Source organism: Ambystoma mexicanum, chromosome 5q (genome assembly GCF_040938575.1).
Source record: "Ambystoma mexicanum isolate Mex_15411 chromosome 5q, UKY_AmexF1_1, whole genome shotgun sequence".
Lineage (NCBI taxonomy): Eukaryota > Metazoa > Chordata > Amphibia > Caudata > Ambystomatidae > Ambystoma > Ambystoma mexicanum.
This window is the reverse complement of record NC_090933.1, coordinates 709,497,497-709,641,675: the sequence shown is the minus strand read 5'-3', so window position 1 is coordinate 709,641,675 and position 144,179 is coordinate 709,497,497.

Sequence of the window (144,179 nt, the reverse complement as noted above, 5' to 3'; positions counted from 1 at the left end):
GGCCCCCTCCCCCGAGAAACCCACAACCCACAAAGGAACGGCGGCCCGTAATAAAGAAAAAGCACAACCCCCCGAGGTGGACACAATAGGAACAGGCCCCCATTATTATGGAGCCACAATGGAATCAAAATCGGCCGAGGACTCCAAACAGATAAGGGAAGAGGGGAAATCATCTAACATTAAAGAACCACATAGGGGACCCTGGAGAATCACTTACAAAGGAACAGCAGAGAGATAACGGACTCCGAACAAGATTGACACACCCCACGCTAACTCCTGCACACGGGGCCGGAGAAGAGGGAATCCACCAGACAACATGCGGTAGTTCCCAGCAGGCATCAGGGTCTTCCGGACGAGCACATACACCCTCCCAAACGCTAAGGATAAAAGAGGGCATACAACGATACAGAACCCCAGACCCCAAGTAGATCACACATGTCAAAAATCAGGACTAGGCACGGGTTACAATCACCAGCGGCAAACAATAGCAGACCCAAACAAGACCAAGACCTAATCCAAATCTGGGATGTCGACAAAACAGCGCCTAAGCAAATGCAAAAACAGAAACGCAAGAGGGAAAACACTTCAGAACAGAAACAGAACCCAGAAATGGCCTCGAAAGACGACATGAAAACCTGGTTCAAGGAATTCCAGGAACAATTCATCTCCTCCACGCAAGCTCAGTTTGAAAACATGAAGGGGAAATGAAACAAGCAGTACAGGAACTGAAGAGGGAGATAGGAAACATAGAGGAAAGAACAGATAAGCTGTAAGCTGGAAAGGTTGGTCCAAAACATAGATGAGGAAACACTCCAACAAGCAGAAGCACAAGACCGGCTAGCACGACTAGCACTGGAACTAGAATCCCAATGCGAGGATTTGGAAAACAGATCCCCGAGACCGAACATTAGGATAAAAAATATGCCGGAAACGGTTGAGGATAAAGACCTCTGCACGGCAGTCCAACAGGTGTTCCAAGACATATTGACAGACGGCACCGGGGAAGAAATCCAAATAGATAGAATACACAGAGTAGGCCTCCGATGAACGGGAGAGCCAGGGGCCCGCCCTAGAGATGTACTGGTGGCACTTTCACAATATGCACAAAAGGAACAAATCCTCAGAAAGGCCAGGACAATTGAGCAAATAAGAATGAACGGCAAAGAAATACAACTGTTCCAAGACTTAGCACAATCCACGCTCAGAAAGAGAAGAGAGATGAACCAGGTAACAATAATTCTAACGGATAAACAAATTAGTTATGAATGGACCTTCCCATTTGGCCTCCTGTTCACTTGGGAGGAAAGACAACACCGCATCACAACATGCAAGGAAGGCCTCAAGATCCTGGGATACCAGGAGCAAGATATGGAACGCCCAAAAGACAGTGGACCGCATAGATGAAGGCGAGAACCAAGGGGATGGCAAACAGAAACATGAAGAACAAGACTCCAATCCCGCAAACCAGAGACTACTAAACCCACCCCAGAAACGAACAAAAGAATTAGGGGGAACGAGATTAGTCAGAGGGAAGGATTACAAAGGAAAAGAACTACAGACTGGGCAGGTGACTACAGGAGGATGCGGCACACCCATGGGACATCCTTGGAATCCACAACACAAGCAGGGTTTAGGACTCCCTGCGAACAATAAACCTGAGAAGTAAGAGGGCATGGAGCAAAGGCAGTACGCCCAAGCAACCATAGAACCCATAGCCTTCCTCAGGGAAAAAGTTGGGGGGGGAAAGGGGGAAGGAGGTGGGGAGTTAAAGGGGAATTTCAAAGAGGGAATGAGTTTATCACCGGACCTAAAGCACACCACAGCGACCCGCTCGACAAACCCCAAGCGAACCAGCAAACTCAAAAGAAAGAATGGGGTTGATAATTTTAACGTATAATATCCGAGGCCTGAACACGCCAGTGAAAAGGAAAAAAACCCAACACTTCCTACACAGAGAGAAGTTTGATATAATAATGCTACAAGAAACTCACATACAGAAGAAAAGGAAAGGCCTATTCCGATTAAGAGGTTGTAATCATATCCTTCAAGCCAACGACGATGGGAAAAAAAGGGGTCATGATAGCATTCCCCAACCACCTCAACGCACAAATCAATGCCTCAATGACGGACAGAAACGGGCGATATCTGTTCGCAAAGGCACAGATAGAAAACCTCCAATTAACTCTAGCAACCCTTTACGCCCCAAACACGGGACAGGAAGGCTTTATCAAAGACACAATCAACAAACTGGAAAACTTCGCAGAAGGAGAAGTGATCCTAACTGGAGATTTTAACCTAGCTTGGAACCAAACTGAAGACTGCTCAAACCCCAAAAACTCCCAACAAGGAACACCCATATCTGCGCTAAAACAGACGAAGAACAGGATGGCACTAGAAGACGTGTGGCGGAGACTCAGAGGAAACACACAGGGCTACACATACCACTCCCACGTACACAACACCAGAATTTAATATATCTGTGCCCCAGGAAGCCTAGTGAGAGAAATCCAGGACATAGAGAAAGGCCAAATTTCATTATCAGACCATGCTCCATTATGGATTACACTCCCCAAATTCCGGAAACGCTTAGGTCAATGGCGCTGGACGCTTCACAGAGAAATCCTTCAAGACCCGGTCTCGAAGGAAACAATCAGAGGAAAAATTGTGGAATATTTCGAACAAAATGACACTCTGGAAGTCGCACCAAGCATTATCTGGGAAGCCTTTAAAGCAGTGATACGTGGTCAAATAATAGCACTGAAAGCACACAAAGACAAGCAATCACATAAATGAGAAAGCGAACTAGAGGAAAAACTGGAGGAGATAAGAGGAGAAATGACTAAGAACACATCCATGAAAATAAAAAGGGCATACAGACACGTCCAGAGTCAGTTAGACCTAATCAGGACCAAAAGAGCAGAAAGGCAACTTCTACACACAAAACACTGGTATGCGATGAAATCAAATAAGGCGGACAAACTTCTAGCAAGACAATTAAAAGGGAAACAGCCGACCCAAACGTACAAACATTGATAGATGGACAAGGAAGAAAGAAAACACAATCAAAAGACATCAAAGAGATATTTAGAGACTACTACCAGGAACTGTACACCTCGCAGCACCCAAACGAAGAGGAGCAGGCAACCTTTCTAAATGGTATAACACTTCCAACCATATCAACAGACGGAAAATACGCACTAGATGAACCAATAACAGCAGAGGAGGTACCAAAGCAATCAGAGACATGCCAAAAAATAAAGCCCCGGGACCGGATGGCTATATAGCAGCCTTCTACAAAACATACGCGGAAACACTAACACCCATCCTAACAAACCTCTATAACACATTTAAAGACACAACCAATATCGCAACTTCAATGAACGAGGCAAAGATACTAGTCTTCCATAAGAAAGGGAAAGACCCAGAAAAACCGAGCTACTAACGCCCAATAGCTCTAATCAACATTGATGCCAAACTCTATACAAAAATATTGGCCAACAGACTATCACCCATACTCCCCAAATTGATACATCAAGAACAATCAGGATTCATCCCAAACAGGAAAACCCACGACAACATTAGACGGATAATACACCTCATAGAGAAAGCCGGGATCACACAAACCCCATCAGCAATATTATCAGAGGATGCGGAAAAAGCATTCGACCGAGTAGAATGGACAATGCTATTTGCGACGCTTAAGAAAATGGGCATGGGGAATTCATACATAAACATGTTTTGAGCCAATTGCAACTCACCAATAGCCAGGATCGCAGTAAATGTAGAACTCTCTGACCCAATCAGAATAGGTAGGGGCACCAAACAGGGATGCCCGCTATCACCCCTGCTATACGCAATCTTTCTCGAACCCCTTCTGGCAAATATTAGAGCGGCTCCGGACATCAAGGGCATAGAAATGGGAGGGCAGACACATAAGACAGCGGCATATGTGGACGACATGATTTTGACTCTATCAGAACCAACCAAGACACTACCGCTCCTCATACAACAGATCGACGACTACGGATCCATATCAGGGCTAAAGATAAACAAACGGAAATCATCAGTAATGGTCCTGGGGGAGACAAATGAGAGATATACAAGATAACGGAGGAGCTACACCTACAAACAACAGAGGACAGGGTGAGATACCTAGGAGTCACACTGACTCCCACGATAAAGGACATCTACACAGGGAACTACACGAAACTCATAGAAAATTTGAAAAGAGATTTGGACAAATGGACCCTGTTAGACATCTCGTGGTGGGGCGGAATAACAGTAATTAAGATGACAATACTACCCAGACTTTTATACTACTTCCAAGCACTTCCAATTCGGATACTGGCAACCTTCTTCAAGACAATTACCAAAATTGTAACAAGATACATCTGGCTAAACAAAACTCCAAGATTATCGCAGCAAGCACTCACAGCACAAAAATCAGACGGAAGCATGGTGCTACCGCACTTCAAAAAGTACTATGAGGCAGCACAATTGTGGGTATTAAGCGAATGGATCACCAACACTTCAGAAAAATGGTGGGAGGCACAGGACAGAGTAGTCGCAAGATCAAATCTACGCCTGTTAGGGAGAATTCTCTGTTTAGGCTGAATTTCCTAACCTAGTGAATCCCCCAGCAGCTTTGCTGGATTTCTGGAGTTTGTTTTTTCCATCCTGCCAAGAGTGTGACCCTTTTCCTCTCACTCTTGGACATGTATGTGTGGAATTCCTTTGAATTGGCAATGTGTTGATGGGCTATGGGGTCTTTTACTCCATAGGGTCTCATAAGTTTTTCTATGTGTGTCACTCCGCACCCTACGTGTCGTGACACGGGGGCACCCTAGCTGGTCCCCCCACCATAGACTCCATACCCGGGGACTGACTGCCGTCTCCCCGGGCATGTAAAGTCACCATTGGCTTTACTAGACCTAAATTTGCTAACAGAACTAGTACCAACCATCTTATTGTGGACGTGCTAGTAGGGGTAATTCGATTACTCCTGGATCTGTTACCCGAGGGGGCACTGTCCCGTCCCTCCTCGTCGAGTTTTGGCTGGTGGCAGTGGAAACTACTTGTTATGTTCGACCCCGGGCATAACCCTATGGGATCCGTCCCATTGTTGAAGATTAATACTGTTTTTCGTTAATCTCCAACGTACCACCGATCTACTTATCTTAAATAGGTTTATCGAGTGGTATTTTCTGCCAGAACTCGGGTTGTAAAATGGCGTCTGTGTTTTTCTCTGTGACTCCTAAACCAAAGGTTGAGCCCTTTGTTCCACTTTTGGCGGGCCTCTGGACAGAGACCCTCCAAAGTGGTGCCATTCTGTCTGGGTTACCTCAGGGGTGTGGGAGGGGGTTTAGACACCCTGGACCGAGTTGCCTTGCCAACTCAGGTCGCACTCTGAAGTGATTGGCCCAGGTGGTGAGCCTTCCCGCTCACCACTTAGCATGTGTTGATTGACAAGCTAGGCTGAATGAATGGGGGACGTCTGCATAAAAGCAGGGCTATGGGACTGGATCTTCAGGAAGTCGCCACTGGACCTAAAGAATCCGACGAGGGTAACGCTGAGCCGACCTGCACGACAACACCTCCGGTGAAGCCCTGCGGAATCGTCTCACAATCTCCCGACGACAGAAGAGATCTCCCTGCCGGAGAGGCTCTTTCCCTGGCTGGTGGGGACAACCAGTCTTCTTCTTCTTTGTGCTTTTTGGTCGCCCAGGACGCAGTGGTCGAATTGCCCGTGCAGAGCACCCGGCAACCGGATAGCCACTAATCCTGCACCGTGATCGAAAGGTGGTGCCTTGTGACGAAGCACTCCGCGGCTGGTTTCTTCCCTGGTGGTGCACCGGACATCTTCTCTTCGACGACGAGAGCATCTCTTCTCTTGGCCAAGACCCGTCGTGCATCCACCACCAGGAACAACTGCCCCCGTCGGAGCTGTCTTCCACAACAAGGTACCGTAACCGCCTGGCTTCCCTTTTTCGATCGGTTCGTGTGAGGTATCTGATTCCTCTCCGTTCCGTTGGGTTGCCTCCAAGCTTTATTCACTCTTTGTTCTGAACTGGTTCAACCTGTCGCTAACCAATTTGCTAAACAAGACTTGAGTGCATCATCCGTAGAGACTTTCCAGGACATCGTGCCTTGACTCTCACCGAGTGGGCCTGGCCGCCGAACTGTATGATCTAGTGTGATTAATGCTTTCTTGCCTTGCATTTTTACCCGCTTCAGTACGAACCGTGTTGACTTCATTACCTGCCTTTCTCTTCTCTCCCTTCCTCACAAAAATATTCGAGTGTCATCTAGGTTGGGGTATACACCTCTGTCTGTAAATAAGTGGTGCCGTAAAAACCTAGAGTTGTCGATATTGTGTTTCGGGGGGTTGAGCTTTATTCCATTCTGCAGAGTAATTGTATTTTGATTTGTTTGCCGTGGTTCACTTTAGTATTTTTCGTAGACGTTCTGTTATTAATAAATAACTTACTATCTTTATACTAAAGCCTGGTCGCGTGTTTACTCGTTTTGCTGCGAAGAATTACCCTATCTTGTATACTCCCTATACTGACCAACTTTTCTTGAGAGAAGTCTGACTGCTCAGCCACAGCTACCAATTGAATCTGTGTGGTACAGACTGCTACCAAGTGGGTTCATCGCAACACCTGTAGTCCTAAATCTTTTGCAGTGGTCCCAGAGGGAACTGCACAGGTTTCCGCCTAACACTGGTGTACAGCGGTGGGATTAGTATCGAGTATACAGTTTAGAGTGTTTTTCGACGCTGTAGGACGACTAACCACAAAACTTTACGAAAGCAACTTTCAAAAAACATGTCTACGATGGAAATTTACAGCCAAGAGTCTTTGTCGGATAAAAATACCGAGAGTCTGCGAGCTCTCTGTAGACAAGAGAATCTTCCTGTAAAAGGCAAGAAGTTAGAATTGATAGAGAGATTGCTGGCGAACCAAAGTCTGGGTACTGGTTCAGAGGAACCAAACTCTCCAGCAACTGTAGATAACAGTAATGGTGTTGATCTAAATCGTGATTCTGATGATAGCGATGAAGAGGCTGACGAGGACGGCGAGGCTAACGAAACTGTCTCACCTGTTCCTCTACCTGCCTTACCAACTGTGCCTACGGGGCCAATACCAGGTCCCACAAGTAACCCTGCTTATTTTGAACTTGAAAAAATGAAGCTCGAATTAGAATACAAACGGTTTTTGGCTCAATCTGAACGAAACCAAGAGCTCGAGTTCAGACGAATGAATGCCCAGGCTGAGCAGAAACAGGCTGAGTTGAAACTCAGGGAAATAGAGCTTAATCATGAGTTACAAATGAAAAAGTTGTCTATGGAAAATGCTTCTCTCTCCTCTGGTTCCTCTAGGAGCTCCAGTCCCAAAAGACCCCGGATGCCGAAGGAATTAGTGGGTATGTACGAACCGAGATTGGATGTGTTGGATTGGTTGAAACTGTTTGAATACAATCATGGGCTCCAGGACATCACCGGGAATGCGTTGCTTCCCTGGTTGTTCTCTAGGCTTCCTCCTGTTGCGACTGATGTGGTAATGGAATTGGGGGAGGTGGATAAGACCGATTACGAAAGTGTGAAACTAGCTTTGATAGCTAGATTCGGGAAGACCCCTTCCCAGTATCTTAAGAGGTTTAGAACCCTCAAAAAGCATGATGGTACCCCTTGGGCTACCTGGGTGAGTGAAGGGTTGAAAAACTTAGAGGGATGGATTAAGGGTTACAAAGTTGACACTTACGAGGGTATGCGAAATCTTTTTATGTTGGAGTCGATTTATGATGCCTGTTCTCCTGAGCTCAGACAGCACTTGGCTGATTCGAAGGAATTAGATTCCAGGGCTCTAGCTAAGGCTGCTGACTTGTGGGTTGCCAACAGGGCTACTCACAAGGATTCTGGGGTAACTCAGAAAAAGGACGAGGGAAAACAGCCTAAAAAAGACTCAAAGGAGAATTCGAATAACTCACATTCCAAAGAGGGCCCCAAACAAAACCAGAAGGGTAAGCCACCAGGAAAACAACAGCGGAATAGTGTGTCTTCTGGTGCCAAACCGGAAGGAGGTCAGAACAAGCCACCATTCCAGAAAGCATTCGGGAAATGCTTTGTTTGTGGCTCGACTGATCACGTGAAAGGAGATCCCAGATGTAAGGGTAAACCTTCAGGGGTCCAGCTTGTCTCCTTAGCCTTCGCTCCAGAGGAGGAAGTCCAAATGGCAAGTGGAAACTTTCTACTGCTAGCTGACGAACCCATTGGAGTCTCAGCCAGCGTTTCTTTAGTATCTCTGGGGTTGTGGGAACAACAGAATTTAGATGTCTATAATTCTATCCCCGATAATACTAAAGAGTATTATAAGGACAGTGTCCAGGTGAATGGTCAGGAGACGCCTGCCATTAGGGACACTGGGGCCAGCATAACTGTGGTGGATAAATCGTTTTTTCAGGCTGAGGATGTTGCTAAGGCACCCAAACGCCTCACCAAGTTAGCTGGAGGGCCTGTGCAGATGCTTCCCCAATTACCAGTTCTCATCCAGTGTAACGACATGACTGTAAAGATACCTGTCAGCATACAGAGTGAGGTACCAGGACGCGTACTGTTGGGTAACGATTTGAAAACTCTCGGAGTTGTATCGCATACTCCCAGACCGCCTAGTAAACGGTTACAGGAGCTAACCAGACCTGCAAGAGAGAGGACCCTGCGCGGTACTCTCGGGGAGATGATGAAGAAAGAAATCACTCCTGCTCCATCGGAAATGGCGGCCGCTGTCTCTAGGAACACCGAAGTCAAAGGGAAACCTAAAACTTCTAAACCGAAACCAACAGCCCACATTCCGATGCAGCCGACACGGACTTCCCCGCGGTTGTCCAACGTCACACCCGTAACTCCACCTCCAGCTGAGGCTGAGGGGGAAATACAACCCTGTATGGTAGAATTAGACTCTGAAGAAGAGCTAATGGAAGGCCAGGAACTCATTGGAGATCTGGATCCTGTTGACCATCCTGAGCTGCAGTCGTTACTGGCAGAAGATGGACCCAGCAGGGCAGACTTCAGTAAGGGACAGAGAGAATGTCCAACTCTGGAAGGTCTTCGCCGTCAGGCAGTAACTCAGGCTGAAGGGCAAGAGCCTGGGAAACATAGGTTGCACTGGGAAGATGGCCTCTTCTATAGTGAACCGACCGAGTCTGCACCTGGAGACTACAAACGCCTTGTAGTACCCCAAGAGAACAGACCACAGTTCTTGCAGTTAGCCCACGAGATTCCTTAGGCTGGTCACTTGAGTTTCAAGAAGACTAAGGAAAGGCTCTCACTCTACTTCTATTGGCCAAAAATGGGGGCCGAAGTAGAAAAACACTGCAGAAGCTGCCATACCTGCCAGATCTCTGGTAAGGTTGGGTCCAAGAATGTGGCACCGTTAGTGCCTCTTCCCGTTGTGGGAGTCCCATTTGAGAGAGTAGGGATTGATATCGTTGGTCCCCTTGATCCTCCAACCTCCTCAGGCAACAGGTTTATACTTGTTGTAGTAGACCATGCTACTAGGTATCCTGAGGCAATTCCTATGAGGACTGTTACAGCTCCGGCTGTGGCTAAGGCCCTCCTTGGTATTTTTACTAGGGTCGGATTTCCTAAGGAAGTTATCTCTGACAGGGGGTCAAATTTTATGTCCCACTACATGAAAGCCATGTGGAAAACCTGCGGGGTAACTTACAAGTTCTCAACGGCTTACCACCCACAAACCAATGGGTTGGTAGAACGGTTCAACCGAACCATGAAGAGCATGATAGGTGCTCTAGAAGAACCCCTTAAGCGTAAGTGGGACCTTCTATTGCCATGCCTTCTTTTTGCTTATAGAGAAGTCCCTCAGGAGGGAGTAGGCTACTCTCCCTTCGAACTGCTCTATGGTCATCCCGTCAGAGGTCCATTGGCCCTGATTAAGGAGGGGTTGGAGAGTGCTCCTTCCCCCAAGCCAGTCAGAGTGACTGACTACGTGATAGGTCTCCGGAGGAGAATGTCGCACCTGATGACAGAAGCAAGCGATAACTTGAAAGCTGGACAAGCATTGGTCAAGCACTGGCACGATCAAAAGGCTAACATGGTTGAGTTCGCTCAAATCCAGCTTGTTCTTGTTATGATCCCCACAAGGCAGAGGGCCTTGCAAGATAAATGGATGGGACCCTACCGAGTAGTGGGTAAGCTCGGTGAGGTTAACTATCTGGTGGACTTGGGCAACCCCAAGGAGGCTCCAACAGTCTTTCACACCAACCGACTTAAAGCGTATGTCTCCCGACCTGACGTAGGAGCGTTGCTTCTAGCATCAGCCGAGGAAGAAGAAGAGAGTGAAACTCTTCCGGATCTCCTCAGAGGCTTACCTTTAGATGAAAACATTGAAGGAGTAAATCTCTCCTCCAATCTGACACCCGAGCAACAAGAAGAGTGCAAGTCTATGTTGAATCAGTTTGCCTCTCTGTTCTCGCTCTCACCAGGCTTGACCCCTTGGGGCCAGCACGAGATACTCACTGGTGACTGTCTGCCTGTCAAAAGCAGAGGATATCGCATGTCAGAAAACGTAAGAACCCACATCAAAGGTGAGGTCAGCAAGATGCTTGATCTCGGGGTAATAGAGCCCTCTACTAGTCCATGGTCTAGCCCAGTTGTGTTAGTTACAAAGGCCGGATCTAAAGAACTTAGATTCTGCGTGGATTATAGAGCTCTTAACGCAGTCACCACGACTGATGCCCATCCTTTGCCAAGGACAGATGAGTTGGTGGATAAACTTGGCGCCGCCAAGTTCCTCAGCACATTTGACTTGACGTCAGGCTATTGGCAAATAGCCCTGACCAACCATGCCAAGGAGAAAACTGCATTTTCTACCCCCGTTGGTTTATACCAGTTTACGGTAATGCCTTTCGGACTAAAAAATGCACCTGCTACGTTTCAACGGATGGTAAACCAGGTTCTAACCGGGATGGAGGACTTCTGCATGGCATACTTGGATGACATAGCAGTGTTCAGCAATTCCTGGGACGAACATGTAACCCACCTGAGAGATGTTTTGCAGGCTCTTGGACGAGCCAATCTGACCATAAAGGCGAGTAAATGCCAAATTGGACAGAGTAAGGTAGTCTACCTTGGGCATGAGGTAGGCGGTGGAGAAATAAGGCCTTTGCTCAGTAAGATTGAAGCTGTGCAAAATTGGACAACACCGACTACTCAGACTCAGGTGAGAGCCTTCCTAGGCCTCACCGGGTATTACAGGAATTTCATAGAGAACTATGGGACCATAGCTTCTCCACTGAATGTCATCTCCTCGCCCAAATTCCCTAAAAAGGTTAAGTGGAACGAGGAGTGCAATCAGGCTTTTGAAAACCTGAAAAAGGCTCTTTGCCAAGCCCCAGTACTCAGAGCTCCTGATTACCGCCAACACTTCATTGTGCAGACAGACGCTTCCAATGTAGGGATAGGTGCCGTACTCAGTCAACTGGATGGGAAAGGTAGGGAGCACCCCGTTTGCTACATCAGCCGCAAGCTGAAGGATCCTGAAACAAGGTGGGCAACAATCGAAAGAGAATGCTTTGCTATCGTGTGGGCTCTGAAGAAGTTTAGGCCGTACTTGTATGGTTCTACTTTTGTTATTCAGACTGACCACCAACCCTTGAGATGGTTAATGCAAATGAAAGGGGAAAACCCAAAACTACTGAGATGGTCGATCTGCCTGCAAGGGTTCGATTTCACCATTGAGCACAGGTCAGGGTGTCACCACCAAAATGCTGATGGTCTCTCTAGGATGTATATCATCGACTAGAGGTATGAGATTCATCCAGGAGTGGATTAAATCCTCCTGTCCCTTAGTCTGGGGGGGGGCGAGTGTTAGGGAGAATTCTCTGTTTAGGCTGAATTTCCTAACCTAGTGAGTCCCCCAGCAGCTTTGTTGGATTTCTGGAGTTTGTTTTTTCCATCCTGCCAAGAGTGTGACCCTTTTCCTCTCACTCTTGGACATGTATGTGTGGAATTCCTTTGAATTGGCAATGTGTTCGATGGGCTATGGGGTCTTTTACTCCATAGGGTCTCATAAGTTTTTCTATGTGTGTCACTCCGCACCCTACGTGTCGTGACACGGGGGCACCCTAGCTGGTCCCCCCACCATAGACTCCATACCCGGGGACTGACTACCGTCTCCCCGGGCATGTAAAGTCACCATTGGCTTTACTAGACCTAAATTTGCTAACAGAACTAGTACCAACCATCTTATTGTGGACGTGCTAGTAGGGGTAATTCGATTACTCCTGGATCTGTTACCCGAGGGGGCACTGTCCCGTCCCTCCTCGTCGAGTTTTGGCTGGTGGCAGTGGAAACTACTTGTTATGTTCGACCCCGGGCATAACCCTATGGGATCCGTCCCATTGTTGAAGATTAATACTGTTTTTCGTTAATCTCCAACGTACCACCGATCTACTTATCTTAAATAGGTTTATCGAGTGGTATTTTCTGCCAGAACTCGGGTTGTAAAATGGCGTCTGTGTTTTTCTCTGTGACTCCTAAACCAAAGGTTGAGCCCTTTGTTCCACTTTTGGCGGGCCTCTGGACAGAGACCCTCCAAAGTGGTGCCATTCTGTCTGGGTTACCTCAGGGGTGTGGGAGGGGGTTTAGACACCCTGGACCGAGTTGCCTTGCCAACTCAGGTCGCACTCTGAAGTGATTGGCCCAGGTGGTGAGCCTTCCCGCTCACCACTTAGCATGTGTTGATTGACAAGCTAGGCTGAATGAATGGGGGACGTGTGCATAAAAGCAGGGCTTTGGGACTGGATCTTCAGGAAGTCGCCACTGGACCTAAAGAATCCGACGAGGGTAACGCTGAGCCGACCTGCACGACAACACCTCCGGTGAAGCCCTGCGGAATCGTCTCACAATCTCCCGACGACAGAAGAGATCTCCCTGCCGGAGAGGCTCTTTCCCTGGCTGGTGGGGACAACCAGTCTTCTTCTTCTTTGTGCTTTTTGGTCGCCCAGGACGCAGTGGTCGAATTGCCCGTGCAGAGCACCCGGCAACCGGATAGCCACTACTCCTGCACCGTGATCGAAAGGTGGTGCCTTGTGACGAAGCACTCCGCGGCTGGTTTCTTCCCTGGTGGTGCACCGGACATCTTCTCTTCGACGACGAGAGCATCTCTTCTCTTGGCCAAGACCCGTCGTGCATCCACCACCAGGAACAACTGCCCCTGTCGGAGCTGTCTTCCACAACAAGGTACCGTAACCGCCTGGCTTCCCTTTTTCGATCGGTTCGTGTGAGGTATCTGATTCCTCTCCGTTCCGTTGGGTTGCCTCCAAGCTTTATTCACTCTTTGTTCTGAACTGGTTCAACCTGTCGCTAACCAATTTGCTAAACAAGACTTGAGTGCATCATCCGTAGAGACTTTCCAGGACATCGTGCCTTGACTCTCACCGAGTGGGCCTGGCCGCCGAACTGTATGATCTAGTGTGATTAATGCTTTCTTGCCTTGCATTTTTACCCGCTTCAGTACGAACCGTGTTGACTTCATTACCTGCCTTTCTCTTCTCTCCCTTCCTCACAAAAATATTCGAGTGTCATCTAGGTTGGGGTATACACCTCTGTCTGTAAATAAGTGGTGCCGTAAAAACCTAGAGTTGTCGATATTGTGTTTCGGGGGGTTGAGCTTTATTCCATTCTGCAGAGTAATTGTATTTTGATTTGTTTGCCGTGGTTCACTTTAGTATTTTTCGTAGACGTTCTGTTATTAATAAATAACTTACTATCTTTATACTAAAGCCTGGTCGCGTGTTTACTCGTTTTGCTGCGAAGAATTACCCTATCTTGTATACTCCCTATACTGACCAACTTTTCTTGAGAGAAGTCTGACTGCTCAGCCACAGCTACCAATTGAATCTGTGTGGTACAGACTGCTACCAAGTGGGTTCATCGCAACACCTGTAGTCCTAAATCTTTTGCAGTGGTCCCAGAGGGAACTGCACAGGTTTCCGCCTAACAACGCCACCTACTATGGAGCAAACCCGAGCACAGACATCAAAACGTCAAAATAAGCGAGATCTTGAGCTCCATCATGGAAGTGTGGGACAGAGCAACGAAGAATGAAACACTCACAATAGATCCAGCCCTCTTCATACCAATTCTTGACAAACCAGATTTCCCTCCGGGCATGGAAAAAGGGGCTTTTCAGAAATGGTGAAAAGCAGACTGCATGAAAGTGGGTGATATGTATGACGGCCTACAGATAAGATCGTACGTGGACTGTCAGGAACTAATAGGCCTCACGGAAAAGGACAGATTCCAATACGAACAGCTCCACCATTGGCTCACAACACCAAGGATCACCCAAGCACTAACAAGGACCCTGACCCCTTTTGAGACATACATGTTGACTCAAAGAGAAAGGAAATTCGTCTCCACCCAATACAAATTCATAAGCATCCAACCAGAAAACACAACATGGCAGTACATGACGAAATGGGAAACGACGCTGGGGAAACAAATCCCAAGAGACCAGTGGATATATATCTGGCAAATAATCCCCAAATGGACAAGGGTGATCCAAACAAGCGAAGCATGGACAAAAATAATGATCCAATGGCACTACACCCTGGAAAGACTCCACAGATTGTTCCCGTCAGTGCAAGGGAAGTGCTGGAGGGGCTGCAACACAATAGGAACTTGGAGACACATATGGTGGGATTGCAAAGAACTTCAATCATACTGGTCAGAGGTAAAGACACAAATGCAGAACATCTTCAAGGCAGCAGAAAATCTAGGAGAGGAAGTATGGATGTGCGTCTTGTGGGACCCCCGAGACAGATCACTCACAAAAACACAAAAGAGAAACTTCATGGGATTCCTCATAGCCGCATGGCTAGCAATGGCACAAAAATGGAAACAAAAGTCACCCTCAAGTAACCAGGAATGGCTACACAGGATATGGACCTATGTGGCAATGGAGAGAATCACATACAATATACAAGTGGACACACAGAGATTCACAACAGACTAGGGGGAAGCGATTGAATATCTACAGAGCGACTATATGCTACAATGGTGCCCATATAAACTTTGCATATTGGACATGTTCACAGGATAAGACTGTAGCCAACAACAGGGAAGCAGTGGGACAGCTGAGAACATTCTAACCGGTGAGGGGGGAGGCGGGCAGGAGTGGGGGGATAATGGGACAATGTTGAGTCTGATGTTCATGTTTATAGAAATGCCAATAAAAATTACTTAAAAAAAAAAGAATTGAACCTGAGTAGCCTATGGGAAAACCCAACTACCTGCCAGGCAATAGGGAAAAAGGCTGTTAATTTTGCCATGAACAGCCAGTTAAGGAGTGATTTAATACATGATGCCTTGAAATTGTCTGGTGGTTTTGATTATATTAGCCGTAGAATGTCCAAATGTGCCATAGCTTATGTTGATTTAATCAGCCCGGCTTATGAAAGATCTTTATACCTCTATTTCAGATTGGGAACGTTGGCGGTTGCATGTGCTACCTCTCTCTGGAATCCTCAGGAGTCCGCCCTGTGACCGATGTGTATGGCGGCAACAGAAAATGTAATGCACTTAATGCTGATTTGTCAAAATACCCTGAGGTTGAGATGTAGTTATCTGAAACCAATTTTACTCTCAGCTGGGATTCGGCAATTGAGAGTGGGGCTATCATACCTGAGTAACCCTCAAAGTGTCTGTGTTGTATTTGCCACATCACAATACATCCACAGAGCATGGCTACAAACGGCCATAGTGGTAAACACATGTGTGGGAGATAACGTTGAGGCTGCAAGTTTTACTCTCCTTATGATATCTCCAAGTGCACGTGTAATTGCAATGAGATCACAATAAGGTATACTGTTATGAAGGTTTGACTGTTTTTAGTATTGAACAATAAGTAATGTATAATGAACTTTTAGGTATTTTATGTATTATGTGTTGCTTTTATGGTCTCATGACCGAAATAAAGTTTTACTATATTAACCAACTATATATCTGCCATGGTAGCATTAGAACACAAATAATCACAGATGCTTTACATTGAGTAACCATCTCTATTCAACTTCATCCCAATATTGGTTGATCGTGTCACATTTACAAAGCATATTTGTATTTATACCAGTTTCTTTCTTGCAAGTCCAACATCCAACAACTATCAGATTGCAGAAGTCTACATTTTTTCATTCTCCATGGTGACCAATATAAGCAATGGATAATCTACTGCTGAGTGAACCTTAAATCCATTCTCATATTCTTACATCTTTTCAACCACTTACAATCTGAAATTGTCTCTCCAATTTCAGCTTCCCAAATCTTCCATTCTGGTCTATCCTCAAGGGATTTGAGAGTGGAGGAGATGCATTTATAAACTGTTGATGCCAAAAGGGTATTCTTTTGTGATAGGACATATATTTCAGTAGGGTCATTAAGAGGAGATACAATGGATGCAATTATCCTCTGAATTTCATTGAATCTTGATATTTACATGTCATGTAATTTACCTGAAACGAAGGAAACCAAAATCTGCAGTGGAATTTCCATGCAGGATTTGTTTGAGTTTCGATGTTCCAGCATTTTGCCAAGAACGCCATTACAACATTTTATTATTGGTTGTAAAGGCAGGGTTTTTCCATATACACGACTCTTTTGATAACCAGTATTTACTACCTGTGACTTTGCTGATGGATTTCCATTCACTTAATACATGGTGTATTGAAGTATGTTTTTTTTTGTTAAAAAATGACTGTTGATAGAAGGCAGTCACATGAAATCGGTGAGACAGATTCACTTTCTTTAGTCACCCTTGCAGGAGTTTTTTTTAGAGATTTCATGAATCCAATGATGAAGGCCACAAAGCAAGAAGGCTGCATGGTATTTCCTTATGTCAGGGATCCCAAATCCTCCCTCTTCCACAGGCTGTAACAGAATAGACAGCAGGTTCTTCAAGCGTACTCCATCTCCCCACATAAAACTGTTGAACACTTTTCAGATTTGCTTAAGTCGGTTTTGTGAAAGTGGCAATGGTAGCATACTAAATAAATACAACAATTTTAATAGTACCAATCTTCCCCCACATAGTTAATTTATCTTGGACCATCTTTTACACTCAGAGGTTATTTCTGCAAGTGTATTATGTGCATTGTGTTCCAATAGGCGAGTTATGTCTCTTGATGCGTAAATTCCCAAATACGTGAAACCATCCTTGGCCCAATGGAACCCACAATTAGGGATACTACTCCTAAGGCATTCCAACATAATTAGAAATTGTTCAGTCTTTATTTCATTCAATTTGAAATTTGTTATACCACCAAACCTAAAACAAATATCTATTATGCTATTAAAGGAGTATTCTGGGTTTGAGAGGAGTAACAAGAAATCATTCACATAGAGTAACACCTTCGATAGATACCCACCACACTTAATTCCATGCACATTTCATTCAACCTAATTGCCGCTGCCAAACGTTCAGTAACATTTTGAAAAAGAAGTGGAGAAAGGGGACATCCCTAAATGGTTCCTGCTGGAGCTAAAAACATTAGATTTTAACCCATTAACCAGAATTTGAGCTTTCATCCTACTACATAAGGCTTGAAAAATAATACAAAAATACAGAGCCAAAATGCAGCTTGTTCAGTATGAATTTCAGATAACTCCATTTAACATGATCAAACACTTTCTCTGCGTCCCCACTCACCGCCATCATGGGTTCAGGTGAGTCCTTATTCATATGTATGAAGTCAATCACTTCTCTCATATTATCATGACTGTGTCATCCTTTAATGAATCCTGTTTGATTTTTGTGAATTATAGAAGGCATTATAAGACTTAATCGAGCAGCAAAGATTTTTGCTAATAATTTGACGTCCACAGTTGAAAGGGAAATCGGTCTATAATTTGCACAAGTTTTGTGAACTTTACCCGCTTTTTGGATCAGTGTAACCAAGGCCAATTGGATAGACTCTGGTAGATCCCCTCTTTCAATAATTTCCAAATATACCACCAGTAAAATAGAATTTAACACATTGCTGAATACACTATAAAACTCTAATGTGAGCCTGTCAGGACCCAGACTTTACATTGTTTGAAGTACTTGATATTGCAATCAATGCGTCCTCTTTGAGAAGGGTTGTGTCCAACATTTGAGAGTCCGTGGTCCCATAATCTCAAAACCCATCTCCTGTAATATTGGACATAACACTTTTATTTTCTCCAATCTTCTTGAACCTACTAGCTAATAAAGTACCTGCTTTTTCTCTGAATTCCAAAAAGGTCTGTCTGCAATGAAATAGCACACGTTCTGCCTTTCTCTAGATTCTGCCTATCTTTAATGGTCTCTTCCCTATGTCTACCTGTCGTTTCTCTATTACTCTTTCCTTCTGCTTTTCTCAATAAACTTAATATGTTTCTTCCTCCGGCATACAAACCTTCTTCAGGTTTGAGGAGTAACTTAAACTTGTTCCTCTGATGATAGCTTTCAAAGCATCCCAAAAACAAATTTGTCTTCAACAGATTCTCTGTGTTCAAGTATGTCATTTGAAAGCTCTTCTCTTATGATTCCTTCAAAAGTTACATCAGAGAGCAAGAAAGAATTAATCCTCCCTTTTCAGTCTTCCGTCTAATTGGTAAGCATGCTAGCACCACGCTAATGTCTGCATGGTCTGAAATGACCATTAGCCCACATTAGCAGTCAAAACATGTGCCAATAGATTTTTGGAGATAAAAAATAATCTATACTTGACAAAGTATTATGGGGGTTGGAATGTATATTCTTTAACACTGATTCAAACCTCTCTGTGGATCTATCAAACCTAATGTCTGCATCATTTCTCTCACCTCTCTCACTGTACTGGCTTCCATTCGACAGGAACTAGCCAGGGATTTATCGAGCACATTGTCCAATAGCAAGATAAAATCCCCCCTCCCTCGGATAACTCCCTCTCCCTGTAATGTTTCCAAAACATTCCCTACCTCCACAAAGAAATTACCTTGGTCTGTATTTGGGGCATAAATATTCGTAATCCATCCAATGTAATTTCCAGTGCAAGGTACCTACCCTCAAGGTCTATTATTTTGTTACTGTAAAGACTGGAGGGGGGTGTCTGTACTTCTGCTCTCAATATGGTAGAGGAGAGGCACAGAGGACCCCAGCCAAGATTCTCTATTATTGGTAACGTAGTCAAGCAATCAAGGCTGGTTGTTAAGTACAGTGTAGTCCCCAAGCACCCACAAAGGAATGTCCACACACTGTATTACTGAAAACACAATATTTATATAATTAATATTCAAGGTTATGTACACTATCACAATAACTCACTTTGTACTCAGAAAATCTACAATGGTAAATATATACAGTTCTAAAGTGGTACCACAATTATTATCAGATCTCATTAAAGTGCACCAACTATACTCTTGTTAAGTGTCACATCAATCAATTAATAAAGGCAACCAACAATAGACATAGGAGGAAAGCAGTTGGTTAGAACAATTGGCAGAATACTGGCCTCTACCGTAAAACACAGTTATGCGTGGAGATCCCCCCACCTGGACAACCTGTAAATTAAAGAGATATAACAAGCCCAGTCTATATATTGTTCTACAAGTCTTATTTCCTTCTATAATGTTTCTACCCCCAATGTACCTGGTGGAGTAGAGTTCTTCGAAGAGGCGCCGATGGATCCTTCTTGAGTGACTCCCTTTAAAGCAGGAGCCACGGATCGTCGAGAGGCATTGAAGAAGGTGAACTTGGCGTTGATGGTGTTGATGAAAAGTTCGAGGGTGCCGAGACCACGGCATCGATCCAGGCGGTGCTCGTCGACGACGTCCTGCGAAGATGATGTGTGCGGGGCACCTCTGCGTTGGATTGTTCAAGACCGCAAAGAGTTTCTGACGAACTGTGGCCCGACAAGGGCGTTGAGTCGTCTATGTCTTTGTGGTCTTTAGGTGGCGGGAAACCCACCGGCGGATTCTCCTCAGCGCGTCAGCGTCCTCGACTTTCTCCAGCAGGATAAAGCGGTCGGCGGCGCAGACAAGGGAGTCCTTCGATTCAACAGTTTTAGGCAGAGGAGCGGGCAGCTCCGGTCTGCTGCGGCACAGCATCAAGCGGTCCCCTCTTCTGGGCAACACAGCTTCGACGGGCCTCCAGTGGTTACGGCGATACTCCGAACCCTGGTCGACGGCAATGGACTTTGATGGCGTCCATGTCCGGGTGCTTCACTTCGTTCTCATCAGCGGTCCCCATCTCCGGTTGGCAGCCTTTCAAGGGTCTGACTTCCAGGGAGCTTTGGCGAAGGTTGGTGGTGCTCGATGGTCCCTCGAAGAACGGGAAGAGGGCGCCTAGCCAGGTCCTCTCTCGGATCAGTCCTCGACGAACTCGACAGCTTTCGGATCACGTCAAAGCAAATGCAGCAGCAGTTCTTCTTCTTCCAGTTGGGCGTTGAGGATAAGCAGTTCCAGTTACTCTTCAAGTGTTGACTCAGCTTCTGAACAATTTCCAGTGGTGACAGGTCCCCAGATATACTATTCTGCCTCTCATCCACACTGCTGGGTCACACTCAGCAGCCAATCATAAAGAAGGGCATTTATAAAGTCAGTCAGCCAATCAGGCATACAGTACATTCAGGCCACACTCCTCCCTCTCAGACACTCACAACAAGGAATGTGTATTGGGACAAGTACCCAGCCATTCAACACTACACACTGCATTCATACCAGATTTGGGCAGCGCTGTCTCAGTCTTTGTCTCTCATACCAGAAACCAGACACCCACAACAAGATGTGCATATTGGTCACACATTCCATTCACCCAGGACCCACCCTCAGGGTGTACCCACAACATACAGTCACTGGGAAGGCTCCAGCCAGTCTAGCCTGGACTTCCCAACAATACCATATATGGACCTTCCACCCAACAGCCAGTCAGGGGGAAGGGACAGAGCCAGGGCTTCCCAGGACTTTGGGAAAACTAGGTAACAGGCAATAGAAAGCAAGAGGCCACAGGGGACATCTTGTTTCCTATCAGGAATCAACTGATTCCAATGGCAGGGCCTGGGTATCCCAAAATGGAGGATACTCAGAGCACCTGTCAAATTCAGCATGGAGCTGCCACCAGCCCATACCCTGTTCTGTGGGCCACACACAGGTTCCCAACAACATACACTAGGGGCACAGGGTTGTACCACCACCCATGGTTGCCATAAGGGTACCCCATGGTTCTGTACACCAAACCAAAAATAGGAAGAGCTGCACTGCCAGGAGTCCCACATGGACCCCTGGGCAGAAAACAATACAGAACACAAATGAAAAAGGACTACAGGACAGGGACAGGGAGGCCCTGTCCCTCCAATGCATTTCCAGCATCACAGTTACCCCCATCCATATGCGTGTTACATCTAAACAACATACTAACACCACTTGATCTTTGGCAATAACAACTAGAAACCTCTACATTATACATTTTATTTAAAATAGGTTCTTCATCTGATTCTGTCAGATGTGTTACCCGTATAAGCTATGGTTTTACATATATATGCGTCAATACCTTTCTCCTTTTCATGGGATTATTGATCCCTTTTAGATTCCAGGAAAGAAGCTTCATTCTCTGTGTGAAACGTCAGTATATGTACCTGTCCCAATGGTAGGGTGTTTAGTTACCTTGCATGTATCATATGCTGCTATAACTTGGCTTGAAGGGAAAGATATATGGGAATCCCACAGGCATTTTTCAACACATATATCAGCCTCGGGGTTCTAATACTCACCCCTAATAGAGATTTATCTACAAGCAAATTAACATTAAGAAAATGTCTTGTTCGTATTTTAAATAGTTCACATTCATACGTCATACTGGTTTATGGAGAGAATGCCTACCACATCCCTTAATTCATATGTCTCAAAGAGGTTATAAAAGAAACATCCTAATACACAAATTATTGTAACTTAACTAAAACAAAACTAGATTACTCCCAGATTCAAGGCTAAGGAAACACTATATAAACAATAAAAATTGCACGTTAAACACCTGTACAACCAATATAATCAATGTATAGAGATTGGTGACTGAAAGAATTTATTTTGCTGCATGCGGCAAAAAAGTTAGTGTCAGAGATGACAAAATGTTTTTGCCTTTCACTCTTTACCATACACAGTTACAGTGAATGATGGCAAATCAAAATCAAAACAACCCCCAGACTCAGAGCAGAGGGGCAATCCAATCAGGATGACTTAATGTTGATGATGGATGGTGTAGTCTTGTCAATTGGAGAAATCAGGGGGACAGTACTAGAAATAAAAGATGAGCACATCTTGGTGAAGCAAAGGACAGACCAACTGAAAGGAAGGATGACTAATTCAGAAGACTACATTACCTTTTTAGCGGATACACCAACTCGTATGCCACGACAAAGTAATACTCAACTCTGAACAATCAGCAAACCTCTCTATCAACAGCTCAAAGCAATTGCCAGAACACACCAACAAATCAATAGTGTTTAATTGTCTTAACGTAATGCATGCCCAATGCTCAACAATCTCTGAAATTGCGTCTGACCCGCCACACATGGGCATAATTTTAGGGGGGACAGGTGTTCCCCCCACCCAACTTTCATGGCATTCATTTGAATGGGGCATTTTTTTTCAGATGACATGTCCCCCCCCAAAAAGTTCAGCAACGTTACTACACTGCCGCCACATACAATTAATAAATGCTAACACTGCTCTATCCATTTCAACCATAAGTGGCACCAGAGCAATCTGCCAATGAAAACAAAAGCAACCACAAGGCAATTACCTAACAACCACCTAATATATATTGCATAAAGGGGACTAGCAATACACGCCAAGCAAAAGCAACTGCTAAAAGAACAAAAAAGAAAAAGGCTGAAACAAATTGCAAGAGAAATAAATCAATATATTACAAGGCAGAGTGTATTTATGTTCAAACTTAACTGACTTACAATGTGATAAACATGTTACAGTTTTACATACACGAGAGATCAAGAAACCAAGAAATGAATGCCAAGGCAACTCACATGAGTCAGTGAGCAGATTACAGCACACCACCAAATAAAATCTGCAAGAAGAAAGCCCATCCATATCCGTATATTTCACAACCTTACATTGATTGAACTCCTTATTCATCTAGGAGAAAACGAAATACAAGTCAGGACAACTTCAATTCTTTGTTAAAAGGCATAATATAGGGTGTACTTAAGTTATAAACACTGATGGCATATCAAGTATATGAGGGATACAAAACTTAATATACATATAGGACGATGCTAACAACATCCAGAGGATTAATAATCATTCGCACCCGGGCAAAGGCGCTCAGCTAGTCTGGTGATTGGAACAGCGCATGAAAATACACATTCTCTGCCCACTGTTTCCAGCCACCCGAGGCCCTTGCCCGCGTGGCACCATCTTTATTATTGGTTTTTACGTGGGGGGCAACAGGGAGCCTCTCCCTGTTATCTCCCCACCTCCCCACTTACCTGCTGGACCAGAGGTTTATGCTCCAGTCCCGGCACTCCTCCCGTCCCCCTGCTGCCGTCATAGAAATGGAAAAGGAGCTAGTCCCTTTCACCTATGGCGGTGGCCAGCTTTTTGTCCTTTTTTCTTTTTGTCCTCAGGAGATTGGCTGCACAAGTGATGCCAATCTCCAGAGGAAAACAAATAAACCATTCGCACACCAGATAAGCCGTGGGGTGTGAATGGCTTTCATCCCCGCTGTGGGGTGGACATGGCCAGTAAAACGGCCCCCAGCCCTCGCTCGCTAAGGCCCCCACTTTGCTTGGGCCTACCTAGGCTCGGGCTGGCAGGCCGTTACGGCGAAAGACATAAACTACAGATTTGCTTGATCATTACTGCCCATACCATACCTGCACTCCAAGGAAGGGGAAGGGAGGAGGAGCCATCTACCATCTATCGCAAGAAGCTGCAATGCTCGCACTAAACATGTGAAAGAAGCCTTGGCTACTACCAGCAAGTTGCATTATGGTTCTGGGTAACCCACTCTCCTGTTCTCCATGCATGTAATAAATGGCAACGTCCAGATCATTATAATTCATAGGGACATTTCACAACTCTCCCAGTCACAGCATATTTTTGGAATGCCCACAATTAATCAGTAACTGTCTTTACTTGGCAGTGCCATCTTTAAAAAAAAAAAAACCTAGTGAAACAATGGAATAAATAACGATATTAGGATGATACAAATACATAATAGAGTACAACAAAAGCAGCACAGCACAAGGAGAGGGAGACCGTTACAAATCCAAATTACATACGAAAAATGCTCAAATTACTTTGCATCTGACCCTTCACAACTGTAGCAGCGATAAGAGAATTGCCAATAATCTACTAGCTTTTCATCTTCAATGAAGGTATGTGTTTCCCCATCAATTGCTAGTTTCGGGGTATCTGGGTGTTACATGTAATTCTGTATTTTCATTTCTGTTGTTCTCTGTATGACTTTGTTAAATTGCTTCCTCTGTTCCACTAGAATTCTTCCATACTCATTGGAAAATATTATCCTACGGTTGTCCCCCCTCACAACCCTCTGAATGTCCCTTTCTCTCTGCATAATCATTTCCTTCACAGGAAAATGTAAAAAAAATGGACTATAAGTTCTCTGGAAGGTTGACCTAATGATGGTCTGAAGGCTAGAGTCCTGTGTGCCCGCTCAATCTCTAAACGTTTCCCTGGGGGAGGTCTAAACACCTGGGCAAAACCTTCTGTAAAAATTCAATTTGTCGTCCTTTCTCCACCTCCTCTGGAAAGCCAGTTATTCTGACATTGGATCTCTTGTTACAGTTTTTGTATCAATCATTTTTGCATTTGCTATGTCCAGTTGCAGAGACAGAGAAGCAACCTTATCCGCTAAAAGGGCAATGTATTCTTCTGAATTAGTCATCCTTCCTTCCAGTTGGTCTGTCCTTTGCTTCGCCAAGATGTGCTCATCTTTTATTTCTAGTATTGGCTCTCTGATTTTTCCAATTGACAAGACTACACCATCTATTATCTTCATTAAGTAATCCTCATTGGATTGCCCCTCTTCTCTGAGTCTGGGGGTTGCTTGTGATTCATCCCGCACCATTTTATTTGGTTGTTTTTCACCGTTAAGAATGCCTGAAGATATTTCAGGTTCCTCCTCTGGTTCTCTTACTCTTCGAGAAGAAGGCGGTTCTCCATCTCTATAGGTTCAATTACAGCCATCTATATTTCAAGGTGAAGCAGGAGGTGGTCAGAGGAAGGCCCCTTAACTGTTACTCCATCAGCTGTCAGTTCTAGAATCGTTCTCCTTCTTTCAGAAGAACCTGTTTCCTAGCAGTCTACGCTATTGCAGAAACCTGTTTCCCTCTCTCCCTACCCTTCATGGACAGCCTTACAGCACTTTTCTGTCACACCTCATTCCTTGATTCAGATCTTTCTCTACCATCCCATTCCTATGTCATCCTGTCCTGTCCTCGTCCCTGGTTTATGTTTCCACTTTACCCTGCAACCACTAGTCTTCAAGTCACATTCTCTCACCCCATTGTAAAGGACCCATGTCCTCTGCTCTATTAGTACCCGGCGAGAGTCAAGCAGAATGCAACACGCATTCGGATTGGTTCTCGCCGGGTCCTTACCCGGCCGAGAATCCTTCGATTCTCGGCCGGGATTCCAGCCGCCTTGTCCTCGGCGGGGGGTGTGGCAGCCCCTCAGCCAATGAGGAGGCTGGAAGCGGGGCCATCCCCGCTCCGAGCCTCCCCGCGGCTGAGAGGCTGCCTTCACCCCCTGCCGGGGACTCAGGTAAGACTTTTTTTTTTAAACTCCCTTTCCTCCCTCCTCCCCCCTATTCCCACTTACCTGCTTGTTCCTTCTTTCCCGGCGAGGGACGAGGGAAGCCTCCAGCCGTGTGGAGACTCGGAGCAGGGCCATCCCCGCTCCGCGCCTCCACACGGCTGGAGGCTTCCCTCGTCCCTTGCCGGGGACGCAGGAACGTTTGTTTGTTTTTTTCCTTCCCTCCTAACCCCGCTTACCTTCTGCTTCTTTTTTTTCTTTCTGGAGTGGACACGCTGGGAACACTTGTGTTCCCAGCGTGTCCGCTCCCGATGGCCGCCATGGAAAGGGAAGACGGACTTCGTTTTCCCTTTCCATGGCGGCGGCCATTTTATTGGTCGTTTCTTTTTTTTTCTGTCCCGAAACGCTGCCGCATTTCGGGACAGAAAAAATGCTTTTAGTGCCCTGGTCACGCACATAATGCGGGCCGGGGTACTAATAGCAATATAACCCTCGCGGCGGGGGCATTACTGACTCAGGTAATGCCCCGCCGCTCGGGTTATATTGCTTAATTAATGGTAAATTCTGTGCGCGTTTTTGTACCAAAAATGCATTGCTTTCCCTGTGATTTTTTAAATAAATAATATAAATAAATATAAGCCTTCTGTTGACTTATCCACAAATTAAATTTCTACTGTGCCGTTTGTTAACGCAAAAGTCATCTTTGCGTCAGGCATATACTTCAACCCTAAAATGGCTGCTGTATTTATTCTGGTTCATGGACCTAGCAACAAAATGGCCTCAATAGTGGACAAAGATGCTTTGGCCCTCATTACGACCCTTGCGGAAATTGACTGACCGGACCGCAACAGCGTAAATAGCGTTTCCGCCATTGCACGAAGGAGCAAAGTGCGGCCAATCACGACCCATCGGGCACGAGCATTACGCCATGGCGGATTCCGAAAGGCTGCGATGGCGGAAATGACCCCAAAACGGCCCTTACCGCCGCCGTACGCTGCACCAGGTGCAATACCGCCACCCATCTTAGCGGTCACCGTAATGAGCGGTCACCGTAACGAGCGTGCACCGCAAATTACGGCCACCGTAAATATACGGAAACGGAAGTAAAAGCATGTGGCCGGAACGGGAAACAGCACGCCGCACAACTATAAAATCCGAATCCCAACACAACCATAAAAAATCCGACCCTGACACACATCCCAACCCGTTAGCAACCCCAGTTAAAAAAATAAATATGGGAAAGGTAGCCAAGAAAGCGTGTGACCGCAAGCGGCAGGTACACTTCTCCCGAGAGGAACTGACCGTGCTCACCGAGACCCTACAGGAAAATTCCGCCGTCGTCTTCTCCAGTCAAATGACCAGGACGGCCCTTGCCAACAAGAAGGCCATATGGGTCCTGGTGGCACAGCGCGTAAGTGCGGTGGGGACAACACCCCGCACGCCACAGCAATGTCGCAAGCGGTGGGACGACCTGCGGATCCGCGTACGCAGCATACTTTCTGCGAACAGGAACATCGCCACAGCTACCGGGGGGGGTTCAGAGTCGCCCATCAAGTTGACCCCCTGGGAGGAAATCTGCGCCTCCACCATAGGAATGGAGAGCATAGAGGGAGTCGGAGGGATGGAGAAAGGAGTGCCGACATCCGGAGAATCAGGTAGGTTGGCCAAGAGAAACAATGCGAAATCCACAAACCACGAACATGTGCAGTACCATGTGACCCCATAGTGCAATACATACTTAGCCCTGACAGCGCCCTCTAAAAGTCAGAATGAACAAACAAATCAATCAAGAAGCCATAAACAACCCCTACATGTGCAGCATGCACCCCCTAACTGCAGGCAGCCAAATGAATGCATCCTCAATCCACACGGAAATGAGACCACCTCCAAGGCCCAGTCCCAAATCAGCCTCATGTACCACCCCAATGCATTTGATACGTTGCCATTCCAAATCCGACAGACCCATAACTAACGCTCGCCCCTCTTTACTCCACCACAGGGTCCGATACCAACGACGAGCTGCAGGACACCCCTACCAGCACGCCTGCAAAGAGGGCCAGGACCAACGTCCCAAGAGCCTCCACCTCAGGTGCAAGGATCAAGACACGGCAGCAGCAGGAATCAAGTGGCAGCACACTGGAGGGGACTGCAACAGGCACCCCAGCAGCCAGCAAGTCCACAACCCCAGCACCACAGGTCCCCCCAAAGAACGTATCTGATGGCACCGCCTCTGGTGGTAGCAGCACCATAGGGGACACAGCTGTCATGCCAGCATGCTCCGACACGGAAAACAGTGCTGGCGACGTAGGTACCATCCATGACCTTTCCCAATCCCCCTGCATGTCCCATCCCCTACACCATGACGAAACCACGCAGGGGCACCCTGAAGACGACGACTGGCCAACCCCCACAAGTCCTGTGCCAAGGCAACATGTGTTGAGCAGCCCCCCTGTCACACCACCGCAAATGTCCATGGCCCAGCAGAGGCAACAGTCCCTCGACCTGCTGATCGAGCAACAGCAGGAAGCGTCCACGCTACTCAAGGACCATGCAAATGAATGCGGGGGTTCCAGGGCAGCCATGGAAACATCCACCGAGACACTCAGGGCACAAATAGAGAAAAGTAGTGAGAGCCTCAGGGGAGAAATGGAGAGAAGCACCGAGAGCCTGAGAGCACAAATGGAGAAAAGCACCGAGAGCCTGAGGGGGGAACTGCATGCGACGTCCAAAGACGTCTGTGCTGAACTTGCTGCTGTGCGCCGTGTGCTCTCGGAGCTCTCACAAACCCTCAGAGACATGCATGGACGCGAGCAGGCAGAGACCTCATCCGTGGCAAGTTCCGTCCAGGGCAGCCCCCAACGCAGATCTGGCAGGAACCTGCGCTCCACGGGCAGGGGTGCCCCTGATACCCGTAGAGGGGGCTTGCAATAGCGTCTACCCACGGACAGCATGCATATTTGGACACTGGTGTTGGGGGGGGAGGTAGTAGGGTGGAGGGGGTGTGTTGGGCTTCACTGGGTGGCGGGTCCATAGGGTGTATAAATCAAATCACATTAACAATACAGCACCTCATTATCATCCAATGACATGTGTGGACATTGATATTTGCGTACGAGGCCTTCATAGGCGTACAGTCCACAATGTGCCTGTACTACACACACACAGTGCCACAGGTCCCCTTTCCGTGTAATAGGCACCATGCGTGGTTGCTAGAAGCATGCATCTATGATGCTCTGTCGGATTGCACGTGCATCCTGTGCCTCATGGACTCCTTGAGGTGCCTCCACATCCCCACCCTCATCATCATCATCATCTTCAGGTGCATGCAGTACAGCGTCAGGGGGCATGGGCACATTCCTACGTATGCACATGTTGTGCAGCATGACACATGCCATGACCATCTTAGAAACCTTCTCATGGCTGTATATGAGTGCCCCGCCAGACCTGCTGAGGCTGCGGAAACGAGCCTTCAGTAGGCCGAATGCCTGTTCAATGACCACACGGGTACGTGAGTGGGCATGGTTGTAGTCCTCCTCATGCTCGTTCTGTGGGTTCCGGATTGGTGTAAGGAGCCATCTCTTCAGTGGATACCCGGCATCACCTGTATGAGACGAATAAAGGGTGTCAGTGGAATGATAGTGCTAAGTAGCCCCCCCCCCCCCTGCAAGGTCATTGACGCATCAAATGGGCCACGATGTCATGCATGAAATGAGACTCACCGAGTAGCCAGGATCTGTGCCCTGCGTGTCGCTCCATGTAGCGTGGTATTCTTGTGTTCCTCAGGACCATAGAATCATGGGTAGATCCTGGAAATCTGGCACAACAATGCGTAAATATCTTGTTGGAGTCACACACCATTTGCACATTGATTGAATGAAATTGTTTCCGGTTGCGGTACTGGACCTCCATGGCATGTGGGACAACCAATTCAACATGGGTGCAGTCGATGGCACCAATGCAACCCGGGATGCCGCCAAGTGCATGGAATCCCACTTTAGCGTTGGTAATCTCCTGGTACGTGCGTGGTAGTGTGATGTGGTCGTCGGCGTGCTTCAGGAGGGCATCGTGCACTTGGAAGAGTGTCCGTGAGAACAGTGGCTGTGAAATGCCATGCAACTGTCCCACTGTGTGCTGGTAGGTGCCTGTGGCCAGGAAGTGGAGTGCAGACACCACCTTCAGTAGGGGTGGGATGGCGGTTGGGCTATCTATCATGCTCACGAGGTCAGCATGTGTCATGTCCACAATGGCGATTATGGTGTCCCGGTCCAAACGGTAGAGGGTGTGGATCTGCTCAGCAGTGAGGTTGAACGGATCGGCTCGGAGGCGTGGGATTGCGGGCCGCCTGCGTGGTGGTGGTGGCAGTGCTTGTGGGCCTTGCTGACCCTGCCTTGCCCTCCTCCTCCTCCTCCTCCTCCGTCTCCCCTGTGCGCCCGGTTGTTGTACCTGTTGTTGTTCGTCGTCTTCTTGTAGTTGTAGCACTTGCAGTGCTATCTGGTACCCCAGGCCCAACATCGCTAGTCCTGCCGGTAGCATTTTGGAGTGGGAGTGGTTGTGGGAGGGGTTTGGGTCTGCAATATATGTGCTGTCGGCCTGTATGGCCTCCACCTGTGCTGATTGAATGAATCTGTGGCAGATGCAATCCCTTCTGGTCGAGCACGGCCCGCACGTAAGGCTGCATTTGGCCGCATGGCATCTTGGGATTGGAATCATGTATCAAATCCCGATGGCAGTGTGATGTACTTTGACTGATTTTCATGCTATGCTCCCATTGTTACACATGCTATGATTGCAGCCGCTTACATACCTGTGAAGAGTCAGTGGTATGTAGGGCTCGATCGATGGCCGACCCTCATGCAGCACAGTAACGTACTTCACCGACGGGCGTGGCGTCCCATTTGTGATTGCAGCCAGTTAGCATCATGACACACAGCCGCACTACATTGATGTAATTGTGAATGCAAGCGTCCACAGAAGCCTTTTCGACGTAATGTTGCAAGTGAGGAATTCGAAGGCCAGCATTTTTGGTTTTGAAGTAGCGGCGAGGATACGCCCACAGGTCTGTCTGGAAATGTAACGTTCTATTGTAGAATGTCCTTGGGACATGGCCCATAACGAGCAGGCAATGAATGATATGAATTGAATGGGATGCGCAATAGCGTAGTGGACGATAAGGCAGGACGTTCCCAAATCCATCTTGCTTCACAACACTACAGATCCGGCCAGGGGCACAGTGGTTTTTGCGGACTGCATTACGCACAGACGCGATGGAAGTTTCACATATTATGTGAGTGAATATTCATGCGTTTTCATTGCGGGATGAGGGAATGATGTGTGGATGCATGGACTGATGAATCCGTTCAGGGTCTGCCATGTACATGGGTTTCTTGGTTCACTCCCCTTCCCCTGCGTTATGTGATGCAAGGCTGCCATAGTGGGACATACGTCTCTCTGCCCTTGTCGGATCCTCCCTGTCTCGACGCGCCTTCATACACTTGTGTCTAGGCACGTTACTAATCCCATGTCATGGGTTCTATCTTGACGGACGCATGCACAGTAACCGACGTTGCCAATGGTGTATTTAGCTCGATTGGTTTCGTTGTGATTCGATACTGGATTAGGGGTGTGTATATTCCTTTGGAGTGGGCTAGCATGCATATGGGTGTGGATTTGGTGTGTTGAATGAAGATTGTAATGCATCATGAGTCCCGTAATGCAATCGGTTGATTTGTGTTTCTTTTGGGTGACAGGTATCTCCTGCCCTATTGCAGATGCCATCTCTACGCCACTCCTCCAGATGGTTTTTACTCTCGACTCCTGCAGCTTCGGGTGAATCAGTGGAGCACCATTTCGATCATATGGGACGATCGCCAATGGGCCACATGCCCTTACGCTGTACTGGTGGCTAGGTGCAACATTTCGGCCTTTCAGCTCGACTAGTGCCTGCCTCATGGGACGGACCTGCGGTTCTTGCCGCTTCCATGTTGCCTTTTGGAACGTTGATGTAAGCCCTGTGTGCCATGATGGTACAGGGCGTCACACAAGTGGAAGCCGGTCAATTATTGCAGATGCAGCCCTCGGCGATGATGGTTGTTTTGGTGGGATTTTGCAAATTGATGTGGGGCCTTTGTCATTTGGATGTGCATTTAAATTGTATTCCGATATTTGTCGTGTTGCGTTGTTCTTTGCAGGTGATGTGGCGATTTTCGCTTTGTGGCGGTATGTATTGCATGATGATCTGCTTTGTGTTCCGCCTTCTGAGTTGAGTTGTGTGGTACAGTACTGGCCGCGTTTGCCTACGTAGCACAGTATGGTCACGGATAGAGGCTGCCATTGTGTCTGTTTACATGATGTGCTGTTCAGGGGCGGGGGATTGGCTTTTGGCCGACTGGTGCCTGTCAGCCAGGTCGATTGGTGGAATGATGGGTTGTTCAGAATGTGGCTGGTCACAGGTGACTGTGTTTGCGTGCGTTTGTTGGAGGGGGACTGGGGTCATGTCCATTGGAATAGCTTCTGTATTGATGCCATCTGTGCCCTGCAGCTCCCATCGGCCCCTCTTGGGATGGGCCTGGCTGCTCAGTCACTCTGCCGACTTGTGTGGTACATGCTTCTGCTGATGGTTGGTTTGTTTACTGGCATGAGTACAGGGCTGGTGCAATCCCCCTCAGGATGCTGTTGTGGATGTTGCCTTGCGCTGGTGGCAAGCGATGGGGGACTACTGTTGTTTTGTGTCATGTGTTCTTGATTTTCATTTTGATGTGTTGTACCTTCACATGCCTGTGCTGCGTCAGTACGGCTATGGTGACATGCCGTACATGGATGCCCACTCACGGGGCGCTTTGAGCCCCTGCATGCTTTTCTACGTTGGCATGCATGGGTGAATAGTGGATTTCACTGGTTGCATAGTGTGTGTACATTGCGCCTGCCAGGAGTTGTGCAATGAGGCCAGGGAGTGGAGTACAGGCACTCAGTGGGCCATTTACGGTTGGTTCGCGTTGCCGTATTTCTCGCCATGGCGGAATGGTACTTTACGACGTGCTTGATGGCGTTCAGTACATGTCCGCTAGGGTCAGAATTCGCGTACCGTTGTGCCATGGCGGTGATTCCGGTTTTGCAAGGCGCGCGTGCGCGTACTTGGTGCAGTTAGCGTTGCCGTTCACTGCGGTGTCGCTAATGGCATCGTACTTTACGGTGACGGGTCATGATCGCAACGAGCGGTGTTCGATGGCGGTATTGCATTTCCCGCATCATTTTTCCATTTCCGCAAGGGTCGTAATGAGGCCCTTTGTCATAAACCTATGTCCCCACTAATTAAAAAAGAAATACGCAATATACAAAAGAAACAACAAAAATGCACTGCAATCCGCCAATCAGAAGCACTCGATTCTCCACAGAGCAGCTGAATCCATAGATGATATGTATTCAACAGATCTGCTAATGTTCCCCTTAGCAGGATATAAAAAAAACAGGAAATACTTTGTTTTAATGTATTTATGTATATCCAGTGTGATAAGAGTTTAAAATTAAACGTTCCACACAGCATTTCATGAACAGGAATTATGTAACTCGTGGTGCACTATATTTAAGTCACTTATTCAAACAACACTCATTAATAACATTGATGATTTATGTAGCCCATGGCCCCATGGGGTCTCTGCTAGTGCAGCAACATGTTTGTCCACTGAGGGAAAGATGCAGACACCAGGGTAATAAAGCATTTTAATAAATGTATAGTGTGTTTTATGTAAATGTTGTGTGTGAGTGTGTGTGTGTGTGTGTGTGTGTCTTGGAAGAAACCATCCAGCCAATCATGGGATTGGATGGAATGTTAAGAGAAAAGAAAAAGAAAAGACCAATAGAACAGAACTTCCCTGTCCACGAAAGAGGTGGGCAGGGGAGAAAAGAACCCAAAGAGGATTTGAAAAGAAAAACAGTTAGAAAAGAACAGTTGGGCAGTGAGAGAAAGGAGAAAAAAGCAAAGAGAGACTTACATAGGGGCTAGGTGCCTCGAACGGCCCACCAGGGCCTAAATCCATTTGCTGATGCCTTGTGGCACACGGGGAGTCCCCCAAGAAGAGGGACTGGAGGGAGGGAGGCCGAGCTGCTGATGTCAGGGCAAGCTCGGCCACCACAGGACCATGCCATGTGTTGCCTGGACCAATAAAGAGCAGCCCAGCCGTGGGCGCATGGGGGGGCAGTCCAGACCAGGCTGCTGGCTGTGCCCCCAAAGTCTGCAACATGTCCAGTGAGGGGCACCCTTCAGTGAAGTACTCCAGGGCTGCATATGCTAGGAGCAGCCCGGGAGGTCAATTAGTGCAAGCGGCGAAGTGCGTTCTGAACCATAAGTCCATGGTTGGCCTCTGCAGCCAGCCCGGTTGAAGAGGAAGAGGTGGAGGAAATCCTGGGTTGCTCAGTTGAGCAGCCCGAGTGAAAAAAGTCCTGGGACACCAAGCAGAGCAGCTTAGGTGAAGGCAGCAGTCCGTCCCCCGTGCATTGTGCCACATTGTAGAGGAGGCGGGTCCCAAGATCCAGCAGAGCCGCTGAGCGCGGCGGTGAGCGTGGCAGCATCCCCAGCCAAACATGTCACCAAGCCTGAAACCAGCCCTACAATGCAGCGCAGCGTTCAGGCAGCTTCTTCACCAGCCATCATCCTGCATTGAACAGCGAGCACAGAACCAGTGCCACAGTGACAGACGGCAAGGTACTGTGGAGGGATGACTGACTGCAGCCCTCACCCCATTGTGACCTATTGTTTTATGGTGTATGTATGTTGTATTATGTTGTATGTATGTTGTAAATCAATGTATATATGAATGTGTAGGTTTTTGTATATATTTAATAGTTAAATGTTAAGTAGTTTAGACGTTAAGTAGGGGGTGGTGTAGAGTTTGGGGTAAGTGTTGGGGGGAAATAGGATGTAATATAGATATGGGCATTATTTAAAGAAGGGGTAGAGAGGAGTTACTCTGACGTGAGGTAGCGGGATAATGTGTGGCGGCCTGCCTGAAGCCGCCTAGCAAGATGGGATCACCCCACAAGGGCCATCCTCTGGCCTCACACTCCATGTGGCGGGTACCTGAGGTAGATAAGGAGTGTGTTGCATCAGACTCACCATAAGGGTCCCCACAAACCCCTGTAAGGAGCGGCGAGATAACATGGCAGGTCCCCATATAGTTGGAGCTCACGCCAGGGGAATCTGAGGGAAACAAAAGAGAATATGTAGATGTGTGTGGTATTAAGTAGTTCACTCTGGTATCTGTGTCCCTTAGTGATCAAAGAACCCAGGGTGAGGCCCACCTCCTGTTCTCTGCAATTTTATTTTAGCAGGTGCCGTCCCCTCCCTACCCAGCAGGCTGGGCTGGTGGAGAGGGTGGTGTCCATGGGAACTGACCCTGCTCTAGGGAAGGGCAGTGTACACCGTTGCTCGGACCAGGGCCGGGAAATAAGGGATACTTTACAGAGCTTTTTTCCTGTTTTGCCTTCCTCCATGCATGCCTCCTTCCCTTCTTATTTTATGGTTTTGCCATTGTGCTACCCAATGTATCTGCTGTTGTAAATGACCATCACCATGTAATGTACTCATTCATGTCATGCACACCACGGTTTGACCGAACAATGTTATAAATTCATGCATCCTATTGTGATACCTTTATTTTAAATTCCTTGGCTTGCATATTGTTCAATGTTATATTCAGCCTTGATAAAGACCCTGCAAGGGTCAAAACACGTGTTGGCTGAACACATAATGAATATCCGCTAGCACGTTATTTGTTGTCCGCCTAAATTGTTGTGATTGATAGTAATTTCCATAGGACCAGCGCAAGTTAGCAGTGGCTCCTTGTGTTCTATTATCTTTCAGACATTACTGGGCAGTGCCACCCCCCGCCACGCTACTCGCTGCTGGACTTCCAATCCTATAGATTGCTGGCGCTGGTTGTCTCACCTCACTTGTGCCCAGCCTTTCGGTTCTACATTCATGGAGTGTTTATGTTTATGAATGCCACTGGCTGGGTTGTCTGCTTGACTAGATTCCTAACGTTTTCCAACCTATGCTCCAAGTATGAAATTATTCAGAGCAAAAATGAATTGCCTAGTGAATTCAGTTTTGCATTTGCAAATTGCCAGTAGCAGCGCCTTCTTAAGCCTAGTTTTCAAAATGTTGAATTCCGATCACTTTTTCTGAGAAACGACATTGTTCCCAGGCGCATCATCAAGGCCCCTCTTCAGGCACACACAGAAAGAGTGCACCTCCGACAAGGTCATTGCTGGCGCGATGTACAAAACAAAAACCGACTCCATCTGAAAAGCTGGCATGATTCAACCAGACTTCTGAACCAGGAAACAAGATGGAAATAGGCACACTTGGAGCCACGTTTGACCTCTAGGACAGTGTAGTGCGTCCATATAAAATGCTGAGCTAGAAAACTGTCAGATAAAATACAGAGATGAGATAATAGCTGCGAGATAATGTTAAATGGTCTCCTAGTTGGCTCAGACTATCATGTTTCTTTCAAATGCAAGTGACCTCACTGCGGTATCAATTGTCTTTCTGTGCAGGCTTTTCATGGCAAAAAATAAAGCGCACGAACAGTGCCATCTGCTGGTGATCAGCTGCAGTGCAGTTCCCAAACAGGTAATGTTACTAGGATCTCGTATTCAGTCTCTCCACAAAACCAGGATTTCTTAAATTACAGCTCAATCTGGGCTAGAGAATTTGAAATGCTTCCACGGTGGAGACCAGCCCATAATAAACCTTGCTTAAAAACATCGTTGCAGTTATATCAAACGTTTACACCTGCGATTGAGATTATTTCCAAAATTAGACATCCACGTCTAGATTCGAGGATATATAGCATGTAGACTGTGTGGGCGAATCATATATATCTAACGACTACAAATGCGACTTGCTCACAAGGACATAAACATTTTTTTTAAAATTGTTTTGCTCATAGCGCAGACGTCACCTCGTTCAAGAAAAAATGACCTGCAGGAGGTCTCGTTTAATAAATGTCTGCACGTTACACGAATGATGCTAAAGTACTCTGCTGTGGAGAGACGTGCAAAATATACCCATCTGCTGTGTTGTAGATGAACTGTATCCACTCTGCCATCGTAGTTTCATGTTGGCCATAATACGATTCTTTGTTTTGTTAACAAAGGCATACTCGCATGTGGCCGAATTGGTTGGTGCGCACGTTACCTAGAAAGGTAATCGGCCAATCACTTTCCCCTTTAATATGCCATACAAAAGCATTGTGTGTGCCTGTGCCTTTTCTGAATCAGTCCCCTCAGCTGCAGTACCTGCTCTACCAGTGGCACAGAGCAGGTTCAGAGGTCACTAGTGTCCATTTGATAGCTGCAGTCACAGACAAATCTCTGCAGTGCAGGAGCCGATTTTACAACAGGCACACTGTACCAAAAACTTGTAATTATAAGTCTACCCTCCTGGGGGGAAAGCCATCTTCTGTGGTATGGTATGATATCTCTCATAATTATTACACGCCACAACAATTGTGTATCACACCTGTGTTAGCCCTATGAGCCAAGTTCAGCTGCGGAAGGATTATGTGTATTCTCCCATGTCAGACTGGGCCTTGCCACTGCTGGCAGGAAGGTAGCCTGGGGGATTACCTCGATTTTTTTCTATTGTGAAGGCAGGTAATGGCCACCCCAGAGGGACAGCCACTCCACAGGAAGCTGGCCTGGGAACAGGAATCAAAGGGCACACTCATTCACAAAAGGGTTGGCCTCACACCAGGGTGCTGCACATCGAGACACCTTTGATTCGATTGAGAAGAGAAGAGGGCAGGGTTAGCGAAGACAGAGGGAGCGCTTTATAGTTGGAGAAAGGTTCCACTATTGTGTTCCTGTCTGCCTCTTTCCTTCCTTCCTGTCCCCTCCGCTTCCTGTAACACGAAGCCCTTTGGGTGTGATATCAGAAGGCAAATTCCTAGGAACATGGATTGAACCCCTAATGTAGCTAGTTTTAGTTCAATCGTCTGTGGGTGTTTGCCTTTAAAAGAATAAATCTCCCACTCCTTCTTTGATTTACTCTGGAACAGCCACCTGAGAAGGATTCATTTGGACATCATTTGGGAGAGGTGAACTCTCCAGAGCCCTCTGATGTGCAGAAGGAAGGAGCAGTCCAAGGCAGAGAAAAGCAATGCCCTTACACTCTCCCAGGGCGCATTGGGCGTAACTCATGCTGTCGATCAGGACATGACACTCTGCATCAAAATCTTCCAAGGCTGGGAGAGCATAATATGAAAGGACTCATCCTGTCCTAGAGCCCCCGGAGTGGGCCTCACTGCAGAGGGAGGACCAGATCAGCTAAGGCCCCCTGTTCTACCACCTCAGACCAGTCTACCTGCCTTCAGACCAACTTTTTTTAACCATAGCCACCTGCTGACTCAAGCCGCTGGAGCATCACTCATTGACTCTTCCTGTTGGTTACAGCACAACTCAACCCAGCTCAACCTCAGACAGATCGTGGTGAGTGCCCAGACTTGCACTACCGAATGCTGCCATTGAAATATAAGGAGCTACCGCGTTCAAACCTGCTTGATGCCTGCTTACTAATTGGGCATCCACGACCCAATGTACCTGAACTGAGCTCAATCCACTTGCACTACTGCTGGAAGCCAGGTTTGACACTGTCAAACCGTGAAAGATCCGAAAGAAGGTGCTATTGACCAATAACTGCCCCCCATGTCCATTGTGGGCCTTAGACACTGGTTAGGTCATTGATTCCCTTTTTGCACCTAAGACACATATCCTTTTTAAGAGCATTGTGGTTATCAATTGCCTTCAACTCCTGATTCCTTACTCAGAGTGCTACATTGTGCTTGCCTTGCTTATTTCCTGTTCTTTCCTCAGTGGTGGGTTGTGTGTATTGTTTTAATATTTCGTTATTTATGCAGATGCTGGGGTTTAACAGTATTTTATAAAACCTTGATTGTTAATTTGCTTTATTTTTGAGTGGTATGCTTTGCTGTTTTGGTTGCTACTGAATCACATTCACATCCCTCTTGAGAGTATAGCCTTCCCTCGGCCCATGTTACCACTAAAGGCAAAGGAGCTATATCTGTTATCTGTGCCTGTTTTAAGTTTATGATTGTGTTGCCTCTTGGTTTGTAGAAGTGTGAGGGCTGAGTAGGCGCTTTAGCCTCTAATCATCCTTGTACTCCTGCAGAGCAGAAGTCAATTCATCACCGTAACATCTTGGCGTGACACACACAGACCAGTGTTCACACCGGCCGCAGCAGTCACTGAAACGTGAACAATCACATTGTGTACTTTAAGCGACATAGTTAGGCATCCAGTTAAGAGTGCATAGTAAAGCGTTATCTTAAATACTTAGCCTGTTACTGTTACTTTTGGAGGAGTTAAGTAGTTTCAATTACCTATTCCACATTTGTTATTGTTGTTAAGTATTAGGTTTTATAATGTGTTACTCTGATTTGTTTTTACGAATCACGTTAGTAAGATTTTGTTATTCTCCTGAGCATGAAAGAGCGACAGGCGAATCAGGTAGCAATCTAGGCTATGTAGTACTCATATCGTTGAGATCAATTAACTAAAACTCACAAGCAAAATAATCTTGTTAGTGCAGCCCTGATGAACTGCAAGTCTGCAGTTGCCCACTCTAATAAAACTGAAGAGCTAATTACATAGCTGACCTAGGATTTTCTGTTCTTGACTGAAGTATGGTTTGGTGCTACTAATACTATATAACTGGATGAAATCTTACCCAATGATTATTCTAGTTTACACATGGATTGAAGTGGATAGGATTGGGAAATGAGGTGGTGGGGTTGCTTTCATTTTTAAGGGCATTTTTAAATGTGAAATGTTACATCCCTTTAAGCCATGATAATTTAATATCTTTCTAGATCATGGGCTTTATCTAATAAGATATATTATGCTTTTCATTTAATATATCATCCAGAGGCCTTTGTTCTACCTTCTTAGATGGGTTTTTAAGTTTAATAAGTGACTCAATGAATACTCACACGTTTAACATATTTGTGACAGATTTTAAGCTCACAACCCCTGGTTCCACTTTGTCAATGATGAACTCTCTTACCCAAACTATAACAATGTTGCTTTGACGAAAATAACATTTTCCTTCTCCTGCATATGTCGGTAATAATTTCTTCGATTTAATTATCAGCAAACCTTCTTTGATACAATGTCTCACCCCATTATAACTTGATTGGATAGCTCATTTTCTGATTTATTGTTTGCTTCCTCTTACGGTTTCACAGCATCAAGTTCAGCCAAAAGGGAGATTATTGACACCAGTCGCTTTTCTTCTGCCCTATTACAAAAAAGCAATTAATCAATTTCATTATACTCACAATCTTTGAACTCTTCTCTCCGGACAGATGAAATAGTTAAGAATTATCATGCAATGCTAAGCATTGACTTGAACAGAATAGTCACTCATATTAAACCCTGGAAGAACAGAGTAAAGCCTTACAATGTTTGGTATATCCTAAATGTAACAAATGTGTGGTTCATAAATTGGAACAAATATGGCTATACTCTAAGAAGGAAGAAGCTCTGATGAATCTGCAACACACTCAGGAAGACAGAAAGTAATTGATAAAAAAGGGAAAAACAATATTATTCACAGCTTATTTCCTGAGTGGGGAGGCAACAATAAATCCCTCTTTGATACCATGATGAAATGCACTATCCTGTTAAATATATTTTACAGTCTGATGTAGCCGATGTTCCCACCACCAGGACTTCCGTCTTATCCCCTTTAAGTTTAAGCCAAGTGGCGCTCATCCAATCCCCCATGGCTGATAGGCAGTCACACAAGTGAGATGACACTCCATCCGGGTCCAGATCTAATTGGGCCAGGATTAGCATGTTGTTCGCATAAGAGTAACACCTAAAGCCATGGGAGCGTACAAGAGCTACCAGGGAGCAGACATAGATGTTAAATAACATTGCGGATAAGGCAGAGCCCTGGGGGACGCCACAAACCAGGGATTGAGAAGAACAAAGAAAAGGAGGTAGCGATACAGATTGGCCACGACCGGTCAGGAAAGAGAGAGGAGGAGGGGGTTGTCAACAGTATCAAATGCCACAGACAGATCAAGCAAAATAAGGGCCACCACCCCCCTGCTATCAACCAGCCGGTCGAGATTATCCATGACTGATACTAAGACACTCCCAGTGCCCCTTCCTGGGCTAAAGCCAGACTGAAAAGGGTCAAGCACTGCAGAAGACTCTAGGAAAGAGGAGAGAAGAGGAGAAATCAGAGCTTCAAGAAGTTTCATAAAAAGGGAAGTAAAGAGATTGGATGAAAGTTGGAAAGAATAGAAGCATTCAAGCATGGCTTCTTCTGTAGAGGAACCACAGTGGCTTGTTTCAACTCAGCAGGAATAGAACCCAGGCTGCAAGAAAGATTCAAAGCCTGGGTCACCAAGGAAATAATCCTAGGCAGAAGGGACTGGGTCAGACGGAGCAGCCGATTTAAGGGGAGAGGTGGCAGTCAAAACCACCTCATTCGTAAACACCAGAAAGGTCACCCAGCCAGTGGTTATGGGCAGGCAGATGTCCATGACCTTCGCCCCAGTGCCAGAGTGTGCGGATTCAATATTGCCACGAACGCTAGTTATTTTAGAATGAAAAAAATCAGCTAGCGTGTCACAATGACACTGGGATGGTAGGACAGTGGGAAGAAAATGTGCAGTGGAGGAGAATGATTTATCCTCCTTAGACTGGTTAAGGGCAGCTTCAATACTGTGCATAAAATAAGACTGCTTGGCAGTTTTTATTTAACAGTTGATACTTCCTAGATAAAGAGGTGAACGTACCTTTGTCAGAAGAGCTATAAGAAGGGCGCCATTGACGCTTGGCTTGGTGAAAACCGAGCTTGGCTGCTTTGAGTTCAACAGAGAACCAAGGTTGGGAAGGGTAACAGCGAACAACAAGTAAGAGGTGCAAGTTGATCGGCCACTTTCAGCAATGCTTCTGACAAGTCAGTGAAATCAACATGAGTATTATTAGAGCAGTAAGCTATAACAGCAGATGCAAAATGAGACATGCCCACACTACGCCAATTTCTCCTGAGAATGGTGCGTTTGACAGGAGGTGACAGATGAGTCATAAGAGGCACTGTGAAAGAGACCAAAAAGTGGTCTGTCCAAGGAAGCAGAATAACTAGTCCCGGGATAGCTGTAAAAACGAAATCCAAGATTCCACCCAGCTAATGGGCAGATTCGGCAAAGAATTGTCTAATACCTAAATCTCAGAAACTATCCAGAAACTGACCAAGATTAGGGGCTAAAGGTAGAGTAAATCTGGTGTTAAAATCGCCTAGAACAACTAGGTGGGAATATTTTAGCTGCAATGAGGTGTATCTTTCCAAGAAGGGAGGTAAAAAGAAGGAAAAGGATCATGCAGGACGATAAACAAGGAGAAAGTTGGCCGACTCTGATGCAGATATCGCCAAGTTTACCAATAATGACTCCATAGCCAAGATATGAACAAGAGGCACCCGGGTAACTTTTAAACCAGATTTAAAGATAATGGCAACCCCACCCCCAGGGTGGGGAGCAACTCTGTCCATGTGCAAGATGTTAAAGCCATCAGGTAGAAACTGTGGAAACATGGGGGTCGAACAGTAAGGAGGAGTCAAAACAAAACCAACTGGAAATACTGTGTTCAAAGGTGCCAGTTCCAGTAGTCCAAAGAGTGTATACTGGCCCTCAAGAGCTGTCAGGGCAATGCCCCCAGGCCTGTCCGGGACCCATACGGGCCCAGAAGGGCTTAACGTTGGCACAACTTTGGCACACTGAAGGTGGGCCAGCTGCGCTGTCTGCAAATGCCATAATTAGGACAGCACATAAATTACCTAGGCCAATCCTGACTCGGCAGTAATGAAACAGGAAGAAAGACTTTCACCAAGCAGTGTGTGCAAGTCTGAAAAAAAATAAAGTTATGATGTAGCCACCCCGAGCCGAGCCTCGGCAGCCAGGAGGCCAGGCACCCTCCAGGAACCCGGCGCTCACAAGCACGGTACAAGGAAAATATATGTTGCACTAATTTGAAAAATAAATAAATAAAATGAATGCAGAAATAACAAAAGGTGCAGGTAAGTAGGCGCCCAGTCAAATGCCACGGCCCGGGGAACCCGGAGCCTAAAAGGAAAGTAAAATTTCAATGCATAATAAACAAATAACCATGAAAGTATAAAAGAAAATGGCAGCGCAATGCAATAACGTTTAAATCCACCGAGGGACCAGAGGCAAAGGCCCGTAGCTCCAACAGTGGCCAATCCTGACTCGGCAATAATGAAACAGGAAGAAAGACTTCCGCTGAGCAGTGTGTGTAAGTCTGAAGAAAGAAAAGTTATGATGCAGCCACCCCAAGCCGAGCCTCGGTAGCCAGGAGGCCAGGCACCCTCCAGTAACCAGGCGCTCACGGGTGCAGTAGAAGGAAAACATATGTTGCATTAATTTAAAAAATAAATTTAAAAAATTCATGCAGAAATAATAAAAGGTGCAGGTAAGTGGGCGCCCAGTCATACGCCATGTCCCGGGCAACCGGAGCCTAAAAGGAAAGTAAACTTGCAATGAATAATAAACAAATAACTATGAAAGTATAAAAGAAAACGGCATCACAACGCAATATCGTGTAAATCTGGTATACTGACCTTATGATATAATGATGTTCATCTCATATTTTTGATGGTTTTTAATTATGTTTTTTATTCTTGTCCTGTTTCAATTGATCAATCGTTGCTTAGTGTAGTTAATTCCTGGTTTATTTCTGAAGATAATAAAGAAATGTTGGTATAAACTTTATTTCTTAGCCACCTCCATTGCAGACACACATAGTTAGAGTTCTGAGAGGCAGACGTGTATATCTTAATCAAAAGGTTTAACTTGTTAAATGTTCTTACCTTAATAATGAAGTAGATTAAACTATATACCTTGGTCCAGTTTGATGTGTTTGATCCATGCTATTTTACTCACATGGAATTCAAACCAAATGGCACCTTTTTATTTTGACGCTAATGACATTATTATGTTAACGTTAAACACAATGATTTCATTAATGTGCGTCATGGACATTTTGTTGAGAGGTAATTGATTACGTGCCTCTGGATCGATATAGTATTTTGGACTAGGATCCTATTTCTTGAAATATGAGAGATTTTATTTAAATTGACTTCAGAAAATTAATTTGAATTGAGATGATTTCATTAATAAAATGTATATCTTAATGATGTCAATTGACTGCTTGGCATGACTATGAAAAGCAGTTGTTACATACATTATTTAAATATAATTATTTAATAAATTCGATAGTGTCAAAATTCAGTACATTACTATATCACAAAACATGGTGTCTGAATAATATTGCGCAACTGCTTTACATCGATTTAGAAATCAAATTATTGCATAAGTGATTGACTTAGAAAACTACAACATATCATAGTTCAGTGTGCAGCTATGTCATAATGGACTGTTTTTAGATAGCAGCATCAAATCCAATTGAAACATATTTCATATTACCCTAATGATATTATTATAGACATAAATAAGGTCCATTGAGTTGATTGAGTATCCATATTCTTCTTGTTGTCTAAGCAACAATTCTTTATTCCCTCATCTCGATACATACATTGTTTCTAGTCCCACACATTTCAGATTTTCAAGCTTGTTAGCTTGATGGTCGATTTTCCAGTGTATGGCACGAGGATGTCTCATATAACAATTCTTTATAGCTCTTATATGTTCTTGAATTTTACTTTTTAATTGTGTATTATGATTCCAATATACCATTTTTGACATATAAATGTTATTCCATGCACTACATATCTTGTGTTGCATTAAATGAATGTTGTAATTGATTTGGTAGTCTTATTGGCTAATTCAATGTTTTTTGTTGGTCCATCATGTACAGACAAGTATTGTACCATCCACAATTATGGTTTTCCACAATCAGTTATTATTATAATTATTATTATAATTAATATTATTATTATTATTGTATTTATTGCGCGCTGACCTAGCTTTGAGAAGCAATAGAGGGCTTTAGAGAGGTATACAACAATACAGTTACACAACAGAGCGCTTTACAGAGGTATACAACAGCACAGATGCATAATGGAGAACTTTTCAGAGGAAACAGCAGAACAGATATACAGCGAAGGGTAGGATACAGAGGGGCAGAGAGGAGGGGTAGAGCTGTACAGGGTGGTGGGGAGGAGAGTGGCAGACACCATCTTGTGAGTCAGGTGGCACAGGGGTGGTGTGATGACCCAGGTGTTGAGGTGGAGAGACTCATTGAAGAGGTGGGCCTTGAGGTCTTGAATTGTTGGAGTGTGGGGGCGAGTCTGATGCTGACTGGGAGGAGGTGCCATAGTCTTGTGGAGTGGGCAGAGAAGGCTTGTTTTCTGGTCCCTTCCATTTTACAGCATCAGATTTCAAGTCTTCACATGTCCTGGCTTCTCGTGGTGCACTGTCCACCAGAGCTGCTCAGTATGGCTGACGGGTAGCATAGATGATGCCGCAAGACTTGAAAGTGATTTGTGTATGCTGTGGGAGCCAGTGAAGGTTCAGGAGGGCTGGGGTGATGTGGTCATATCTGCATAGACTGCTGATGAGGTGTGCAGCCATGTGTAGAACACTTCTCTTGGGCACAATGGAGGACACAGGAGTCCTTCAAGGAGGGCATTGCCCCCATCCAGGTGGGATAGAACCAGTGAACGGTGGATCTAAAGCTGTTCGGAGGAAGGAAAGGCTTGACCTTCCACAGGAGGGAGAGCTGATACCAAGCTGTCTGAGTTTTCTTGGCTATGTGTGTCTTGAAGGAAAGGTGTTTGTTGATGTGGAATCTGAGGGACTTGGCGCAGGCGCTGAGCTTGGGTGTGAAGCCCTCGGGGTTCATGGTTGATCACCAGGTCTATATGTCTGGGTGTTCAATGTTATTGGTGAGGAGTAGGAATTCTGTCTTGGAGGGGTTGAGCTTCAAGTATGCACTGGACATTCAAGACTGGATCTGTGATAGGCAGGTTTTGAGCCTGTGGATGTCCTTGATGGAGTCAATATTGAGGTATGTGTGTTGTCAGTGTATTGGTGAATGTGAATGTTGGCTTTGCTAGGAAGGCTCTAAACGGCTTCATGTATAGATTCAAGATCACTGGGGAGAGGATGGAAGCCTGTTTTCAAATGGATTTTGAATGTTTGTGACCTGATGACTTTTTTGACTTCCTTGAATTGTGCTTAATCTTTGTGTTTTCAGGTTCTTTCTGCACTTGTGTTCAAATTTGTTATATTTTCTTCTATGTGATTTTGAGTTAAAGAAATTCTTAGAAAGAAAAATATTCTGGAATTTGTCTCACTAATCATGTATTATTGATGTTTGTTTATGTTTTTAAAGATTCCATTAATAAATCTTTTTCAAAAAGAAGGAATGTTTTCAGTACTTAGAGTGGCAAAAAATAAATTTGATATCCACTGTTAGGATACACTATAATTAAAACTGATTTAAATTATATGAGATTTTTTTTATCTCATAATAGCATAGTTGATACCATTGGTATAACAATATATTATTCTCTGCATGTCCCAATCCACATTATGCTTTAAGGGACTATCCCTACCTCTTTTTTATGTGAGAGGATGGAAGCCTGCAGGATTGCCACAGGTGATGTGTAGCATTGGTAATCTATAGGAGTCCATCTGAACAAACTGCTGGTGGTTGGTGAGGTAAGATGTGAACCAGTGTAGAACAAGGTTGCTGATCTCCAAGCACCGATTCATGGTGTCCGTGTGCGCTGAGTGGTCTACTGTGTCAAAATCGGCCGAGAGGTCGAATAGAACCAGGAGGCAGGAGTGGCCGTCATCAAGCATGTTGGGGGTGTCATCAACCACTTGTATGGTTGCTGTCTTCGTACTGCATCTGGGTCTGAACCCGAATTGGAAGGTTTGGAGGGGATTGTTGGTGTCGATGTGTTGCTGCAATTGTGCGGCTAATGCTTTCTCAATAATCTTACCTTTGAAGGGAAGATGGGTGATGAGGCAATAGTTAACCAGGTTGTCGAGATCCAGGGTGGGTTTCTTTCGAAGAGGGAGGATTTGTTCTGTCTTTACGGTTGATAGAAAGGTGCCTTGAATCAGGGAGCTGTTGATGATCTCCAGGTATGTAAAGAGAGCTTCTTCAGGGAGGGTCTTGAGGATGGATGCTGGGAGGATGTTGTTTGTTTACGATGTGGCTTTGAGAGCCGCCAAAGTTTCTACCAGGTTCCCTGTAGAGAGTGTCTTGAATGTTGTCTAGGATGTGGAGATTTTGTTGGTGAATCTTGTTGATTCTGTTGATGAAGAAGGTGTTGAGGGTGGTGGATTTTTCAGTGCAGGGTGGTATGCAATCATTGGGTAGCGGGTTGACACAGTGCTTGACCGCTTTGAAGAGGGCTCTGCTTGTGTTGTCGGCTTCTGCTATGGTTTTCTGATAGTTGGAAGCCTTGGCTGTGTTGATTAGTTGTCAGCTGGTTCCTCCGAGTTTCTTTGAGGAGCAACAGATTGGATACGAAAATCAGTGGGCTCATTTTGTTCTTTGTGGTCAGTGCTCACCTGTATGTCATTAATGGTTTAGCTGGAAGGTATTTATGCAATTTCTTTTTTCTAAAAGTTCTAGTTAAGACCTTTTTAACAGTATATGGTTCAGCACTCTATGTAGTTAAGAACCTGATCTCATAGTTCTGACTTTTTTCTTTAGGTTTGCAGTATTGAGATAGTGATAAGGAGTTTGTTTTGTTTTGATTTGACTTGCTTTTGTTTGAGCATGTTTTAGGAATATGCAGTGATACACAAGAATATTTTTACTGAGCATCAAAGTTGAAGAAAACAGTACAAGTGCTGTAACATGGCTAGATTGGACTGCATTGCTGCAGCTCTTCTGGATATGTTTTCTTCCTATGGAATCGCATCTTTTACTGGGCATCAAGGTTTTAGCAAACATGACAAGTGCTGCTATTTGGATAGACTGGCCTACATTACTGCAGCTAGTCTACTTAAATTGTCTTTCTGTGGCATGATATTTTTACTGGGCATCAAGGGTAAACTAAACAAGATGAGTGTTACTACGTGGCTAGGCTGCCCTACATTGGTGCAGCTAGTCTGGATATATTTTCTAACTGTGGCATGCCATGTGTTGCTGGCAAAGCCAACTGGAGCATGTTCTCGTATGGTAATAATGGCATGTATTGGTGCAGCCTACATGGACATGTATGGGCACTGCCAGCATGAAAATGTTCTTCATACTGTCATATGTTGTGGCCAAACTCATAATAAAATTGTGTTAGAAAATGCTCATGTGCACTGTTGGTGACTTGCATCTATTGGATTTTTCATGCTTTGCCCTACAAACCGAAATATAAACTGTGTGGCTTTTGACCCACCTTTTCACAGAAAGTATGGTGTAAAATACACCATTTGAACCAATTATTTAAAAAAATAATTCTCAGGGAGAGAAGCTACCCGATCCCATCCTTGGTTGATTCGGCCTTTCTCGCTCACGCATTTTTGGAGGAGAAATTCACCAGCAGCAACTGAGGTGGCTTACACCATTGGCCAATTTCGCAACATGTGGATGACTTCCCATCGAAGATTTAGTAATGCACTGAAAATTAATTACTGGTAAACACTAAATGGCTCCAAAAGTTTAACTGTATTTAAGGCACGCCTTCTTTTTTTTCAATTTCTGGCGATGTCTGCCAGCAAACAGTCACCTTTGAAAAGTGTGGGATATATCCCAAAGCAAATATAATTTGATTTGGGGTAGGGTAGAGTTTATGAAGCTTTCACAAGGCTGTCCTGAAAGGTATGTGCAAAGCATGTAAAAAAGGAAACACGAGAGTTCATTAGTCAATGACTCTAAAGGTAATGTCACATTTTCCACAAGATGCAGCTTGTAATTGTGCTTGCAAAATTTCCTGGAATCTTGTAGCAGCCCTGAAGATACGCTTCACCTGACAGCAGCAAACCAGAGGGGAACTCCATCACAATTGATACAGAGCCTATGCGGAAATTCCCTACCTTTTGATCTTTAATGCAATTGTTTTTGATGTATCATTGAGTGAAACAGCAACGTTAACATCTGATGAACACATCCGCCGCATCCTGCAGAGGGTGGTATCGTTTTTCCCTACCTTTCCATCACAGTGCTGCCCAGCATTCTACATAGTAAAGCTTCATTGCCTGAAGAAACATGAATGTTTGAATTGGGACACAGGCCCGGGAAGCTTAAGCATAGATAGTCATTGAAGCTAATGTTGTATATTGAGCCCCTGGGCGGACGACCTTAAATGAAATACCACCTTAAAGGCAGAAGGGAGGGAACCGCATGGGAAAGGTAGGAGGAAGAGAGGTGCTAGTACAGACTGGGGACGGATGGCTGAAGGGTCGGACTGGGGCATAAAATTGTCTCGGGCACCAATGAAAAAGTGGCCCTCAGTTGCAGATGGCAATTCATTCCTTTTGTGACAGACTGTTTGAACAGTACCCAAGGGGGAGGTTTTATGATCAAATGTGATGCACATAGTGCAATCTAAAGAATATCTATTCAGCAACAATGGCCAAAACTACTAGCCGCATAGTGAAGTAACTCCTCAAACTGGCCCACATTGGCCAAAATGTTGACCCAATTTGACCCCAAAAAATTGCCCACACTAGCATTCTGCATTTTTAGTTCGGGCATTGCCCTACTGCCCTGTAGGCCAGTTCGACCGTGGATGTAGAGGAAAATAAAGAGAGGTTCACTATTCCTTTGGCTCAATTCCTCTTTGTGTGTCTGTTTGGGGTAACGAGTGGGAGTGAGGATAATATACCTCACGCTCACAGCTCAGGTTAAAACAGCTACCATATCAGAATGCAGCACCAGAAACAGACCCACAAGGCACGGACATTAGTATGGGGATATGAAAATGAGCCCGGTTCTGTTTAACCACTTCATTCCTCACCCAGTTCGCATGCATAATCACAGCCATGTCCTTCATCACGCTGTGTTTTAGGATTCAGTGCAGATTTTGGAACAGGCAGTAGTTTATCTGAAGATTCAGAGTCCCAGTTCGCAAGTGTGCCTACCAGTTAGGTAAACAGTCACTGCTAGTAGAAAACGTCATGTCTTAAACCACACCTGTCAAATTATGTTCTCCATCACCATAGCGAGACCCCATCACAAGAGCAGAGGATGGATTCAGGACAAGACAAGCTGGTCTACCAGGTCCCTCGGGCTGGTGATGCGAGCTACCTGTAGGAAGTCAGGGTTGGGACTGTCAGAGTCCTCCCTCCAGGGTGCCCCCCACACCAACCTGCTAGAGAAACATCCATTACTGAACAAAGTGAGGATTCTTTGCCTCGCTGCCATAGCCTGGATCAGTGCTTCATGAGGCCACTGCTAGCAACCCTTGACGCCCCAGGTGGAAAGCCCAAACTGGAGTGATGGAACTGTATGGTATTCACTACAGTGAAGCCTAGGCTCCGCATTAGTTACAAGACTTCAGCTCCATGAGCATGCAGACCGGAGTACAGCACCTTTACCCTCAAACCTTCTCATCAATTCCAGTCTGAAGTCACGGTTCTGTGTGATATTGTTGAATATTAAAGGCCGCTCACAAAAAAGACCATTTTATTTTCCGGACGATTTGGTGCAGCTTTTAAAATTTGCCAAATAACTCTTTTCACCCCCCAGAGCGACTCCCCCCTTTAATCCTGCATCCTCTCCCCATAACTGTCCCTACGCTACCCCAACAAATATAAATATACACAAACACCCACAAGAAGACACACACACCTTCGCCCCAGGCCCATCCACACTTCAAACACTACCCCACAACATACACATAGACACGCAAACAAACACCTCACCCCCAACTTTCGCCTTCCCTTGCTAGTCTCGGCCGCGCGTATCAGCCCCTGCGCGCACTCGTGTGTGCCAGGGGCATGACAGTAAAATTTAGAAAGACTGCTGCAGAGAGAGAGGTCTCAGAGCAGTCTTTCTAATTCAGTCTTTTTTATTTGGTTAGAAATATATACGTTTTCACTTGATACCGAAGCCACATGAGGAAACTGCGCACTGACGGTCTCGAAGTGGCCTCTGCACAATGGAGAGCTGGTGCGGGTTTGCCCACTAGGGGCAGGACTCTCACCTGACCCCAAAATGTCCACTGGACCATTTAATGGCTCCACAAAGCATAGGAATGATACAGGTGAGGCAGATTACTAAATGAGGGCAATAAACTAATTCAAAAGAAGCAAAGGAGAGTCAGCATTGCATAACCAATGCTACAACTTGCTGCAGAAGTGTAATAACCCTGACCCCTACACATCAGAGGAAGGTACAGAATGTTGTTTGGGTTGATGGCAGTTACCAGGAGCCTGTAAAGAAATCTCAACTCCAAAAGCGGAATGGAAGGAGACCTAATGAGGCATTAGAGAGCTGAGATGTTTGTGATGCCTGAGAAATCTGAGGGGCAAAAGAGAGAAAAGAATCCTGAGAGAGTTTGGAGGCCTGAGAGAGCCTGGAGGGCTGAGTGAAGTGGGAGGCCTAAGAGAGCTGATGAGAAGCAAGTTTGGCACTGAAGCGCTGCCCGGGGGTACATTCCAACCCAATGGTAAGATTCTGCTGTTGTTTGAGAAAGCAAGCTGGGGCGTATATCCCCCCAAAACTGCAATGTGGATACTGCATCCCTGGAAGTGAGCAGGGCACTATTTTCCTTGGAATTTACAAGAAGTCTCCTGTGCACTGTAGCCCTGTGAGTGTGGCTAAAGGAGCAAAGAGCGTGCTGGGTGCTTTATCCCCAAGACTGTGCTCACGGTGTTGAAAAGCTTCCTGGACTCTATATCCCTGAGATGTGTGTACAAGTAGGTCGTCATGAAGCATCCTGGTGCTATGTACCTTAGACCGTGTTTGCCAAGAATCATGCTGGGTGATATTTATTTATTTATATGTTGATATATAGCAGGAACAATGCTCTTTTGATCACAAAAGAACGTACAATAGATAAAGAGATCAGATTAGACAGGAAGCAGTGGGGTGAGTGTGAGGCAGATTCCGACCAGCTTGTGGAGTGAAGTAAATGAAACAGTCAGCCGGGAACATACATAAGTGGACATGCAGAGATTAAGGACAATGAACATTATATATATCTAAACCTGTGCTTGGGTGTCAATAAGTGAACTGGGCACTGTAAAAATGTAACTGTGAGCACAACTTGGATAGAGAAGAAAAGCGAGACCAGTGTCCCTCCAGTCATGAAACCCTGATGTTTTTCAGTTTATGCTCAGGCCCATCTCTGAAGGGGGTTGCAGTGTATATAAAACACCCAGATGCACGAATCATAGTCACATTGCAGTCTTTCGGAGGGGCCACAGATTACTTATAGGGGAAGGTAGTCTCTGATTGTGCCACACACTCCTGCAGACCGAGTGGGTATATGGAACGCCTATGCCTCACTCAGTGGAGTACAACATATGTAGCCAACCCTACAAGTTTAAAAATAAAAGCTTTTCAATTTTTCCTAGTATGTAAAGAGAGAACAGCACATCCATTTTTAATTTGGGCTATTAAGTGGCACTGAAAGCACTACCTCAGGAGGATAGCTTAGGGGCAACACAGTTGCCTTGGAAACAAGATGACATGGAGAAACACAGGTTTTATCCTCGGGTAAATGCTTAGAAACCTCTGGGTATTAAGCGTGTTATAAATAACCAATTACAATTTACCTTTGAAGCTGAAACTTTTGTCATTAACATAAGAGATTCAAATATGGGCTTTGAATGAGGGTCTGTAATGTTATTCCAATGGAGATATTTGACGAGGAATACACAGTTGTAATCCCTCCCATTCCCCACCCATAGGCAATTTAATCCATATGGTTAATCCTACCCATTCCTGCCCATCTCTGAACTCCTTGATTTTGTGTGAGCACTTCCATGGAGGCAGCCATCTTGGATGACTGTCTCTAGGGAAGCTCTCAGGAAACATGCCAGCCATCTTTGAATGGTAAATAGAGCATGCATTTCAAATATATGTAAGATATGATTTCACAAAAATACAAATTTATATCAATTTTCAAATATAGGTAAGATTCGATTTAACAAGAACACTAATTAATGTTAAAAACTGGATTAACCCTCTTATTAACTTATAAAAATATTTCTTGCGTTTCTTTACTTTTTACATGTACATTTTCTTTTCCATTGACAAGGCATGGAGGAGCAGCGGGAGGCTTGTTAATTTTGTTTATCCATCCTGCAAAAAATCACAGTGGATACCGGGAACCTGTGGTACACTAACAGAAGCATTGTGGAGTGCAGAGAGGACCAGCAGAGCTGCAGCAGCACTGTTGTAGAGATATCGCGAGAGCGCGCGCTCTCGCGAGATCTCGTCGCGGACCAAAGCTCCGCCCCCGCGCGCTTCGCGCGCACTACGAGACGAGCGGAGGACGCGATAAGGTGCGTCCTGCTGAGCCCTCCTCATACGGGGCCCGCTCCACTTGAATCTTGGACACGGACATAAGGCAGCAGCCTCCCAGCCACATTAGGCCCGTTGGCCTCCGTTATTGAGGCACACATGTTGTGTGCATCCTGCATGAAACCAATGATAGAATAAATACAACGTCACAAGCTCAGAGACTCCTGTCTTCATTACAAGCATTTTACTACATAAATTGGCGACGAGGATAGCCACCAGAACTCACAGAGGAGCATGCAAGGAGCAACGCCACCGCCACCCTTTCTCCAAACTCCAGGTAGGCCTGCCATCCCATGGCCACAATGGCAGCCCCTATTCACGACATATGTGGAGGCTCTAGGTGGGGCAGGGTTCTCAGCAGCGAGGCGCAGGGCCATGCTACTAAATGCCCTGGGAGTGGAAGGACAAAGAATATTCGAGAGTCTCACCCCGATACCGGTGGCTGGCGACAATGACGATGTTTTCAAGGAGGCGGTCAGGAGAATCATAAAAAGGTTTGCCAGTAAAGAGAACACAGTGCTCCACAGGATACGGTTTTACACGCGAAGGCAAGAAATGTCTGAACCAGTTGACGATTACGTCACCAAGCTGAGGGAATTAGCAGTGCTGTGTAATTTTGGCAACAATGCGGAGAGCCTCATATGTGACATGTTGGTCGTCCACACTAACAGTCGGAAGGTCCAAGATAAGTTTATTGTTGAAAAGGAACTGCAGTTGGAGAAAGCGATTGAGATCGCCAGAGCAGTCGAGGAAACGGCGGGAAGACGAAAGGAGCTTACTGGGGCCCAGAGTTCCGCTGAAATACAAGCAGTGGGTTTCCATGCAAGAAGAGAAAGGCCGGCAACCGACACGAGAGAAGGGAGAGGGAACAGGAAAGAACCCCTAAAGTGTCACAGGTGCACCAGCACGAAACACCTGGCGTTTGACAGGGAGTGCCCAGCCAGAGACAAGGAGTGCTCCATTTGTAAACGCATTGGCCATTTCTCTATTGTGTGTCGGTGGAGGAACAAGAAAGTCTCCAGCCTTAATGCAGATCGCAATACGGAGAAAGAATCATCCTCAGAAGATGAAGGAAGACCCACAGTCATCATGGTGAACAGCACAAGAGCAAGGAGAGAGAAACCTCACTGCATGATCAAGATTGATGGCATGGAAACAAGGGTCATGGCAGATTCAGGTTCGGATCTAACGATCATTCCCCTTCGCACGTATAAGGACATGGTGGGAAAAGAAAAGGTGCAAGTGCTAATGACGAGGCACAAACCCACGGTTTTTGGAGGGGCGTCAGTCGAACTTTTAGGATACATCAAAGCCAAAGTAGAATTCAAAGGAAGGGAAACCACAACCATGGTCTATTTCAGTCACGAAGGCCCAGCAGTGCTAGGGTGGGACGACCAAGACAAGCTAAAAATCAGACTGGATCCCAGCACCGAAGATCAGGTCCTGTCGGTCAGGGTGACGAGCGGACCTGTCGTCAAAAGCGACTACCCAACACTTTTCTCGGAGGAGCCGGGGCACATTAAGGGTTTTCTGCACAAAATAGTGCTCAAAAGGAATGCGGTCCCTGTAAAGCACCGAGTGAGGCCAGTACCAGCCACGGCAAGGGACATCCTCAGAAGTCAGTTGGAAAAGATGAAGATGGAGGGTGTCATCGAAGAAATCGAAGCATCTGAATGGCTGAGCCCTGTCGTGCTTATAAAGAAACCCCAATCACAGGAACTCAGAGTATGCATAGATCTACGCAGTTTAAACTTGGAAGTCATCACAGATAACTACCCTCTTCCAAGCATAAATGAACTCATTCTGTTAATGAAAGAAGCCAGAATATTTTCAAAACTGGACATGAGGAATGCATACCACCAAATACAGCTACATGAAGAGTCGAAACCCCTCACGGCATTCATCACTCCATTTGGCACATACCAATTCACCAAAATGCCATTCGGGTTGTCATCAGCAGCATCGGCGTTCCAACGCATGATGGATGTCTTGCTAAGGAAAGTTAAAAACGTGGTGTACTTCCAGGAGGACATCCTCGTGTATGCGGAGGATGAGCAGACGCACGACGCCACGTTAAGAATTGTCCTAAACAAGCTACAAGAAGCAGGGGTGCGGTTACGGTATGAAAAATGCTTGTTCAGAGTGAAAGAAGTTGAATACTTAGGGTATAAGATTTCAGAAAAAGGTATCAGTCCCAAACAGAATCTCATGCAAGCAATCATTAAAGCACCGGAACCAAACAGCAAAGAGGAAGTAAGGTCATTTCTGGGGCTGGCTGAGTACTATGCGAAGTTCATACCGAAGTTTTCCGAGACCACGGCACCCCTTCGCGATGTACTCAAAAAGGGCTCGGAATTTGTATGGCAAGAACCCCAAAATACGGCGATGGTGAATATAAAACAGCATATCATAGATGCACCGTGCCTTCAACCGTTTAATCCGGCGTGGGTAACAGTCGTAACCACCGACGCCAGTGCTTATGGACTGGGAGCAGTGCTAACACAAAAGAAAGGTGACACTGAACATGTGGTGGCCTTTGCATCGAAGGCATTATCGGAGGCGGAACAGAACTATTCCACCATTGAAAAAGAAATGTTGGCCTGCGCATGGGCCGTGGAACATTTCAGGACGTATGTATGGGGCACCAAATTCAAGTTAGTGACTGATCATAAGCCCCTTATCCATATGCTCAGCCCGGGAGGCACAAAAGTATCCACACCCAGATTGGCACGCATTGCAGCCAAGCTGCAAGAGGACACGTTTGAGATCCAGCATATCTCAGGCTGGAAAAATTCACAAGCTGACCTCATGTCGAGACTGCCGGAGGGTAAGGATAAAGCCACCACGTTCCTTCATGGAGAATGCATAGTTGCATCCATCATGGACTTGAGAGTGCCAGATTACCTGGAACTCAGTGAGAGACACTGGGAAGAGGAAGATGGGAAAGACCCCACCATGGCCATGATTCGCAAATGGACAAAGGAAGGTTGGCCAAGTGAAAAGGCGTTGCCCGAGGGCATGAGACCCTACTGGAAGGTGTCGGACGAACTGTCTGAAACGGAGGGGATAATTATGAAGTCAGATCAGATTATTCCTCCCACAGGAATGAGAAGGATCATCCTATGTAGAGCCCACGCAGGCCACTTGGGAAACACCATGACCCGTCGCAGAGTGAGAGAGGCTTACTGGTGGCCATCCATGGACCAGGAGATTCGATCCATGATAGAACGTTGCCATGAATGTCTCAACAGCGACAAGAGACTTAAGGTCCTCCAAGCACCCCTAATACCCACGGAAATTCCAGAAGCCGTGTGGTCAAAGCTTGGCATTGACTTCATAGGGCCTTTGGAAGCAATGGCACCTGAACACCGGTATGGCATAGTACTGGTTGATTATCTATCCAAGTGGGTGGAGGCCGCGTTCGTCCCGAACATAACCACGGCAACCGTTATAGAAGTACTCACAGAAATTTTTCAGAGGGAAGGCCTCCCCAAGGAAGTGGTTACAGACAACGGGGTGCAACTAGTCTCAAAAGACATGGAGGAATTCTTAAAAAGAAATCACATAAAACAAAGGAAAGCGGCCCTATATCACCCCCAAGCCAATGGGCTTGTAGAGAGGGCCAACAGGTTCATAAAAGGCGCCATCCAATTAGCAACGGCTTCGGGCATGGACCCGCTCAAAACCACCAAGGAGGCCATAGCGGCCCACAGACTCACTCCAAATGGGATCACCCAAATATCCCCGTTCAAAATGTTGAGAGGGAGGAGTGCGGCATCCACGCTGATTCCACCATGGTTGTCGAAAATACGAGAAGATGAAGTGGTGGACATGACAGAAGTAGTCTGGAGAATCGAAAGCAACAAGACACGCATGAAATTATGGAGTGATCGGAGAAGAAGAACCAAGCAAGCGTCCGACATAGGAAAAGGAGACTTGGTAAAAATCCAGTTACCGAAGAAAGATCAGGTCACAGGGTCTCGGTTTAGCCGACAGATCAAAGTGATTCACAAAGGAACAAATCATGTTCGCACGGAAGACGGGCAAGCGTGGAATCTTGAAAGAGTGGCACTATACCAGAAGACTCGAGGAAGAGCGAAGACCCCAGAGAGATCACGAACGGAAACCGAAAGAGACTACGGAGCAGGTGAAGAACGAGAACCAGAAGGAGACGACAGAGAGAGGGTGGAAACCGAGGTCGAACCGGAAGCACTGGGTGCATATCCCGATCAGGAGCAACAGGAGAATTGCACCAGAACTGATGATCTGCCCAGAAGAGAACACAGAAGACCGGTGAGATATAATGACTATGTTTTACAGTGATTTCGCTGTGCATTGAAAAAGGGAGATGTGTAGAGATATCGCGAGAGCGCGCGCTATCGCGAGATCTCGTCGCGGACCAAAGCTCCGCCCCCGCGCGCTTCACGCGCACTACGGGACGAGCGGAGGACGCGATAAGGTGCGTCCTGCTGAGCCCTCCTCATACGGGGCCCGCTCCACTTGAATCCTGGCAGCGATAAGGTGCGTCCTGCTGAGCCCTCCTCATACGGGGCCCGCTCCACTTGAATCCTGGCAGCCTCCCAGCCACATTAGGCCCGTTGGCCTCCGTTATTGAGGCACACATGTTGTGTGCATCCTGCATGAAACCAATGATAGAATAAATACAACGTCACAAGCTCAGAGACTCCTGTCTTCATTACAAGCATTTTACTACAACTGTCCAGCGTCTCAGCATTCCCCCGCCTCCCGCTCACTTGGAAGATGAGAGAAGCAGCAGCGCCCGAGCGCTGGCACAACGGCAGCAGCCTCATGTTAAGGATGAACACCAACTTTCTGTTCCTTGACAGTAAAATAAACACAATATTAATGATTGCATTGGCTTTTGCCACATGCCTTGAGAAGTCCATGCTTGGCAGGTTTCCTCTTGTGCGTCTTCCTTGAGCTGCATCAGCGAAAGCATACACTGAACAGAGTGTGTAACCTTGTAGGCTGCTGTAAAAGACACGAAACACCAGGCATAACATGGGCACAATTACACTAACTGTGCATCTCTCTGACAGTATAGAGAGCCCGCGACCATTGCTACATTTTGAGTTTGACCATTTCAAAACCATTGTGCGTTCTGCTCCTGAAGCTGTAAGCAATGCTGCTCGCATAATATGAAGTTGATCCATAATTAACCCAACATTGGTTTGCCGCTTTCACATGCAATCATTGAGACGTACTCGGGCTGATTAAACCCATAGTAACCATTGTATGATCTACAGGCTGCAACCAAAGAGTTATCTTATATTAACTTTGCACCTGTGTACTTCAATTATGCATCTGCATTATCAATTGGGTGGAAACTGCCCTGGTATAGGTTTCCACTGGTTTCCACTGGTTCAGTTATCACCCCAAAGCAAATGGCAGTGCAGAATCTAAAAAAAAGTCGAAAACCCCTTTTGTAGAAGAATAATGGATCCATGGGCCCAGAGAGATGGCAAGTGCCTACTGTACGTTGTAGACACGCGGGAAAGTATGTGTGCATCTGTGTCACCATGAGAACAATCCGATGTCTGTTATGCAAGTTAATGCAATGCTGCGCTCACTGGGAAAACGATCAATACGTACGTGTTTGTACCTTGCACATTGTAATCTGTTTCAATGTTAGCGTTCTATCGTTTAGACTTGCATTGCTTACTTGAGCTCGGATGTAATAACCCGGGGTTGCCAAGGGATACTGCGCAACTATGGCCGAAGTAAATTGAGGCACACAGTTATCTAAGAAAGGTTGAACTTAAAACAAAAGCACACGTTCACAACAGCTACTGTGGTTTCTAGATCTGCTTATCGGCGGTCACAGAGGCTGCTGCGGCATTGCAGAGCTGCACTTTGCACACTCAGCATTTCCCTGGTCTCGTATGGGCTTGCGTTCCCCTACAGCTGGGTATCTATAGCGCTTTCAAAAGGTAATTTGTAGATGCACTCTGTAGGTTTCTTAACAAAGCAGAATTTCAGGTAATTTTCAAGTGATACTTAAAGAATTCAAGGTGCGGGGGAGGAAAAGTAACCCGGGCACAGTTCCACTGATACGTCTACGTAAGGAAAAAAATCTATAGCGCTTTTCACTCAGACATTAGAGTCAACATGGGGTAAGTAAAACATTGATGAAGGACATTGAGCGAGATATCGTATATTTGAGCTTTGCTCCAGATTCCCGACAAAGTGTGTCCAAAATGAAAATCAACACCATATTATTTAAAATATGGTAGCTGCGCAGTGCCCTTGTAGGGTTGCACGGTGCATTACAGTATAGAGTCCTTTTAATGAAAAATATACATGCACGCAGGTGGCAGGACAATAAAACGAGGGCGCACATGTTCCTGTGCCAGCTTTGCTGACGGAGGCAGCTGCAATGGCGAGTCTTCGAAAGCCCTTGTTGTCATATCGCCCAGAAAGCACATTTCCTTTGTAACCTAATTGCTAATTTATTTGGTTTGGGCTGTTGGGTGTCCACTTCGAAACTATTGCATTAGAGTACATTAACTGCCCATAGCCATGCCAAGCCCCATGTCCATTCCCACACAGTCCCTGCACCTCACTTCCCAAAACACCTCCTCATTGGAACTATTTAACCAAGCGTTACCATCAAACTTTGCAAAGTGCCTGCCAGTGTTTTTTTAAAGCAATCTTCTGACAGTCAATGACTTAATTGGAGTTGTAAACTCTACTGGTGTAATAAAAATGTCTTGACCAGGGCTGCCTTCAGCCACTGGATTTAAAAGCCCCATATTGTCCTTCACTGAAGTCCTGTTGAAAACAAGCATTTGCAAAGCCAGCAGTTTTGTCTTGTGTATAATATTAAGCATTTGCTACGCACTACTATTAGATGCCCAGGTACTCACATCAGCTACCATCAATGGCCAATTAATACCACTACAGCAGTGCCTGGCAAGTGCCTTTCCCTTTCCTGCACAATGGCCCAAACTGTTGGCATTGCCAATGCTTCTTTAATAATGAAATTGGGAAGTGCTATAAAACAGCATCATTATGTATTTGTGTACAGTTCAATTTTATATGATAAAGAGTTGGGTCAAGCCTAACAGCGGTATGGCGTTATAGTCTGAAAAGGGATTACATTCTGTCGATTGAGTTGCCACCATGAGTGAAAAGAACAAAACACAGAAGCACAAGTAAATCAGAACGTGAAAGCCGCAATCTTCTTCTCAAGGACCATCACCATCTTCTTAGCAACAGCTCACAGTGTAACGCATATAAAGTCACACCTTTCTCTAGCAACACTACAAATGTGTGTCCCACAGAAAAATACAAGAGCTTTCAACTTTGAGCAGAACTCTTTATCAATAAAACTATAAGAAATACTTCTGAGCTGCAATACTCTAACATTGTGTCTCCATTTCCTTTTCCCTGGAGGGTGCCTATCCTCCTGCAAAGAGAAGCCAGAATACACACTCCATGTATTTCTTCAAAAGCAATCCCAGTGCATCCTTTTTGCATTATGTTTTGATATTTTTATCAACGTGTATGTGTGTGTGTTTGCGTTTTTATGCATGAGACGCTGAGCTTCTGTAGGCCGAGGCCCAAGTCAAGCCCACATCCTCTTGTCCTGTCCTGAGCCTGGAAAGAGATCTTGAGGGTTGGCCAGATTGCCCTTTTTTATTATCTGTTGCACTGCTACATTTCCCCATCTTAAATGGTGTGATGAATCTCTAATTATATTCTATGCAAGCCGAGAAAATGAACGGATGCCAGCTTCCCACACACATCGGAAGGGAAGATAGTTGAGTGGATTCTGAGGGTCTGGTTTTAAACCAACTACTGATCGAGCACGTTCTGCGACCCCTGAATGGACGTTGCCAAAATGAAGTATCGGGTGAATTAATTTGGGATGATAACTGAGGCAACTCCACTATTGACTATATTGGGAAATCCATAATCTTTTGTCAAATCATTTATTTTTTGTGATATTAACCAGGGTGGATACTGATCATGCTGTGCTGTCTCTATCCTCCTTAAATACTCCTGTAGTGAGACTGTTAGTTTTGCCTGTGCTGCCGAGGTTACAGTAATGCCCACTACACTGTCTATGAGACGGACTATGTTAGATTAACTTAATCCAGTATATAACAGCATCACGTTTTATTTTAATAACATGTTAAACTGCCTGTAAGCAAATGGCATTTTTTGGGACGATATTAATAATAATAATTTGAATCAAAAACTCATTGGGGGTCCCCTTCCCTAAATCATTAACTCTACCCGACACCCTACCCTCCCCTTGTAACCTTATGCCCTACCTACCCCACCCCCATATATTTCAATGAGTTTTTTCAAAAAGATTTAATTGAAAAAAATATGTATTATATATTATTATAATTATCATTATTACGAAAAAACTGTTGGGGATGAATCAACGCGATACCCTGTATCTATTTGCTCTAATTTTGCGATTTTAATGAATGGTATCAAATCAGAAGATACCCATAAACTTAATTCAACAAAGAGGAAAGCATTTGAGCTATGGTATTTACTTGACTACACCTTGTAAAGAATCTAGATCCTTACACCTTGCAGCTATTAATTCTGATCCAAGGTATCTTAAAGAGATTCGTCATGTGAGGAATCATTATTCGAATGTATTAAAAACAAAGAGAGCTAAGCTACTACACAAGGCTTGGGAAAGCATGTTATGGCTGCTGATGTAACTAATACACATGTATTCTGTGGAATGATTGTAAGGGGCCCAGAATATGTGAACGAAGACATGCTAAAAATCATTGATCTCCCAAATGACTGGATAAATAATGTTTCTAACTCATATAACCAAACACAGGGAAAGCGATCCTAAGTGCTGACCAACAGCGAGATCTACTCTTTAGCAATTATAAGAACAAAACGAGATGCTTTGAGGAAGAAGTGGATAAAACGATAACCAAGGGCCAACAATTCAGATGTTGTTCCAATTGATGTATCTAAGACAAACCTAGACATGTGGGCACCATTATTGTGTAGTGTATTCAATGCAGTGATGTCATCTAGCACCTACCCGCCCTCATGGGATGTAGCAGTCATAGTTCCCATCTTTAAGAATGGACATAAACACGCACAAGCTTGTTGCACACTCATATCCCTTCTGGACAGCACTTCAAATATCTTTGGGAAAGTGAAATTATCTAAACTAGAAGAGTGGATTGAAGCTAATGAGATGATTTCACCAGCGAATTAGGATTTAGAAAGAGAGCTGACCTGCAGTCGATCAATTTTTTCTGGTATTAGCAACTCAGTTCACATTAGTAATGAGGCCGTTTTTGCTGCCTTTATGGATATTCCCTCGCTTTTGAGAGTGTTGACCGATCAAGACTCTGAGAAGTACTTTCAAATATGGGCATCCCACATATCATATCATATCACTGGATTTTATGAAAATAATTATGGTGTTCCATAACAACAACATAGCCAGTCACAAGTCCAACATAAAATCTGCAATCCACCCTCAGGAGTATGGCCAACCAGCCTATTCCTCCACACGCTGCTCGAAGAGACACACCTGAGTACCCTTACAACAGAGATATTCTGGAAGACAGGGCTAGGGTATGGTAGGCAAAGGGAGCACTACCCAAAGTTATGGATGAGTCAATCATATATTGGATATCAGTGCTGTGAGCCACCCCGATGGACAGAACCCAATGGCTATTTCCCATCCCAGCGGAAGACATTGCCAACACCCTAACAAAGCCCATAAGCTCGATCTGGCAGGTTGGGAGTGTGGAGAATTAGTCGGAGAGAGGAGTTTGAAGCAGATTGGTGAACATACAAGTTCACTGAGGATGTTTAAGGAAAAAAGGACGTTGAAGGAGAGAAGGAAGTTGGAGACAAAAGGGAGAGAAGGAGGTTTTTGAAGAGTGTAAGTAGGGGGTTGGGAAATATCAGGAAGTGGTTGAAGGTTGGGAAATATCAGGATGTGGTTGAAAAGAGGATGGAGATAATAAGGACAAGATTGGTAGAACTAAGAAGGAGTTTTGTGCAGAGCATAAAAGGGCGTTGTTAATAGTAAAAAGGAGGCTGGTGACAGTAATGAGTAGGTTGGTGAAAAGCGTTAGGAGGAGGTTGGTGATAGTAAAGAGGAGGTTCATGACAGTAACAAGGAGGTTTGTGAAGAGAATAATCGGGTGCATGTTTATAGCATGGAGGAGGTTGGTGACGATGAGAAACAGGTTGGTGGAGAGCATCTGAAGGTGGCTGAAGATTAGAAGGAGGTGGTTGGCAGAGAATATTAGAGGGAAGTTGGAGGAAATCAATAGGAGGTGAGAGAATATTGAAAGAAGATTGTTGAAGATTATCAGAAGGCAGTGGGCAGCAGATGGACAACCTACCAGGAGTTGGAATACAGAGAGTGTAGAGGATTCTGGAGACAGGAGAAGGAGCTAGAGGAAGTTGGGAGTAAAGAACACCAGGAGGTGGGTGACAAAACAAGGAGAAGCTTGAAGAGTATCAGAATAAGTGGAACTTAGAATCTTGAGAGATAATCAGACCAGGAAGTTTCCAGCTGGCCTAGTGGATGCTGTTCTGGTACTATTGGTGGTAGTGTAAATGAGTATATGCCAGAGAGTGTATGTGAGTTTCAGAGAGGTGGAGGAGCGCACCAAGATCAGGCCCCTGGGTGGATGAAATACTCAGATTCGGGAGACTCCGCCTTTATTGAGACAAGAAGACCATCCTCTTCTTTCACAGGGGGACAGCTTCCCCACAAAGCGGAAATACCTGAGGGAGATGTGAACACTCTTCTGAAGTTTAAACTCCAGTTCTACCTCCCTACTTGAGGAGGAACAACATAATCTGTAGATCTGCTTGGACCTGTCTGGGGACCTTTAAGAAGTATACAGAAAACCTTAAAGCCTGAGACTGAAACAGAGGGAATGGTTTGGGAACCCCTGAAACCCCACAAGGCTAAGGATTGGGGACACCAGAAACGTTCAAAGTTAGGCTTAGGGCAACACCTGGCCCTGGGGCTTTCAAGAGTTTTTGATTTTAACATGTTTCTCCCCAAAACATGCTTTTGTGTGCTAAATTTTCAAGACATTACCCAGAACCTGAAGAGCGTATTCATCCTGACTATTTTAGTAGGTAAAGACACATTTTCTTTTTTTTTGGCCACCCTTTGTGCACCTACCCTAGAAGCATTCTTGTTTAACAAAGATGTTTTGGTCTGGCTGGTCTGTTGATCTCAGCACTTACTTCACGGGTACTACCTTCATTTATAAAATGCTGCCTTAACATAATAGGAGGTCAGAAAAAATGTCTATGCAAAGAGAGCTTTTACCTAAATAGTGTTGCTCAAATACAGAACTGATACATCTCTTTTATCAAAAGAACATTATTTTTAAAGGTGAACAAATATTACAGAAAAGAAGCATATAGGTATGCACTGTTTATGAAATTAGATGTCTAGTATGTTACATTCAGCTGAAAGAGTTCATATGTTTGTTTGCGCAGAACGCTAAATCTGTTTTTCCCTGAAATAGCTGACCAGCTCAGAGCAGGTTGTTATTCTCTCGTAGCAAAACTGTAATCAGTCAGGCACTTGTGGATTCTTACTTAAACTTGTTCCAGAAAGCTTTGTAGATTTCCAGACCAGAGTGAAGACAACCAAGGTTTACATCAGTGGATTTGAGAATGCCATTTGTCTGATAGTGTGTTGTAAAGGAAATGCCATAAAAATAACGTCTTAGATTCCTCAAATAGAAGTTCAAAAGAGACTATTGCCTTTCCACACCATGTGAGCATGTATTAAAGATAACATACTATGCTCGGGCCTGTAACTATGGGCCTCAGGGGCATTACCTTATGCAGTAATGGCAACAGTCTCGGGGCATATTGCCATTAGTACCCTGGCCTGTTAGACCGGGGTAGTAATGTTTTTTTTCCCTGCTGCGAGACGCATAAAAAAAGCTTTTAAAAAATGCTGCCACGGACAGAAAACATAGTCAATTTTCTCTTTCCGTGGCGGCCATAGTAAACAAAGAAAATGGCCACCATGGAAGGGGAGAAGGGACTCCGTGTAGTGCCTTCTCCCTTTCCATGGTGGCCATTGAAGTAACTGAAAAAAAGTCAACAAAAAAAAATGGCCATCATGGAAAGGGAGAAGGGACTACATGTAGTCCCTTCTCCCTTTCCATGGTGGCCACTCTGGGATGCTGTGGCGAGAAGCAGAGGGATGTCAAGAAATGTTGTGGAGTGCCGCACGAGGGACGGCACATCCTGAGCACCCTAACCATGAGGTAACGCTCTCAAAAGCACCAATCGGTGTGTTCGTTTTCTTCATTATTATGCGTGCCGGGTACTAATACAAAAGAATTTTATTCCCTGGTTTCTGAATCAATTAGAATCTGTGTCCGGACCTTTCCATTAGATTTTCCACATGTAGATCTGGATAAACAATCTCAAATGTTTTAGTGCATTGGATTCAAGTAAAAGTAAATGCAGATTTAGCCTTGTGCCCTGTGTCTCAAGTTCAATCTGGTTTTCCATGTGTTGGCTTGTTTTTTTTGTTGGTACAGCCCAGTCCAGGGCAAGGATGTTGTGGTCACTGTTTGTAGTGCGCCTGACCTCAAAATTGATGGTTGCTGCAAGGAGGTTCCTGTAGGGGTAGATGTGATCAATATTAGCTTTCATATCTTCCTGTTCCCATGTCGGAATGTTTATATTTTCTGTAGTTCTTGTGGTGTGAAGGTTGTGTAGGTCCAACCTCTTCTGTCTACCTTGGATGGATTTTTAGTGCTGTAAGAGCCAGTTGTTTCTTTGCACAGAGTATCCTTCTCGTTCCATTTCTCAGGTTTTGGCAGCTTGCGTTCAGGTCGCCACAAATCGGAGTTTGAGATATGTTGTGCTTTGCAGTGGCTTTGTCAATGGTTTGTTATATTTCTTTCAAAAAGATCTTGTCTAGCTGTGCTTTGGGGTTCCAGTATCTGTTAATTAGCAGCAGGAGAGCTTCTTCCTCCCTTCTTCCAGCACTTTTTGTCTGGTTTCCTGAAATCGTTAGGGCTAAGATAAAAGTGTCTTCATAGTCACAAACAAAGATAATCGACAGAAAATACGGCCGCTTTTCCCTCCTACCTGCCATTAATTTTTTCAAAGGCAAAAGCTATGCCAGCCATCACCTACGGTGCAGAGGCGATGCCGGCGATTCCTGACACTATAGGGCCAAGGCTGGAGGGATCCTTCTGGAGAAAAGTCCTGAACCTACCTTCATCCACACCAATGGCCTCAGTGAGGAGAGAACTGAGCCTAGTATCATTAAAATCAACGGTGCTGTTAAATGGACTGATGTTATTTCGCAAAACTCAATCTTCCAACCTCAAACTGTTCGAGATAATCCGTGAAGAAATAAAAAAAAGAATCCAATGAGATGCTGAATGGGTGGACGCAATAAAACAGGGAACTGCTGGAAACGATCGGAAGCTCAGAAAAAGAACTTAAAGAAAACCCAGATAAAGTGAAAGCTCGACTAAAAACTTGGGATTGGATACAAACCCTGGAGGAGGCCGGAAAAAACAAACTAGCTCTCCACCTTCCAGTGAACTTACAAAAGTTCAACATGACATTTGAATACCTGGCTAAATTTCAAAACAAAGGCACCAGAGCAACCTCCTAAGAGCCAGATTAAATTTGCTAAAAACTAATGAGATACTAGCAATAAGAGGAATCTCCACCACAAACTCGTGTCGTTTCAGCAAGAGAGCAGACACAGCGGAAACAATAAGACATCTACTACTGTCATGTAAAGGCACAACCTCAAACAGACAGACCCACATGGGCCATTTATTCAAAGTCGTCTATGCCCTCGACGAAACACACTGGTGGAATCACTTAATTAGTGGTAAATCAACAAAGCTAATAATTGCAGTCGTGGGCTTTTTCCAAAGTCTTGGACTCGAGTCTTTGGCCACTGAGACCAAAGACAACGGAAGGACAACACAATCTGGAAGCAGAGCGAAGACCTCATACCAGGAACTGAACACACAACTTTACTCATTTTAAGACGAGACACACAACAAGGGAATAAAAATCTTGCAAAAATTGGACTATCCAATTAAGTCAAGAGGGGTTACAAATAGACAGAAACTGGATCTTTGCAAAGAGAGCCAAATAGAGTGATGAATACTGGTGACTATCCATGACAGAAGTGCCTGACCAGACCCCTGTTTGTCCCCAAGAGAGGGTACAGAAATGTTGGTGTCTTTTCTGAGCATCAAAAATAGAGACATTCTGGGGGTAATTCATGGAATAAATGTGCACCGAAAAGGGGAGCGCAAGCATGAAAAATGCAGCGCACGCGTGCAAAAGCCACGCACGCAGCTGTTCGTCAATTCATGGAATGCGCTCCGCGTGTAAACTCTGGGATGTGCGCCAAATCCGTGGGTGGCGCACACGAGCTCACACGTCACCAAATGCCATGCGTGAAGCACACAGGGAAAGCGCACAATGTGTAGCACACAAGAAATGTGGGCGGAACACGGGGCATAACACGCGGAATGGGGAACAACGCGTGAAAATGTGGCATAACGGGGGAAGTACGGGAGGTAAATGCTCGCAACGCCCACACGCGCGCTAACAACACGTATTCATGGAATCGAACAGGGGAAATCAATGTGCAAAAAAATATGCGCACAGGCCTAAACACGTCTGCCACACGAAGGCAGGCAGTAGCGTCCCCGTGCATAACAAAAGTGTGCGCAAACAACAAACACGTACATACAGCTACGATGAATGTCCCATTCTGTGGGCCCCTAGGAGAATTGACATGTCACGCAACACAGGCATCCCATAAAAGCAAGAAAAAGAGATAAGCGACCCCTGTAGCCCACGTGCATGTTAAAAAACACATTCAGTATGCTGTGGCAGCCAGGAACCCCAAAAACACGTACGTGATCAACACGCAGGCTAGTATGGGCGGAATAAAAGGGGTACGAAACAAACAGGGACACCCGCAGTGGGAAAAATAGCATGTGCGACTCACCGTCTGATTTACGTGTAGAAGAAGAACATGTAGTCAACACCCACCCGCTGTGAAGTAATTGCGTGTGAACCCCAATGCCTGGAAAACAACTGCACCGCTTTCCACAAAAAGCAAGTACAGAGCGATTGAAACCCACGTGGGACCCTCAACCCGTTCCAGGGAATCGCTCGCGCGTGTTATGTCACATATGCGCTTACGCGCTAAGGCTCTTTCCTCGAACTACATGCTGACGTGCAGTTTTTTCACATGCCAAATCACTCTGTATCAAGCTGGCCACGCAACAACACACGGAAGACCACGCTCCTGCCCAGAAAGCCGATTTACTGCCCCCAGAGCCCAGAGCAGCCTCCCACGAGCCAACTGCTGCTGCCTGCCTGCCTGCTGCCACCGTGCCCTGCCATTTGGTACCTGCACAACTGCCATCTGCAGGGGTCCAGTTGCTGTGACCACCCCTGCTGGAACAGAAGGCTCACGACTGGTGTTCCATCACTCCACAGCCCAGCCCCAGGACCCAGTTGCCCACCCACACCTGCCTCGGGGGTCGCCATGTTGGGGCAAACACCATCAGAGACCACTGGCGACCCCCAGCCAGAGAGGCAGAGGGCTACCTACTTCAGTGACAAAGAAGTTGGTACCCTGGTGGAGCAAGTTCTGGGGCATTATGATGCCCTCTTCACACCCTCGCGCGCAGACAAGGAAGGACAGGAGACGATCTGGGAGGACTTAGTGGGTGCCATCAACGCGGAGGGGGTGGCACCCCATGACATCAAACATGTCCGGAAGCGTTAGGAGGACTACAAATCCAGGACCCTCAAGAAGGCCCGGTGTCTCTTGAAGGCAGTGGATGCAGTGGGGCACCGGGCCCATCTTACCACCCAGCAGATGAGGGTCCTGGAGCGCATTCGCCCAGTGCTTCACCACTAGATCCTCAGGATGCAGGTCCGTCTGGAGTCGAGCGGTAAGTGGCCATGCATTCACGTTTGAAACTGTGCATGTTGAAGCGTGGTGGTAGTTAGCTACTCAGCTGCATGTGCGACATGGGTCATGTATGGATGTGTGTGTGCAGAGAAATGACGGTGCTGCATGTGAGTCTAGTCAGGCGCGACTCACATGGATGGTGTATGTGTTACAATGCATCATGCTGAGAAGCATGCGGAATGCACACATGTATGCAGGCCTGTGTCTGTACCTTGACATGTTTGTGGTGTGATAGATGTGTGCTGCTGTCATGAACATGCATGATGTACATGTCGGTGTCTCAGAGTAGTGTGTGCGCCATGGATGCATGACACATGTCCGTGACGATGTGTTGAATCACTGATGCAGCCTACTCATCCTTGCATCCACTGTGTCTGTGGGCAAACGGGGCCAGATGCATGACCCTCCGGCGATGCGTGTGCATATGATCAGTATGTCCCATGATGCATGTGAGTTGCAGCTCATCATTGGATGTATGTACGGTGCGGTGGACATGGATGCAAGGTTTTGTTGCATGTGCCATGCCGGTTCCTGCATGTGTGTTGCCTGCACTGACCCATGTGTTGTTAGGAGACATGATGGAAGTGACGTTTGACAGTGCCACTCATGTGCTATTGCTTCCTGTCTAGGGGACTATTGTACAGTACCCTGATGCTTGTGTTCCATGTCTCCCTCTTCACAGCGGCGAGTGAAGAAGAGGGCGGAGACGGTGCTGTGGGGACTGGTGCCGCGTCAGCCACTACGGCTGCAGAGGAAGGGGTGGGTGAGCCCCCACAGGGGCTTGCAACAGTGGAAGACGGTGTGGAGCCATCCAGGTTGGTGGTTTGCACAGAGGAGGAGGAGGCCGCTACTGAGCCGCACATGGGGCCTGGTGGGGGTGGTACCACTGGTGCAAGTGGTGCAGTCCAGGGGCAGGAGGCACCAGAGGTCGCCGTGGAGGGGCCTGTGCATGTCACTGAGACTGTGACTGCACCACCATGCACCAGCAGGGATGCCCCATCCCAGGCCCGTCCGCAGGTAGGGGGGAGGTCCATGTCATCTGGCACTCCTCTACCTGCGGACGAGGGGACCCGTGACCATATGGAGGCCATCCTGATTGGTGACGCGTTGCGCACGCGTGACATTCGTGATGACATGCGTGCTTCCTGGGGGAGCACACACGTCATCATGAAGAGCTGCGTGCCAACGTGGCCCAGTTGGGAGGGGCCATGATCGGGGGTTTCCTACATGTGTCGGCCACTCTGGCGGCCCTCTCCTCCTCTGTGCAGACTATGCGCCAGTCGTTCTCCATTCCAACTTGCGGCCCAGATGCCACCAGGGCCCCCTGTGGATCTACCCTGACCAACACAGCCAGCTCGGTGGAGATCCCATCCCTGCCACAGTCGGGAGTCGGAGGTCCAGCAGGGGTGGACACCCCAGCAACTGGACCCCAGCAGATGGAGGATTTGCCGGCATCATCGAGCAGCACACGTGCACGACGGCGCCGGTGGATTCCATCAGCCCGGATGCCGTCGTGCTGGCAGAGGCAGTTGTGTCGGAGGCAGTGGCAGGCTCAACGTGGGAGGCATCATGGCTCGGGGCCATCAACATCAGAGGGACAGGCATCAGCCGAGGGCAGGAGGACCCTGGAATGGGAGTGCCTTCCATGTGGCAGCGGTTGGGCCAGCGGATAGATGCAGAGCGGCAGCGGGCGGAGGAGGCACGGCTCACCATGGTCAGGGCGGAGAACTTCATGCACAGGGCATTGAGGCGGGCTGAGTGCCTCGAGGCAACTCGCAGGGAGTTGGAACAGGCCATGACTGCCTCCCTGAGAGACCTCCAGGACAGGGAAGAGGCCCGCCTCCGGGACATCGACGTGGAGTTCAATGATGCCCTGGCCCGGAACATCACATAGTGAGCCTTAGGACTTGCCCGCCGCCATTGTATATAGTTAATTAGCAGTAGTTTGTTTGTGCCTACACCTCTTTGCGCCAAATTTCTGATCTGAATGAATCAAAGTACGTAGTCATTTTCTTCAAGCATATTTTCTTAATTTATTTGATATATATTCTGCCCATATGGATGACACGTGTTTCGGCGTTTCTTTCTCGCCTTTTTCAAATCCGGGCTGAATGCAAACGTAACATGTAATAAAACAAAACACAAAATACAACATATGAAATAGCATTTTAGCATATTTTGTAACACATTTAGTATTTAAAATAGTGACTTAGGCTGTGTAGTATATCCTTTGAGCATTCTCAAATTACATGAACACCTAAAAGTGCAGCACCTCTTAGTTACCTCAAATGGTTAAAAATAAATCCATTACAGTGACTAAGTTAGTTTTTAAAATTAAATATGTGCAATCCGAAAAAGAAGTAAGTATGGGATTTTTTCTGCCAAAGGGAATAACACCCATGCTTTTACTTCAAGTTTTCCGAAAAGAGAGGACCTCAGATATAAATTTGTAAAACTAGAGAGGGCCTCTCGCAAAGAAATTGACAAGTATTGGGAAATAATCTCTCTGAAAAACTATCTATCAAAGGACCAGATCCCAAGAGGACTTCGCATTTTGATCTTTCCAGATTTCAGTAAAGACGATGATAAAGATTTGGCTAACAAATGGGAAATAAACCTCAATCAATGTTCAAAGCACATGTTAGAAATGCTAATTGAGCATGCACAGAGAGAACACAGACGAATAACTGGTCAAATTGAAAATATAAAAAAAGGAAATTAAAGAGGCAAAAGCCTTAGAAGTGACTAAAGAAAAGAACTTTTTGAAAATGCATGAAATTCTCAAAGAATATCAAGATGAGATAAAATTGAGAAAATTGAGAAAATTCTATCGTGATGACAGAGATTACCAAGATGATAGAGTATACACTTTCCAAGAGAAATATAACAAAATCAAACCAACATCAAGAGAGACTACTCCCAACACTTCACCGTCCAGTTCAGAGGCAGAGGAAGAACCCGAAAATGAGAATGACGTGGAAACAGTATTAGGAAGTGCAAAACCGAAGGGACAAGGATTTTTAAATTGGATTCTGCATTCATAGTCTTTTTTTTCCATTATTTTGGACATGCAGGCTTTTGTTTATTATTCCTATCATTGTGTGGTTTTCTTTCATTCCCTTGCACCCATTGTGTGTGTGTGACGGACATGTATTGATGTGCATACTGGGGGTTCAGGGGGACATGAGTCGGGGCCTGCTGGCAGGTGCCCGTCAATGCTGGGTGGCTGTGGGTGCAGGGGGACATGAGTCGGGGCCTGCTGGCAGGTGACCGTCAATGCTGGATGGGACATGTGTTGGGGCTCACAAGTGCATGGTGCCATGTGGGCTGAATGCAGGGCATGCCCAGGGTGGATGGGTTGCCTGAGGGGCATGGCCAGGTTTGATGGGCTGCCTGCAGGGCATGGCCAGGCAGGATGGGCTGCCTGCAGGGCATGGCCAGGGGTGTAGGGTGGTCCCCTGTGGTGTGGACTGCCTGCAGGGCCTGGGGAGGTGGAGGGGGCACACCCGGGAGGACCCACACTGCCAAAACGTGTGTAAAACTCCCTGCGCACCCCTCAGAATACACGTACCCCTCTCACGCCAGATAAATTGAGTGGAAAAAGTCCCCCCTGTGGTGTGGGCTGCCTGTGGGGAATGGCCAGGGTGGATGGGCTGCCTGTGAGGCATGGGGAGGGTGGATGGGCAGCCTGTGCATATTTTCGGGGGTATGTGGGAAGTTTCACATGCGATAGGCCTTGGGCGAGCATGGTACGTGTATTTGTGGGGTACGCAGGAAGTTTCACACACGATAGGCCTTGGGCGAGCGGGGTACGCAGGAAGTTTCACATGCGATAGGCCTTGGGCGAGCGGGGTACGTGTATTTGTGGGGTGCGCAGGGAGTTTTACACACGATTTCGCTAGCGCGAGAGGGGTACGTGTTTTCTGAGGGGTGCGCGGGTAGTTTTACACGTGATTTCGCTAGCGCAAGAGAGGTACGTGTATTCTGTGAGGTGCACGGGGAGTGTTACACGCGATTCCGCTAGCACAAGAGGGGTACGTGTATTGTGAGGGGTGCGCGGGGTGTTTTACACGCGTTTTCGCGAGAGAGGTATGTGTATTCTGAGGGGTGCGCAGGGAGTTTTACAAGTGTTTTCGCTAGCGCGAGAGGGGTACGTGCATTCTGAGGGGTGCGCGGAGTGTTTTACACGCATTTTCATGGTTGAGGGGCTGTATGCTGGTCTACTGGTCTTTGCGCCATGTACTGGATTTGTGCGCTGTTCATGGCGCAAATGTTTCTTGTGGCATTTGAGTTTAAGCCACAAAATGCAAATAACCCACTATTGGGCATACCATTTTACTAATGATCTGATGCTCATTCTTGCATTTTCAAAGGTTGTAGTTGTCTGTGTGGGGGCAATTAAGGTCCTTGTGAGGCAGGTACAACCCATAATATTACTGGCTTGTGAATAAACCAGCACAGGGCTCACATTGGTTGATGAATCTCAATAGTGTAAATGTGTGCAGACAAGTGCATGTGAAATATGTGCAATGCAAAGAAGCAAAGAACAAGGCACAATGATTTACCCTTACTATCCCCTATTTATCCAAAACCTCCCCCTAATCCTCTTCATGGTTACCCTAAATCCCCCATCCTGCCCAATCAACAACACCCTAACCCTCTTCCCCCCTGGGGGTCTGCTAGCCAAGCAGTAGCAGACCCTTGTGCAGCTCATGTGCCTCTGGTGGGGTGGCTGGTACGGTGCATCCTGCTTCTACCAGAAACTTGCTTGGAAGACGACATTACACAAAGAAAAATCACAGACTTGCTCAATCAGAGAAACATGGTGATACAATCAGAAATAGAGGATCATTTTAGCGACAAACATTTTAGAACTGGCTTTTTGAAGAAGCCTGTAAAATTAACAGGAGGGTCATTATTTTCCAATCAGAAACAGTTTTAAATAGGCAACAAATGCACTGAAGTTGACACTCTATTGACAAAGGCACTATATTAAACTTTGTTAACAATCAGGTGTGCAGCAGAATTCTGCACAGTCTGTTGATGAGCAACAAGGCACACCAGCAGCTCTCCCCAGTGCAGACTTAGAATAGGCACATTTGGAAGAGATGTTTGCTTAAGCTATATATTTAAAAGACCTCTTTAGAAGGAAGGTGGCATCATCTATAAATAGATACTCTCGCTTTCACTCCCAGGGATCTTCTGTTCAGGTGGCCAGGGAAGGGCCATTGCTTTTGGATCCCAACCCTGAGGGTGGACTAGCAAGGGAGGATCACCTAGGCAGAGGGTCCTTGGGGATTGGGGAGAGGGTACCATAGGGTGAGACATGGCATCCCCATTTCCTAACAGTGATTTATCTTAACCTCCATCAGCCTTTGTAGGATATTGTTGCCCATATCCTACTTCTCGCCCGGAAGTTAGACTAAGTACTGAGAAGAAGCTAACCCCAAGAGTAATGAAGATTACCTATAGGATACATCACTATAGTACTGAGACAAAGAAGAGTGAGCCTGAAGGCTATAGAGCTGAAGGTCATGCAGTGGATTTGAGAATGCCATGTGTCTGATAGTGTGGTGCCATAAAAATAACATCTTAGATTCCTCAAACAGAAGTTCAGAAGAGACTATTGCCTTTGCACACCATGTGAGCGTGTATTAAAGATAACATACTATACTCGGGCCTGTAACTATGGGTCCCAGGTGCATTACCTTATGCAGTAATGGTCCGCAGTCTCGGGGCATATTGCATTAGTGCCCCGGCCCGTTAGACCAAGGTACTAATGTACTTTTTTCCCAGCTGCGAATCGCGTAAAAAAAGCTTTTAAAAAATGGCTGCAACGGACAGAAAACATAGTCCCTTCTCCCTTTCCATGGCGGCCACTCTGGGATGCTGCGGCAAGAAGCAGAGAGACGTTAGGAAATGGTTAATTGGACTATTGTGGTCAGGCAATTAAGCCAGAGACGTTACACCTGCAGCCTGTTATAGACTCACAGGTGTATAAAAGGTGGAGTCCACAAACAGCAGTGGGTAGCGTGGGAAGAATGAGAAGCCTGTGGGAAGCGAGAAGCCTGTGGGGAAGAAGAGCAGGAAGGCCAGTACAGCCTACAAGAAACCCGGACAGGAACAGAGAACCGAGACGCTGGAGAAGGACACACAGGTTGTCAGAGTGTCATTGCGAGGCGAGGGAGCCATGTCTGCAAAGAGCTGGAGAGAGTGAGAGAAGGGAGCTGTGGGAGCAGACAGTCCCTATGCTGTGGCCGAGAGGTGCTTGTTCCCAGACTGGAAGCAGCAGTTTAGGGATGTCTGCAGGCAGGCAGTGAGATCCTGACAGTGTGAACTAAGAAAGGAAGAAAGAACAGTTACATGACCGGTGAGTGCCAACGAATGAGAGAAACCCGGTGCATGTATGAAAATTAGTTAAGCAACATTGTATCAGAGAGGTTGCATGCAGGCAGCATGTTTTCAAAAGCCTCAGAAAAAACCTGAGTGGTGAGATAAGAGTTTTCAGCAAGTAAGCAGTCGAGGGAAGCAACAAAGTGTTAGGAAAATACTGAATTAAAAGTTAAAGAGCTGCATTTGAATCTTCCAAAGTATTGATAACCCAGCAATCCTAAGCTATGGGGATAAAGTGCTTGGGTAAGGGCAACTGGTTGAGTGACCTGTAGTGGGTGGACCATGGGGTCTGTCAACTGTGGCTAGACCAGGGAGCCCCAACAATTGAGAAGGAACTGAGCAAGCGACCTAGAAACCAGAAAGAGCTGAATATTGGTGTTGAAGCAGTGCAACAAGCTTGGGGAAAGAGAAACCCAGGCTCCTATTGAACACTGTGAGATTATTGGTGAAGCAAGACAATAAACTTGGGGCAGGAAGCCCTAAACTTCCTGGGAACATTATCTTTTGAAACTTTTGTTTTTGTTGTGAGTCGGCATCTGCGGTTGTGAGGGGAAACCTATGCCTTTGTTGAAACATTGTCTTACAAACCAGGGCTTGAAGCTTGGGAAGGGAATCCTGAGCTTCTTGGAAACATTACCTTGGGAACATTGTGTTGTGACTCCAGGCTTAAAACGTGGGGAAGGGAACCACTAACTCCTTTGGAACTTTTTGGTTGGTGAACCTGGGCCTGCAGCTTTGGGAAAAGAGCCACAAGCTCCTTTTGAGAACATTGTTATTTTGAACCGTATCCTGAACTTGGCGAAGGGAGCTAGAGATTGCTCCAGGCTTTAATTTGGACACTATTTTGAGTTAGAAAATCCCTGCACTACATTCAGGTATTAGAAGGAAGGACAAGCATAGATTTTGACACAGATCAACTTTTGTTTTGGACTTCTGGACATAGACGTTCCTTAGTTTTGTTAGGAAGGGCAATCCCCACCATAGCTGTAGGGCAAGATAGGCATTACACCCAACCTGATATTTTAATAAAGGTTTTCCAACCTGTTACCTCTGTTGTCTCTGTCATTTCTTGATACCCTGCCTGTCCCACAGAGTCCACGAATTAGAAAACAGCAGGCTAAGGTACTCAGTACTGAATATTCCTTCAATAGTTTAAACAGTTTTGCCAACCTGATACATGCAATAGTGACGATATTTCTGGGAGATTGTTGTTGTCTTTCAAATCATCCCACTACTTCCTTTTATCCCCAACACTACTACTGTACTTTCTGAATGTTTTCATTTGCCTACCAGTGCTGCGAATGTCATCCCTTTTTCAAACATATGATGTTTTTCTATTGCAGCCCAAGCCATTTTCTACAGAGTGTTGTGGGGGACACTATGTGTCCCTTTTTCTTTCACAGAAGTAACATTTTTCTTTCTTTCCATGCACTTCCCGCACAAGCTGGTGGTAGTTGATACCGTTTTTCCTTTTGTCCAGGGGTAAATTCACCTATACTCTATTTCATTCCAATAATGCTTGTTGAAGGATCATATACTTCTTGTGTTTGAATTCCTGTTTAAGAAGTTGTATACGAATTGTAAGAATGACAATTGTTCGAATAATAATTGATCTTCTGCACAATTTACCGAATTTAAACGGTCAATTTGGATATATATGCGGGGGAAACCCCCATAGCCCCCCACCCAATCCAACCCCCACCCAATCCCCTTATATTATTATTACCCCAACCCTACCCATTGTGTATATAAAAATTACCATATGGTCAATTGTGCAGAATGTCAATTCGGACCCCTGTTATTCGAACAATTGTAAACAAACAATTCGGGTAATACCGTTTAAGAAGGCATTGCCTTTGTTGGCCGTCTCTCTGCATTTAAAGGATGGTCCTTTCTCTTCATTCACCTCTTCATGCACCTACACAGGCTTTCCTGTGGAAACTCAGATGATCTGGTCAGTATGCTTCAGCTGGCTGGAAATAGGGTAAGGGAATGTCTGCCCCAATCCACATTCCTCCAGGGGTATCACTGTTGCTGGGTAGATTCTGGATGGCTGTCCACTATTGGACCACTATCTTCAAGATGGCATGTTTCAAAGTGTCTTATTGGAAGACTGGCCAAACCCCAGCCAACTATAGGGAGGGGGAGCTTGACCGAGGAATTCAGTTGACCACTGGAAACTGAAAGGTTCTGAAGCAGATGGCAAAGGGACTCTGGAGGACTGCTACAGGAACCAGATTTGGGTTAGTCAACACCACTGTGTTTTGCACCTTGATGATCTATTCAACAAGAAAGGCCTTTGCAAGTACCCTCCCTCCCTTGGACTGGTATGCACAACGAGGCAGCAGTCCTGGTGAACCTCCATTACCATTCCTGGGCTGTGAAAGAGCTGGCAAGTCTAAAATTCACTTGCATGATGTGGAATCAGCTTTGCTTCACTGCAAGGCCTGACGTGCTGAACTGCAACAGAAGAGATGCTTGACAAGAACCCAAAGTCCAACAGCTGAGATGCCGAAGAAGTACTGACCTGTCCAGGGTCAATGCAAGAAGTGCATCTGTTCAGTCGTCTGTGAGGGTCACTGCTCAATTGTGGAACTGATCAAGGGTGAGATCACTGTAGTATGATGTCTCCAGAGAAACCAGAAGATTATTGCTGTTGGATGCCCTCAAAGCCATGACCCAATTAAACCACGATGACTCCAACAATGGAGGGGTGAGTCTCAGCAATTCTCTAATGCTGGGGGTATTTCTGAATTTTTGGGAGGTCCTATGGGTTGAGATGCCCTTCATCTCTTGAACCATCCTGAAAAATGTAGGGGTCGTAGCTACTTGTTACCACACCTACATGTTGACATAATCCGCGTAAATCACATTCTTAAATGTACTTACATTTGCATCCTACTTTGTTGGGAACTCCCTATCTGAGTGACCCCTCCTAGTGTTACTCACCTATGACTGAAGAACCTTTTTGGGAATCCTAAAAGACCTTCTAAGACTCTCAATATATAGGGATTGGACTTCTGAAATTAGCTACACGGTCTGTGAGCTGCATTATAGGTGAAAGGCCTATGTTTTGATTCTTCTAACAACCTTTTACTACTTTTGCAGTTACAACATTTTGTGTGAAATTTGTGTGAAACGCAAAAGCAGTGAGCAACACATAGTGGTTTGCCCCGCTCTGTGTTATTTATGTACCCACTCCATAGTTCAGCTGTCTGTTCAGCCTTGCTACACTAAGATAGTTGTTAAGGTAAACTCTGGTTAAGACAACCATGTTACCCTAGGTTGACTTCTCAAAGTGCTATAGCAGGCGGAGACTTTGAAAAATCTGTCTAGGAATTTCCTTTTTGTCTGACCTACCTATTCCTGTCACTTTCTCAGATTCTGCTTATAACAGGATACCCCCTCCAATTAATGGACCTGTAGTCAGGCTATTTCCTTTCCAAATTTTCAAATGAACACATTTGTATTCTGACGTAAATCGAAAAGTGTTCTGGGTTTCACTAGATACGTTTCCTTCTCAGATGGTCTGTATGGATACGACAATGCTAGGAAATCTTGCAAAATGGCTCCTTCAGTGTAGAGGTCAATATTCATAACTTACTGTCTGTTTTTACTTATTTAGCAATCTCTCTAAATTGCATACAATCAAAGGAAGTGATCAAAGGAAAATACCAATTAAACACAGGGAACCGTGTTTGGAAAGGTGTTATGTAGAAGATGTGTCTGGAGACAGGAGCAGAGCAGAGAAAGAGATATAGGAACAGACATAGAGGGGAAGAGTGTTCCACAGTCTTTGGCCATTTAGCTTGACTGAAAGTTGGATGATGGAGGTGATGGAGAGAAAGCAGGGACACCATCCAGACGGGAGATGTAGAGGTGCATTGAAAGGACAAGGGTGAGAACGAGAGACTCAGTGGTCAGCAAAGTAAGAAACTGGTTAGGGAGGGTTTGCAAGTGTTGCGTACCTGAAAAGGACAGGAGAGAGTAGTAACAAAAATGTGAGAGGAGAAAGAAAGGTACGAGTTAAAGATGGGATTATACGAAGATTATAGGCAGAAGATGTGAAAAGAGTGGGATTTGTGAGAATAAAGGTGTCAGTAAAGAAAGGAAAATAATACTTCCGTTTTTGTACGATTAAGATGCATGAAGAAGGAAGATATATATGAATTAACACCAGATACTATAACTATATCGCTGAACAAGTATAGATAAAGTTGTGTAAAACGTTAGTGAAAGAGGAAAAGAAGAAACAGAGTTGGGAACAAAACTGCCCCAAAAGGCCAAACTAAAATAGGAGTGTTCAAAGAGGATGTATAGATGGAAAATGCACAGGCCTATGAAGGGTGCTATGCCATAAGGGGAATGAGGGGGGTGCTTTGCCAGCCCAGGATATGTCGATGGCCGAGTTGGGAAAAAAAGGTGGAGAACCAGAAAAGATCAAATCGTGTGACCCAACCTCAAAAAGTGAAATGGCTGTGCTCACAATTAATTTTGTGAGGAAAGAAAAGAAAGAAAAAAAAACATCGTTTCAGTGGTACTTGTATGAGTCTATGCCAGTAGGAAATCTCAATAAACGAATGAACCACTGAGGTCTGCTTTTAAACCTACAGTTCACATTTCACTGTAGCAGTTGAATAATAAAAATAGCATCGGTTTATACAGTGCGCTACATAAGCACAATCAATATTAGCATAATTAGTATTGGAGTACGAAAAGCACTCAACGTTTTACAAATATGAAGATAATAATAAATTATATAGTCAGGAAAACATGATAAGAACACATCGATTTTAAATAATTAAAGACTATGGGCCTGATTCACAAAAGCGTTTCATAATGGCGCAATCCCATGGTAAAACGTTCTGTGAATCAGGGCCTATGTTTTGGGGCCTATGAATTGTAGGGCCTAACAATGACTGATAGGAAGAGAGTATGATGACGATTCAAAGTATGCATAGAGATAGGACTGCCCTTTATATTATTTACCATATCTACTATGAATTGTACTTCTAGTCAGCATTGCAAGGAATCCACTAAAGAAATGCCGAGGGAAGTGATGATAGAAGCTTAGCAACTGATTCAGCAAGAACTTACTTTTAGTACTGTGGAGGGCTGTTTGATGTATCCAAAAGTTACGATGAGTAACATTGACTTCCCATAGTAACTTCTTTGTGAATCAAATGGCCCTCTCCAAGTTTAAGTGAAGGGTAAGTCAGAGTCATTGCTAGTAACCTCTTTATGAATCTCTAAGTATCTACTACACTCCTAATCGAGAAATGTACAGCCAAAGGCATAAACCAACACTGTTTGAGGTTCCCTTGCCTCTATCTGTCGTGGCTTTCACAGAACAACAGGCATAAACACTCAAGGATAGATTCTCAAACATCTTTATTTTATGTAAATCCCTAAAGGAGCACATTTTTTTAATGGTGATAACACATACACCTAACATTGATTTTCACAAAGACATCTGGTTAATTTACTACTGATTCACAAGAAAGGCCCACTTACAAACAGATCGAATGGTCTAACATGGAGTATATTGCTACAGAGTGCTCCATGTTAGGTAAACATTATGGGCCACATTAGCAAAGAGGTTACTATGAGTAACCTGGTTTTACCCTTGCCTTACACCTGGAGAAGGCTTCTTAATTCGGTGACTCTGACTTACTCAAGAGTAAGCCAACTGGATAATTATCCAGAGTAACTACTCTGAGAATCAAATAGCCCTCTCAAGGAATACCTCAGAGTTACTCAAAGAAACTAGTTTGTGAATGAACCCAGTATTTTACCAAAATACTGCTATGAACATCTTTCAATTCCTCCAAAATATTTCCCCACTGCATTTATGTATGTACAGGATTCATTAAATTGCTCACTTTTCTGGAAAGCAACATAACACTGCTCGGAGTGGGCACAACCAGGGGACTCCAAGGATGGTATGGGTTATCCCTTCAGACATCACACATCCTACACATTTGCATACACTTTCATTCACAGGCTCACATCCAACATGAATTTGTAACTTAAGTGTGTTAACAAAGGTGTCAATAACAATTGTAAAGATTTGTAAATACACATAAAGTTATATTTTTGTGGTTGTACACTTCTTCCGCACTCAGACACACCTTGACACAGTCAGAAATCCCCAGCACACCCGTTGACCATTTCTCATGGGCATAGTTTTAGGGGGCACAAGGTTATTTGCCCCACCCATCACCCCCAACTTTTGTGGCACATTTTTAACATTTTATCATAATCCATTTACGGTCCATACCATACTGCCACCATATCCAGTCATTCTTTGTTATAATCAAAACTCATTCCTATGTCCATCCTGGTTCCAATAGCAACTTTGAAACCTTGAATCTACTTGACGTGTTTACATTTGTTATGCGTTGAAATATGGCCACGCCCAATGGAGTCAGGCAGCAAAAGGTGGCAGTGAGGTCATTTCTCCAAAATAATCAGCTAACAGAAGTGACATTGCAAGGACCTTGTATTCTGCTGTTGTGGAGCGAACGCGCTCCTCTGCTGTGCAGATACTTTATTCCCTGGTCTCAGTTATCCTTTCCATCCCCTGTCACATCCTTTTCCTCTCCCATGTCCCACCCCCTCCCTAGCACCACCTTCCACATAACGATGTGGATTGAACTAAAACAGTGAACATGGTAACCTTCCCCCTTTTTTAAATGGCTAGTCACGATCTAGGCCATCTCTTCAATGAGCCTTCTAGATTTAGGGCCTCATCACAAGTTGGGCGGTAACGCCGGCGCTATTAGCGTCGGATCACGGGTTTGGCGGAATTCCCCACTCAGCCCATTCGGGAAGTCCCTATTCCCCAATGGGCTCAATGGGGAATTTTTGTGCTCTTACCGCCGGTGGATTTCCCGCCGGCAGTAAGAGTGTGAAATTTCGGCAGATTTCCCCCCAGCTCAGAGCTGGGGGGAAATCTGCCAAACCTGTGATTTGGAGGACCCTTAAATGTGGCGGTAATAGCGCTACCGCCGCATTTAAGGGTTACTGCCAAACTCGTGATGAGGCCCTTAGTCTTTGCACTGACTGGGCGATCTTCCCTAATTGACTCAGGGCTGCGATGAGGGGATCTATCTGACACTCCCCTGCCACCATCCTTGAAGGTTTCCCCGCCCGAAGCGTCCTCACCCCCCCCAAAATGAGTCATCAAATTCTTCCCTGACCCAGGTGTCCTCGGGGTCTTCCCCAAAGCTTCCCATGATATCACATTGCCATGACATACCTTGAAGTGTGACACATTCCTTGTGACCTCTCAACCTTTGCCATCTGCTGCAGTGATCATTGTGCCTTTCGCTCTCATGACGGTGAGATGACTGGGTGCAAATCGGGAGTCCTCTTTCCTTCTCTGAGTCTGGCGTACTATTACTTTTTCCTCAAAAAATGTGCTCTTGAGCCCCTCTCCGCTCATTCGCTGCGATCTTCATTTTCCACTTTTCTTCAGCGCCTCTGGCCTGGATATCCCCGTCCTCTGGTATGGTGTTTCCCTCTGGGGTCGCTGCAGCAGTCATGTCTGTAGCCTGCGGCCAACCAATAGATTATCTGCGCACATGCCAGTGGTGCTGTGGGTAGTGTGTCGGTTATTGCGTAAGAGCTTGTGCATCATCAGTTCAAAGGGTTTGTGGGATAGCTGGGCCACTTGTAATGCCCTCTTGAGTTTTCCCATGAAGCACGCGACCATACTGTTGGCTTGGGGCCACAGGGGCATGATTTTTCAATGTTTGAACCCCATGTATTGAGCAAAGTTGGCAAAGTCCACGCTGGTAAATGGCAGTCCATTATTGGAATTCATTACTTGGGGGGCACCATAGGCCATAAGTATTCGGTCCAGGGCCAGGATGACTGCCGTTGCTGCTCTGGATGGCACCATTTGTTCCTCTGGATATCTTTAATATACATCAATTAAAACTAATGCTTAGGTGATGTCCCTGAGGGGCCCAAAAAGTCAATCACCAGTTCTTCCCATACCCCGCTTGGGAGTGGAGATATCACCAGTGAATGTGGGCGAGGGGGCGGAGTAATCACGCTGCAAATGGTGCACTTTTTCAGAGTTTACCTATTTATTGAAACCTGAGAACCAGATTTTCTGTCGCAGCAGCTTCTTCATCGAAACTACCCCCCCCGGTGCCCCAGATCGATAACTTGCTAGCGTAGTGACTTGGGTATGACAATACTGCAGCCCTTTGTGATGAGTTGGTCCTCAGTGGTGGTGAGCTTGTCCTGAACCAGTGGCATGGTTTTGATGTCATCCTGCAGCAGTCGTCCAAATGCCTGGCCCTCTCTTTTGCATGTCTCATTTTACCTTGGCCGATGCATTGTGCGTCAATGACCAGTACCGGGTCGGCTGCCGACTCCTGTTGAAGCATCTTCCATGCTATTGGGATCGGCTTCATTTGGTGGATGATGTACTGTAGGTATGCATCTCTGATCGAGTGCTCAGGTTGAGGGGGTCCTGTAGAGTGACACGAAAGATAGTCAGCTCGGTTTTTGTCCTTGCCCAGCCAATGGCGGTTGGTGAATTTGTAGTCTTGGAGATGAAGTCCCCCTCTTTCAATTCGCGGTGGCATCCAGGCTTGCGGGTTATCATAGATGGTGAGAAGGGCCTGGTGTTCGGTAACCACTGTGAAGGCTTTTCCAAATAGGAACAGGTGGAAATGTCCACATCCGAGATGACCGCAATGCTTTCCTTTTCTGCCTGCAAATATTTATGCTCGTTGGTGGTCAGACTGCAGCTTGCATATGACACAGCTTTCTTGATGTGCAGGGTTCTGGGGTCATAGTGTGCGAGTATCGCGGGGTGCTCATCGTCGCAACATTTTCTAGATAGTGGGAGCAGTAACTTGCGAGTCCCAGGAATGACCTGAGATCAGACATGTTCACTGGGTGAGGTCATCTTGTAGGGCCTTGACCTTGTCTGGGTCCGGGTGCATTCCCTGCTCCACAAAATATGTGCCCAAAGCACTTGAGAGTCTGTTTGCCAAATTCGCATTTATCTTTGTTGAGCGTTACATGGGCCACTTCTAGGGCCATGAAGACCTTGTGTAGGGTGTTGTGTTTCCAGGCTGTCTTGCCGAACACTAAGATTTTGTTGCTGTAGTTTAGACACCAAGGGATGTGCTTAATTACCTGGTGGATCTCTTCCTGGAAGATCTCGGCAGGTGAAGATATTCCAAAGTTCAGGCACTTGTATCGAAAGAGCCCCATGTGAGTCACAAATGTGGTAATATATCTACACTCCCGGGACAGCTCCAGCTGGTGGTAGCCTTTATTCAGATCACGTTTTGAGAATACGGTTGCTCCATTGAGGAGGTGGATCATGTCAGTTATTCTCGGGGCTTGGTGTCGATCTCGCTGGATGACCGTTTTAGGGTGGCACATATCCACTCACAGGCGGATAGATCCTTCTGCTGATTTCTTGGGGTCCGGTACAATTGGGGAGACCCATGGGGTGGGTGCCACAGCTGGCTCATTGATGTGAAGGTCCAGTAGGCATTTTATCTCCTCTTCTACTTGCTTTTGTATATTTAGGGGATGCCTTTGTAATGTTGGGCGACAGGTTTGACATCTGGGTCGATGTGAAGTCTTGCTTTGCAGTTCTATAATTTCCCCAAACCCTTAAAAAGGTTTGGCAATGCTATTGTGATGTCCCCTTCAGGGTTTAGGTATATGTGGGCCATCATGCGAAATAGAATGTGAACGAGTCCCATGTCTATGGCCATTTTGAAACTTAAGATTAATCCACTATTGGCTTCTGTGGATAGTACATGTAGCTGGATGTGGGCCATATGTGATTTGTGTGCACAGATCATTGTAAATGTTCTCTTACACGGCAAAGAAGTATTCGAGCCTCATGGAAAAATGTCCACCTCGAGGGTCTTAATGTTGGTGGGTGTGGGAGTTCATTGTAGGCCTCCTCACTCAGGACATTCACCGTTGCTCAGGTGTCGATAAGGAAGTCTGTTGGCATGTTGTGAACCTGGATGGTCAATATAGGGCTGTGTTCCTTCTCCATCTCGTTTCCCAGTGCCCACAGATACCCCTTTCTCCTCTGGTTGTCTTGCGAAGATGACGATTCAATTCCTGATGGTGAGCGGACTTCCCCGTAACATATTCTCCATCAAGGCCTATGTGTGCTCTTCCTGTCAGGGGATCGGTGCAACCATCTGGACTGTTGCCAGCTGCTGTCTCCCTGCGTGGTTTTAACACACATGAACACTTTTGGGGTGGTCCACCTTATTTCAGTGTGGAGGTTGATTCTTGCTCTAGTGCCGATTAGTGGATGACCTCAAAGAACAATATTCACAGAAGGTTCCTCATATTATATGGGGGCTTCTGTCTTTAGGCATGGGGTGTATAGGGCCTCTGCCCATTTCTAGGGTAACTGTTTTGTTTCAGAGGAACTTAGGGCCACATTTCAGAGAGGAACTGTTTTATCTTCTTTTAATGACCTTCATAGGAAGTGTGTGGTCCCCGAGTTACAAATCACTTGTTGATGATTCAGGAAACAAACAGATTGTTAGTAAAAAGTGGATAAAAACAAGGAACTTCATCCATAGTACAGTGTTTTTATGGTCTAGTTCACGGGGTATCCCTGGTTAATTTCTGAGATATCCTTGGTTAAAAGGTGGTCGACGGTTTCGATGATGGCTATTTATCATCTTCTTCAGGAGCATCATTTTCTTATGTCTCAAGGAGATCAAGGGCAGATGAGGGGCACGCGGTCCGTTGGCTCATTCACCTTCCAAAAACTCTGGCGTGTGCAAGCTGTTGGCCAGGTTTTTTGGCTGTGGTGGTACATCTCTCAAGTCCGTGTGTTTTCTCGAGCGGCCGCTTGTATCTGGCCTCGGGGTGCCGCAGTTCTGTTTCCCTGCGTGGGACAGTATCTTTTGTATTTGTGGCTCGATCTTGTAGTCTGATCGATAGTTGGGATGGTGCCTGCTGTTCCTCGGGGAGGTGGCCTGGTTATTTAAAACAGAGGCATTCCTGCAGACTGCCCTGAAATGGTCATCACCCCCTATGCTGCACACTAGTTCTGGGCACGTGCCCTCATGGGGGAATTCATAGCCACACCTGTAGCACGATGAATGGGATGTGTGACCTTGCCGGGAGACATTGATGTCAGCCTCTTGACAACCTCTTGGTTTCTGGGATCCAATGATATCTTCACTTGTCCCAGACCTACCACCTGTTGTGCTACCGCTGAGTTGGTACAGGCCTTCACCTTGATTTCATCGAGGGTCTGTTGCTTCTGGAGAAGTTTCCTTTTGAATTCTGCAGACTCACACCCCACAATGACTTCATAGCATAGTGCTTTGTCGTGTGAGTAGCGATGGAATGCGCAGTGCTTCATGCAGATGAGGAGTCTCATGACATAGTTGTCCATGGTCTCACCCCTCTCCTGCATGGTGGTGTGAAAGATATGTCTCTCGTGATCCACGTTGGTGTGTGGCACAAAATATGTGTCGAGTGCTTCTCTTTTCTTGAAGTGATGCCTTCTCCTCATCCACCAGCTCGTATAGTATGTCCTGCACTGCTGCTCCTACATCTAGGGTTAATATATTATTTTTGCATTCATTATCCCTGGGGCCCATTGCCCTCACATATACTCTGAAGTCTTTCAATGGTCTGACCCATCGGGGCACTAAGTTACCTGTGTCTGTGAGGTCAAATGCTTGGGGCAGCTGCCAAGGTGTAACATCTCCCTGGCTTTAATGAAAAGACACTGACAGCTTGGCAGGAACTGTGGCAGGGAAGTCCTCCTCAGACATGTTAAAGACTCCAATCAAGCAGTCCCACTAAGTCAGTGCCTTGTCTGGGATTGCTCAAGGGAATCCCTTAATTATATATTTTTATGTACAGTTTGTGTACTCTGGATGACAACCCTCATATAACACCCCTCTCTTAGAATCCCCCTGACCCCACTGAGACAAGAAGTAAGTTTGTTTTGCAAATTTAAAAGGTTTATTTGAGTATTAAACAGTATATATCACACTGTTATAATAAATTAATAATTGATATCACACTTAGACATAAGACAGTGAGTGATAAACAATGGATGATGTGATACTAGCACGCTGGTTTAATTACTTAGGAGTAGTATAGAGGATAAGGTAGCTGAGAATGCTTTATATGGTACACAGAAATGCAAGGTGGAAAAGAAGCAATACAGGAATAAACTTGATATGATTTCAGCAAAACATAATATAATCACTTTTCCCCTTTTGGCAATTCACCCCCCCTCTATGCAATGTAAGGAGGTGGAAGTAACACACACAGTCTTCAGGAATAGAATCACAGTACAATCCCAATTCAGTTCCCCCCTAGCAAGCTTAGATCAACAGGGATGATTTTAAACACAGGCAAAGTACTTTAAAGGTGGTATACAAAGAAGGGAAAATATGCTAAACATTATTTTAATTCCGTCTAGAGGTTCAGGGTGAGTGATAGCTACTTTAAATTAGTTCAGGATCACTTTATCAATGCTCTATGAATGATTGTCAGGTTGCAAACGAATTTCAGCAAAGGAAAGCAAGGAGCTGCTATTTTGACAAGTGAAGAAATTCAGCCAAATCGGGTTCGTTGGAAAGCCTGGAATCTTAGCTTTAAGGTGAAAGTTAGATTTTGTTCCTAGGACAAACGGTTCAAGAGATACGGCCGATTTAGTGGAGGTAGATTTTCAGAATTGAAATTTCAGTTTCAGAATGACAGATGCGCTTTGGAAGGTTTTGAATCAACAGGATGGACACGATTTCTGATGATGCAGTTCTAATAGGTTAAAATAGTTTGAATTAGATTATTTTAAACTAAGAGATTGGGTTTTTTCACAGTCCTAAGGATACTCACTCCTAATTTTGGAAGGACTGGGCCTCGTTACGGATCTGGTCAACAGGTTTGGACTGCGGTTCCCTCTGCCTGGTTCTACTCACAGCGATCTCTGGTCTCTCTGCTCTCTGGGTCTGTCAGGCACCGGTCTCTGGAGATTGTGATGTATTTGAAGTCTGGATCTCTGGATGTGAAGTCATCTGTCAGCGTGCTCCGCAAGGGAATGGGAATTGAAAGTCACTGTCTGGCTTCCAGTGGCTCTTTTTATGTGTTTAGAAAGTGGGTGGGTCGGCTAATTCTGCATGCCCAACCCTCTCAAGATTTGATAGGTCAAAGGATTCTTTGGTCCCTGATTTGAGAAAGGATAGTGTGTCAGAGTGATGTCAGCCATTTACGATCTATTGAAGAAACGCCCCTTTGATTTTACCTTAGAAATCATTTTTCATAACTACACATATTTCCCAGATACACAGTTGTTTGACATTACATGTACATATTACAGATTACTTAAGGTACATTCTGGCCCAACTCTGATCTTCCTGGGGGCTTGCATTAAAAAATGACAACTTATTTTTGTTTTTAGTTGATTTACAAATATCGGACGTTTACCAAAAATGGCACACATGTGCACCGCCTTTCTACCTATATTCCATTAATTTACTAGGTCTCTAGCATAAACACAGTGTCTGTAGTAGTAATAATTAGCGGCTTTGGCTCAGAACATCACAGAGCGACCAGCCTAGTTTTGAACTGGGAGTGAATGTGTCAATTTAAAGATCCCAAAGTTGTACATTCCTGTCATCTGGTTACAATTAGTTATCAGTGTTTTTATAAAACATATATTTGCCTTCAATTCAATTCACAAAAAGTATCTGGCCCGACCCTAGGAACTGGGTGAGTCAGGGATCACATGTCTCTTCTTCCAGGCAGAGCTCTGTTTACAGTCAACACTCAAATTAACATACCCCATTCAATTGCAAGAGTCTTAGTGTCGGCTGAGGTCAGCAGGCCAGGGGGCCACTCTGTTTTGGTTAGCATGTCCATGTGATCTCCTGGCTTCTTCTGTGTAGTTCTGAGGTGAGAAGGTTTCCCAGCTTCTTGCAATGTTAATTGAATCAGCCTGTCTTCAGGGAACAGCAAGTGTTTAAATTTTCAAATAACGAAAAAGGCTTTGAAGTTTCCAGCTGTCTCAGGAGGCTGGCAACTCCTGAAGTACAGTTCTACTGTCAGAGTTTAGACCGCTAGCGCCAGCTTGTGTACAAAGCTGGTACTGCAGCTATTTTATTAGGAGTTGAATTGGACAGGAGGATTTTGCTTTACAGCTCTAATCCTTGCTGCCATTGTTTTGATGGGCATCCTTACAGTAGAGTGGTGATGTGGAACCCCCCTCAAGAATGTTGAATCTTTAGAGTGGTCTTGTGCCCATGATTCTAGCAACTTGTTGACATCAATAAAAACGGATTTTAAACAAATTGAAATGGACATTTTGAGCTTCCACTTCAGAGAAACAGCAGTGATTTCAAGGCGCTTTTGATCTAACAGGCACTGCTATTTTTCCTTTGGCACCACCTTTCACCCCTGGCGCTTCCGGTCCATCACGCTTGCATTGGTGGGTAGCAGGTTAGGCGACTATTTTGGTGTGTGCAAAACTGCGCAGTCCTCCTGGTTCTGGGATAGAATGATGGGCAGTGACAGCTCATCCCCACATCTACCCAGTCTATTGATTTATTTTTGTTGTCGCCTAATAATTCAACATGGGTCAAAACCCTTGACAAGCCCCCCCGCCCGACTGCGCTTTGAAATCGTGTCGAGGGGTAGTCGGGTGCAACGGATGTTTTGATCCATGCGCTGGTATGTCCGCATCATCTTCTTCCAATTCCGTAGATGGCACAGTTCAGCATCTTTTCCTCCCTCCAGTTGGATCGATCGGTTCTCCTCGCTGGTCCTGATGGGAATATTGGGCGGTACCCTGGGCCCCTCGGATCTTCGCTCCCGGTCCCTGGGTCGTTCTTCTTGGTCAGTCTCCATGGTTTCATCTCTCCTAGGATGATAAAGCAAAAGTGGCAATACACATTCCTAGACATTTTTCCCCCATTATTGATATAGTGGGGCGGCATATACATTTTATAGTCAAAAACATGAACATATACATTTTTTTTAACTCAGGAGGCAAGAACATATTCAAGAATCATAGAATGTTATAGGCTATATGTGGAATATTTTAGGGTGGAAATGAATTACTCTGGAGCGGCCCCCTCTCGGATTCCAGTGGATTCCTCCAGTTGTTGCAGAGTGTGCCTGGGATGGCAACACTTTAGCTGATTTATATGTACCCACTTGTCTTCCCCCTCTGCCAAACCGCCTTTGGGGATACGGATCTTGTAGGCCACAGGGGAGATTTTGTCTATAATTTCAAACGGTCCCTTCCATGTAGGCAAGAATTTTCGCTGTTTGGCCTGGTTCCTTTGGAAATTGTATAGATAGACCCGATCACCCACCTTATATTCCTTTCGGGTAGTTTTTAAATCATAGTGGGTCTTCATGCTCTCGGCTGATCTTTCTAGATTCCGCTGAGCATAGGCAAAAGCATGCTGAAGGTGTTTCCTTAAATTCTCCACATACTCATGAGTTGTGGAGGCGTTTATCAACGTCTGCTCTTGGGTCCTGTAGAGCAAATGCTGGGGAAGCACCATATTGCGTCCAGTCATCAGCTCAAATGGTGACATTTTAGTTGCAGATGAAGGGGTAGATCTGATGGCCATTAGGACCAGAGGTAATCGGATATCCCAACTTGGCCCAGAATCTGCCACAAACTTTTTTAATATGCTCACAATGGTTCGGTTGTATCTCTCTACTGCTCCAGAAGAAGCTGGCCGGTAAGCAATATGTAGCTTCCTTTTGACCCCCAGTATCTCCCACATCTTTGTCATTACCTCGCTGGTGAAATGGTTACCTCTGTCTGACTCAATCCTTTGAGGTAGATCAAAACGGGAAAAGATGTGGTTAATCATCAGGGCAGCTGCTGTTTCTGCCTTACAGTTTGGGGCCGGGAGACATTCCACTCACTTGGTAAACAAGCATGTAACCGTCAACATGTACTTGTTTCATCTAGACGAGCGAATCACAGGGCCTACAAAGTCGATTTGCAAATCTGTCCATTGGCAGTGTCATCCCCCTCTTTTGGAGAGGCGCCCGGTGTGTGAGGGATGTTGGCTGAAATTGTGCACACATAAGACACCCCTTCAAGTATTGGTTAAGGTCCTGCCCCATGTGTGGCCAGTATGCAACCTCTCTTAAGATTTCCAGTGTTGTGTGAAAACTCCTATGACCGGCGGTGGCGGCATCATGGGCGTGACTTAACATCAGGTTTCGGAATGAGGTAGGGACCACCCACTGATCATGGCCAGCTTGGGATTTCCTTACCAACAAAACGTCTTGGATTCGGAACATCTTTGGACATTTCATCAACACTCTAAGGTCCTCTTTCCCAATGTAATCGGTATCCGTCAGGGGAAAGTTCTCAGGGTCCTCAATGTGTAGGTAAAACTTACCAATTATTGGATCCCCCTTTTGAGCCGTAATTAAATCAGCATCAGGGGTCTCCTTACTCCATTGTGCAGTTGAAAGATCATTGTGAGCATTTGTCTGGGACCTAGTGATAGCAGTGACCTGGATTTCCCCCAACAGGGACTCTATTTCTATTAGATCCCATTGGATGTGACCAGATCATCAATATTTTGGATTAACTTCCCATGTTTCAGGGGTTTGTTATTAGCACATAACATGACTCTGGTATTCCAAATGACCAGGATGGAGTTGATTTTGGACAGCAGTGAGGATGTCTTGATGCACAGCCATCAACTCTGCTACCTGACTACTTCAGGGACCAATTTTGTACCCAGCGGAGGATTCTGGGGACTCATTCACCCAAGCATTCCCTACACCGGCCACCAGTTCTTTTTCCCCGTTGTTGTCAACATGGTAAGAGCATCAATCCACGTAGACAGTGGCCATTCCCTCACACTTGTCTTCTTCAAAGACTTTGTGTGGGGAATTAAGGTATGCCTCCATGTTGTCCTTGATTTTTAGACTTTCGTCCTCGAGACAGTTTTCTCTGGCACAATCATGCAAGTCAGCCAGACCTTGCGCGAGGGGACTCTTCTTGTTTTGGCCATATCTGACCTCCACAGGAAAGCCTTGCATTGACAGAATCCAGGAAGTAATTCGGGAATTGCTCACATTTCCGGCCCGGATTCTGTCACTTTGGAGGTATTGCAGAGGCTGGTGTGGAGTCTCCACTATGATGTGTTCCCCCTGGATGAACGGGCGGTAATTCTTCAATGCCCACACCGTTGCCAGGAGTGCCTTCTCACAATCGTTGAATTTTTCCTCCACAGAGGATAAAGTTTTGCTCGCATAGGAGAAAACTTTATTGACCTTGTCATGCTTTTGGTATAATACTGCCGTCAAGCACGTGTTAGCGAACCCTGTCTCCAGGAAGAACTCCTTGTTTCTGACAGGGAAAACTAGGCACGGTGCTTGTGAGAGGCTTCTTTTGAGTTATCTTACTGCCTCGGATTGTTCTGGACCCCATTCCCACTTGAGCCCCCCTTCAAGAGATGAATCAGGGGTCTGGTGATCTCTGCGTAGCCCTCAATGAACTTTCTGCTGTAATTAGTCAGTCCAAGGAGGCTCCTTAGTTCCCGCAGAGTGGTGGGGTCTTTCAGTTTCTGAAGTGCTTCCACTTTCTTTTCCTGGGTACAGAGACCCTGAGGAGTAATCTCATGCCCCAAGAAATGAACACGTGTTCTACACCACTGTGCTTTCTGAAAGGAAAGTTTTGCTCCGGCGGCCCTCAACTGTGTCAGAACATAACGGATCTCCGCTATGTGTTCTTCCACAGATGAACTTTTGATGAGGACATCATCTACATAAGCCAGGTTACCCCTCACACCCAGGTCGGGCATGGCCTTATGTAGGAAAATGTTGAATTCATTGCCGGAGTTGAGGTATCCGAAGGGAGTCTGGGTCCATGTGTACTGCTGGCCCCCAAAGGTAAAAGCCAGTTTGTATTGGTCCTCCCTACTGACAGGCATGGTCCAGTATCCATTGGTCAGGTCTATTGCAGTGAATACCTGTGACCCCTGAATCTGGGCCAGCCCTTGGTCAATGTACGGCAGAGGCCATCGGAAAGTATGGACACGTTTGTTGAGCTCCCTAAGGTCGGCACAGAGTCTCCACTGGCCGTTTGGCTTCAATATTCCCAGCACCGGATTATTGAAGGTGCTGTGTACTGGACGGATTATTCTCCGGGACTCAAGGTTCTTAATTATTTCAGTAAGGGACTCCATGGATGCGAGAGGCAAACAATATTGCTTCACAAACACTGGAGTATTTCCATGGTCCGTGGGAATTGTTGTTGTGTGGATGTCGGTGCGACCACAGTCATATGAGTCTACCACAAAGAGATCTTGGAAATCCAAGAAAACTTGTTCCAGAGTCACACAGGCATCAGCCAGGCTGACTCTCTCGTCCACCATCTGCCTGAAGCCTGGAAAGACTTCTGGTTTTGCTATCTCAGCGACCTCCTCCAGCTGGGTGGAGAAGTCCCTGGTCAGAGTGCTGATTTGGACTGGAGGCTTCAGGTGGGAAAGGCAGCCCTCATGGACCTGGAAAATCACCTCACCCCTTCTGAAGTCACATGTCACGTCTTCCTTACCATAAGGGCAAGAAGTGTACACCAGGAAGTTCCCCCCATGCCAGGTAAAGATCCTGTCTGGTGTTGTATTGTCATCACTGTCACTGTCAAAACAGTCCTTGGGGACTGGTCCTAACAGTTCATTTCCTAAATCAATGGAGAAATGTAGGTCATCAACCGCCATTCCAATAATGGTGCCTGCGGCTAGAGTAATACTCTGTAAGTTGCTGTTATACACCTCTATTGGACTGGTGTCATGTTCTATGTTGACTAATGGTGTTGGGTTTACCCCTAACACTTGCTGTTGGAGAGAAGCATTTAGATGAATATAAGCATCAGGGTTTTTCAATTTTTGTCCTCTTTTAACTTTCACTTCCAGGGAGAATTGTCGGGTCCTTTCTGGGATGGTGACTTCCTCTTTAATCTGAATTTCGACTGCATAAGGTAGCAATTGAGCTGACCTAAATGCTTTTTCTGGATCATCAAAGCCCATGGGATTATCTGCTAATCGGGACCAAGCTTTGAAGTTTATTAGGTCCAAACTAATGGCAAAGTGATTGAGAATGTCACTGACTAAGTAAAAGGCGGCAATGACGTCTCGCACAACCCAACAATTATGGACTATGCTCTTGTTGCCAATGGAGATTTTGAGCATACACCTGCTTGGCAGAAGATGTTTCAAATTGGGTGTTTCCAGATCCATTTCCCATTTGTCTATCAGTTTGAATGTGGGAATGGCTGGATCTTTTGAGAGTTGGCGGAACATGGCTTCGCTGATGAAGCTCTTACCGTTGTTCACACACACTCGAGCGAGAACAGAGTCCTTCCCATCATTTAACTGAACAGGGATGAACAACTGCTCTCCAATTTGCTGAATATCAGCCAGGCTCTGAGCTGATTTCACATCTTTCTGGACTATAGGAGTGGGAGTGTCTGATTGTGGATTGGTAAAGAATTTCAGAGTGTTTCCTTCCAGTGTGGAATACCACCTTAAACTGGAAGGAAGGTTGATTTTCAGAAATAGAGAGGACCCCCCATCACCAGTCTGTTGTCCTACTGCTATTACTGTCACGTATGGAATTTGGTTGTTCTGGAAGTGAAATTCTACTTGGTCAGATTTTTGTTCAACCATGTGGCAGGTGCCATTTAAACTAACATGGTTGACACTCTGTTTTCATTTTATTGGTCGGCTAGTCTGGGTCCAGAGGACCTTGTTTACACAATCTATTAGGGGTGACAAACTTCTTAGGAGGTCATTCCCTAGTAAACAAGGGGTGCCCTCTGGAGTCACTACTATGACCGGGTGTTTCACCTTGTGTCGCCCAATTTTGATGTCCAAATCTGCAGTCCCCTCGACGGGAATTTCCTTCCCGTCAAAGTTCTGCAGTTGTCCAGGAAGAGAGGTGAAAGGAATACGGTAATTCTCCCCACTTCCTACTTTTAGTGCATCAAAGGCCCTTCCGGACAGAAGGGTAGCTTGGGATCCAGTGTCCAACAGCGCCAAAATTGTACCCTACCCCTGTACTTGTACCGGGGCATAATATCTTCCCTCCTTCTCCTCAAGGGGGCACAGATAATGCACATTTTTGGACAACTGGTGGGCTAACTTTCTGGTTTTGGACATTGAGAGAGAAGAGATTTGGGCAGAATTCTGTGAAGAGCCTGGGGAATCTGAAAGAAAAAGTTGGCAACTGGAAATGGTTTCGGGTTCTGGGCTGCCCCCCCCCCTTTTTGGAGGCAGTCATCAGGATGGGTTTGACCCATGGGATTTTGGTATTGTTGGTTCTGGGATAGAATGATGGGCGACAACAGCTCAATCCCCACATCTACCCAGTCTATTGATTCGGTTTTAGGTTCCCCTGGTTCCGGTTCTGGGCCGCCCCCTGCTCTTTGGAAGCAGTCACCCAGATGGGTTTGAACCAGGGATGTTTAGTTTTGTTGGTTCTGGGATAGGATGATGGGCGGCGACAGCTCAATCCCCCACATCTACCCAGTCTGGATTGGAATCTCTTGGGACCCATTTTTCCTTGGGAGGAGTTCCCCCTTCTATGAAGGAGAAGATCCTTTTCCCAGCATCCTGAGGATCCCTCTCCCTCAAATTGGAAGACCTGTACCTCCTCCACAAAGTGGGTCTGTTTGGGTCCTTTGTTTCTCCTACCTCCTCTCTGCTCCTTGGGTGGCATACTTTCAGGGGTAGGAGATTTTGTTTCCGGTTCCTGGTTTTCCAGGGGATGTTTACAAGTTGGGAAGGAAGCTTCCTCCAAGGCTTTACACCCCCCATCCCCTTGTGCCTCCTCCCTGGGAACTGGTGGGTTATCGGGGTGCTGCCCCCGTCATTGTTCTGGAGCACCAGGCCCAGAGTTTGGGGCATTCTGCGCTGGCATGCTCATCTGTGGGTTCTGTTGCGCCCTCAGCATGTGACCCAGATCCCGTGCCATGTTTTGGACCTGGTGCTCAAGTTGGGAAACCCGCTCAGGCTGATACGGGGTTCTGTTTTCTCCACTGGGCTGATCCCGGGAAGGGTAGCTATCCCTTCTCTGGTAATATCCTGGGTTGGGAAGATTTGGGTACCCCTCCACCCTTGGCCTCCCCTCTCCCAGACTAGGTTGTCTGGGCTCAAGGAATTGGGGAAAGAAGGATGGATGGTTTTGGGGTTGGAAATTGGGTGGATACCTGGGAAAAAAGTTCTGCCCAGTATTTGGGGAATTTCTGCCCTCCTGTGGGAAGTTTGAAGGGAAGTTCCCTGGGTCAGGTGCTTGGCTGAATCCCCCCCTTTGGGTCGGAGGAGTCCACACATAACCCAGGATTGGTCTGTTCTCCTTGTAGCGGGGACTTACATAGTCAGGGGAGCGGGGGACCCCATTTGTGGGACTACCTCCTCGACTCCCTGTCTGTGACTGGCCCGAGGGCCTTCTGGGCTGTGAATTATTTGGTGCAGGCAGGTTTTTAGGCCCCCCATCTCCAAATCTAAAACAGGAGCAACCTTTACCTCTGCCACCTTGGCGGCAGCAGGGGTGCTGTTGGTTTTGGGGTTTCTGGGCTGATTCTTATTTTTCACCGGTTTCTGCACCTCATAGATGCGGGTGGCTTGCTCAATGACCCAGTCTAAAGATCTTTTCTTGTGAAAATCTCTCACGAGCTGGGTCATTATGTATTTGGGAAGAGCATGGAAAAATGTGTTCACAAATTCTCTGATGTCTGTGCGCACCCTTCTGGTGGTCTGCACAAAGGCACGCTTCAATTCTTGCACAAATTCTTGTGGGGCCTGATCCTCCCCACATTGCAAATTGTAGGCTGCCTTGCGAGCCTCTTGGGGATTTCTATGCACAGAAAAGTGTTTCAAGATGGCCGCCCTATAGGTGGACCATCTTGAATGATTTTGGTCCTCCAGCCCCGCAAAGAAACTGGAGTATTCTGGGGAGAATGTCCATTTGACGTACTGGATGCAGCTACTGCGGTCCTTCAAATGGAAGGTCTCCATCATTTGCTCAAAGAGCTCCAAGGGTTCTTTTGATAAGGCGTGATGACACTCCTGATTGCCTTAATCTTTTTTAAGGGGTCCTTAAGCAAGGCCCTTTTTGCCTTATTGGTTCGGGTCACCCTGGTCCATTCATCCTCCAACTCAGAAGCACTGCTCCTATCGGTGCCCGTCTGATCTTACAGGTTTTCCCAGATTCTGCGAGCCTGGGAATGGCTGGCAGAAGGTGGGGACCTGGTCTCCTGTGTCCTGTGATGCTCAGAGGAGTCTTCAGATCCCTCCCTGCTACCAGGATTTGCTGGGTAGCCCCCACCACTGACATAACTAGGCAGAGGTTTTCAGGATGCCCTTAGTGGGCCTACTCTCCTGGGGTTCCCCACTAAATTGCACTGTGCTTGGGTGCCCATACCTGGATGCCCGCCCATCCATTCCTGGGTGGTACTGGCCTATGAGCCCCATCCTTTTGGCTGGATAGTAATCTGCCATCCCTGTGGCCCTGTGCTCATGTGCGCCAGGGGACATGAGGGTGGCAGAGTCCAGGGACTGGGAGAGATGAAGGACTCTGGTACTAGGGCTCCTGAGGTTATGCTCAGGTGTTTCCCTTTCCCAGCAAACTTCATCTCTATCAGCCCCTGCTCCTGGTTGCAATGCAAGAGCCTGGGCTTTCAGTTCCTCAACCAAAGCCTTACTAGACTCTATCAGTCTCTCCTGCATGGCTACCTGTTGCTGGAGCCTATCATTGTGCTGACAGAGAGCCTCATTCTCTCTCTGTGCCTCCTGATTGGTCCTGGAATACTGGGCCAGTCTTTGATGCAGGAGGGTTACCTCCTGAGTCCCATCCCTACTGGCCTGCTCCTTTCTTGCCAGAGCATCTTCCACCCTCCTCGTGTGCTCTAACAAGTTCTGATGCTCTTTTTGGAGGTCACCCAGCCCCTGGAGGGCCAGGTGATTTCCTTCAATTTTTTCTTTTAATTGGCAGACTTCCTGGCCTAAGGTGTCCCTTTCCTGACTAAGAGCCTGCATCTGTGCCGCCATGTCGTCCCTCTGCCTTTGAAAGGCACCAGCTTTCTGGCGTTCTTGATCAAACTCTGCCTGGGTATCCAGGTCTTTCAACATCAATTTATTGCTTTACTCTTTCTCTCTGTCTAGTCGGATTTGCAGGGTGGCTACCTGCTCTGTGCATGCCCTGTTAAAGTCTAGTTGTTGCTCCAGCTTTTTCTGCCTCTGCAGTAGGGAGTCCAAACCTTCTTGGTACTCCTTCTGCAAGACCAGAAATCTGGTATCCTGGTCAGCCTTTTCCTGTTGCAGGATATCCATATCCTCCTTTATTTTACTAATGTACTGCCTACTATCATTTTCTGACTCCTGGCTCCTCTGCAGCCTCTGCTCAGAAGAGACCAGGTCAGATCGGGCCTTCTCTAATGCCATCAGTTGCCTATTTGCCAGATCTTGGCCTTCAGCACATTTGTCATGCATGGCTCCCATATATAGATACAAATATGCCGCTATCCTGGCAATCTTATTGTGTTTATCTTTGGCCTTAGAAGCCATATATAGTTCACTCAGGGCCACATGTAAGGGACCATGATCTCTCCACATATCTGATCCAGTTGTAGTGACCTGTTGTGTGATCACCTGCAACCATACATTTTGGTCCTGTTCAGACCATTCACCTCTCACAAACAGTTTATGTAAGAGGTGCTCCCTAGCTTTCTTCATATCTACCAAGGTCGTCATTCTGGAGATTGATTTCCTTCCTGACTTACAGAAGTTTGTATTTTATTTTGCAAAACAGACCGTTTCCTTAGAGCGTTCCTTTGAGGAGTGCTTTACAGCGTAACACAGCGTGGTGATCTAACCGGATATGTATCCTGTCAGCTGGCACACTGTATTAATCTGCACAAGTGATAGATCTAATCCAGAATCCCCGGCTACGAGCCCCCACTTTGTTAAAGACTCCAATCAAGCAGTCCCATTAAGTCAGTGTGTCAATCTGGAACAATGAATACCCTTCATTTGAATGATATACGTAACTTGATGGCCGTGGGCCAACCGTCTAATGCACCAAATTATAGAAATATAATCTGCTATGCTTGACCGACGAGTGGCCATTTTAAATGTAGCAAGAATCGCCATTTTGTTTGTTAACCATTGCTCATTGCTTTCTGTCTAAAAACTGCTTTGCAGCTTGCAATTCTTGCGGATTCTGCTTACTCTGCTCAGCTGTTAACATTGTTGTCTGAATATGAAAGGACAAGGTCGCGGGACTGAAGAGTTTGCTGAAACTCCTCATGAGTAGCCCAGAGAGGAATGCCCACGCTCCCTCTCTGTAGCCTTGGGAGGAAGCTGCAGGGCATTTAATCACTTCACAGCTGCCAGCAAGTCTCGTACGATGATAGAATATGTTAGAATAATACAGTTAAAGGCTTGAATTATGCTTCTCTTACGGCCCCCCTTCGCAAAACCCTTTAGAACGTGTCGGCTCCCAGGGCACGAATAGTACCTCATAGATAGCAAAGCTTGGAATGTGGCTCTTACCCCGTGTACAGATTGCTTCCAAGAACAGAACCACCGTGTTCTAAAAGATGCCTCCGCACTTTCTAAATTGCACATTGTTACTAGAATAGACATCGAAAGCATTATAATCGTCATACTCGTCGGATATGTCCATTGTCATCCCGAGTTCAAAGGAACTTAATACAGAGGGGTGTTGAACATGACTTTGCTGATTGTATGATATGCATTTTGTATATATGTAACTGATGTACGTAATTCGCGCTCTTGCGTCCCTCGAGGTCTAGGAAACTCACGCCGCGGGGCGTGAGATCAGAATTGGCCAATTGATACTATCATTTGCTTGCAATAAACCCTAGCATTGGGAATTTGAAACCTCGTGTCTGGCGCATCTTTTCGTGTATGGTCATTGGATTGTTTCCATAGCACGAGGGACCCCCAGGGGGCCCTTTCAAGATGGCGCCCGAATAGGGACACTCTCCCACTTGCCCCATCGTATACGTTGTAACGGAGTAAAGGCGGAAGAACGGCGAGGACGGGACGGTCGAGCCGGGATCAAGAAGTGTACGGGGCGCCCTGTAGAAGTGAGGAGAGATTCCTTCCGCAGATCTGCACACATCTGATCCCTGATCGACGTACTGGGCCAGAGGGCAAAGGAGGCGAGGGTCCCGAGACGAGGCAGAAGCCAGAGAAGCGTAGACACGACGTGGGGAGAGGTTGCGTTAGAACAGGCGACTTGTTTTATCAGGTGAGTCATTCCCCGATTCAAAGAGAAACCTGATTTTTGGTAGAGTGTTGATTCTGCAAACTCAAACGTCCAGGTAAAAGTGGCTAACCAAAGGGGAAGGTTAAAGAAACATGCCTGGAGTACTGTCCACTTTAGCGGGGCTTTTCAGCTGCGGTAGACAGTTCTTGGAATATGGCCAAAGTGCACCGCCTGGGGGAACGCCGGCTTATGATATGTGTGCGAAATATGGTGTGGGTGCGATAATATTTTGTGAAATTTGGCATAGGCAAACTAGAAAGCAACCCGACCATCAGTGGCTGATTAATGGTAGTTTTGAGATGGGGAGGATAGATAACCTAGAGAGGGTGCTGATTGGAAAGAAAGCGCGACCTGCAGCTTTTGAGACCGTCAAAGATTGGAGTAGGGAAGCGATGCTCCGACTAAGGAGTAGAGAGAAGCATGCGCGTAGGCATTAAACGAAGCTTGAGATAGCAGAAGAAAAGGAAGAGGAGGGGTGGACTGAGAGTGTAAGACGGGAAGGGAGACGGGACCAGATGAACATAGACAGAATACACCCGCAGTGGGAACTACACATAGCAGATGAATTAATGGAACATTTGTAAACTAACACGGGTCGAGGCCCAAAACCAGAATCGAAACCCAACACGCCAGCAGTGACTGCGCGGGCCCAACCAATAGCTCTCATACCCCCTCCAGCAGCCCGAGCACTTCCCCTCATGCAAGCGTTAACCCAAGCCCCGCCCACAGCGCGAGCACTCCCACAAGCGCAGACCGCAGACACGCAATTTCCCAGCACCCAGCAAGGCCCTTCACAGATGCCACCTGTGTCACTTGTCCCATCCGCACCTCCCGCTCTAGAGACAGATTCAGCACCATCCACCCCTCCCGAAGTCGAGATTGAGACTGGGGAGGCGAGAGGCGGGGCTGAAGGAACAGGATTTGGACGAGTAACTCAAAGCGCGATCAGCAAAGAGAGGAAGATTGAATTACGTCAAGAGGCAGAAATGTACATAGATGGAAATGATGAGACGGCAGCATTGGCCTCATTGTATGGGTACCGAAGAAGAGACGAGAGACAGGTAGTGTTGGAATGCATGGGGGAAATTCTGGTGGGAGAATGGAAAAAGATACTTGGGAATTTACCGCCACAGCGGTTGCTAGATTTCAATAAGTTAGCACGCAGTGAGCAAAGAGATGAGGATGTAAGAAAATATGTACACAAACTGATTGAAGTAAAAAATGAAATGGAAGACAGATATGCTGAAATGTTTGCTACACCTGAGTATAGTAGAGAGTTTATTAAGAAAGGTAGGAAGGAGGCGTCAAGGTTGAGTATAAAAAAATCATGGCCGAGAGTTTTTCCAGGTGGTACAAAGCATTTGCCGGTACCGGGACAGATAGGCGATAAACAAAGATTGCAGGTATGGGTAGGGGAAACAATGTGATGGATGTCGAACAAAAGAACGTCAGTAAAAGAAGTAAGTGAGATATGTAATGGGTACCCATTGGAGATGAGAAAGGAAGCGATGCAAACGATAGTAGGGGTGTTACTTCAGCAGGTCATTGGATACAATAGAGGTAGAGGTAAGGCCGGGGAAATTTGAATAATATGCATGGGGTGTCATTGGGATTAAATCAATGTGCGTACTGTAAGGAGGAAGGACACTGGTGAGCGCAATGCCCGCACCTACAGAATAGAGGTGGGTTTGGTCAGAGAAGGCCTCATAGAGGACATCAGGGGTCAAACGGCCCAAGCAGAAGTAACATGCAGCAGCAACAGGGATATACAAATGGAGGTACTCAAACCCAATCATATGGCCAAAACCAAGCACAACAGAACCAGACATTGAACCAAAGTGTTTCGAACCAAAATCAGGGCGGGCAGTGCCAACAGAGAAATGATCAGAGTGGAGGACATCGAGGGGGAAATGGGAATATTTTTGATACACAACCAAACATGTATTACAGCAGTAGCGGTGACTACACATCGGACAATGTGTTATTTTCGCGATAGGACAGCCCACGACAGGGGTCGGAACCAGTGTCTATTCCCGTGAATCAGAGAAGACCCTACGTAGAAATGAGAGTCGGGAATAAGGAGCACCGTTTCCTTGAAGATACAGGGGCACAGAAGTGCTCGATAGACCACCACTTGGTTCCGGAGATACCACTGTCGGGGCAGAAGAATGTTTCTGTAGGGTTCGTAGGTACACCAGTAATTAACCCCATGTCCGAAGCTGTCCCAATTTCAATAGGACCATTTACGGAACAGTGTCCATTTCTTTTGACAGAAAATTGTGGAGAGAATTTGCTAGGATTAAATTTGTTGAGAAAATTGGGGCAGTCATACATTGTACGGCAGACGTGGTGTTCCTCACGATGTGGCCTCGCGATGCACCGGTGACAGAATTTATGTCAAAAGAATTACCCGAAGAGCTAAGTAGAGTACCAACCTGTCTGTGGGCAATGCATGATAATGATGTAGGATGCTTGATAATAGGCCAGCAAAAATAACTCTGAAAGAAGGTGTAACACTACCACGAATTCCCCAGTATAATATTTCTGTTGAAGGTGAGAAGGGATTGAAAAGCATTGTTACTGACCTGGTGAGATTGGGGGTGGTTGAGGAAATCGCAGGTAGCACGTGCAACAGCCCGATTCTTCCAGTTTACAAGAAAGGAGGCAATGAGGTACCCTATCGTTTCATAATTGATCTGCGCGCATTAAACAAAGTGGTAGACCCACAATTCCCTTTGGTCCCAGATGTCACAACAATGCTGACAATGATACCGGCCACTGCAGAATACTTTAGTGTAGTCGATTTAAAGAACGCATTCTTTAGCATCCCAGTGGATAAAAGCAGTAGATATCTATTCGCGTTCACTCTAGGAGGTCGATCTTTCACATTCACACGCATTCCACAAGGATATACAGAAAGCCCGAGCATTTACAGCAGAGCGCTAAAAGAGCAGCTAGACATGCTAGAACTACCCGAAGGTTGCGTACTCTTGCAGTACATAGATGACTTGTTATTAGCTGCTGACACGAAAGAGATCTGCAAAGAAAGTACTATATTACTCTTGACACATTTAGCGACCCATGGTCATAAGGCAAGTTTGAAGAAATTCCAGTATAATCAAAAGGAGGTGTCTTATTTGGGATACCTACTTTCGAAAGAAGGGAGAAGATTAACACCAGAATGCATAGAAAGTATTTCTAGTATGCCTATTCCAAAAACTCAAAAAGGAGTGGGAGCTGTAATAGGCATGGCCTTTTATTGTCGGCAGTGGATCAGTAATTTTGCGTTGATTGTGAAGCCGATGATAAAATTGACTAAAAAGGATGCAGAGATGCCTTTGCAGTGGGATGAGGAATGTCAGAAAGCGTTCGAGCAATTGAAAGTTGCATTGTGTGCTGCGCCAGTTTTAGGCACTCCCAACTATAAAAAGATCTTCAGACTATTTGTGAGTGAGAGTGAAGGATACGCATTGGCGGTTTTGACACAGGAACAAGGTGGAAGAAATAGGCCGTGCGGCTATTTTTCTTGCGCATTGGACCCTGTAGCGCGCGCACTACCACGATGTTTGCGATCCGTCGCAGCAGCTGCTGCGTCAGTGAAACAAACGGAAGGAATGGTATTGGGGCACACTTTAATTCTGATGGTGCCACATGCTATAGACGTTCTATTAAATAGGACGCAGACGCAACACCTCACCTCATCTAGACTGACGAGATATGAGCTCATCTTGTTTGCACCCCACATCCAAATTATGAGGTGTAGTGCATTGAGTCCTGTAGAATTAATGCCACTGCCCATAGCAGAAATTGGTGACAACGAATCACCACCCCATGATTGTTTAATGATCACTGAAGAAGAAACAAAGGGAAGGATTGATTTGAGCAATATCCCACAAAAAGAGCCAGATGGGGAGTTGTTTTGCGATGGCTCTTGTTTTAAATTACCTGATGGCACATCAACGGCTGCATATGCAATTACTATCCTAAAGAGAGTTGTAGAGAGCAGAAGGATCCCCTACAATTTGGCACAAGCCGCAAAAATAATAGCACTGACCCGAGCCTGTGAACTCTCTGAGAATCTGAACGTAAATATTTATACTGACAGCCAGTACGCCTTTGGCGTGGTTCACAATTTTGGCCGACTTTGGGCTGAGAGGGGTTTCTTGACATCACATGGAGCCAGGATTCAGCATGGCCCTTTGATTGTGCGATTGTTGTCTGAGCTCACGTTTCCAAAGCGCCTAGCTATAGTGAAGTGCGAGGCGCATAAGAAAGTAACATGCAGAGTGGGAGAGGGAAACGCGTTTGCAGACAGGATTGCGAAGCAAACAGCCACAGATTTGGGGAATAAAATGATGACAGTACAGACTGAGGAAGTACCTTGTATGATAGAAAATGGAGTTGCCACAGTCAAAGAAATGCAGGCTGAAGCCACGACCGAAGAGATTCAGGGGTGGGCCGAGGGCTCTGCTGAGTTAGATTTGGAAGGATGTTGGGTGGACAAGGAAACAAAGAACTGGATGTTGCCAAATTGTTACGTAACTGCAATGGTCATAATGGCGCATAGCCCTACCCACATTTGCGCAAAGAAAATGGTACAGCATTTATCCACAGTATGGAAGAATGAGCACATAAAAAAGAATGCAGAAAGGCTAGTGCAGAATTGTATCACGTGTCTGCAACACAATGTAGGGAAGGGAACCGTGACTCCAGCAGGTAGTTTCGGCCCACCCTCTATGCCGTTTGAGGTGGTCCATTTTGATTTCATAGAAATGGAAAGGTGCCAGAACTACAAGTACGTGTTAGTGGTAATCTGTGCATTCAGCAAGTGGGTGGAGGCATATCCTTTAAAAGACTGTACTGCTATGTCCACAACAAAAGTAATGCTGAAGGAGTATTTCTCCCGGTTTGGGTTGCCCCGTGTCCTGTGTTCAGACAACGGCCCCCACTTTGTGGGCACAATAGTGCTACAGATCTGTGCAGGACTGCAAATAGAGAAGCGATTCCACAGTTCCAGGCATCCCAGTTCTGCCGGGCTTGTGGAGAGACACAACGGAATCCTGAAGTCAAAGATAGCGAAAATTTGCGCTGGGAGCAAGTTGAGTTGGGTGGATGCATTACCCCTAGCGCTGTTGTGTATGCGCACGTCTGTGCAGGCGAAGACTGGGCTCTCCCCCTATGAGATTATAATGGGGAGACCAGCAAATGTATGGTGCGCCCCGCAGCCCAAAAGATTATGTGAGGTCGAGCATCCTATGTTAAGCACTTACTGTGGACTTTTAATACAAAAGTTGCGTTTGATTCATCAGCAGGTGCAGGAGGCGTTGCCGATGCGATATACAGGACCAGGGCACTCACTGGAGCCGGGAGCTGGGTGTTAATCAAAAACTTTGAACGGAAGACAGCATAAGCACCCAGGTGGCGCGGCCCCTATCAAGTACTTTTGGCAACACAGACGGCTATCCGAGTGGACAGACGGAAGGCATGGATCCATGCGACACATGCCAAAAGATTCCCAGGACTGCTGACAACTTCCGATGACCAGAGAAAGGAAACGGTCTCGGAAACTAAAGAAACTGTTGCCAGTCCAGTGCCACAGCATCAGCCTGAGTGAGAAGTGAAAGTTGAAACAAAGCGCAAACGAGAAGTGAAATTCAAAGCAGAGTCTGAGGAGGCTGCCAGTAAGGGGGAAGGGCGGAAAGTGCCTCAACGTTGCTTAGCAGAAACAACATCACTGCCGAGTGACACAAACCCTGCATTGAAAACACGAGCAGAAACAATGCGTGCACCCCTTTGGCACCCACCAGTCCTCGCAAATGCACCAAAGCCAGAGAAAGAAACTACATCATTGCCACGACGCCCATCACTGCCCATCATTGTGCCACAGGCTGACACTGAGCCTGATACTGGAAATGCAACGACACTATTCACGGATCATACAATAGCAGGAGTGAATGGATATAATCTGCGGCCTCGAAAGGCAAAGTGATCCACAGATCTTTGGTGCTTTTCTTTTTGGCCTTTGGTTCTACTCACAGACTGAGTAGGAACTAGGGGCGTAGAGGAAAGAAGTGTGACAATTGTGCAAGACGGACAATTCAAGACTCACGGCTCCTCGGTGCGCTTATAAAAGTACATGTGTCAGGAGCCAGAGCAGGACAAGCTGGACGCACATAAGTACTAAGGCTGATAGAGTACATGTGTCCTAAGCCAGAGTGGGACAAGCTGGATGCGATAAAGAACTGTTCAGAAATCATCTGAGCAGTGGGAGAAAGAACAACTAATCTTGCTCGGGAGTGGATAAATTATCCAGGCTGTGAAAAGGCTGGCAGAATTGAACTGTGACATTTTTCGTTGAACTTTTCTGGCATCAAGAACGAAAGACATTCGCGACGAACTTTGCCAGCAAGAAGAATGACGATGAAGAACAAGTCAAGACCGGTTTCAGCCTCCTCCTGCACCCCTGCTGAAAAGATAATAGATTTAGAGACTGTAAATTTAGGGAAAAAGCATGGTAAAAGGAATAAGGTACTGATTTGGACATTGGTCCTATGTTTCTTAAGTATGATAGTACCAACAATAACAGCTATTACACTATGGTTCCTGGAGTACGTACACCCATTAGAAACACTTTTGCCAAAAGCAGCTACTGAAAGCCCAGTTCATTTAATCACTGGTACTTTGCCCCCAATGGAAGAGAGACATAGAGAAGGATACGGCAACAATACATTGCTGCTCATCATGAACATGACCCATGCGGTGTTAAAGAAAAAAGATTGCTGGGTTTGCGCCCATTTACCACAGCACGGTGGGAAAGGGATAGACTTGTACGCACAACCATTGCCATTGATTTATTCCTGTGAAGTAATGTTAAGTGGAATGTTCTTTGGGAAATGGAACAAGAGCAATACGGGTCAGCTAGATGAGACCAATATGAATGAATTTGAGGAAGTAATCATGAGACCTGTGGGTTGTTCCATATTCCAAAAAGCTTGCGTGTTTGCACTAGAACCCGTGAGAAAGAATATACGAAAAATAACAAGACTAGATAGATTACATAGGCAGAATAGACCAACCCCGCCAGCAGAAAGAACATCAGTAATGACATTTCAGATGAGGGATGAATGGAACAAAGATGCTGTGCCCCCTGCCTATACAGTGGATCACAGCCCCAAAACTGCTCCCCTATGTCTACAGAAAAAGGGTTCCTATAAAGAAGGAACGTTTAGCAACTGCCTGAACACAGTGGTTTTAAAACATGAAATAGAACCCGTGTACGTGGGAGACCCTGCTTATTTTATATGTGCAGAAAAAGCATATCCATGGTTACCTAGGAACTGGGGAGGTACATGCTACCTAGGTCTACTGTTTCCAGGAGTGTTCCTCTTGGAAACAGCAGAAGTAGCCAGACGAACAAAAGGTAGAACTCGAAGGAGTAGTGAGGATGGAATGATAGCAATGGATATAGCCAAATCATTTATACCGTTCTTGTCCCAAATAGAAAATTCTTACAATATAAGAAAACTGTCTGGAATATTACAAAAAACAATAGATTCCACAATGGATATTCTATTGAATATGAAAGAAAAGGAATAAGACTGATGGCACTCCAAAACAGGATGGCTCTCGATATAATATTAGTTGATCGTGGGGGAGTTTGCAAGCTCATAAAAACTGCATGCTGTGTGTATATAGATGACTACTCCCCTACGATATTTAAAGCGATCCGGAAATCACATATCATAAGTTACACACTCTCTACTGAAGCAGGGGGTTGGGGGATAGAATCCTGGTTATGGGGATTATTGAGGTCTTGGGGATGGAAGTTAATTTCAATACTAATGATGGTACTCGGGGTATTCATAACATTCTGCTGTTGCATACAATGCTTACCAATAATATGCACTGAAATAACTGATGGACGTACTAAGGGATGTATGCACATGGTGTTGAGAGGAAAACAAACACATGGCCGGAATAACAGAGACACTGAGGAAACAAAAATAGTAAAACAATTCATGGCGATAGATATTAATGATGGAGATGATTTAGATATAGATACCCCAGACTCCTCCTCAGAAGAGGAGGACACAATAAATAAATAAGACGTTTGGCACACGGCCAAAAGGAGGGTTTGTCAATCTGGAAAAATGAATACCCTTCATTTGAATGATAGACGTAACTTGATGGCCGTGGGCCAACCGTCTTATGCACCAAATTATAGAAATATAATCTGCTATGCTTGACCGACGAGCAGCCATTTTAAATGTAGTAAGAATCACCATTTTGTTTGTTAACCATTGCTCATTGCTTTCTGTCTAAAAACTGCTTTGCAGCTTGCAATTCTTGCAGATTCTGCTTACTCTGCTCAACTGTTAACATTGTTGTCTGAATATGAAAGGACAAGGTCGCGAGACTGAAGAGTTTGCTGAAACTCCTCATGAGTAGCCCAGAGAGGAATGCCCACGCTCCCTCTCTGTAGCCTTGGGAGAAAGCTGCAGGGCATTTAATCACTTCACAGCTGCCAGCCAGTCTCGTACGATGGTAGAATATGTTAGAATAATACAGTTAAAGGCTTGAATTATGCTTCTCTTACGGCCCCCCTTCGCAAAACCCTTTAGAACCTTTTCGGCTCCCAGGACACTAATAGTACCTCATAGATAGCAAAGCTTGGAATGTGGCTCTTCCCCCGTGTACAAATTGCTTCCAAGAACAGAACCACCGTGTTCTAAAAGATGCCTCCGCACTTTCTAAATTTCACATTGTTACTAGAATAGACATCAAAAGCATTATAATCGTCATACTCGTCGGATATGTCCATCGTCATCCCGAGTTCAAAGGAACTTAATACAGAGGGGTGTTGAACATGACTTTGCTGATTGTATGATATGCATTTTGTATATATGTAACTGATGTACGTAATTCATGCTCTTGCGTCCCTCGAGGTCTAGGAAACTCACGTCGCGGGGCGTGAGATCAGAATTGGCCAATTGATACTATCTTTTGCTTGCAATAAACCCTAGCATTGGGAATTTGAAACCTCGTGTCTGACGCATCTTTTCGTGTATGGTCATTGCCTTGCTTCCATAGCACGAGGGACCCCTAGGGGCCCCTTTCAAGTGCCTTGTCTGGGACTGCTCAAGGGAAGCCCTTAATTATATATTTTTATGTCCAGTTCATGTACTCTGGATGACAACCCTCATATAACACCCCTCTCTTAGAATCCCCCTGACCCCACTGAGCTAAGAAGTAAGTTTGTTTTGCAAATTTAAAAGGTTTATTTGAGAATTAAACAATATATATATATATCACTTTTATAATAAATTAATAATTGATATCACACTTAGACATAAAACAGTGAGTGATCAACAATCGATGATGTGATACTAGCACGCTGGTTTAATTACTTAGGAGTAGTATAGAGGATAAGGTAGCTGAGAATGCTTTATATGGTACATGGAAATGCAAGGTGGAAAAGAAGCAACACAGGAATAAACTTGATATGATTTCAGCAAAACATAATATAATCACGTTTCCCCTTTTGGCAATTCACCCCCCCTCTATGCAATGTAAGGAGGTGGAAGTAACACACACCGTCTTCAGGAATACAATCACAGTACAATCCCAATTCAGTTCCCCCCAAGCAAGCTTAGATCAACAGGGATGATTTTAAACACAGGCAAAGTACTTTAAAGGTGGTATGCAAAGAAGGGAAAAATATGCTAAAAATTATTTTAATTCCCTCTAGAGGTTCAGGGTGAGTGATAGCTACTTTAAATTAGTTCAGGATCACTTTAGCAATGCTCTATGAATGATTGTCAGGTTGCAAACGAATTTCAGCAAAGGAAAGCAAGGAGCTGCTATTTTGACAAGTGAAGAAATTGAGCCAAATCGCAAATCGCGGCAATTTTTCCGAGTACGTTGAGCGCGATTACGAAAAATGATTTTGGTTCCTTGGAAAGCCCAGAATCTTAGCTTTAAGGTTAGAGTTAAATTTCGTTCCTAGGACAAACGGTTCAAGAGATACGGACGGTTTAGTGGAGGTAGATTTTCAGAAATGAAATTTCAGTTTCAGAATGACAGATGCGCTTTGGAAGGTTTTGAATCAACAGGATGGACATGATTTCTGATGATGCAGTTCTAATAGGTTAAAATAGTTTGAATTAGATTATTTTAAACTAAGAGTTTGGGTTTTTTCACAGTCCTAAGGATACTCACTCCTAATTTTGGAAGGACTGGGCTTCGTTACGGATCTGGTCAACAAGTTTGGACTGCGGTTCCCTCGCCACGGAGGGTCTATGCCTGGTTCTGCTCACAGTGATCTCTGGTCTCTCTGCTCTCTGGGTCTGTCAGGCACCGGTCTCTGGAGATTGATGGATTTGAAGTCTGGATCTCTGGATGTGAAGTCGTCTGTCAGCGTGCTCCGCAAGGAAATGGAAATTGAAAGTCCCTGTCTGGCTTCCAGTGGCTCTTTTTATGTGTCTAGAAAGTGAGTGGGTCGGCTAATTCTGCATGCCCAACCCTCTCAAGATTTAATAGGTCAAGGGATTCTTTGGTCCCTGATTTGAGAACGGATAGTGTGTCAGAGTGATGTCAGCCATTTACGATCTATTGAAGAAACGCCCCTTTGCTTTTACCTTAGAAATCATTTTTCATAACTACACATATTTCCCAGATACACAGTTGTTTGACATTACATGTACATATTACTGATTACTTAACGTACATTCTGGCCCAACTCTGATCTTCCTGGGGCTTGCATTAAAAAATGACAACTTATTTTCGTTTTTAGTTGATTTACCAATATCGGACGTTTACCAAAAATGGCACACATGTACACCGCCTTTCTACCCATATTCCATTAATCTACTAGGTCTCTAGTAAAAACACAGTGTCTGTAGTATTAATAATTAGCAGGGCTTTGGCTCAGAACATCACAGAGCGACCATTTTAGTTTTGAACTGGGAGTGAATGTGTGAATTTAAAGATCCCAAAGTTGTACATTCCTGTCATCTGGTTACAATTAGTTATCAGTGTTTTTATAAAACATATATTTGCCTTCAATTCAATTCACAAAAAGTGTCTGGCCCGACCCTAGGAACTGGGTGAGTCAGGGATCACATGTCTCTTCTTCCAGGCAGAGCTCTGTTTACAGTCAACACTCAAATTAACATACCCCATTCAATTGCAAGAGTCTTAGTGTCGGCTGAGGTCAGCAGGCCAGGGGGCCACTCTGCTTTTGGTTAGCATGCCCATGTGATCTCCTGGCTTCTTCTGTGTAGTTCTGAGGTGAGAAGGTTTCCCAGCTTCTTGCAATGTTAATTGAATCTGCCTGCCTTCAGGGAACAGCAGGTGTTTAAATGTTCAATTAACCAAAAAGGCTTTGAAGTTTCCAGCTGTCTCAGGAGGCTGGCAACTCCTGAAGTACAGTTCTACTGTCAGAGTGTAGACCGCTAGCGCCGGCGTGTGTCCAAAGCTGGTACTGCAGCTATTTTTTTAGGAGTTGAATTTGACAGGAGGATTTTGCTTGACAGCTCTAATCCTTGCTGCCATTGTTTTGATGGGCATCCTTACAGTAGAGTGGTGATGTGGAACCCCCCTCAAGAAGATTGAATCTTTAGAGTGGTCTTGTGCCCATGATTTTAGCAACTTGTTGACATCAATAAAAACGGATTTTGAACAAATTGGAATGGACATTTTGAGCTTGCACTTCAGAGAAACAGCAGCGATTTCAAGGCGCTTTTGATCTAACAGGCACTGCTATTTTTCCTTTGGCACCACCTTTCACCCCTGGCGCTTCCGGTCCATCACGCTTGGACTGGTGGGTGGCAGGTTAGGCAACCATTTTGGTGTGCACAAAACTGCGTGGTCCTCCTGGTTATGGGATAGAATGATGGGCGGTGACAGCTCATCCCCACATCTACCCAGTCTATTGATTTATTTTTGTTGTCGCCTAATAATTCAACATGGGTCAAAACCCTTGACAGACATCTTTTATTCTTTTGTCTTCTGTGTTTGCTGTGCTTTCCCTGCTTTGCTGTGTTTCTTTTCCTGAGGCACGTGTGTAGCACAGTTCCTCCACCCTTTGGAGGGACAGGGTTTCCATCCCTGCACCGGTTGGGCCTAGTGAGCTTCTCCTGCGGTGTGGCGCACGGCCACTAGAATACATGCCAACATTCAGAGCCACCTGGGAGGGAGATTTCCACAGGGAAATCGGGAGACCTACATTTCCCCATAGAAATGCATTGGGGCTAAAGTAATTTTAGGCAGGAGAATGTGAAAAAGAACTATATTTTTCACTGAAAAATCGGGAGTCTCCCGCCTAAATCAGGAGGGTTTGCATGTATGCACTAGGGGGCCTCACATGCCAAAACTTGGCCTCACTCACTGCATTCCTTTGGCTGTGCAGATACTTTATTCCCTGCTGCGCCGCTTGCGCTGTAATAATGGGAGGCCCCCACGGTGTTACCAGGGACGTTTTTATGGGAGGGAAAAAGGAGCACTTGCCCAGGGCCCCCACCTTGGAGGGGGCCCCACAAGGCTGCCTGATCTAAAGAAGTCAAATTCCTTTGTTCATCAGACTTAAATAGCACACACAAGGATATTGTATTGCATGGTGCTGAGGCTCTAAACCTATTGCCTGTCTGTTTTGGAAAGTTCATTTTACCTCAATCAATTCATCATGAACTGCTTTCTGTGTTCACTGTGGTATATATAGTTTGTGTGTTCCTTGCGGCAAACTCTTGCAGCATTCTTTCCTTCCTGTGGGAATTATGTTGATCATGTGCAATAGCCACATTTGAAATACTTACTGGTAAATTGAGTGCCACAATGGTTCAGAAGTTACCTCAGTGTGTTAAGCACTTATTACAGTGATATGTGTTCCTATGCAAGATTAGAATAGCACATTCTTGTAAGGCTGGCTGAACCTTTCCTATGTCGGAAGTTTATAAACCTGCCTGCGTATGTGCTTGGTCTTGCAGCACAACAGGTGCTTCTATCAGCAATATACCTGCACCAGATGGGGGTTGCTATAAAAACGAACATGTCATCCTTATGGTGAAGGTCTAGAAATTGGTGTGCCCAGATGGGGTGTTGTAAAAACTAGGCAATTGCCTCCAACGTTGAGCATAAACTGTTAGTCCAAGAGATAAATAAGCATCAGAATTTGGAACCAAAGCATTCAGGCTTGTATCCTGGCTTTGTCAGCAGACAATACAGTGATCCTATCAATCATCTTATATCTCGTACATTATTGTACTGTCTTCTGTGAAGTGTGCCTCCTCACAAGCTGGTGGCATCGCTTAGCTCATTACTTGATCTTTCTTGTTATGTAGGCCATTTGAATGGAAGGGGTGGTAGACAGAAGGGAGCAGACCGCATTTTTGTAAAAGCCAAAGGTTTTTCTGCACGTTTATAAATGACAATTTGGCAAGCCAGTGTTTTGGAAGTATGTAAAGCTTTAAAATACAAAAGACCAACCCAGATTAAATCTGTTAAATCACACTGTTTGGTATGCTGGTACTTATATACGTCTCTTGATGATGGGGAGAATGAAGCTAGAATCATTCTGTGTTAACCCCTTCTATAATATTTTGTTTTTAACATGGTCATGTTTGGTAATGTGCTGTGTGCACTTACCAAGTCAGTTTTATAAAATGAGATTATTTTAGTTAATGGTAAGAACTGGAAACGAAAGTGTTCAAATGCAGAAATTGCAGACTTGGCACAAATCCCAGATTCACCCCTTAACTAGTTGGTGTAATGCTGGGCATCTAAGCATCACCCACCATCATGCTTTGTGGAGTACCGCAAGGATCCTGGCTCTCACCCACGCTCTATAACATCTTTACCTGGCCACTCTTCCTCATCCTTGACGCAATGGGCATCTCCTACACCAACTACGCTGACGACATGCAGATCCTCCTCACCCTCACTGGTAACTATGACTCAGACTCATTGACTTTCTACAACATTTACACCACCATACAAGCATGGATGGCAGACAATGGACTATGCCTCAACTCTGACAAAACTGAACTCCTCCTGGTAGGTTCCCCCGACTCTCTAAAAAACCGTGACTCTCAATTCAGCCACTTCACCATCGACTCCATCAAAATCCCAGTCTCAGACTCAGTAAAAACCCTTGTAGTGTACCTGGACGCCAATCTATCCATAGATAGACAAATCAATGCAATTGTCTCCTCTGCAGCCTATCATGCCAAACTAATCAACGCAGCAAGGCCCTTTCTATCCAAAGAAAACTGCACTAACATAGATATAGCCATCACTGGCTCAAAGCTAGACTATTGCAACATCCTCTTCCTAGGGACTTCCACAAAAAACCTGGAAAGACTCCAAGTCATCCGGAACAATGCGCTACGTACAGCCCAATGCATCTCCAAGAGGGAACACATCTCGGAGGCCAGGAAATCAGCTCACTGGCTCCCAATAAAGAAAAGGATCTTACTCAAAATGCTGACACTGACACACAAATGCATCCATCTCACTGCACCTGACTACCTCTCACAAAGGATCCACCCAGCCTCCTCCACAAGACCTACCAGATCACCCTATGCCAACATGCTTTGTGTGCCCCTGGTAAAAACAACCAGAGCAGTTGGCTCCAGCATCCCCTACCTCCGGGGAGAGGCCTCCCTCACTGACTTCCGCAAGGCCATGAAAACGGTTCGCTTTGCATAATGTGTAATCATCAACCTCCACGTTACACACCAATGTACCTATGTACTAACCTGCAAATGCTTCTCCAAAGTGTACCTTCCCTGTAACTAAGTTCCCTGTAAGTAACAGCGCCTCAATGCCCTTGGGCTGTTTGTGAGCTATATAAATGTAATACATAAATAAATAATGTAATCTTGTATTCCCTAGCCTCTCGAAATTGCCAGTCCCTAAACCTTTCAGAATTGTCAGCCCTTCAGAGAGATTTCCTTCTCAGGGTATTATCTTCAAAGCAGCCTCACTCATGGTTTCACTGGCTATAGTGTTGCTTCCACTATAATAGTGAGCATTGATATATTGCACACCACAGGAACTTGTTCCTTTGATCTTTAATGGCAACACTATTTGAAAACGATGCCCCACTTATAATCTCAGTCTGTCTGGATACAGACACCTTCCTGGTAGCTTCTAATTTGCATCCACTATCCATGCTATGGTACGTGCAGCTTTCTCCTTCCTACCAATTGGTCTTCTCTATCCATGATTGAGCACGTTTGCATTCTGTGAGGCAGCAAATGTGAGATCTCTGTCTATTCTGGATTACATGTACCTTTTACATGCAGTCCTGCATTAATACTTCAGACTGCAGGCTGCACACCTTCCTAGATTCTATTGATGTAAAGTCTCCTGTATCTAGGCAGAACAGAAGTAACCTCTTCGTAGACTGATAAACAAGTAGCATTTGAAGGCCAACATTATCAGTCTGATTAGAGCAAGAATGAAGGGGGTAAGGCAGCATATCAACCTATGGGTTGTGATTGTGGGGGGGTTCTTGATCACTTAATTCCTTTGGTTTGATGGAGGGGAGGGGCGCCAAAGAGGACCCTGCCCAGGGCCCCAAAAGTGCTTAAGATGGCCCTGGGTGTTACCGTCTCAACTCCTTCTTTATTCAACTACCCTTTCTGTCCCGGTCACATCCTTTTCCTCTCCCATGTCCCGCCCCCTCCATAGCCCCACCTTCCACATAACTATGTGGAATGAACTAAAACAGTCAACCTGACCCCCGCTTTTACAGGAAGTTAAATCCTTTTCAAAACCCTATGCTGCAACATGTTATTAAACCGCGTTTTTGCACACAAGTGGTGTTTTGCCTATAGGAGTGTCCCTTCCTGCAAGTTGCACGGGTGGAAAGCTTTCATTTCTACAGTTTCTGGTGCATTACTTAAATAAATATCAGTCGTTCCAAACGTGCGTTTGGCATTCACCGCTCAGAGGCCGGTCTGCAGCTTTTAACGCTACACTGGTTCTTTGGGTGCACGTTTGTAATGAAGCGCAGTTTTTGCAATGACCCTCTGCGTGGCCATGCCCATATATTAAGCATTTCATTTAGGAATACACGTTAAGCCGAGTCATGGGGCGCCTCTCTGCCTGTTTTAACTCAGCGCTGTTATTAGGTAAGCAACGTGATATGTTGATCCTGTCATAAAACAAAGCATTGACACGTTAGTAGTGCCTTATACAACCTACATTAAGGGCCAAGGGTTGTCTTCCCTAATTTCACAATATTATACATTTGCTCAAATGTGGCGGGAGTAAGGTCGAACTCGCTATTAAGGCACAACCTATGCTAGCATTTTGCTTTTTAAAATGCATGTATTTATTGTTTGCTGAACATCTGCGCTCTTTTCTTGCTCATTTCACGCCGCTCGGATTTGAACCATGGCTTCTATTTAAGGAAACCTATTCATCAGCAGTGATGACACTTTTCTGGCCCTGCCTTGGCTGCCGCGGATTTCTTGGCGTTATGCAGTGTCTAATTGCAGTGCATGGGATCTCCGCGGAATGCAGGGGCTTGTCTGCTTTAAAATTAGTTGTTGTCCAGCCAAGCTACATGCAATGATATTCGGGAGGCCGGGGGAGGCAGACACGCGATATGTTCCATAGTAAGCGTGACGACATTTGTGAGAGCAGGAGAGTAGCTCTCCAGCTTTTCAACAGTAGTCTCCAGTGGCTACCGTGTTTTACAGCCCTTAATTCGGCGTCTTGTGCCATACAGTGCTATGTCTAAGAGTACCTGCAGGGAAGGTTTCCTGATGGCTCCATGTCACTCGGGAACCCTTGTCCAGTAATGGGCCTGGCTTTTATATTAATTTTACTCCAGACTAATTAGATGAACTGAAATGTCCCAAGACTACGACTCCCAGAATGCAGTTGAATGGGGAAATGAAATATCAAGACTGAGCCATGCTGGGGTGGTCCTACGCATGGGCCTTCTTTGCCATCGCCCAGGGTACCTTGCTCATGGGGACCCCGCAGGTAGGCACCAGGTGCCACTTGGACACCAAGTTATATACACTGTTTTCCACGGTGGGCTGCACTGTATCCAGGCGTGATCTTTAGCCATGCTGCCCGCCCTTCACCTTACAACCCCCCTGCGACTCTTTAGAGCAAAACCTGCCACTCCGTTGGCAGCCCAGACCCATCAGATGCGGCATAGCAGGTCTATCTGGGCCCCCTCTTTGTTTTGCAGAGTATTTAAAGTGGAAGCTATTCTTAAGTGATGGCTCATTTAAGTAGCCATTGTTTTGCACAAGATGTTCTTAACGTTTTGGTTGAAAGACTGAAAAGGGTGCAGTTTTATTTTGAAAACACAGAGCACCAGTTAGCCACCTTAATCAATGCCTTTGCCCGTGACAATTAAAGTATGCCACACAGCTTTAAATGATCACCTCAATATTCATATGCCCTTATTTGACACACCAAAAATCACATTTTTTGTTGAAAGTCCTATGAAGAAGCTGGTTGTCAAACAATGAAAAACAACCAACTTACCTTTTTACATATTTTTGTCGCGACTATAAGTCTTGAAACTACATTAACAAAACCCACAGGCCATTCGGTTTTATTTATTTATTTATTTATGTATTTACTGTTTACTTTTTAGGCACTTATACAATAAGAAAATACTGTTTCAAAGCGCCCACAGGGCAAGGGAGGGAGCAGGATGGGAAATACATTAAAATACATTAAAAAGACAATAAAATAAGAGCAGTGTAGGGAAAAGGGACAAACCTACTATGCCTTGTGAGTATTCAGAACATGCAAGTGCAGCAAGGAAGAAGGCAGGGGGTCAGTGCTGTGGGGTCTGAGCTCATGGGTGAGCCACAGATGAAATGTTAGGAATGTTGAGTGCTACATGGCATAGAGCGGGGAGGGGTGTAAGTGTGAGCAACCAGAGCAGAGGGTGTAAGTGAAAGTGCAGATAGACAGAAGCTAGGCCGATTGGGTGAGGGAGGTCAGGGCCCTCCCTCAATAAAAGTAGTCTTTTATTCAAGATGAGAGAAACTAAATTCACAATCATACCTTTTTTGCTTAACATATGTTTTTAAAATATTTATATTTTTGTCTGGGTACTTTATTATCATCTACTTTACTTTTCAAGTCACCTTTATAACATAGAGTATTGTTGAGAGCCAAACATGGGGATGAGGGAAGAGGAGAAGCGGGCATATCAGTCATGATCATGGGCTAGGGATGTGGGAAGGGAGATTGCTGGCCTGGAGACTGGAAAGGTTATTTTCCCTGGTCTTGGCCCTGTGCTGATTTCCAAGGCACAAGTCGAGGGTGCAGGTGGGTGGACAGTGTCTTCCCACTTTTTCCAGAGGGCAGATGCCATCCCGCTTAGGTTATCTTGAGGTCCGCATTATAAAAAATATGTATTTGTTTGTGTGTTCGGCCACTGACATTTGAACCCAGGTCAACACATTCCCAGGGCAGACACCCACAAGACCACATTAAAGTGTCACCAAGCTATACCTTGTATTTGGGATTTTGCTTTCCAAGGAATTTTTCAATGTACATTGTTGGGTTTTAAAGGCGTGCACCTTTTATACTTTCCTGGCAATGTTATAGGAAAATCTTCTCGGATTAATTTTCGAGTGGTGATGATTCATTTTTTGAAAAGCCAATGTTCATTTAGTCCTGTGCACTTTGGTCTATTAAGACGGGCCAACTGAATCTTGCAGCTTTCTATTAAAGATGTGTTAATTTCCTGTATGTTTATCTTTGAGCCCGTCCAGGTTTTTAGCCCTGCTGATTTTGTTAACATGTGAAGACATTTGAAACTGATTACTATCACTGCCTCACAGCCGGTCCAATGAATAGGGTCTACTTCGAAAGCACCATATTTTGCCCTGTCCGCCCCCATCCCAATCCCTTCCTGGACATCCTAGAAACCTGCGGTCACATTCATTTGCAAAATAATCCTCATCTATATTTCTCACTGAAAAGCATACTGCTCCTTTGGACAATATGGCCAAATATACCCAGCACAGATAAAGCAATCCAGAAACTGCTATAAACACAACCGTTTACTTCAGGTAACAGAACCCAAACACAATTCGTTGCGCTTCATTCCAAAATCAGATGGTGTTTTCAAACCAAATTTGTCAAAGGTCCTCTGGCAAACAATATTTCTAGCAAGGTAAATAGATGTGCGTGCAGAAGCCTGAGTTCCAAACTGGTCTCAAATCTGGCTTTTTCAGTTAACCGAACTGTGTACTCCCGGACAAATCATTTTCTCATCTTTACATAACTGACAAAATTAGAATTTTCCAGAACTGAGTCTGCTCACACTGACTGCTGCACCACAAAAAGGTACTCTTGATTGTCAGATATGTAATAGCTAGGTGTGACAATTCATAGACTGGTTATCATAGTGTATTTGTATCTTGTCTTACTCCTGGCAACATCTTGTTATGAAACCTTACACAAACACATCAAGTATTACAGACTTATCTGCGATGTTATTGAATATGTATATCTTTTGCCACCCAGGGCCCTGAAAACCCTACTGCTTGCCCTGGGGCACAGTGTCCTCCTCTGTGGCAAGGAGTCCTCTGGTAACGTTTCTTGAAAGCAAAGTGTACAAGCCCCCAGAGAGCTTTCTTTCCAGCTCATGGATTGTCTACACTTCAATAACAAGCCTACACATTAAAAAGTTGAGAACCTTCCCCTTTAAAAACAGTCCACCCTTAGTAGCAACAGTAAAGTTCAGCCAACGATTTTCATACAGAGAGACCAGGGTGCATCATTGCAGGCGCCTTAAAATGGTTGCCTGTTAAAATGGTTGCCGGTTATTCTGAGGCCCTTCCATAGGAGAGTTTAAAACATGAGCGTGCACTCGCCTTTACAGTTCGCGTCTTAGTACCTTCAGTTGATGTTTTTCCTTAATCTTGAGCTTCCGCTGTGTTGCAATGAGTCTAACCGCCGCTTATGAGAATCAACGTTTACTATTGCAAGGCCTTCATTGCTCATGAAACAAATGATCCATCAAAGACAGCATGCATGCTTCCCAGAAGCCTGTCTCATGTGACGGCGCGGTGTCGGGTTCTAAAAGGAGGCACGGTACATTTTGTACAGTAGATTTACTCAATCGCAGTTACTAATTGGATTAGCCACGCTTTAATGACCAACAAATTGTAAAACTTTGAGGTCAATAAAGAACTTGCTTGCGTACTATGCCTGCGGTTATTCCCAACTGTTTTTTCAATTAGCCCACTTAAGTTCCCCCTGTAAAACAAGATTCATAAATAATCTATCTTTCTTGTTCATTTTGAGAGAAAAAAGATCATGAACATATTCATATGTTTCTATGTATTGCTTTTCATGTCTGCTTTTCCACTATATGAAATATATATGTCTTTTGGCGCCCTGGAGCGGTTGATGGAGGACTGGTGGGGGGAGACAGGACTCTACATGCACACACTGCGCGAGACTCAAGCGATTTCTCAGAGGCAGAGAGGAATACCAAGAGTGGACAGGAAGGATCAAAGCGGGTTTTTCTCAGTGTTGAAAGATGTTGCGACATCAGGAGCCACACGTTGTGAGGTGGGCCTACATTTAATGTACATAGAATATAGTGGCGGCAAAATGGACTGTCTGCTTTGTACATTTCCAATATGTTTTATACCCTTTCAGTTCCCTAATATAAGAAATGTTAATTGCTTTTTTTTTTATCAGAGCACATACATAATCAGGCAAACTATTGTGAAAAAATATATAATTTGTCAACAAGCAGATAATGCCCCGTTGCAAAGATGATCATATTAAGTAGGCATTCAAACGCCTACTAAAATAATTGAAATATGATATGGCATTTATAATGCGCCTATACACAAGTGTTTCAAGGCGCGACGCTGCAACGGAGGGGGAAACAGAGGGAAGACAGAAGAATGATCCTACTAGGCCAGGTGTCATTCAGATCGTGCAAGTGCAGGGGAAGGGGGAAGAGGAAAAGTGCAGAGTCGGAGGGGGGTGGGGACAGTGCAGTACATGGGGTATATGAATAATAAAACAATGAGAGAAGTCGGGCCAGCTGGTGGCAAGTGCAAGGGCAAGTGCAGACATCATGTGTCAAGTTCTGGTGGCAGACTGTACGGATACAGAGAACAGTCCCCAAGTGCAGGGGTTGCTAGTGAGGCAGTGCGGTTTTGTAACTGGCGGGGAACCTGGGCCCGACATTGAGGGCAGCCAGGTAACCAGTACAGTTTCAGCCAAGCGTTCAGCAGGGGAGAGGAGGAGAGAAAGCAGAAGCAAAGAGGTAGGTTTTGAGGGGCTTGCGGAACCAGAGATGTTTCTCCTCAAGTTTCAGAGAGGCAGGGAGGCTGTTCCACAGGGAGGCCAAGCCAAAGAAAGAGATCTACCACCAACTTGTTGCTTGGAGAAGCGACTGACCCTGAGGCAGTTGGAGGCGGATGTATGTGGATTCACCTGCCTGCCCATCAGTAGTACGTGTTTGTAGTATTCATTGCACAATGTCTTTGTAGTTAATTATGCAGCTTGCAACTGAAGGCTCTAAAGCTACTGACAAATTCAGAATCTGAAATTGTGTCATGATATGTTTCAAAGTCACTGAAACCCACAAAGTGCGCTAGCATGATCGAGAGGTTAAACTTCGGACCTTTCCAATATCTCCTGTAGTGCTATTCAGTTGGGAGTCATAAGGTTGACATCAAACAGATATACAGGGCTAAAATATAGACAGTTTAAGGTCGGCATGCAATTACAGCAGCCTTGCTTTAGCAATGAAAACATATATAAAAAGCAAGAGAGGTAAAAGTGGAAAGAAATTGGGAGGGTTGTGAGCGGGCATGGTAGGTTGGCATGCGGGGGGAAACCCCCACACTATAAAAATATGGCTTGCCATTTAAAAATAGGCCTGTCAACATTTGCAGCAAGATCATCTTAAAAGGCCTATTTTTGGACATGTGGATCTTTTTCATGTCGATCAAAAGACTTGCCATCAGCAGGGTCACGCAGTTTCGTGAAGAAATGAGTGTTGACTTCAATCCATATCCAAAACAGAACCTCTATGAAATGGTTCTACGGATGACACATGCACATGCATGAACTTGCCACCCTTCATTTGGCCTCCAGTTCGCCAGACGTCAGGCCATCAGCAACAAGGAGATGTCTATGTAAAAAGTGACCTCCCTATTCTGGTTACGACATCCTTTTATGAACATATTTGAGCTTGGGGCGTAATAAGCAGATTCCGTTATAAGCCGATTTCAAACGCATTTGCTTCAGCATCTGATACAATTCGCTCCTGTGACATCACTGCAGTTGGCTCCCAAATGTTTAGTCTAGACATGGCATTGAACGGGGGCATTCAAGAGGGGAGACCTGCATGGTACTTGAGCATGTTGCAGTGTGTTTTTGAGGTTGCTTTTTGCAGTTATATGTTTTGCCTTTGTCACACATGATATAGCGTACAATGTTTTGTTGAGGAAGTTTTCTGTGTGGGCATCATCCACAAGGCCTGTGTTGATGACTTCGGAAGTACTGGGCATGTACGAATATGGCAAATTATTTAAAAAAGAAATATATATATAATAGACACTATCTCGATTTTGGCTGTCCTGATTTTTCAAAATGTCTGCAGGGGCACCAATTCAAGTGAAGGGATAGGGCGGAGCCACACATCTTGAAAAGGAAAGCAAACTATGTTGAGCAATATGTGCTCTTTTATGGGTCTCTGGAGATCCCAATATAAAAAACTAAATTTTTTCAACATCCTTTTCATGACATTAAAACATTCATGAAACTTCACCACATTGGGGCTGAATATTATTATTATTTTTTTTATTTCTGCAACATTCTCAGGGCCTGAATATTTGAATATGCCCAGACTGGTTGCCTGCTAAATTAAGGGTCTCCCGTTGTTTTCACAAAGTAAATGACTTAGTTGTAATTTACTTTGTTGAAATTACTTCGAAAATACTCAGAAAATGTATATGTGTTTGTGGGTTAAGGTGTAAAAGGAGGGTCGGGAGGGAGTTGCGGTAGGGGTTCTAATGAAGGGGAAGAGTGGCTTGAGGGTGAACCCCCCATTAAAAAAACAATTTTGAAATCATTTCCATGAAGAAAACTACAACGAAGTGGAAATTATATGGAACCAAATTAAGTGATGTTTCATGGAATTAAGATTGTGGGCTATATTGACCCACTGAACAGAATTCTCCCATCCATAACAAAGCTGCATTTCAACAGAAACAGCAAAATGGCTACGCTGGCTCCAGTGAGCACCAATGCACCAAAACTGCGTTTTGCAGCAACAAAAAGATGGCTGCACCGTCTTGCCAAGCACACATTGGGCAGGGTGGAACAAGGGGAACACCGAGGGAGTGTGCCAGTGTGTTCTTACATATACAAAGGAAATAGAGTGAAAAAGCAGTGCTTTTTTGCTACCAGCCCAAAATTCCATGGGAAAAGGGAATTATTCACATTTAAAAATGATGGCGCTCTCATGCTCTTTTCCTCTGATTCCTTATCACAACATCTTATTAATAAGACCCTGCCATGCTTATCCACATTCACTTTGCGCTCCAGCAGACAAGCATGACTTCTGAATGACAGGCCCTGTCAAACCAAATGTGAGAAAAATTCACAAAAGCTTTATTTCAGCAGCACGGAAACGCGCTTAACTTTTGCTCCCAAGCGTCAAAATCACTGTTTGAAAATAAATCATAGCTTTCTGTGCACATGGCAATTTCATGGAGACCTTTGCCTTGTACAGACTGTTGTGTAAAACATGCAGGCTACAGCTACAGATCCACATCAGAAAGGCTGATGCAAAGACCGAATTTAAAAAGAAATGCCAGCTTTCACCCCATGTGTCAAAATGGGCTTGTGCAAACTAAAGAAAAGAAAATGCCCATTTTAAAAAGTAAAATGTTGAATGAAAGCTTGTCTGTGCCTAGCAATGTGAAGGGATTGGCTGCTGGGAAACACATATGGGCTGTTTATTCAACAGGCTTGTTTCTTTTTAATTCAGGACCAAATAAAATAAAATAAAGGTTTTAAACTGCCTTGGCTGGATTTTGCACGCTGCCAAAAACAGGTTATTCCATTTGGCAGAGCTAAGGCTTCCCCCAAAGAAAGGGAACCACCATGAACTTTCAGGTTTCTGCTGAGAGGATGACTGAAACAAAAAGATCTCTCAGTAGATACTAACACCCCAGTGATAATTATTAGGTTGGACAGAATCTGGTCTAGGCTGAGCCCTCTGACAATGGAACTTCCAGGACAAGGACATGTGAAAAGAAAGGCAGACTTGCTCATGATTTCTACAGGAAGCTTCAAGGGAATCTCCATGAGGACCTTGCCCATGTAGGGGGGTAGCCTTGGAAGGCAGGCCCACACATGGGGAACAGATTGAACATTTGCCTCCAAAGACTATTTATTAATAAAAATGTAAAGACTTTTATCTCTGCAGCAGGACTTTGTAAAAAATGTGAAAATCTTGCAGTTTAAAAGTGATTTTGTGGTTTATAATTTGAGACATTGTAGAATTTACTGACACCTTGGGGACAGAAATGGCAAAGAATTGGGGAATATAAAGAAAGTATCCATGACGCCATTGCAAATTTTAATACTTACATCTCTTATGATAATCCACACACGTGTATAAAGTTACAGAATTTTAGGCCGAATCTTTCATTCTCAAAATTACCAAATAGTATTAGAAGAGCAAAACAATGTCTCGCAGAGTTCAGAGTTGGATTGGAATGGTCTGCATAAAATATGTAACCTGTTTATGTAAGTTGCTAAGAGACTTCAACTATATAAACGTACCATTTGTGGAAAAATCGGATTTTAGCTAAAGTACCTCTGGGAGGTTTTTGAACATTGTAAAAACTCACATCATAAATCTGACATTCTGCCTTGAAATCCAACCAGTTGAGAGCGAGGCGGGGACTAGCACCCCTGACCAATCCAGTCAGTTAGAGGTGAGCTTAGTTAAGCCTGCCAGCCATATACTTTGATGATATCACTATGCATTATAAATAAGAGTCCCTGACAAGACTCCAGACAGACACTCTTCCTGAAGTTCCTGCGCTTTTTTCCTGATCTGCTCCATCCATCTTGTTGATCCTAACTACAAGGCCTGAGCATTGCTGATCCTATCCCAGCAGGGCCTCAGTTTTGAAATCCCACTAAAATCCCAAATAACCAAAGGGTAAAGCTGTGGTATTCTATTGGGAAGCATCCTGATCCAACCTGGCTTGCTGCCCAGTACCTGCTTGCCCACTAACTGCATCCAGCGGTAACTGTGCCATACACTGACCCAAATTGGTCAGCTGTTCGCTACCAGGTGACCAGACCTTGCCCAGCTGTCTTTTGCCAGGCGCGCCAGCCGTGTTGTAACCAGACCCTGTTGACTGTCCAAAAATCCCAAAACTCAAAAATGGACTGTGAGTATAATCCCTACCCCATAGAAATACATAGCCTACCTTGTCTTGCCTTTGTCTCTATCCCACTACCTAAAATTGCAAGTTTTCCCATATGTCATTTGGCTAAGCAATCCTATTTTTACCCTGGTAACTTCTTGAAACTGTTATAATAATCCTCATATACTGTCCTTCATTTTTAAGTGCTAGCGCCATCCCTTTTCAATTTTGTCTTGTGTAATCCTAAACCATTAGTCATATTTCGAGTGATTGGACTGGTTTCCACCAGGGTTGGGCGCTGGAGTGACACGGTTAAACTCGTGAATCAACCTTGGATCTTACTGTGTCCCTCTTTGGTGGTCTAGTCTGAATATTCTAGTTTAAAGTAAAACCGTTCTTGTCACAACTGATTTCCTTTCCTATTTCACGGCTTCATTTTACTCATATCGACCCTTTTTATATCTTGCCTATCTCATCCAGTTTCATAGGTAGAGACCTATTTTCACTTCTGTAATATCCCTGAGATATACCTCTATCCCCCAGCCCAAAAACCTCCAAATCAGAGTATTTCACCCGTTTTTATTAAAAACCATGTGGGTAATTTAAAGTGGGAATTGAGAAAATTGCAAGTTTTCCCATATGTCATTTGGCTGCAACATGCTCTAAAATCTCCACTCATTTTCGAATTGTATGCCTTTTGCTGATCCATTGCCTTGTGATTGCCAGTGATATAACATACCGGCTATTGTGATAAAACATATGTATATTATAATTTAGCCACACATTAATTAATTATTTGTAAAATTCGAGTGTTATTTTAGGCCTTTGCTAAGGATTTTGCCTCTTATTCTGTGATGAAAGGTCTGATTGTGATTCTGTTTTCTCCCTTATTCCTGAATACCTGCTGCTTCTTTTTATCCACTCAGAATTTGATTATCTGTCGGTTGAGGGAACATTGTAGGGGGAAATCTTAAATTGGGTGCTATCTTTCCTAAATCAAAAAAAGTGTTCTTATTCAATTGTTCCGTGTATATGTTATAGGAGAAGGATAACCGAGTGTCTTGATTCCATTTTCATTGTGATTATCACCCCATTGGTGATTGCTACCCCATATTAAAAATTGTATGATTTCTTTTGAATTTTAAAATAAATAAATAAATATTGCATTTCACAAACCAGCCAGGTTCATGGTCCATTGTGACCCGCGGTATTTTAAAAAGGGGGTGTGATACGAGTTGTGTACCATCTCAAATTGAATCTAAATAAAATAAGGAGAAAGTCATCTCAGTTATGTGCTACATACAAGGCCAAAACCAAGGTGTGTGTCGCCAGATTGAAATCCTTAACAAATTTGGGCGCTCGTCGCCAGGATTGAGTTTGGTTGCCACCCGTGGCAGTCTAACACAGCAGACTAACCTGCAAGGTAGTGATACTTTGTGTGGTTGGAATACTGTGTTACACTGTACAGGCGCCTCCCCAAAAACAAATACTCTAAGTACCAGGCCTGTGTCTAAAAAGTAAAGCTAGATCAACCCCAAAATAGACAGAAAGCAATAGAATACAGGTTACCTTTATATAAATAAATACATTAATAAAGAAAGAACATGTCCAAAATTACTGTATTAGAGATCAATATGGCTAGGGAGCACCTTCTGCACAAGCTATTTGTCAGAGGTCAATGGCCAGAACAAGATGAAAAAGTCTGGCTAGAAGAAATAACACAACAGGTCACCGCCATGAACCTGGATACATGACAGGACGGTGGCCTATTACATCAAGCTTTCAGTGAGTTATTTATGACCCCCCCAAAAAAAGAGGAGCAAATTAAAATTGTTAGAATCGCAGCCTACATGTATCTCCACAGGGGAGTGATTCGGGAAAAGCATGAGGAAAATACAACTTTGGCACAGAATCAATCTGAACTATTAAATTAATTCCAGACTGATCTAAATTTAGCAGAATAAAAATTACAAAAGAGCCAAGAGTTGGAGGTATAATCTGGAAATTACATCATAAAATTAAAAGAGGGCTTAGCTCTCCAACAACGGAATAATGCAGATCAAGAGACCCAATTAGAGACATTGAAAGAGGAGTGTAGGGAAAAGGTTGACTCTCTGGAAGAGAGTCAACAGAAGTTAAATCAACAAATAAATTATAATAGAGCCTACGTGGAGCAGATAGTTACCCTATAAGATCAGATAGAGAAATTGAAAGAGGAAAATAATAAATTAATTATGAGAGACCTCCACTCTCAAGCAGAATTTGACCAATAGTGCCAGAAATTAAATACCATCAAGAAACAAAGGGATGACCTGGCTGAACAGAGCGGCAGTCACAAACTAAGGGGCACTGAAATAACAGTGTACAGGGTCATGCCCTAACAGGTAAGTTTTTTATCACAAAAAGAATGCAAGACACACCTGTATATAATTTTTCTATGGTGCAGTAAATCTTCCATATACCAAGAAACCAAAAAAGTGGCCTGGGAGTTACAAGGATGTTGTTAAAGACAGAAGGATAGATTGCATTTCTCACCATCCCTGCCTAGTCCCAGAGTATTACTAGATTGCACTGATGGGCCGCTTACCTAAAAGGGACAGAAAAAGAAGGTAAAGAGGAATAGTTTTTGCATAAACTGACAATCTGATGATTGTTACAACCTTGTCTGTCCCAGGTCACTGGCACCCAAATGGGTGAAGGTATGGAAAGAAGTGTTAAAAAAGTAACACCTATAGCAAAATCTCAACCTTCTACTATGGGTACATAGTAATTTAATTTCCCGTAGACAGGCTGAATAGTCCTAGGATAACTTAGGTTAAGATCAGATAGTTCAAACAAGGAAGGTTATGCCAAAAAGAAAGAAAGGCACTACCTTCAAGGCCTTCTGGGGCATGGCACCTCAATACCTTCAACTCTCTCTTCCTAAATATCTTCCTTTTCGAGATCTTCGCTCATCCGCTGCCAACTCCCTTAGGGTCAGTCGCTTTTCCAAGCAACAAGTTGGTGCTAGATCTCTTTCATGAGCTGGGGCCTCCCTCTGGAACCGCCTTCCTGCCTCCCTTAAACTGGAGGAGAATCATCTCCGGTTCCGGAAGAACCTCAAAACCTTTCTCTTTGATTCTGCTTTTTCTCCCCCTCTCCCCTGCTGAACTCCTGGCTGTAACCGAAACTGAACTGGTTACCTGGACACCCTCTGATTGCGGGCCCAGGTCCCTCAACTGCCAGTCACACAACCTGCACTGCCTTTCTGGCAACCCCAGCACTTGGGGACTGTTTCTGTATCTCTACAGTCCCCTACCTGCACTTGATGTCTGCACTTACCCTTGCACTTGCCACTTACTGGCAGTTACTTGTACTTATTGTATTATCTAGTCCCATGTACTGCACTGTCCCTCCCCCCATCCCTTGCAGTTGCATGATCTGAATGACACCTGGCCTAGTAGGATCGTTGTCTGTCCTCCCTGTGTTCCCCCTCCCTTGCCTCGTCGTGCCTTGAAACACTTGTGTATAGGCGCGTCATAAATGCCATATCATATCATATGAAACCTGTATGGATGAATTTCTACAATGAATACAAATACATGTAAACCCACATCCTCTGTCCTTAGATGCTTAGTACTAGACAGAGTATGGGAGAACTAAAAAGAGAGAGGGCTGTTCGGAGTGTAGGTAGGTTTATTTTTGCCTCCACCGTGTCACAACCACTGTCTACTGGTTTCAGTGGTACAGGTGTGGATATGACCACTTTCTTCAGAACAGTCTTCTAAAAAAAACTGGTAAAAGCAGACAGTTAATCAGCAGCATTAACATGGGGGATATACGTTAGCCCACTTCTTATTGCCATGGGCTAGGAAGTTCAAGAGAGGAACCTAGGGACAAACAAAATATAGCCCAAGGTCACTTCTCAATTACTGCTCCAGGCTAAATTGCTATAGAGGGTGAAGTGTTCATCATGCCCCTCTATACAGTACAGTGAAAGTGAAAGACATCGATATGATACACATCTAGATACGTAATAAAGTAAAACAATGCTGATACATGCATGCTTTTGTAATTTACAAAACTGTGCAATCGAAGGTGTCTCAGGCACAAATGATGTCAGTATGCAGTAACCTTCCATGTATCATTGGTCAAAATAGGTGATTGTGTCTGATGCGGGACCAAACTGTTGTCCGCATATTTCACAGGTGGCCTCAGGTTGTTCTTGCTGTAGGGACAATTAGATAAGTCACTAAAATGCTGTCCGGGTCGTTTTTCAATGTCCCTGGGGCTTCTCTTGTAATTGCATTTCTGAAGGGGGAGCTTAGTAATGATGGTAAAGGAGAGTACATGACCTGTTAAATAAATAAATACACAGACATGTATTTCTATCTACATTGGTATGGCACAATTAAAGTGCAATATTTACTCTATTAATTACATGGGCCACCTAGCATCCCATGTTTGCCCCTGTTTAATCCTCAATTCTCGAGAGATGATTTACAAAGTGGCCAAGGCCGATGGGTGAGCCACTGCAAGCCGTGGCCTTAAGGCGACTGGTCGTGGCAATTCACTTATTGGTGTATCTTAAGGATAAGCGCTTCTTAAGTAAGCGAACGGAGAAGTCGCCTGTAAACTGGGCCGCAACGAAGTACTTACTTACAAACAATTAGTGGCCGGTCCCTCAGACTTGTAAAAGGCGCTCACCGGAGCATCCCATGATCGCAAACAGCGGCCGGGTGTTCTGGGATATCAGGATATGTCACGTGCCCCAATCAAGTGCCCCAATCAAGTGCCCCGACCCGATCTTAGTGGCCGTGATGACATCAAAGGTGTCATTATCAATCAAACGCCAGCAGTCTCTGTGTGATCTGTACTAGGAGCTTGAAAAGAGGTCAGGCAAGTCAGGCATCCATAGAGAGGATCTGGGACCTAGCCATTAGCGACACCGTGCAATAATAGGAAGGTGAGAGAGCATTCGTCACCCCCTGATCGATCATGATATGATTAGAACCACTGAAGAACACTGCAGCGAGATCAAGAAGATTGAAGATAGAACAGAGGTTAGAGTGGCAACCAGTTAGAGGTGAGTTAGATATGTTGAGAAGGATAGTTTCTTTAGAATGGAGTGGACGAAAAACCAGATAGAGACTGTGATTGGAGAGAGTGACAGTCATGATAGGATGCAATTTGAGAGTATGCACTGCACTCTAGCATTCTAGATAACAAAGAAAGAAGAGAAATAAGATGGTGTTTTTTTTCTGTAAAATGAATAACTCTATAGAAATGTTGAAGAACATATTTATATCTTGCAAAGGTACAACCGAATTGAGAAAATTATATTTCACCCATTTTGTGTATAATATATTATCATTGTCCTCTGGAAGAAGTTTGGTTGAGACTGATGTTGGGTAATTTATTTTAGCAGTATATAGATTATGTATGGATCTTTTTACATAACTGTTAATTTTATGTTTTTATGTGAAATTTCTGTGAAAAGAAACCATTAAACACTAAAATAAATAAAATATAAGAGGCACATTAGATGGCAGAGAAGGGTCAAGAGTCGTATTTTTCATAATGGGGAGGATAACATCATTCGTAAAGTCAGTGGGGAACGTAGCTAAAGAGAGATGTGTTTGGGAAGAGACAGAAGGGACTTTGGCTCTGCCACCTTTTGCCTTAGGTCAAATTCCTGCTCCTGCTGGTGCGTGCCTCCTGTCTCAGCCCTCCTCTCCTGGCTTTCCATCCAGCCGAGAGCTCCAGACAAGTACCTCACACTTGCCGCCATCTGCCAATCATGTGAACGTGTCACATGAAGGACAGAGCTCCTTTCCAGCATTGTCCCTTGCATACCCTCTCACTGGCCGTCAACCTTCAAAGGGGGTCCTCTTCTAACGGCCTTACTTCTCTCTGTTTGATCCTGTTTGTGTCTGGAGTAATAGCATGATTGCCCTCTTTGACTCAATGATTTTCTTCATTATGCCGTACTTCAATTCACAGCAGTTTCCCATCCCTGGTCGCAGCCTGCCTACTGTTCATGAGGCAGTGTGCATTTTTTACAGCCACTGACGCTTATTTCACACTCTCTCCTCTGCCTTTTTTTAACTATAATTCATTTCTCTTTCCTTCTCCCCATGCGCGCCCACATCGCAGTCCACTGACTACACATTTCACACACTATTTCCACCTGCTTTCTCGCAATCCATATAACTTCTGATTCCACCTTACTCTGCTCCACCCCTTTTTCTATACGGCTTCTAAATGTCCACTCTATCTGTAAACTGTAACCTTCTCTACTAGCCTCTCCCACTCCCCACGCAAATGTGGTAGGGGTAGTAGAACTGGTATTTCCATCTATCCTCCTACACTGTAGTTCCTCATCCCACTCCTCTTCTGTTATTTCTGTCGTTTTTGTTTTGTTTTCTAAACCATATCCTGTCACTTTTCTCATTGTATACTACCTTCCAGGTAGCATCTCCTCATTCTGTGAGTATCTTGGATCCCTTCTCTCTTCTCTTCGACCCTTAACTCCCCTTTCATCCTTCTGGGCAACTTTAGTCTTCATCGTCATTCTTCCTCTAATTTTCTCTCATTGCTTGATTGTTATGATCTTCGTCAGTATAACTCTCCTCCTTCACATATATCTAGCTGCACCCTAAATCTAATCTTCTCGTCTATTTCCCCTTCCTTAACCATCTCTTTTAACCCCTTTCTTCCATCTGATCATCTATATTATCCTTCTCTTTTCTCACTCACCTCTACTGACTCCATCACTCCTGCACCTTCCTTTAACTTGTTTGTAACCGCAGATCTTTTGATGCCTCTATCTGTATTCCTTCAGTTCTCTCAACCCTTCATCCTCTTTCAGGCATTACTTTTCTCTCTGCTAGCTTTGCTCTCTCGACTTAGAATTCTGTCCTCACTTCCACTATAGACTTTCTCCACTTTCCACACATCTTCCACCCATCAAGGAAACCTCCCCAATCCTGGCTTACAACTGAACTCTTCTCCTACGATCTTCTCTAAGGTCTGCTGTGGAAAAAACACTTTCTTACTGATCTTGCATCACTTTCCTCTATTCACACAACTTATGATTGTTCCCTGCTACTTGTGAAAACCAACTTTTCTGACCCTATCCTGTCCTATTCTTTAATCTGCGTTGCTTGTTTCAGCTCCTTAACCATATTTTCTCTCATCCCACACCTGATCCGTCTCTCACCTTCCATTTTTCCCAAGCGATTTTGCAATTTATTTCTCTCATGAAGTTGTTCAACTGCATTCATCTCTAACTACCATTAATAACCCCTGATTTTCATACAGGATTACACGAAGACCAAAGGCTGCAGTTCCTCTTGCCCTTGCAAGGCGTTTATAGAAAGCTATCGGTGTACAGCAAATTAGCTGTATTACCATGTAAGTGCTGTGTTGAGCAGCCTGGATAATTGATTGGTTCAGCTGAATTAAGAGTTAGGAGAATGTGTGTCTCTTTCGCACCGCATTTGTTGTTCTCCTGCTGATGAACAGGTTAGGCCTTGCATTTAATGAGTGGTGGCATTCATACGTCACCCCTTTTGCATGTGTGTGGGGGTGGGTCTGTGAGTGTCTTGGCTGCCTCTATAGCAGCTGGGCAGGGGGACAACAGAAAGCAATATATAACACAAAGTATGGCAGAAGGTGCTTTACTAATGCGGATTGAGATCATAGAGACCGTCAGCAGTTCTCTGGCACCTGGTACAGACAGTGGGCCTCATTACGACTCAGGCGGTAAGGGTTTTACGACGGCGTAAACAGCGCCGACCCTTACCGCCTGAGTACGAGGTCCCTTAGCGCCATAGCAGATTTAACACCTGATTTTAGCAGGTGTTAAAATCCATGGCGCTAAGGGACCATGGAGTTAATTACGCCACCGTAATTTACGGCGGCGTAATTAACGCCTTCCCCACTCCCATTATGCCCTATGGGGCAAAAATGGGAATGGGGAAGGGTAAATGGGGATTGGGGACTTAGCGCCCCGCCAAGGTCGGAATGGGGCGGTAAGTCCGCCAACCACCATGGCGTAAACGTAGTTTACGCCATGGTGGTAAAGTCATGGCCCAGGCGGTAACTTACCGCCTGGGTCGTAATGAGGCCCAGTGTGTGCAACACATTTCTGAAAGATTGTAAGGATATGTGGGGCAAAATATTAGACACTCTATTTCAGAGTATTAGTCGAACAGATAATATTCTGCAAACATGGAAAAACAGCATACTCATCTGTGGGATGTTTGAACCCACTCGTCCATGCCCTTCAACCTCACTGTGCGCTGTTTGCATCAGAAACAACAGAGTGGCCACCAAAAAGATCTTTGCGCTAAAAATCTTTGAAAGTGCGCAGGGAAACCTGAAAAATAGGCCACCAATCAATTTTGCCTATGTCAGTGGTAACACAGGAAACCACTGTCAAAACCTATCATTTGGCTGCCCACAGAGGAAAATGAAACTACGTGAAAAAGCAGTGCTGAAATTGCAAAGGAAACCCCAGAACTGCTTTAAAAATCTGTTTTTCAATGGCTAAGGAAAGTGCAAAAATCATGGTTACCAAACCTCACAAAAGATCCAACATCCTTGTTGGGTGTGAAACATCATTTTATCAAAGAATTCACCCAAGCACAATGTCAGCAGAAACATATTTTATTAGTAGACAATCCACATTCAAAGATGCTTGCTAGGAAAAATATGTTAAAAATGGGCATAGTACCGCAGCTCGCCTGTGTCAGAAACTGCTATTTACTGATACTGTCATTTAGATTTATGCCTTAAAATCAAAGTATGGAAAAGAAGAGACTTCCCATCAAAAACAATATAGGGTGACAATTCAATCTCAATGTTTTAAAAAGGCTGTAACTAAGAGATTTGTGGCTATATTTGTAAAAATGTAAATTGTATTTTAGAGAAAGGCTATTTTAAACTTAAAAGTAAGTTAAGCCAGCCACACTGAGTTTCAAAGACATTCCACAGTATCTCCCCAAACAAAGGAATCTTCCCCCCTGCCCTCTGCTGAAGAACTGGCAGGGAGGTGTGAAAGGAAATGGGAGGGGACTTTGGCCTGTTGCTCTGACAAGAAACAAAAGGCTCCCTTGACTGAAAGGAAAATGCTTATTTGGGTGTGACAGAAAACAACTGCTGGCAGGAAGAAGCTTGGGACTGCTCTGGCCCAGCCCAAAACCTTGGGGGCAGAGACAGACATTTTTGTTTATTCAGAGAGCACAGGAAATATCTTTTTGAAAAAGACTCATAGAAAACTGAACAAAATTGGTAAAAATCTGTAAATATAGTGTTGTTAAAATGAAATTTCTGCTCACGTTTTAAAACTACTCTGGAATTTGTGCGATATTCAGAGACAGAACTATCAAAATGTGGACTTTGTAGCAGTTGTGATAATGCTAAAAATATGAAACTTCACAGAAGTATGCCCAGGTGTTATGTGCATGTATCTGGAAAAATTGGTACAGATCTGACACTGCGTAACCAACCAAAAGTGCAAAAAATTGTCATTTGTGAAACGAAACGCTTAGGAAGATGAGACTTTGATGGATACGTGCCTTATTTAATCTGTAATGTAAATCTGTATTATTAGCAAGTTGGTGATATTGGAAATATGTTTTATATGAAAAACAGATTTTCTGTATAGGAACCAAGGTGAGGTCTCTCACTGGATTGTAAATGGCAGCATCACTATGACACATTATGGCACTCTGGTTGCTTCTCAAATCAGGGAAGAGTAAATTCCCTGACCAATAGGATTCCTAGAGGGTTGGGCATAGTATAATCAGCCTTCCCAACCCCTTGGGAAATACACAAATAGGGACTGTTGAGGACCTACAGAGACACACATTCACCCATCAACTGATTTTACTGGTGAAGCGCTCTGCAGGAAGAACCCAGATCAAGACGCCAGAACCCAGATCAAGACTCCAGAACTCTGGAAGCAGAAGGCCCAATCCAAAGCTGAACCCTTCTCAGCTGGCCTTTAAAATCTTGCAACCTGATTGTAACCCCAAACCCAGGGGCACACAAATTCAACAGCCGGGCTGTGCTGTTTCTGGTTCTTGCCAAGAACCCTTGCTAGAACCCAGAGATCCAAACCAGTAGAGCAGAGCTGTAACCCAGAACCAACCGTCGGATCCAGAACCAGAGGCCGTGCAGAGAACAGAGTGCCTTGCTGAGTGCAGAACCAAGCACCTGAATCCGGTCCGGTGGTGAGCAGATTCCAGTCCAAACCCTTGACCAGATCCTGACAGGCCTATTCCTATTCCAAAACCATAGTTGTGATTATTTAGCATAGAACTGTCCTTAGCCAATCTCTTGTCCTTAGTAATCTATTCCAACCCATTATAACATATCCAGACTGCATTGTAGAATCTCTTTTTTCTGTCCTGAATCCTTCTCTCATCCATATAATTCTGTGATAATTGTAGTGATAAATCATCCTTGCTCTAATATATATATTTTTTGAAGAAATGCAAGTGTCGCAGCGGGCAAAGATCAGACAGAGGCACGCCTGGACTGGTGGCTGTACCGTTGGTATCTCGCATCTTCATAGCCTCTTAGTGTTAAGAAATCGTTGTTTTAAAATCTTCAAAAGCGCATCTTCATTTGAAATCTTGACTCTTTTCTAAAAATAAAAAACCTTCATAACTTCTGAACCGTACATGCTAGGAAATTTAAGTATCATTTTGAAGCTAACATCCTCAGCTTTCAAACAAATCCAAAACCACATTCAAACTCCTTATAGTTTTGCCGCAATCGGATTTCTCGTGCGCTGAAAAGTTTGCTGCGATTCTGCATTTGGCTCAATTTCATCCAATATAAAACAGCTATTTCTTGCATTTAACCTCTGAATTCAGTTTCCAACCTGTTAGTTATCCAACCATCATTGCTAGTGTTTACCTGAACCTATCCAGAGCAGCTACCACTAGTTTTGAATCCCATCTAGTGAATTAAAGTCATTTTTCAGTTGTTTTCCATTTATTACAAGCCACATTCAAAAGCATTTGACCTATTTAAAATCACTCATATTTCTCTCTAAGCTTGCTGGGGGAACGGGGATTGAAACTGCATTTGTTGATTGTATATTCCGGAAACCTGTGTTCCTCATTCCATCTCTCCAAACTGCATATTAGGGGGGATTGAGTAGTATCAGGGGGAAAGAGTGATTACATTGCATTTGATTGAATTCATATCAAGTTTTATTTTTGTGCTGCATTAATCTCATATCATTGCATTTCATTGCACCCGCACAAAGTTTACCCTATGCTACTTATTCTTTTCATCTATACTCCTATTGATTAAAGAGATTGTTGACTGTGATATTACCCAACGCTGATCAATGTATAAATAGTAATAGTGTGATATCCAGATATTGTTCATAATTCATGAAAGTGTGATATATATATTGTTCAATCCTTCAAATAAATCTTTTGACTTTGTAAAACAACCTTCTTCTTGGTTCGGTGAGACCAGAGGGATTCAAAGAGAGGGGCGTGATACAAGGGTACATCGTTCAGAAAAAGAACTTTTGACATAAAAATATATAATTAAGGGTTCCAGCTGGGCATCTCACGCTGGGCATTGACTTAGTAGGAGTGCTGGGTTGAAATGACTTACAGATTGGGGGCACGTAGCACGATTTCTGAAGAAGATACTGCAGGCGTAAATATGGAAAGACCAGGGTCCCTTACATATGGCCCTGAGTGAACTATATATGCCCCCTAAGGCAAAGGATGAACAAAACAAGATTGCCAAAATAGCGGCATGTCTATATTTATCTATTGGAGCCATACAGGATAAACATGCTGAAGGCCAAGATCTGGCAAGTAAGCAATTGCAGGCATTAGGAAAGGCCCAAACTGATCTGGACTCTGCTGAGCAGAGGCTACAGAGGAGCCAGGAGTCAGAAAATGAGTGTAGACAGTACATAATCAAAATAAAAGAGGATATGGGTACCCTGCAGCAGGAAAAGGCAGAACAGGATACCAGAATTCTGGCCTTGCAGAAGGAGTACAAAGAAAGTTTGGACTCTCTACTGCAGAGCCAGAAAAAGCTGGAGCAACAGATACATTTCAATAGAGCATGCACAGAGCAGGTAGCCACCCTGCAAAGACAACGAGGAGAGCAATAATTGATCTTGAAAGACCTAGACACCCAGGCAGAGTTTGATGAAGAGAGCCAGAAAGCTGGTGCGCTTCAAAGACAGAGGGACGACCTGGCGGCACAGAGGCAGGCTCTTGCTCAGGAAAGGGACACCTTAGGCCAGGAAGTCTGTCACTTAAAGGAGAAAGTAGAAGAAAATCACCTGGCCCTTCAGGGGCTGGGTTACCTCCAAAAAGAGCATTAAAGATTGTTAGAGCACACCAGGAGGGTAGAAGAGGCTCTGGCAAGGAAGGAACAGGCCAGTATGGACAGGACTCAGGAGGTAACCCTCCTGCAGCAAAGTCTAGCCCAGTACTCAAAAACAACCCAGGAAGCATAGAGAGAAAATGAGGCTCTCTGTGAGAACAATGACAGGCTTCACAGGCAGGTAGCCATGCAAGAGAGATTGATAGAAACTAGTAAGGCCTTGATTGAGGAACAGAAAGCTCAGGTTCTAGCATGGCAACAGGGAGCAGGGGCTAATAGAGATGAGGTTCGCTGGGAAAGGGAAACAGCTGAGCATAACCTCAGGAACCCTGGTACCAGAGGCCTTCATCTCTCCCAATCCCTGGACTCTGCCACCCCCATGTCCACTGGCGCATATGAGCCCAAGGCCACGGGGATGGCAAAATTTCATCCAATCAGAAGTATGGGGCTCATAGACCAGCACCTCCCAGGAATGGATAGACGAGCGTCTGTGTATGGGTACCCGAGTACTGTGAAATTTAGTGGGGACTCCATGAGATTAGGCCCACTAAGGGCATCCTGAAAACCTCTGCCCAGCTAGGACAGGGGGGGAGTACCGATCAAATCCTGGGAGCAAGGAGGAATCCGAAGACTCCTCTGAGCGCCCAAGGAAACAGGAGACTAGGTCCCCACATTCTGCCAGCCATTCACAGGCTTGCAGAATCCGGGAGAACCTAGAAGACCAGACGGGCACCTCTGTGAGCAGTGCCTCTGAGTCAGAGGAGGAATGGACCAGGGTTACCTGAACTAAGAAGGTCAATAAGGCAAAAAGGACCTTGTTTAAGGACCCCTTAAAACAAATCAAGGCAATAAGGAGCGTCATCACGCCTTATCATAAGAACATTAAGTACTCTTTTTGGGAGTACTTAGAGCTCTTTGAGCAGATGATGGAAACTTTCCATTTGAAAGACAGCAGTAGCTGTATTCAGTATGTAAAATGAACCTTCTCACCAGAATACTCCAGCTTCTTTGCGGGCTGGAGGAACAAAATCATTCTAGATGGTCCACCTATAGGGCGGCCGTCTTGAAGCATTTTTCTGTACATAGAAATCCGCAGGAGGCTTGCAAGGCAGCCTACAACTTGCAATGTGGGGAGGATCAGGCCCCACAAGAATTTGTGCAGGAATTAAAGCGTGCCATTGCGCAGACCACAAAAAGGGTGCGCACGGACAGCAAAGAATGTGTCAATACTTTTTTCCATGCTCTACCAAAGTACTTCATGACCCATCTAGTGAGAGATCTTCATGAGAAAATATCACTAGACTGGGTCATTGAACAGGCCACCCGAATTTATGAGGTGCAAAAGCCCAAAGTGAACAAGAATAATGCTAAAAGCCCCAAAACAACCAACACCCCTGCTGCTGCTAAGGTGGCAGAGTTGAAGGTTTCCCCCATTTTAGATTTGGAGATGGGGGGGCTAAAAACCCGCCTGCACAACATCAGAGCAATCCTAAGCCCAGAAGGCCCTTGAGCTAGTCACAGACAGGGAGCCAAGGAGGTAGTCCCACAAATGGGATCCCTCACTCCCCTGACTATATTAGTCCCCACTACAAGGGTAACAGACCCATCCTGGGTTATATGTGGACCCCTCCAGCCCAAGGGGGGCAGGGGGAACCAACCAAACAGCACCTAACCCAGGGAACTTCCCATCTCACTTCCCCCAGGAGGGAAGAAATTCCCCAAATACTGGACAGAACTTTTTCCCCAGGTACCCACAAAACCTTCAACCCCAGAACAATCCATCCTTCTTTCCCCACTTCCCTGAGCCCAGAAAACCTAATCCGGGAGAGGGGAGGCCAAGGGTGGAGGGGTACCCAAATCTTCCAAACCCGGGGTATTATCAGAGAAGGGATAGCTACCCTTCCCGGGATCAGCCAGGGGAGAAATGAAAACCCCGTACCAACCTGAGCGGGTGTCACAATTAGAGCGCCAAGGCCAAAACATGGCACAGGATCTGGGTCGCATGCTGAGGGCTCAACAGAACCCTCAGATGAGCATGCCGGCTCAGAATGCCCCAAACTCTGGGCCTGGTGCTCCAGAGCAATGAACTCCGACTACCCAACGGTTCCCAGTGAGGAGGCACAAGGGGAAGGGCGGGTGTAAAGCCTTGGAGGAAGCTTCCTTCCCCACTTGTAAACAGCCCCTGGAAACCCAGGAACCGGAACTAAAATCTCCTGCCCCTGAAAGTCTGCCACCCAAGGAGCAGAGGAGGGCTAGGAGAAACAAAGAACCCAGACAGACCCATTTTGTGGAGGAGGTACAGATCTTCCAATTTGAAGGAGAGGGGTCCTCAGAGGATCCTGGGAAAATGATCTTCTCCTTCAGAGAGGGGAGAACTCCTCCCAAAGAAAAATGGGTCCCAAAGGATTCAAATCCAGACTGAGTAGATGTGGGGACTGAGCTAGCGCCGCCCATCATCCAACCCCAGAACCCACAGCAGGAAAATCCCCTGGTTCAAACCCGTCCTGGTGACTGCCTCCAAAAAGGAGGGGGCAGGCCAGCACCAGAACCAGGGGAACCCAAAACATCTCCCATATCTAGTTGTCACCTTTTCTTTGCTGATTCCCAAGACTCCCCACAGAATTCTGCCCAAATCACCTCCCTATCAGTGTCCAAAACTAAAAACGAACCCACCGGTTGTCCAAAAATTTACATTATCTGTGCCCCCTTGCGGAGAAGGAGGGAAGATTCTATGCCCCGGTATAAATACAGGGGCAGGGTACAATTTTGGCACTGGTGGACACTGGATCCCAAGCTACCCTTCTCTCCAAAAAGGCCTTTGATAAACTGAAATCAGGAAGTGGGGAGAATTACCAAATTCCTCTCACCCTTCTTCCTAGACAACTTCAGAACTTTGACGGGAAGGAAATTCCCGTCGAGGGGACTGCGGATTTGGAAATAAAAATTGGGCGACACAAGGTGAAGCACCCCGTTATAGTTGTGACTCCAGAGGGCACCCCTTGTTTACTAGGGAATGACCTCCTGCGAAGGTTGTCACCCCTAACAGATTGCGTAAACAAGGTCCTCTGGACCCAGACTAGCTGACCAATAAAATTAAAACAGAGTGTCAACCATGTTAGTTTAAACGGCACCTGCCACATGGTTGAACAAAAATATGACCAAGTAGAATTTCACTTCCAGAACAATCAAATACCAGACATGACAGTAATAGCAGTAGGACAACAAACTGGTGATGGAGGGTCCTCTCTATTTCTGAAAATCAACCTTCCTTCCAGTTTAAGGTGGCATTCCACACTCGAAGGAAACACTCTGAAATTCTTTACCCATCCACAATCAGACATTCCCACTCCTATAGTCCAGAAAGATGAGAAATCAGCTCAGAGCCTGGCTGATATTCAGCAAATTGTTCATCCTTGTTCAGTTAAATGAAGGGAAGGACTCTATTCTCGCCCGAGTGTGTGTAAACAACGGTAAGAGCTTCATCAGCGAAGCCATGTTCCGCCAACTCCCAAAAGATCCAGCCATTCCCACATTCAAACTGATAGACAAATGGGAAATGGATCTGGAAACACCCAATTCCAAACATCTCCTGCCAAGCAGGTGTATGTTCAAAATCTCCATAGGCAACAAGAGCATAGTCCATAATTGTTGTGTCGTGCGAGACGTCACTGCTGCATTTTACTTAGGCAGAGACATTCTCAATCGCTTTGCCATTAGTTTGGACCTAATAAACTTCAAAGCTTGGTCCCAATTAGCGGATAATCCCATGGACTTGGATGACCCAGAGAAAGCATTTAGGTCAGCTCAACTGCTGCCTTATGCAGTTGAAATTCAGATTGGACCAGAAAGGACCCGACAATTCTCCCTAGAAGTGAAAGTTAAAAGAGGATAGAAATTGAAAAACCCTGATGCCTATATTCATCTAAATGCTTCTCTCTAACAGCAAAGGTTGGGGTAAACCCAACACCACTAGTCAATACAGAACATGACACCATTCCAATAGAGGTGGATAACAGCGGCTTAAAGAGTATCACTCTAGCCGCAGGCACCATTATTGGAATGGCGGTTGATGACCGACATTTTTCCATAGATTTAGGTAATTAACTGTTAGGACTAATCCCCAAGGACTGTTTTGACAGTGATAGTGATGACAACACAACACCAGACAGGATCTTTACCCTGCATGGCCGGAACTTCCTGGTGTACACTTCCTGCCCTTATGGTAAGGAAGATGTGACCTGTGACTTCAGGAGGGATGAGGTGATTTTTCAGGTCCATGAGGGCTGCCTTTCCCACCTGAAGCCAGCAGTCCAAATTAGCACTCTGCCAGGGACTTCTCTACCCAGCTGGAGGAGGCCGCTGAGATAGCAAAACCAGAAGTCTTTCCAGGCTTCAGGCAGATGGTTGAAGAGAGAGTCAACCTAGCTGATGCCTGTGAGACTCTGGAGCAGAAGCAAAAATTGAAACAAGTTTTCTTGGATTTTCAAGATCTCTTTGCGGTGGACTCATATGACTGTGGTTGCACCGACATCCACACAACAACAATTCCCACGGACCCTGGCATGACTCCAGTGTTTGTGAAGCAATATCGCTTGCCGCTCGCATCAATGGAGTCCCTTACTGAAATAATTAAGAACCTTGAGTCCTGTGGGATAGTCTGTCCAGTCCACAGCACCTTCAATAATCTGGTGCTGGAGATATTGAAACCAAACAGCCAGTGGAGACTCTGCGCCGACCTTGGGGGGCTCAACAAGCGGGTCCATACTTCCCGATGACCTCTTCCCTACATTGACCAAGGGCTGGCCCAGATCAAGGGGTCACAGGTATTCACTGCAATAGACCTGACCAATGGATAGTGGACTGTACCTGTCAGTAGGGAGGACCAATACAAGCTGGCCTTTACCTTTGGGGGGTACACATGGACCCGGACTCCCTTCGGATACCTCAACTCCGGCAAAGAGTTCAACATTTTTCTACATAAGGCCATGCCCGACCTGGGTGCGAGGGGTAACCAGGCCTATGTAGATGATGTTCTCATCAAAGCTCAACTGTGGAAGAACACATAGCGGAGATCCGTTATGTTCTGACCCAGTTGAGGGATGCCGGAGCAAAACCTTCCTTTCAAAAGGCACAGTGGTGTACAACCCGTGTCAATTTCTTTGGTCATGAGATTACTCCTCAGGGTCTCTGTCCCCAGGAAAAGAAAGTGGAAGCACTCCAGAAATTGAAAGACCCCACAACTCTGCGGGAACTAAGGAGCCTCCTTGGACTGATTAATTACAGTAGAAAGTTCACTGAGGACTACGCAGAGATCACAAGACCCCTGATTCATCTTTTGAAGGGGGGGTCAAGTGGGAATGTGGTCCAGAACAAGCCTGGGCAGTAAGACAAATCA